Source organism: Serinus canaria, chromosome 3 (assembly GCF_022539315.1).
Source record: "Serinus canaria isolate serCan28SL12 chromosome 3, serCan2020, whole genome shotgun sequence".
Lineage (NCBI taxonomy): Eukaryota > Metazoa > Chordata > Aves > Passeriformes > Fringillidae > Serinus > Serinus canaria.
In genome coordinates this window covers 79,003,198-79,111,477 of record NC_066316.1, presented here as the reverse complement: position 1 = coordinate 79,111,477, position 108,280 = coordinate 79,003,198, and the positions used below count along the sequence as shown (strand labels likewise).

Sequence of the window (108,280 nt, the reverse complement as noted above, 5' to 3'; positions counted from 1 at the left end):
GTAAAGACAGGTATGTTAGTGAAAGCACAGTGTGGTATCACCTTTCTGCTCACTAAATCAGGAGTGGTGCCTGGCTCATTCCCAGTAAGGTGGAAGAAAGTTGCTAAACCAATTGACCAGCTCAGGATTGGGAGAAGGGGCTCATGTTTCCCTTTTGGTCTTGTTGATCTGTGCTTTGAACTGTGTCCCTCTTGATCAAATGAAGGTCAGTGCAGAGCACAAAGTAAAATGCTGAGCATCAGCTCTGTAGAAGATGAAGGGGAAACAAACCATTTTAGGGAAGAGTCATCTGCTTCAGTTAAAGTAAGGCCTTATGATGTATTTTATTCATATTAAAATAAATAAATCAGTTGTTTTAAATGTGAACCTATAAGGCTTTGGTTACCTTTTGAACTCATCTCCTAGATTCCTTATTTATATTTGAGACATAACCTCTCAAAAACTCCACTCAGGAGACCTTTGATCAGGCCTTTGCAATGGTGTTCTGCAGAGCCACAGATGGTCAGTGAACAAGGGCAAAGGAGGGAATTCTGTATTGATAATATACCTGATGTTTGGTGTATTATTTTTCACACTTCTTGTTTATACATCAGTTTGTCCAGTGACACTAATCTCTAGCTTAGCTTGCCTTATCAGTGCTGTTGTCTCAAAATGTCTCTCTACCCTTTTCCCTCCAACCTAAGGTCTCAAACCACCTCATATGCATGAACCTATATACCTTGTACACTCCACAGGACTCATGCCTGGTGTGTGTGTGTGTGTGTCTGTCCCTGTGCCTAGCACTGTGCTCACTTCTCCTCAGGAGCACTCTCTGCTCCATGCTGCTCTCTTTCCTTTCCCCTTACACTGAGAAACTGAGGAACAGAATCAAGTTAAGTTCAGATCAACTGTCTCAAATTTCAGCTGGAAATCTCTTCTTTCTGTTTCAGACACAAAGGTGGTTTGCCCTCCTGTTTTTTTCTTACTTCAGTTTGTCTAAGACAAGAAATAGCATCTCCCAGCAAAACACATCTTGTTAAGATTATAAAACCTTAACACAGACCTTTAGCATATGTTGAGGATGTATGAACATGGTGTCTTGCATATGTAAGGAAGACATTTGCCAATCTCTCTTGATAAGGCCTTGAGCTAAGGTATAACTTATCTTGGTTAGCATTTAATTCTCTGTAGCACTCCCTGACATGCTTTTAGAAAAATAAGTATAATTTAGTAGTAAAATATGCCAGTGTATCTATAACTACAAAAATAGCTTCTCCCAGCCCAGCACATAATTGCCTTGGCAAATAATTTCTAAAACATTCATAGCAAATACAGATCTGGCAACAAAACTTGCAAGTAAGTGTAGTCTCTTTCTGATTATTAGTATGACCACTTCAAAATGACTACAAAGAAAAATTGAGTGCAGCTCCTTTCCTTTTTCATCCTTTGCCAGAAGTCAAGAAAATGCATGAATTCTGTGCATAACTGCTTACTTTCTCCAACTAGGAATTATAATTTTGTGTATTCTTCAACATAGCAGAAAAAAATAATTAAATTTCTATACTGCAAGCTAAGGATGATTAAAAAGAACTGCTTGAAATACATTTTCATCAATTAACCTTTTATTGACTACCAGTAGTACAGACACTGGTTTAATCTCCCTCAGCCCATCAGTTGCCATTGAGAGAATTTACAGTGAGCTCTACTTTGATATCCCAATATGTTCTCCAGAAAAAATTGTGTGGCAGATTTAATGCTCCTTGTTTTGTCTGTAATGCATCATAGAGGTTGGTTTGGTACCTTTGAACCATGGTTGTTATACCAGAAGCCATAAACTGAGAGCAATTGTCAGCCTAGACTGTGGTAATAGTTTAATCTATTAAAAAGCCAAACAATGTCTTAGAGCAAGGCACTGAGGTGTCCTGATTGGACACTCAAGCTAAAAGCACTAAAACCTTTTTTCTTTCAGGTGCCTGGCTTTGAGTCTCTGTATAAGTTTCTCTAGTCCAACTCTGAAAACTATCCTATGCCATGAATGTGAAAAATGCATGTAACCTTGCCTCTCTGCATGTGGCTGAGATCCCTCTGACAGTGTGAAGTGTGGGCTTCTTGACAGTGGCAGGCATGTTTTTTTCTATTTGCAGATGTGGCTATAAAGAGGTTCAGTCATCAGTGAATATCCCTGCTCCCCAAAACATAAGTAGATATAGCAGAATAAGCAGGAGTTCCCTTGGATCTGAGGAATTGAGAAATAAAGACCTAAACTGATTTCCTACCCCAGTCCTGTAACAGCTGTATAGTTGCCATAGCAATGAAAATGTTGCTCAGCATAGGAGAGAAATTAGCTGGACTGATGGACCATGCCATGGGTGGTTTGGAACAGCACTTACTTCAGATTCCATTCACTGGGAATAATGCCAACAGAACAATGTCACATTTAATAAAACAGGAAAATACCAAGACCACAGTGTGTCTCAGGTGAATAAATTCTACAGAAAAAGACACAGGATACAATTTCTGTTTGTATTCCATGCACAGTTGTATTTATAATGGCATGCAGCAGTTTTGGCAGCCCTGACAGCTGCCTAAATGAAAGTGTGTTTGCTTTTATTTCCCCTTTCAAATAGACTGCTATCATGGCACTGTTTGCAAATAAATTTTATGTACTCAAGGGAGAATGAGTGTGAGGCAAATTCAGAATTTGTATCTTGTTAGGTTGTGTACAGTGAGACCCAAAGACAATGGAATTTTACTCAGTAAGTAATAATTATATGGGTTTTTTTTAAATAATAAATAATTATTATACACATATTTTAATGCAGTGGAATCTCCTCCTGGTAAAGCTCTTAATCAAATTCTAAGCCTGGCAGCAATGCTTGTGAATTGTGTATTGGGATGCTCACACAGCCTGAACACTTGAAAAAGGAGCTGACAGATCAAGGCCCCGAGAAGTGGGGTTATCTGGAGGTGTCTCAATGTGTGCTGCTTGACAGGAGAGCAGGATGAATCCGTCACTCAGGCACAGGGGTTACTTCTTTACTGTTAGACACTGGAGGTGACCCTGCAACTGCAGAAAGACCCTGTGTAGGCTGGGGCTCTGCACATTCAGCCTAATGCACATTGGGTCTAGGAAGCAGGGTTCTTATGGGGTTTTCTGACCTTGGTGGTCTTCTGTAAGAGCACAGCATCAGTGGGACATTCCTCTTTCATCCTCTGTCCTAACCTTCTGCTCTCATCTCAGATTTAAATCTAGGTTGAAAATTTGGTATAGTGAAGATGCTTCAGTCTTGGCATATTTCTCTCATCAAATTCGCTACTTGTTCCCACAAAATGGAAAACTGCTGGCCATCCCTTGCCCAGTAATGGCTGGGGAGCTTTGCCAGGAAGCCAGGAATGTAAGAGCATGCAGGGAATCACTGGTTTAGCCCACTTCTATGGCCCCTAGTCATGCAGGGTGGACCTGCATCCTGCCAGTGAAGTGGCACAAGCACCTTGGGAACCAAGTGCAAGTCAAAGGTTGAAGTAGAAAGAAGATGGGTGGTCTCTTGGGAAGAGCATCCTCAAAGGCAGCCCTCTTATAGAGAAGGCCTTTCTCTGGGGCCTGTAAAAGAGTGCTCCCATTAGCCCAAAGGAGACAGGCAGTGCTTAGCAAAGCTGCCTGTCCTATTTCTGCTGGAAACAAACATTTTTCAGTATTTTTGCAGAGCAGCTGTTACTCATTGCTCTGTATGGTGGAAGGTGGGTCCAGCCCACACTTCATTGGCACTGTTTTCAGCAAGAGATGGGCCTGGCCCATGGCTGCAATGCCAATGGCTGTGTGCCTCAGCAGATGCTTTGGTATCACACCCTTGGAAAAGCAAATTGAGGTACAATTGGCTAAGCCTACTTCTATGTCCACTACTCATTCATCCCTGTGGAACTTAAAGATGCTCCAGATCATAAGGATTAGTGAGTGAGCTCTTCTTTCCAGCCTAGGTTTGTGTGTTGCAAAGTGCTGAAAATAGTTTTAGCAGTAGTTTTGTCACCGGCAACAAGAGTGTGAACTCCTAGGCACTGACAAAAGCCCACTTCTGGCTGATCCTGTGATAGTGCCTATTTTAGTACACAATTGACTGTAGAGATGTCTGTGCTGGGACTGAATGTACTGCCTAGCCTGGGTGGTTGTTAAAACTGGAATGAAACAACAATGAGAACTGCAGCTCTTTATCTGAAGTTGACTTGGGCTCTTCAGTATCTGTCACTTACAAAAATGTCTACTTGAAAATAGTGCCTGCTGTCTTTTTATTAACTTGGGATGATGTCATGTGTTGGTGGAAGTGAAGGGCAGCAAACACTTTATTCCTTCTCTCTTCCTCACCTCAGCCCTTACTGAAGAGAAGAAATGGCAGCATAATAGAGAAACACAGGTGTTGAGGAGGACATGAACCTGACACAACCAGCAATTTCAAAGTGTCTCAGAGCATGCCTTGAAAAAATGCCAAGATAAAGAACCAGGGAAAACAGATGAGTTGAATGTAAATGTTTTGACCTGTGAGTGTTATTCTACTGTTCACAAGGGTGTTTAGAGATGGGAGTGTGATGGCTAAAGAAGTGTTTGAAAAAGAAAATGAAACCAGCATGAAGTTCTGTAATGCACCTGCAGAAATCCAGGGGTGATGCCAAGGTGCAAAGTGTTACCTTTTTTTCCCTTTGGTTTCAGTGAGCCCGGTGTCAAGCCCTGAATGCACATGCTCCTGCTGTCATCTGGGCTTGCATGGATGAACATTAGCAGTAAATGTCTTCTCCTTCTTCACTTCATATTGGGAAAAAATGTTTGGCACAGACAGAATTTATTCAAAGTGCTAATTTGTTTCAGGTCTCCGCTGCTTCTCCTGTAAACGTGGTCATTTTTTCAAGTCTACATTGCTGTTGAAAACAAATCCTGAAACTGTTTTTTAATAAAATCTATGTCATCTGTGAAAACAATCTGTTATGCATTGAAAGGTATAATTACCACAGTCGCTGTCAGAATTGCATAATTTAAATCCTTATCCCTTTCTTCTGTGAAAGAAAAGGAACTAGTTCTTGCAGGGATTCCCATTATTTAGGAAGAGCAAGATCCTTGGTGACAAGTGACTTGTCTCATCCCAATGAGCACTGCAAGCTTGTCTGTGTGACCCCCAGGGAGATGTGGGTGTGAGGCCTTTGTTTCAGCTTTTGTGTTAGCTACGTGCATGCATCTGAGTGTATATACTTAATTTGCAGAAAAAGTCTCTGTGCACATCATTTTCTAAAGCAGAGTCTCTGCTAGTACTCTGAGATGAGAGTAGACCGTGTCCTCCTGGATCATTGGCAGCCAGTGCTGCTGGTGATGCATGTTTAGGCTGACAGATGGAAGATTTATTTACAAAATATGTCCCATCTTCCCGTCAGACATATTCATGGGTATATTATTTTATTGCCATTGACAAGAAATTCTGATCTGTTCTAAGGACCTGGAAGTCTGTGGTGAGCATCTTATGTGTCCTGCCTGCCTGATCATTGGCCTCTTTGTCTCTGCAAGGATCTAAAGCATCTTTATTTTGCCTAACAACTAAATTTCCTGGCAAAAGATGTCTTATATTTATTCCAATTACTGTCTCTGTCTTCTCACTCTTGGTAAGGTGCTTTACATAACCCAGCAAATGTGTCAAGACTTGTTTACTCTGTCCTTTGCTTCTACAGATTACCATCAAAGAATTATCCTGGCACTATGGACCTATCCAGTCTGTGCAAGTCACTTTCTGAAATATCTGGTAAAACATATTATGGCTGGTATTGCCATTAGTTCTGTTAAAAAAAACCCACCAGCTAAATATTGTACTTGTTATTTTATCTGCTATGCAGCATGATTCCCTTTTAAACCATACTCTGGTAGATTGGCACTGAAGAATGGCATTGTCAAGAAGTTACCTTGTAGCTATCTTTTTCTGTCCTCTTTAAACATGAGATATTGTTTCCAAAGTGATCATTGTCCTGTGGTGTGGGGTACTTGAAGTGTCTTTATTGAGTCTTGCTGAGCTGGAGCTCACTGTTCTGTCAGTCTGGTCCTCAGCAAGCCTTCAGTGACAAGGTGAACCTTAGCTTGGGGTAGATCCTCAGCAGTCATGGTTTTCCCAGAACTTACTGCTAATTTACTTAAGTTTTCCCAGAACTTAGCACATCTGATTTCCGTGTTCCCTTCCCAGCTGTCATCTTAAACAATCTTCTCCAGAGTGAAAAAGGGTAAGGACAAAACTGACCAGTCTGGACAGGAGATGGGATGTGTGCAAGAAAAGGCTGAAGAACTGAAAATGTGCCAAGACACAGCTTTTTATCAGCTGGTTTTATACAGAATCATAGAATGGTTTGCATTGGAAGGAACCTTAAAGATCATCTAGTTCCACACCCCCATCAAGACTTTTCTTTTTTGTTGTGGGTTGTATCCTGTAGTTATTTCTGACACTTAAGAATCTGGCATTCCTCATGCGTTAGACAGTATCCAAACACTGTCCATTGTTGATAAATAATCAAATTCAGCAAGCAGACATGCACAAGTGCTGTTTGCTGTTAAATTGGATAGAAAAAATTTGTGTATTGTTCTAATAACTGAAAAGCCTGAGATTGGGATGGGAAAATTGTAAGCTGTACAACCTACTCTATCCCTTTTTTAAGTTCCAAAACAGCAGGGCTCATCTAGAACTAAACCTAGTGTTACTCTCCACTTTTGGGAGGGTAAGATTTGAACTTAAACACTTCTTCAGGAGTTGCATAGCAATGTAATTTGCTTGTTCTTACATGGTGTATGAGCCTAAGTTTTTCTTCAGCTTCTGATAATGAGCATCTCAAAACTGGGACAATCCTCATTAAGCCTGCTGTAGGAAATGGAATTTCTTCCACTCCAGGTGTTTGTTTTTCCAGTAACTGCCATTGTTGATCCACCTTCAAACAAAAGCATCAGTGAAGAGGAAAGTGTTCAACCTTTATATGTAGTGGGGGTGACAGAAAAGTGAGATGCATGATTCACTTTCCTTGACTACCCAGAAATGAAGCGTAGGATGTTCAGCTCACTCCTGCTTATAGTCAGGGGGAAAAGGACAGAAAAGGGCTCCTGCAGTGGATGTGTCAACTGCAGAGAGAGATGTTTCCACAAGGCAATGATTCCCCTCTTTCCCTCCACTTTCCCTCAGCTGATCCTGGCTGGAATGCTCTTTATTATCTTCATAGCAGCTCATATGGTGCTCAATATGGTGCTTGGGTTTGTGACCACAGAGTGGTGATAACACAGTGATGTTTTGGCTATAGATGAACAGTGTCTGCACAGCATCAAGGCCTTAGTTTCTCACTCTTCATGTCTCCCCCCCATCAGGGAATAGATTGAAGGTGGGGAGGGCACAACCAGATGTCCCAAAGCAAGCAAAAGGATATTCCATGCCATATAATGTCATGCTCAGCAACAAAATGGACAGAAGGGAATTTAAGATGAGCCATCTTTTTTTTTTTGCTCATGGCTGGCGTCATTCCACTCATGGGAGGTGGTAAGTGATTGCTTTGGTTTGGTTCAGTTTATATTCTTTCTTTCTTCTTTCACTTCTCATTTGCTTATTAAACAATTTTTGTCTTGCTTTTGCTCTTCCTTTCTTCTTCCCCTGCTCCACTGTGGGTTGGAGGGGGATGCAAGCAGGCTGTGTGGTGCTCAGTTGCCTCCTAGGTTAACCCACAACACAACATTTCTGCATTGAGAAGACAGCTCCACTTCCAGTCAAGCTGTGTGAGTTTCTGAAGCCTTGGTGGGAATAGTAATTGTTAGCACATTTATATATAGCAGGTCCTGGAAGCCACTAAAGCAAAGCAGCTCTTACAGGATGGATCTTAACAGTGAATGCAGTAACCAGCTCTCTGGTGAAAGTCAGAGAGCTCCTGAAGATACACAGGCAGGAGCATCTGGGAACACATGCAGGAGTCTGGGTCTTCTCCACAGTTGTAAAGAACCACTTGCAAAGCCCTACTTGTCCTCCAGTGCTGCTTGGGGATGACCAGTTTAGCCATGCCAATATGTTGGCCAGACCCATGCATGAGCAAGAAAGAATGGTCTTAAGTACCAGCAGCATCTGGCTCTTGGTTTTTCAAGTGTCATCTGGCTTTGGTTCCTGGCTTAGCCATGGGCTGCTTGGGTAAGACCTTTCAAATCTCTGCCATGCCTCCGCACAATCTGCTTCAGTACTGTGGCAGTGAGAGGGTGTTTCAGAAAAGCTTTTTATCAGGCTCAAATAGTGATACACACAAGTAGCTTTCTCCCATGTTTTGAAGCTGACTTGCCCAAATTGGATGATAGAAAATGAAGGATGATAGAGAGCTCTTTGTCTCTTTTCCCCTGTACAATGATAAATCTTCCTCCTATGGCTTCATTTTGAAATTAAAGCAATTTAAACCCATTGTGCTTTCTCTGCACCTTTATTTAATTTTCAGCCTCTTGGCATTTTCCTTTCATTCTTCCTCAAAATTTGTTATGATTTTTCCTGTCTGATTAAATTAATTTAGGGCTCTACTTGCCACTTGTTTATTGTCTAATTCCCTAGCTCCCTTCACTCTCCTGCTGTTTAATACTTAGTACACATTGTATTTCTCAGCTTTAGCAATCTTTTCTCCATCTCTCTTGGCTGTAGTCCAGTATTTTGCTTGTGCGTACTTTTCATGACATAAATTCTTCCCATTGTTATCCATCAGTGTTGGAAAGCTTCAAGTCAGCTTCTCAGCAAGGAAGCAGATTGTGCCACCAATCCTGCACGTTTCAGTACTAGCTAGTAGCCCTGTGAGTAGTTCAGGCACCACATTTGTTTCTTTTCTGATACCAATTGTAAGTTTTTGGTAATCTGAGAGAGGTGTTTTTAACCATGAGGTTGTGCTGGTATCTCCAGCCTAACGTTCTCCTGACATACCTTGCTTTTGTGCCCTTGTTGCTTCTGTGAAGATGGTAAGAAAATTGAGTTCAATTATATTTTATTCCTGTAACTGACTTGTTGGTTGATTTTTTCTCCTCCTGGAAAGTCATAGAAATATTTGAAACCTAGCAATGCAGCATAGTGGCAGGATACTCCATCAACAATTCACCAGAATATACTATCTCACTGCTCATGATGGAGGATTTAATCAAAGTGACAAAGATAAGAGTTGGGAACAATCTTTTTAGTGCATTTTTATATTTCCCCCTCAGGACTGATAGCTGGGGTGTCTTCCCTGGACACAAAGTGTGAATATATTTTTATGCTTTGTGTTTCTCCTTTTAGGCACCTTGCTCTAACATCCCCCCTGCTCCCATTTAACCTCTACCTGCTTCAGGACAGAGCTGCCCCATTATATGGACTTGTACTCTGCTTCCTACTATGAAATGTCAAGATCTGGAACTACTGCCGAGGGCTGAGTTAAAAAAAAATAAAATGAAGAACTGAAGTTCTTCAACTTCATTTGGAGCTCCTTAGCTCCCTTGTATGTCAGGGTTTTGTTCCTGGATGTTATAATCATAGAAACATAGAACAGTTTGGGTTGGAAATGACCTTTAAATGCCATCTAGTCCAACCCCTCTGCAGTGAGCAGGGACATCTTCAAGTTGCTCAGACCCCATCCAATCTGGCCTTAAAATTTTCCAGGGTTTTACCACCCCCATGATATAAAACTTCTAAATTAGATATAAGGACTGTTGTATCCTACAACCTCAGAGGACCTCTGTCACTTTTCATAATCATAATGGACTTATCAAATATATGCAAGAACTTGCTTACTAGGAGCTTAACTTACAAGAAAGATATATGGATAAGTTTCATTTTCATTCTCTCCCCTGTAATCCAAAAATTATTCTTGAAGACATGGAAAAGCAGCAAGAAGTTAATAATCAGCTCTTGCTGGAGAGAAGCACCGCAGCATTAATTGTGTCTCTCATGAGGAGGCTTCAGGCATATCACTTCCACTCACACTGATCATAAAACCAGCACTGTGAATTGTTTCACATTTATATCCATATCAAGCTAATGCAAATTTATGACTGTTACATTCTTTTAAATACTAAAATCTTATTTTGTTTTGATCTGTACAGATAAGGCCCGGTAGTTTCAATATGAGGTGTACAATATGATTCCAAAAACTGCCTATTATTTCTATTACTGAGCTGTTAGAACCTCAAGCATTCTCAAACACCACCCTAGCAAGAGGAGTAGCACATCCAGCCTATTGTCACTGAAGGGCTTCATCATATTTGATAGTTTAAACATGCCTGGTGTTCTCATTGTAGCTTAACTTTCTTAAACCATTTGCTTAACTACAGCATGTTCTTGTAGCAGCTTTTTTTTGCTCTTTCTGGGAATACTTGTGCCATGTGTTTGCCCAGACTACACAGAGGGCTGAATGCTGCTTGAAGCTGGTGGCACTCACCTCTGCCCTTTCTTCTGTCCCACTGAGTTTCATTTGAGAACAAGTTGTCAATGGGGATTTCAGGAACAGTGTGGACCTCAAAACACAGGTGTGGCTTGGGTTAGGCCTGGCAGAGTCATTAGACTGTTTTTGACCTAAGGGAGCTGAAAAGAGGTGGTTTTTCTCTGACTAAGAAAGAGTTTGTACAGATACTAAAAACCTTTTCTGAATACAGATTTATAAATTCCATACTCACACAGCCTCTCACCCAAGACTCTCACTGAAGAAAGGCTGCATGCTACCTATCAATGCTGTAGAGAAAAACTTTTCCATGCTATAAAATAATCTTTGAACTGTTGGAAGCTACAACTGCCAGACCCTCAGGGGAGGAAGACCTGCAGGTTAGCAAGTTCAGCCTTTTCAATTTAGCAGCAAGCCCTTTATGATGGGGCCAGCCTCATTTAAAGGTGAAGGAATGAATATAGCTCACCTAGTTGCTGGTGAAAAGTCCTGGCCTCCTGTCCTTGTGCTGGCCAGAAGGATTCCTGCATTAATCATCCCTTTTGTCCATGCTCTCCAGTCACAGAGATGATTTGGCCTCTGGAGCACTTTAAGTCTGATCGTGCAGAAGATAAAAGAGTCTGTAACCTTTTCTCTGACACAGGAGGCAGCTCAAACAACTCTGTGGAATTCAAGAGTCGGATTTGAAGCTGGCCTACAGTCTTGAGACCTCTAGATGAAAGGTATTTTGCTATACAAATAGCATGTACTTAAATATTAATAGCTATTTCCAGGCTATATCCTAGTCCAAGCAGAAAGATTATTTCTTTTAAGAAATATGACTTACAAAGATTAGATGCTAAAAAAACTGATTGTAGTGGAAGAATATCTTGCTTTATCAAGGGAAAATTTTCAAGCTGAAGATGGCTAAAAGCCAGTTACATGCAGACTTTAGGGGGCTGTGGTTTTACACAAACGGTGTGCAAAAATTTTTTTTAAAACAGCAAGCCCTTTAAAGAACTAAATTTTCACTGGAGGGTAAATGAGAGATGTTCTAAAGTGATTTTTACTATTTAAAGTGCCTAACAGAAATGGAAACTGTTAAAATTTTAGGAAACGGAAATGGAAATGGAAGATGTTGTTATAGAGCATGACACAGCGCAAAGCACCACGACTCCATCAGAAGGGTGTAAGAGAGATTTATTACAGAAACATGTTGCTTTTATACTTTTTCAAGATATTTACATTCACTCAACATACACATTCACTGCCCATTGGTTATAAGAGAGAAACAGAGTTCTCAGTAGGTGATCAGGGAGCCATGTCATTCTGTGAGCCAGCCAGAGTCTGTATCTCTTAGCTTTCTCTCCTTCATCACATCTCCATGGTGACAACCTTGGTGTCTTCCTCAGGAGAGATATGGGGCTTCCCTTCATCTTCAGGAGGCCTTTGCTAGCTCACAAGAACAGCACAGAATGTCTTTCCTACAGGAAGAAATGGAAACTGTTAAAATTCTGCTGACCACCTTGAAGAAAGAAGGCAATTCCTTCCCACCAAGAATCTTTTCTTTGTCTATAGATGCTGGGTCACTCTTGATTGTGAATTTCTTCCACACACTCACCAGTGCTGCTGCTATGTGACAACTGTGCATGTATTACAACCAGGGGGTGTTTCTATAACATAATAAGGTCTATTTAAAGGGCTCCCCAAACCCATGATGTTTTAAGAAGGAACATCCTTCTTAAATGAATGCTGTCATTACAATGACTGTTCAGTATCTAAGCTTTTTATGTTGGACTGTAGCTGTCTTTGTAGAAGTGGGTTTGTTGGTCTATGAATTTTGAAGAAACCAAACTGCTGCTGTTCCATAGCACAGAGCAAACACCTCCTCACCTCCTTTCACCTCTCTCATGGCCCTTAAAATGCTTAGCTTAACCAGAAGAGTCTGGCAAGCATCCTTCATAACTGTGCTGCATACTGAAAACCACAGACTGAACAAGGATGTTGGCTTCTGCCTACTTCCCATCCTTGATTTATCCTTTACAGATCTATTCTGTAAGGAGTAAACTACTTCTCTCTCCTTTTTTGGAGCTACCAACCTTAGAGCTCTATGTCTCTCTAATATTGACCTCTGCTTTACAGCTTCCAATCACATATTCTTTCAAACCAATTACAGATTAACATAAATCAGGTTAAAACTTCATTCAAATTGCACTTGGTTTTGAGGATGTAGCTTGTCCTTCAGACCAGAAAGACTGTGTGCATGTTAGTCGGCCTGTCTGATTATATTAGTTTCTCCTGGTTTATCTAACAAAATAAATTGGCTCCCAGCAAACAATGCCTCACAGAAGGCAGTGTAATAACTTTTTATGGTGAGTTGCCTGGTAGTTCAATGACATGGTTTCTGAAAAGGTGCAAACCTGGTTGATCAAGATCCTCTCTGCAGCAGAGAATACATGACTATAAATCTTCTGTGAGCAAGCACACTTCTGGCAGAAGGTGATCCCCACTGTCAGTATCCTCCTCTGCTATGGAGGAGACAGCAGGAAGGAAAATACTACAAATTCTAGGCTAGATTGGAGCTTCACAACCTGCCCCAAGGGTTCAGCATAAAATGACAGCCTTTGCAGAGGACCAGAGAATGAATATCTGAACGTCCTCTCTCTCCTATCTAAGGGAACGTGGAATTATATTCATGTCCTTCCTTCGCAGTCTCCGTCTGTCTGATCACATCCATTTATCCCTGCAGGGGAGAATGCCCCACTCACAGGCCCATCTGAGCTATGGCTTGAGCTACAAGAGGAGAACATGGACTGAGCAGGGCAGCATGTGCACTAAAGCCTATCACAACCTAAACATCTGAGTCAATACCTGCAAGGCACACCAACATTAATATGCTTGGCAGGTCATCCCTGCCTAGAGAAGGACATGAATCTGTGAAAATACAAGGGATGAGCTGCAGAGAGAGAGCTGACCTTGCTAGGAAGCCTGGGATACTTGAAAGACTTCCTTTCATCCAGTCTCAGATCAGCCAGTTCCTTACAGACAACTTCAGGACAATTGAATTTCAGTGCAAGGGTCTATGAGGACTTGTGATCCTGATGTCTGAAGAAAGAATGGAACTTAGGCTTCCTCCTTCCCTTCCAATAGTCCATGGAAAGACACAACTGCCTTGGCTTCCACTGCAGAAGCACTCTTCTGCACAGCACAGCAAAATCTGGGCAGTAAAATGAAATTAGGTTTACCTGTTTCTCAGACTCCAAAATAAAGCAAACATAACCTGGAGGAGCTTTGTGCAGTCAGGCACACTGGTGATTCCCAGCAGTTGACATGGCTTACCAATTTCAGTGGGTGAACATGGCTTTCTGGTAAGGCTCTGTGTGTTGTAGCTTATCAAATCTCAGTGACATGGAGCACATTTCTGTTTCATTACTTACTAATGCTGGGCTTGGCAGGCACTGCAGGTTATTTTGCTAAATTATGACAGAACTGTCATCTGCAGGATAAACTAGGATATAACGCCTGTGACTCATGAGTAGTTTTGTTGGAATAAGGCTGCTTCATATACAACCCAAGATTTAGAAAACAATACCTGGAATTTATCAGAATGAAATCTGCCTGTCCCTCTTCCCTTGCATGGCTCAAAAGATTGAACCAGAAACCTTTAAGGGTTTTTTTTTCCCCTCTACTCGTCACAGAAAGAGGAGCTGTTCCAGGAACAAGGCTCTTCATGAAATATGGTGTAATGTGATATCTCAAAAGAATTTATTCTGTGACCCAAACACCAAGGAAAAAGAATGCTGTGCTTAGGCATTACCAGAAGGACCAGATGAGAGGATCTGTCCAAGGACAGCCTAGATAGGTTGCCGAGTATGAAGTTTGGCACAGGATGAATCAAATAAAATTAAAGTGAAGACTGCAAGCACTGTGGGTGACTTATTCTTTCTTTTCAGGACCTAAACTTTTCTAGGAGGTAACTGCAAGTGTTGGGGAAGTTGGGACAATTATCCCAGAATCTGATTACTGGTATTTGCTGGCTGTCAGAGAAACTGTTTGTTTTAACCCTGAGAGCGGAGAGGTGAGCTTATTCAAATCCTAACTAGCACCTAGTACTTCTAAGAGAACTAGGGTATATCTAACAAGTATAAGTCAGTTTTTCAATTAGATTACAACTTCAGCTCATAAAAAGAAATGAAAGTTAAATGTAATATCTGCACCATGTTTGGATAACTCAGTTAAGTGCATTAAAATGCAAGTAAGAACATATCAGGTGTGGTGCTGATTCAGATTTTAAACAACTGTCAGTGGAAAGGTGGCATAGTAATGAACTGACCTGGCTTTTTTATTATATTGTTAAAAGGCATTTCAGAGCATGGAGTCTGGAGAGAAAGGAACACAGACTGTAGGTCACACACAAAGAAAAAAGGAACATGTGCTAGAAATTTATGATTCTGGAGAAGTTTCTAAGGACAAAACTAGCAGTTAAGGACTTAACTACTGTTATGAAGTGGTTATGTGGGTTCTACATCCTACTGAGAAGAGGAACAAGCAGGATCATTAGAGAGATGATATTCACCTCTTGTGTGGCTGGTGCTGGAATAACGTCCAGCTACTGATCTCTCTTCACTGAAAAACGAAAATGGATTACTAAGAGGAAAAAAGGGATGAAGGCTATGAATCTTATTCAAAGGATGCCAATTATGGTTACCCAGTCACCATTAGAATATACCAAGAAACAACTGACAGAAATGGTGCTAAGATCTTTAAATTCCAACAGGAAAGGAGACAGCATTTTCAGTAGATGAGCATAAGAGCAGTGGAAGATGCTTTGATGGAGGAAGGTGGATTCTCTTTGGCTACTGTGGGCAGGGAGGGTGCCTCAGAAGCTATTCCACTGACACAACATGCCATTGCCCTATAGCTTTTCTGCAGCCTCCACTTAATATTAATTCCACCTTAAAATTATCCCTTTTGAACGTGATATCACTACAATGATATGAACACAGTGTGTGAGTAATCCACTTTTAATTAAGTATTTATATCTGTAGATTTGCATCTAATGTGGAGGGGTGGCTTCTGTTAAAACTTCACTCTGCATTCATAAATGTTTTAGTCAGCTTCTAATTTAGTTTCATTTTGAAAGGTATATAAAACATATTTTCCACTGAAATATTATTTCTTTTAACACAGGACAAATAGAGGAATTCCACAGAGTTTGAAGGAAAATCAGAATCATCAAATCTATCAACAACACTGTTGAAAGTCAGCTGGGGCAGCTGGTTTGTAGATCTGCAACCTTGAGAAGTTTTTTTGCGAGTGTAGTACAGAAAAATGACAAAAATTCAGAAGCTTGTTTCTTTATATCATTTTTATTAACATGCAAATGCAACCATACAGCTTTATTCTTATAACATAGTCATAATTGTTGTAAGTGGGGAAGGAAAGCTCCTCTCTTTCTTTCTGTTTAAACCACCACAGAATCTGGAAGAAATTCAAATCTTTTAACTCTGTAGTAATGTTCCTTTCAGGACTGTTGTTCTGTTGTTGTTTTGTTGGTTTTTGTTTCTTTGTTGTCAGTTCTAAATCAGCTGCAGTGAGAAGTGTTGTTTACTTTCCTTTGCTTTCTAGGTGTCTGCTAAACCCCAGGCAGCTGCTAGCTACACACAAATCTAAAGATTTAGGAAGAGAGAAGGACTGGTAGAATAAATTTCTGCAGAATTTGTGCTCTAATTGTCAATGCAGTTTCTGGCTGTGTGTCACTAAACCCGGGGCTGATGCTGCAGCTGCTGAGCCATAAGAGGGCAGCTGCTGCAGATGAAGCTCCATCCTCACTCTGGTCAGCCGCAATATGAATTCCTGTGCTACCTCTCCTCTTCCCTCAGCTGAATTCCTTTGCATTTTAAAAATTCCCACTGCTGTCCCTACTAAGAGGAAGAGACAGTAATGATGAGCATAGAATCAGAAAAATAAGTGACAGGAGGAATGGGAAAAACATTGTGCAGTGCCCTTATCTACACTCGCAGTTGTGCACCTGCAGTTCCACATCTCATCAGGCAAGAATGCTGTGTTTCTTCTGCTGCAATCTCAGCTGCATTGCTATTACTGAACAGTCATTAATTCTGCATTTTCACTAATAAGAACTGTTAGAAACAAAATTTAGAATCTTTAGAAAAATGCTACAATTCTGGTTCATTAGTCTGTGGTTTGTTTTTGTTAGGCTTCTTTGCATTTGGTATAAAAGCTCTAAAATATTTTCTTACAGGATGTAGCAGAGATGTGTTGGAGGTGGAGTATTGGCTACCTGAGGCTTCTTTCTAGAGAGAATTTGAATGCTAATTATTTTTTAAGGCTCAGAAAAATGAGCAAAAGCCTGAGTCATTCTGTCTTTTCAACAGCAGTGCAAATAGCAGGAGATGGGAAGTTCCTGACTTGCCTTTGTGCCTATTCACATTTCTGATTACAATCATGAGCATGCAAAAGCATCAGTTCTGTATATTTGAGATGAAGATGACAATATTGGTAGCTTTTATGATCACTGCTGGAGAGGGACAGTACTGTCCAAGACCCAGGTCCTGCCTATAAAGGAACAGATGAAGAGAGTGCTAACAAGTTTCAGAGCACTGGCAAAGATCTACTGTAACATAAAAGGGTGGGTATTGCAGGGGGCTGTCTGCTTTGTTGGATTGGTGATGTTTCAGACTTGTTTATTAGCACTGGATTGAAAAATGAAGCCATGTGATTCCTTAAAACACTTGGTTGCCATGAAGGTGATTAAAAGCCATGAAGATGATGAAGAGCCTGGGTGTGTGATTGTTGACTAGGGGAATAGTGATCCCTTAGCTTAGAGAAGGCTCAGGGCACTCTTACTGATGTGGATGAAGACCTATGGTGGGAGCAAAGCAGCGGAGTGGGATTGTTCTCAGTGGTGTCCAGTGACAGGACAAGAAAAAACAGACATGAATTAGAATTATAGCCACTTCCATCAAACATGATTTTTTTTTTTTCTCCAGTGAGCGTGATAAGGGTTTCTCAGACACATTGTGGAGTCTCCATCTTTGGAGCTACTGAAGACCCAACTCATGTCCTGAGCAAAACACCCTAGATGACTTAGCAGGCCTAGACATTCTCCAGAAATCCTACCAACCACCAGCAAGTCTGTCAGAGCAAGCTACAGATTTTGTATTCCAAAAGGTCTCCAAGTTTGAAGAAGTAACAATTCATAGGTTTGGAAATTTAGATGATTGGTTTGCCTCATCAGTGTATATAAGCATCTAAAGGGGGATGCCAAGAGGATTCAGCCAGGCTCTTCAACAGGCAGAAACTGATGCACAGGAAGTTCCTCTTGAACATGAAGAACTTTACTGTGCTGTTCCACACCGTCGAACAGAATGCCCAGAGAAGTGGTGGAATCTCTCTCACTGGAGATACTCAAGAACCACCTGGATGCAATCCTGTGCAACCTGCTCTGGGATGACCCAGCTTTAACAGAGACTGGACCACGTGGTTCACTGCGGTCCTTTCCAACCCGATCCATCCTGCGGTATGGCTCGAGAGACCTGAACCAAATCCCTGAAGATTTAGGGCACTGCTCTCCACCCGTTGAGATAGCGCCTCTAACATCCTTCACTGCTCCCCACCAGCTCCCGCTCACACAGACTCCCCATGTGCAAGCCCCTCAGCCCCCAGGTGGGGACGGACCATCCCTCTGCCTCCAAAATCGATGTTTCCCCTTGGATGTGCGAGCTCCGGCCGGCCAGCGACACGCAGGTGTCGCTCCCAGCCGATGCTCCGCCCGGAGCTCGCCGCTCCCCGCCCCTCGACGGCCGCGGCCGCACCGGCTCCGCCGCCGGCCCCGCTCCCTGTCCGCACCTGCGGCCGCCCGGGAGCCGCTCCCTCCCTCCCGCGCGCGCTGCCCATTGGAGCGGGAGCGTCACGCGGCCGATCCATGCCGCCCGCGCGGGCCGGGGCAGCGCGCCCGCTGCTGATTCATTGGCTCTGAGGGGAGCGAGCCCGCCGTGGCATCCCGCCCGCTCCAGCCTGCCTGATCCATCCCGCCCGCTCCGTCCCGCCCGCTCCGTCCCGCCCGCTCCGTCCTGCCCGCTCCATCCCGCCCGCAGCGCTGGCTCGGCTCCGCTCGGCTCGGCTCGCCGGGGCCAGGGCGTTCCGGGAGGGCTGCGCCTTTCGGCCGGGACGAAGCGGCGCTCCGGGATCTGTCTGGGCGGACCTGCCCGGCGCGGTAAGCGCGGTGAGGGGCTGGCGCCGCGGGCGGGGGGTGAGCGAGGGGACCAGAGAAAGGCACGGCCCTGCCCTGCCCTGCCCTGCCCCGCCGTGTCCCTGGAAGTCCCTTCCCGGGGGTGGGTGCTCCCGGCTGGGCGGGCGGGAAGCCCCGAGCGCCTGGAGTCCAGCCTGCGGTTAACAGGTGACCGAGGAGGTTCCGAGCAGGGACCAGGCGGCTCCCGCAAGCCTTAAGGTCTGAAGCGCTCTGCCAATTTTTTCTTTCATTTTAAATAATAATAATAATAATAATAATAATAATAATAATAATAATAATAATAATAATATTCAGGAGATGGCGTTGTTCATTTGGGTGATGTGGGGAACGTCAGCTGTAGAAAAGCTTGTGTCTCCTTTCTGAATTTGTAACGGAGTGATCCCTTCTGTATTCAAAATCAGAACAGCTGAAAAGCACACTGACTGCATTTGAGTGAATTTAAGAATTGAACCGAAAACGTTTGAAAAAAAATGGTTGGGGGGAAAAAACCCCAAGACAAGTTTGTTGTGGGTTTTTTTGCCTTTTTTTTCCCCTTCCAGGTAACATCTCTCTTCCTTTGTGCTTTCAGACTGAAGGGATGAACATCTCCTCCATACAGCCTTAGATTACTACTGCTCTGTCTTGCCTTCTTCCCTTTCTCTGTGTGCTCTTCCCTAGTCTGTTGATTCTCATACTTTCCCCCTGTTCCCTACCTCCCTTCCTTTTCCCTTAACAGTATCTGTTTTTAGCAGTTGTCATCTCAGTGGTTTCTTCCTCTGGCCTCAGCCTCTGTTGACAGTGACTGGTGTTTAAGTTCAGGTCTCTCCCCTGACCTGTCTGCCATTGTTTCTTTGCTGGAAACAATCACCTCAGTGACAAGCTCGCAAAACTTCTCTCTGAGCAGTCCCTGTTCCCTGACATTTGCCTTTTCATCCTGTCATACAGCCTTGTTTGGCACATAAAGCTGGACAGTGACTGGAAGTGTAGACACACCACAAGTTTGGCACTTCTGTGACAGGCGTAGCTCGAAGAAAGACGGGACAGCAGCGGCAATGCTGCCTCCAACTGCCCCAGCAGGGCTGGTTGCACTCTTTTGGAGGGAGCACTGGGGCACTTCTATTTCCAGGTGTGTTTCCCAGCCCACTGCACTGTCTTGGAGTGTCTCCCTGTTTTGGTCTGTTCCTCTCATTTGAGCTTTTCCAGAGGCTGTGCACACAGGGGCTCAGATTTACGTAACCGCTGTGGAAACAACCAGATGTTTTGGTTTCTGCTTAGAGATAATCAGGTAATAGTCCCCAGTTCTGGTTGTTTTTCTTGTCCATTTGTGGCTTTCTATTCAGGTTCTTAATCAGAGAGTCAAGATAATTTTGACCACAGGAGTAAATGCCTGGAAAAATGCCGGGGCAATGGCAGGTCTCCATTGACTGAGGACAGCCTGGCTCTATTCTTGTCAAAAACAATGAGACAATCTGGGTGTCTCAATCACAACCAAATATATAGAAAATAAAGCTATTGCAAGAATTTTTTTTTTTAAGAAAAAACCTTCAGACTATTAATAGGTGGACAAAGTAATTTACTGCCTATTTTATCCCTGGTCTCCTATGTACTCTTTGTCATGGAAAAGGTCTTGAGTGAAACATAGATGATACTCTTGCAGCTTGTTCAAGAGTTTAAATCAAATTTAAAATCTTGGTACCTATAATATCAGCTCTTACTGGCAAAATTATACCACAAATCTTATTACAAAAAAATGTAGGCTTTATTCTGTGTACTCAGTGCAGTGGATTGTGGTGGTTCAGTGAGGTTTTCTTGGCATCTGGTTACTTATTTATAACACAGAGACATGGCAGGGATAAGAATGGGAAAATTCAGACATATGCCTGTGAGTTGGGTACTGCTGTCTGATTTACCTGAGGAGAAATTTGTATTTGAAGCACTACAATAAATTGTTTGTTTCTTCAGCAGTGCTGGAGGGAAGACTTAGATTTGAAGATGGGGGGAAAAAAAAATCCCCCAGTTCTTGTTTGAAACAATCCCGGACCTGTTTGACTTTGGATGAACAGCTCCATTTTAGTGAGTGCTTAAAATTGTCACTGAACCAGTTAAGACAATATTTCTGCATTATGTTGTAGGATAACTACAAAAGTTAAGAAAATATTTGTCATGTAGGTGTGGAAATTTTAAAGAAAATGTCTATAATTTTGTTTTATTACTTCTTGAGGAAATATAATATGTGATTCAAATTAAAAAGCTCATGTGTTATTTTGCATCTGAGAGATTATGTCTTCCAGACCCTGTGTGGATGAAAGAAAAGCTGAAGATTTTTCCACCATAGAAGTGTCAAACCCCAGCTGTGACATACCCAAGTGTGGGAGTAGCTCTGATAAATGGTCTCTCATACCTGTGTTGTTTGGGCTTTTTTCATCCCTGCCAGCTGGTTTATCTTGCTCTGGCTTCAGCAGAGTTTGGGAACAGAACTACTTCTGCAGGGAGCACACTGAGAAGTGAAGAGGTGCTATGGGAAGTGGATTGTGGCCTGTGCTTCAGAGCAGATGAGCGCTGTGTGAAGATTAGAGAATTATTTTGTAATGGGAGAGAGGAAACTGTCATTGGCTTCCACTCTGCTTGTCAGCCTCTGTGGTGACTTTGTCACTGATGCAAAGCTAAAACAGGGCTAGGAAATGAGGCCTGAGGACACTCATCCATTGTCTGGGCTGTGCAACCCTCCCAGCAGTTGCATTAAACCCAGAGCCTGGCACACTGCAGGTTGGCAGCAGCAGCCCTGGGGGGCACGGGGCATCCCCAGGCATCTCTGGGTCTCTGACACAAAGGGAGCCCAGGGCTTTAACAGTTTTAGCAGTTAATCAGTGCTGAGTTTCCCAGGAATCACACAAGGGTAGTTCCTTCCTTCAGTCTGCCCCTGTTACCAATGGTTGGTTTAGGTGGGTTATTTGAAGCACACCTGGGTGCCTCTGCTCTTGGGCTCGGCTGGGTTTTTTGGCTACACAGAACTTTGTGCTTCCAGTGTTTCTTCATGACTTGCAGACGAGGCAGTTTGAGTCAGTCTAGTTTGGTAACCCTCTGCATTGACATAATTTCTCAGTGAGTTTTTTTTTTTTTCCTTTCAAATTGAATACCATCTTTTAGTTATAAAAAATTAGCAGTGTTTGGTTTGTTCTGTCCCTTCTGTGGAGATTGTTTTTTGGGGTTTTTTTTAATAGGTTCTTACATGGTACCAGAAATAGGAGGTATTTTAAAAGCAGCTCTTACAGTTAGGGTCATATTCTGATGGAACCATCCCAATTGACCTGCAGTGTGCTGAGCAGTAAGAGCAGATGGGGGGAGCTTTCCTTTCTCTCTACTCAGAATAAGGCATTGGATTGACAGACTTCAGCCTAGAAAGGAATTCAGAACATCCCCATCTCAGCACAGAGCTTCCTGTGAGAATAAACTGTAAAGCAAGTTTTATTAAATGTTTATTTTTATTAGCTCTAATCTTACCTCATTAGTAGATATGCCAGGGCTCTTTCACTTCAGGGTTTTCTACAACAAATTAGCCTGAGAGGTTAAAAAATTGTACTGAGAAAGGTTAAAATTGGCAATATTATAAATTGCTAAGGGAAAGGCAGCCTTTCTTTTGGGGTGTTGAATATATGTATAGATACTATTGATGTCAGCATTTATAACATAGGACTGAAAAGTGTCTGTGCTTTAATGCTTACTGATAGGGCTTCTTCTGTCTGGTTGGTCTTGAGGCACCTTGGCTTTGAGGTTGTCATACCTGCACATCTAAGAGGAGGTTGGCTTTTAGTGGGGAGAGGAAAACAGGCCCAGTGCTTTTGGTGCAATCCTGCCCTAGATGCAGGAAATAAATGGAATTATGGCTAATCTTTACTACTTTTAGAAAATACTGTCTCTTAAGACTGGCTGCAATATCTAAAGCTTTTGGTACTGGAGGCTGAGCTTCAGTGTGTTTTGGGAACAAGTCCCAGCAGCTCCCTACTAACAATTCCATGTCTCTTTACTGTCAGTGCAGGCCTGAAGCTTTTTAAGAGAAAGAGGAATGCAGACATTCTGTGATACCATGTTAGCTGTGATTCATCTGCCTTCTCAAACAAGGCTAATGAGTATTTGCTTTATTCATTTTTAGAACCACACAGCTGTCAGTGAGCTCATAGTATGGTATCATTTCATATTAGTTCCTGCCTGAACTTCCAGGTGGCACCTACTGAGTTGGACTGCTAAGTGGACATTCTTATTTGCTTATATTGTAGTTTTCTGAAGGAAAATCGTTGGCAAATCTCTTTAGCCTTTATTAAATTTCACTTTAAAGTCATAATGTCATCACTTTTTAACTAGGTACAAACAGAGCTATACAGTTACCATGCAAATTGTATATAATGGTGTGGAGTTTGTGTGGGGTGCATAAGAGAAGTTTATTGTTGGAGTTCACATTACACAGTTATAGGATAATAAAATGCATGTTATATGATGTGTAATATGGTGGTATGAGGCAAAGATGTCTGTAACTAACCCTTCATCCTTAGTTCACAGCTTAAGCAGTGAATAAACCAGCTTTTTTCCTTTCCATTGTTATAAACTCCTTTTGTGATAAATCCAGCTTGCTACTTTAGTGCAACAGCTCAGACATTGTTGTTTGTGAGCATCAGTAACAAGCATAACCATGATTAACATTGTACTTTCTTTTTTCTCCAAGAAAAGACCTAGGTATCAGAGTTGGCATTCATGACTGATTTTTACCTGTAAAATCAGATAATTTTCAGATATCTTTCTTTCTTTTTTTTTTTTCCCTAAATTTAACTCATTTTTATTGCTTGCTTTCTTTTCTTTTATTGCAGGTGGAATTGGGTATTCCCCTGAAAAGATCACTAATTTGAACTCAAACCCTGCCCACCTAGGGTACTGAGAATTAGCAAGAAACAAGGACCCTTGGGTGAGTGTTTCCTGCAGACTTTCCTGTCTGTGCTTGGGAGCAGCACAGCTTGTTCAAAGCCACATGGTAGGGCTGTAGAAAATGGGGTCTGTGGTGCTTTTCAGCTGATGCAGTGCAGCAGTGTAAGTTTGTGCTTGTTTTTTTTCATTTTTTCTCTGACTTCACCTCCTAGTCTTTGGGATGGAGTAAAAAGGGATGTGGGGGTGGCTGGCTCCCCTTTCCCTCATGCACAATATTGGTGCTGGTATGAGAACACAGAAGGTATGGGGACAGCCTGAGCTGTTAACTTCTCATAGCCACCAACTTCTGGGCTAACTGTGCTGCCTAGCTGATGGAGCTGATGCTCCAGAGTGTAGTGCTAAGCTTTCTCAGGCTGGGATTCTCACAGTTGGAAATTTTCCTTCTTTTTTCCCCTGTCTGGGCCTTGGAATCTTTAGAGTTTGCAAGCTGGCAATGGTTTGTTCATTTGCTCTTTTGAAAACCACAGAGTGCTTAGATTCTGTGGCACTAAACAGAACAGAAGTATGTGGAAAATAGATGTAGTTTGTGACTGAAAATTCACCAAGCTCTGTGTGTTCACCATACTGGTAGTTTCTCTTGCTCCAGAAGCAAAGAGTACATGAACAATCCACATGGTTTTCTTTCTGTGCATGCAGGTCAGCTTTGGAGGGAGCTGCTGCTGGTGACAAGGACAGTTTCAGACACACACAAAACCAGAAATGCCTTTGTGGTCTCAGTGGTGGTGTAAGCCATGAAGTCGTGTTGCAGATGTGGTGTGTGTTCAGTTTTGCTTTCATTTTGAAAGGTAAGTGCCTGAAAGTGTCATGCAATGCATCAGGGATGCCCAGATTGGAGAAAACAGCCCAGCTGCACAGAGTTTGGTATCCTGCTGCTGCTGTTCAAGGACTTGGGTTTTATGCAAACACAAACAGCCAGACTAGCTTGCCCAGGTGCCCTTGGCAGCTGTCAGGCCAGCTGAGACCTTACAAACTTTCACACAGATTACAAACAAGTTCTCATGAAGGAATAATTCAACTCCATGAGTTGCAGTTGGTTCTCCATGGGGAACTTCTAGTTTCATTTATCTGCAGAGAGCAACACCCAGTGCTCCAGAAGAAAGCCCTGACCACTTGCCCTTTTTAGTTTCCAAGATGCAGACCTGCCTAAATTTCTGGTTGGCAGCACTGAACACAGTCCTGCTTTGGGGTTTCTCAAACAATCAAAGCAAAGATTTTTGTTCCTGACTTGCCCTGAAAGAAGAGAGCTGGAATGAGGAAAGCCTGTCTGCATCCATACCCATGAAAATCAATAGAGGGGCTTTCATGTTTGCCTCAAAAGACTCCTGTACCTTCCAGAAAAACCCTCAGCCAAGTCAATTAGAGGAGGTCCCTGTGGAGCTCCAGAGCTGTGGGATGAATCATGGCTCTCTGTGTCTGACTGAAAGAGTGTTTCAGAGCATCTCCTGGAGGAATTCCTTCTTAGAAGTGCCTACCTCTAACCTGAATCCCTGCATGACCTGCTGCAGCCAGGCAGATGCACCTGCTACTGTGCCAGCTCAGTCTGCCTTGCTCTTCCCCAGGAGATGCAAGGTCTAAATGGCCACTTCTTCCACTGTGCTGGTCCTTGTGCCACCATGCTAGACTGGCTTTTGAAGTAGAATAAAAGCTTTTCACATGTTTGAGGCCGAGTTTTTGGATGTATTCAGACAGACAAAGCTTCCAAGTGAGCTGAAAGCTGGTTTGGAGCAGTGCTTATGCTTAGCCCTGCTGGTTGATTTAGAAACATTTTTATATGTCCTTCAGAGCACAGATCAGCCAGAGAGCTGGTGACTCAGCTGTTTGTTAGCCCCTCTCCCTCTGATAGTGGCTTGTGTACAGTGAAGGCAAGTGGTGAAAGGCTGGAGCTTCCAATCCTTACCTAGTCTGTACTGGGACAGATTCTTTGTGTCCTGGGAGTGGCTATCCTCCCCATAAATTATAAATGGACACTAGTGACTAGAGTGGGAGAGAGCTTTGCATGTGGCCCAGTGAATCCCATCTGCTTTGAGCTGGGAAGAAACACTTAAAATGGAAGAAACAGCATTTTTCAGATTGGTCCCATACTCTATTCTGAAGTTTTCTACAAGTGGATTTCAGCTCTTTTTGCAATACTAAAAGGAGGGAGGAGACAATGGCCATTAGTGATGCCATGTGAGGAATATTGAAATGAAATGCTTCACTGGAAAGTTATAAAAAAGAAAAACAGCCTTTAAACAGGACTAATCAATATTGTCAAGGGACATGTCATCAACAAGACATTGAGGAGAAGGGGGAAAAAAGATGGTTGGAACTCTGTGTGGCTCCATGTTTTGTCACAAAACAAAGCACAGAATCTTGTAATAAACAACTGACAGAGCTGAGATGGGAGCAAACTAGGACAGGGATCCTAGGGTCTTCTCTGTGCCACTTCCTTCTCCCAGGGGCAGCAGTTGCTTTTCTTGATTAAAATAATAAAGCTTCTGTCTAAAGCTTAATCAGACATTCTCTCTTTAATGTGAAGAAATGGGAAAGCCAAGGAGGAACTTTGCTGCCAACAGAGGCACTTTTGGTTAGACTTACCTCTTTCTCTCTGTCCCTTCTGAAAGGGTTGGAAGTACAAGATGGGAAATGTCCTCAGCCATGAACTGTGTTGTCCACAATATCCATGTTTTTTTTCCTTCTCCTCTGTGGTTCAGGCTGTTTATTAATGCTGGAGGCTTTCTAAATGGCTAAGGAGAGGGTGAGGATAATGTGGTGAAGCTTCTTATCCAAGAATGGAGTTGATCACTTCTCTCCCCAGCCCACCCCTTCACCTTTCCTGCTGTCAGGTTGCTCATTCTGAAAACTAAATTGGTTTGTGTTGAAAAATAATCCATTTATTGTTTTAAAAGATTTATAATTTACCAGTCAAGTTTTCTGGCATGTGTTTAAAATTCTGAACATTGTATTTAAGTGTGAAATTTGCTTTTTCAGGCATGGTACTTATTTAAAATTGCCTTGAGGCATTACTGCCAGCATTTGGTCATGGTAAAATAGCTGCAGAAAGAACTATTTTGCAAATTTGAAATGCTGTTCATATTACCTGAGTGAAGTGTTTCGTATTTTGTACCTGATTTTTTGTTCTTTACAATGGCTCTCCTAGCACTTGAAGTGTTAGTCAATCCTGCTGGGTTTTAATTGAATCCAGAATTACCCAAAGCTCAGCTTGCTTTCACAAAAAGTATTTTGAAATATGTTTCAATTTGGATTTCCTGACTCCAGCTACTGCAGCACATGTTTTGTGCAGAGATGTGCTTTCTTTTGGTGGGCATAAAACTGCCTCATATTCTGAAAAAAATTACTCTGCAAAATGCAAGGCTCTAGTACAGAATGGTGGTAATGACAGAGAAATTATCAAGATAATTTCATGATGCTCAGTGTTGCTTTGCAGTTTTTGGTAATCTATGAGGGAAATCACTCCTGTTTTATTTTCCTTCTGTAGTGGCATATTGAGCCCATTTATCAGCATAGAGAAATTTGGGTTGGAAGGGACCCCTGGTGGTCATCTGGTCCAACCTCCTGCTCAAAGCATGTTCCACTAGATCAGGTAAACTTTTCCTTTTATCTAATATGGATTTCCCGTTGCCCAATTTGTGTCCATTGCTTCTTGTCCTCTTACTTTGCACCTCTGAGAAGAGCCTGGCAGCAGCATCTCTGCACCCTCCAAGACAGCACTGAGCTGTCCCTTCTCCAGGCTGAACAAACCCTTTGTGCTTCAGCTCCCTAAACACCTCAGTTGCCTTTCACTGGGCCCCAGAGTCTGTGTCTGTAATTAGGGGAAGGAATGGGAGGGGATGGGACAGCCTTGTCTGAAGAGGCAGTGGCTGCCCTTGGGAGCAGTGGTGAGGAAGTGATCCAAGGGACGAGCAAGAACAAAAACCCACAGGCCGTGCTAGATGCAGTCTCCACTAACACATTTCATGTCCGCAGGTCCGTATTTGCTGAGGTGCAAGATGTCTGCCCTGAGGCTGATCTCTAACAGAACCTCCCAGCAGGCCTTGTCTAACTCTGATTACACCTGGGACTACGAGTACTACGAGTATGGACCGGTGTCATTTGAAGGTCTGAAGGCTCACAAGTGTAAGTTCAGCAGAGACACACTGCATGCAGCTCAGCTTCCTGTCTGCGTGCTCCTCTTCTTCACTTGTGGCTGAATATTGTACAAAACCATTTCTCTCCTAATTCCCAGGATTCTCTGCAATTAGCAGTATCCCTCTCTTTATCAGATCCTCATTGTTTATTATTCTCTATCCTTTGTTTGACTTTTTCTTGTGCATGAGAGAGCCATGGATTTATTGGCTGTGGTAGGAGTTTGTCAATACTGAGGAATATCTGACTGTCAGGAAAAGTTAACAACAAATACAGATACACTGCTGCTTCTGGTGACTGTTCAGATCAGTGTTGCTTTGTTTTGGTTCTGTTTGTTTGTTTCTGTTAATGGTAAAAAGGCAGTGGTGGGGGGAGCCTTACCTGCATTACCTGTGTTTGGTTTTCCTGATAGAAAATAAATTTTCTGTTTTTAAAAGGTTGAAAATAAAAGAAGAATTTTCTCCTTATAAGCAAACATGCCATTGGTACTGTCTTTATAGGAGGAGTGTGCTAAATTCACTTTTCTCTTAATACTGGAGTTGTTTTACAGTAGAAGGAAAAATGGAGGATAGGTACCAGAAAGATGAAAAATGTGGATTGGAACTTGGAGAAGGTGTAACTAGGACAAGCCAGTACATCTGGACCAATATTTTTCTGAAAACTAGACAATGGATTTGTTGATCTTTCCTTTTAGAGGAGATGGTTGTAAGGGACAAACAATAGAGGGGGGAAAAAGTAACAGAAACAGACTCAATTGCCTGATGGCTCTTGCAGAAGAGAAAAAAACATCCTGTTTCTTTGTTTCTGAGGTAGATACGCTGTGAAAGGGTTTGATCCCCAGACTTTAAAGTCCTGGGGAAGGGTCCCTATCCAGTGCCGGAGCACTGGTCCAGGATGGGTTACATACTTTCTCTCATTTGTCCCATGAGCATTCAGATTGGGAAAAAGTAGTGCCTGCACTGGCAAACAGCAGCCCAGAAAGGATCATCTCTCTTGCCTCTACAGAGTCAGAAGGTTTTGGGGAGGCTCTGCAAGGGACAGAAGAAACTTGTTGAAATTACTAACTCTTCTAAAAAAACAATAGAGTCGAATTTACTTTTTATTTTTTCCCCTCAAAAAAGTCTGCTGATTGCTGTCTGTATTTTTACAAGTGATAGGTAATTGAAAAATGTGGACTAGCTTTCATCATGTTTTTAATTTATCTTCAATTCTTCCACTTAATCAGAGGTTAAACCTGATTGCAAAGATCAGCTGAAATGTTATGTACACATCTTCTTTTCAGCTCGGTATCTCAAACAGCATGATGGAACAAAAAGGTATAAATGACATCTGCCTCTGGATTGCAGAAGGCACAGCTGCAAGTCAGGTCTTGGATTGCCACCAACGTGATTGCCACGCTGAGCATGGCAGCTGAGCTTCCCTGTCTGCTGTTCATAGAGCAGAAGGTCCTGGACAGCTCTTAGAGAATGGAACAGAAGTAAAAACTGCTTTTCAGGTGGAGCTTGATGAAAGATGTCAGTAGTAGTACTTGAATCAGTGATCTAGGAAGTCCCTTCTAGTTAGGGTGGATTTTCTTTAGTTTTTGTTTGTTTCTTTGTTTGTTTTAACTGAGAGGTTGGAGTTGGCTCCGTTTCCTTCGCTGTTATTGCATGCAGTCCCCAGAGGGCAGAGATCAATCTGCTAAAGGAATAGTCTGTGTTGTGTATGATACTTCTTGACATGGTGTGTTCTTGTTCCAGCTATTGCCAGCTGAGCTGAGATTCTGAGATTGTTGTGAAATGTGGAGGCAGTGTGACCAGACATGAACTTCTCTGAAATCCTTAACTGGGGAGAAGGACAGGAGACTAAACAAGGGTTGTATGAGGAGGGAGACCTTGAATACTTACAAAGAAAAGGAGTCAGTGAGAGAGAACTCATGGAGAGCTCAACAGGGAATGGACTCCAGTTTAGGTGATTTGATTTAAATAGAAAGGAATTCAGAAGCCTGTTTTCAAGAGCAGAGAAAAATTTATTCAAAATGACCTGTGAGAAAAAGGATTGACAAGAAAAAAAAAAAGATGCCACAGTGATGTTTGAAATATATGACTGCAAAAGAAAAAAAAAAAAAGGCAAAAAGTATGTTCTGCTGTAAAAGAAGTGAAGGCAAGAACTAGAAATCAAAAAATTGGAAAAGTAGGGACCCCATATCTTGTACATTGAAGCTTTAGAAAGTAAATAGACAAAGATAGCCAGGAGATACTTGTGACTGGCAAAGATAAGAACAAAATCTCTTTTTGTGCCTTTGAAAATTAGGAAGCCTCAGTATGTTAGTTATGTTAGTGAGAGGAAAAATAGGTAGAAGTGATCAGAGAACTTGGAATTGCTGCCAGGATTTTATGAGTCTGTATTATGAAGAAAAGGAAGGCCAAAACTGCAGCATCATAATGTAAAATATCCTATGAATATCTATTTGTAACTTTGGGCAGTATAATGTCGTTCATACTTTATTTTCTGAACAAAAGTTGTGTTATGTACTGTTAATTTTGACTAAGTGTTTAGGATTTAGTAGGTTTGAATAATTTCCATTTAAGTGAGTAAAACCTAAATCAAATATTGAAGAGAACTCAGAATACCTGCTTGAATTTTAAACAGATTCAAACAATGTAATTTATACAGCAGAAGGTTGGAGGTGTGTCAGGAGGATCAATAGAGCAAGGAAGAAGTAGCATTAGGCTCAGTAAACTTAAGAATTCTCTTGGGAGCAGGGGCACCAAACCAACCCCAAAACAGGCTTGTTATTCAGCACACAATAGCAGGTGTGATTTTTGTAGGGAGCAGTAGTTTACTGGAGCCTTGATTTTCTTTTTTTTTTCTTTTTTCCCTTTTTCCTTTTAGTTAAGTTTTTCACCTTGATTGTTATAATCAATGTGCATATTTTTTAGTCACTTTGATTGCATTTTACATTCTGGTTGTTAATGCAGCTGCATACCATCCAAGCACATCTGACTAACTGGAAGGTACTAGTAGCTATAAATGCTTAAGTGGTAATTTTTTAAAAGGCAGTTCTTATTTTTAGATTAAATCTTCAGGTACTACAAAGTCCAGCAGGATGAGCTGTTTTGTATTAGGAAGGTAAGGTGTATCTTTAACCAGTGAATACAGGCTGTGCTTACAGAATGATTCTGAAAGGAATTTAGTGCACATAATATATGGAATTGCAGAACAAAAGCTCATGGCAGAATGCTTTAAGCAGAAAGGGGTATTAAAATCTCCTCCCCCTCCCTCACAGAGACCTATACTCAAACCACACTCCAGTTATTTTACACAAGGTATTGAGAGGGGAAGATATGGCACAGGAAAGATGGAACAAATATTGCAGTGGGAGACTTGAAACTTAACCTCCTTAGCTTACCTAAGAAAGGGATTAAGGAGAGACTTCACTGTGATAAAATATTTTCTCAGGGAGAAAATCTCAAGTTGCAGCAGGCATTTTGAATTTGCAGAAAAAAGAGAGAATGGTTTGAGTTGATTTCCAGTTTCCACATCTGCCTTTTAGCGTGGAAGATATTTCACAGTGGGAGCATGATTTACAGCTGGGGTCAAGCACCAGGTAGGATAGCTGATTCCTTGGTTTTCAGTGTCTTTAGTTAGTCCTGTAGGAAATTCAGCAATTCTGTGCTGTGCCTGCTGCACTGGGTCAGACACTACAGCCAGGGAGGATCTCTGAGGCTTGGTAGTGGCTGTGTAATGAGAGGTAAGGCTAGAAAGGATTCCTGACCAAGCCTTCCCTCCTGAATGTTTGCATGTTAATGTTTTTGAACTTCTACAGTGGAAGTTTTGAATATTTGTATAAGTAAAGAAAAACTAACTGAAATGACAGCTGAACAAATACCTGGGTGCTGATGAGTCCTGAGCCAGGCAATAAAGATGGTGCTCTGTAATTTTGGTTCATGGTAATCAGTTGAGTGTGTCTGGAAATATCTTTGTTCCACTTGAACCTCTCTAAATCAAGTTCCTGGAAACTCTGAACAGCTTTGAGCTACTGGATCCAGCTTGAAGTTGTAAGTGAACATAGATTTGTTTTTGGTAGTACTGGCAAATTGCCTGTGGTCCATTTGCTATAAATGAGAAGAGTAGATGGAGTTTAGGCCATGCTCTTCCCAATGGCTGCTATATTTGTCTATTGCACTGGTGTTTTCCTATTGATTAACTGCTGGGCTGACTTTTTTGTCTAACTCTGTTGTGCTCCTTTGACACTGTGTTCCAGTTTTCTGTACCGAAGTTGGAAACTCAAACTGAAAATGATTCAAAAGCATCTGGTATCTGTTGGTTATTGATATTTATTGAAGAAGCAAATAGATTTATCTGTGGTTCTGTTTCTTGCAGAACCCTCTGTCTTGCCACTGAAAGGTCTTCCTAAACATATTTTGTCAAAGAAATCCATTTAAATCCAGAAACTCAATGGTTTGGGGCAGAAATAACTTTAAATAGCAGGAGTTCAGTTCTACAGAGACAGAGGATTTTGAGGAAAATCAAATAATCCTCCCTTCCTAGTTTTAGCACTGAAGTTCCAAAGCAATGCCTGGAAATGGGCCTGGCATCACACAGGGAACTCCTCTTATTTTACTTACCAAGAGAATTGTTTTCCCTCTGTTATCTACTGTCTGGTTTGTCTAGATATCAGTAAAGTTTGGTCTCAAAATGAGATTTTCAATGGCAGCTTTCTGTTTAAAAATAGATAATGATAGCTTTGATTATCCCTTCTCTTTGTCACCCAGAAATAAGCTGCAAATTGTTTTGGTTTGTGCTCGTGCTGCCTGTAGAAGGCAACTTCTTGCAAGCAAAATATTGATCATCTTGTTTCCTTTTTTTTTTTTTCTTTCACCAGATTCCATTGTGATTGGATTTTGGGTTGGTCTTGCAGTTTTTGTCATCTTCATGTTTTTTGTCCTGACCCTGCTGACGAAGACAGGAGCACCACATCAAGAGTGAGTCTAAAAATGGGAATAACAAATCCAGCCTGCTAAGTGGCACCCCTGGGTTCTTGCAGCCCCCAAACAAGACAGTGACAAACACTGCAGTGACAGTGCTGACACTGTACCATCTTGTTATAGTCTGCTCTTATGAAACAGTGCAGCCTGTCTTCATTTCAAGAAATTTTAGCATTTTCCTTCTAAAAGGATGTTTAGGGTAGGCTGCTAAACACAGGTGCCTTTAGTGGGATGGTTCTAAGTAGGCTCAAGTTTTCCTGGAGTGTTACTGTGAATATCAACAGAGTAGATACAGATAAAATGCAGTGCAGATGTTGAATTAAGGAAGCCTGGCTGGTTTCCAAATGCTTTTTTGTTCAAGTCTAAAGATAGATTTGGGTAGTGTTTGCAAAATCTTCCCTTAACCCCTGAGACCTGAGTGTCTTCGTTTCTGCTGAGAAATTGCAACAGATGCTGAAGTAGAGACCAGCTCAACATTTCTTTATAGCCAGGATCCCTTGAAAGTCCTCAGGCTGATAAATACGTGCAGACCCTGCCTTGCCTCAGTGGTTTATCTGCATTTGCACAGGATGCAGGCTGTCAGTTTCCCTTCCTCTGAGAAAGTTTGAACCCACATTTCCTCTCAGGCTTGTGTGCCATAAAGTGGAAATAAAAAGCCTCTCTGGAGCGTGAGATTGCTTGCAGGCAGGTAGCAATGATGAGAAGCTGATTGTAAAAGGCAATTGCTGCTGCTTATCACTTCCTAAAGCAGCCTGTCCCTGCCTCCTGGAGCCCCTTTGCTATTTAATCACATGTAAACTGGCTCTGGAACTCTGTGTAATAGCTCATCTCCAGAGACAGGGACATGTTAGAGATGGCTGATGTACATCCTGAGCCTCTTCTGTACTCCTAAAGTTTTGCTCCTGTGTGAAGAAAATAGTCAGAAGAATCCAGCTTACCAGAACTGATGTGCTGGTATTTTTGCTTCCCCTACAGTTTCTTATGAAGTAGCCAGACATTGCTCCCAAACAGATTTAAAATCCCTGTAATTGTTGGTGTGCTGCCTCCTTTTCACAAAGATCTTATTTAGTAGCTGAGCATGAGTCTGGATCCCATGTGGACAATCTGAGAGGGGAAAAAGTGATGAAGTCAAAAATACAAACATAGAGAGAACTTAATATGGATATTAGTAAAAACTTTTTGCACTTGGAAAAATTTACTTTCAGGTAGCAGAGGCCTGCTTGATATCTCCCACTTTTTTCTGGTTTTTTTCATCCATTTTCTCAGAACAGTGTCCTTAGGTTTGTGAGATGTCCACCTTTGGTCATCTTCCACATCCAGATAATGTAATCAGAATTCAGACTTGCCTTTCTTGAGACTTCCAGAAGTCCCTTCTGTTCTACACCTTATTACAATTTTTCTTCAGTTGCTGGAGTGAGACCAATTATTCCTTTTTGTATTTGTTATAATGTCTTTGCAGCTTTGGGAGCTGTGTGCCTGAGTGCTTGCCCACTTGCAAGGCATGCTGAGTTGGCACCTTTACAAAATTGGAGCATTTTTTTAGACATTTGGTAATGAAATGCTCATGGTGCTGAACATGGATCCTCTGGGAATATGCTAAGGGCACTGGATACAGTTGGGCTCTCTTATTTTTGAGACATGTATATAAAAACTGGAGAACAGCTACCTGTAAAACCACTTGTTTTAGTTTGCCAGAAATCTTCTACTTCCATGCCTGACTGGATTCTTCATGGCTTGGCATTTCATTAGTGGGCTGCCTTGAGCCCTCCCTTAGAAATAGATGTGAACAGGACTCCCATGTCCTGGGAGAAAGTCAGCTTTATTGAGGGATGAAGTCTCTGACTTCAGGAAGGCTATTTGGCTGTTCTTCAAAGTACCATTAATGTGAGAGATTAAGTGTATCTGAGCTCAGATGGATGGATCCAAAGTAGAATAATCTGATTTTTTTTTTTTTTTCCTAATAGTATGCTTTTCTTGGCTCAATATAAAGGGCCATGATAGGATGTACTTTTCAAAATTACACAAGATGTTTAGAATTAGGTACGTTCTCAGACCTGAATGGACAGGGTATGGATGGGGACTGGCAGAAATTTAATGAGTTAGGAAATTGTTGCATTTCTCTTTTGTTCACTTGCATATATAAGTATTGGGGAACCTGAGCTTGTGCAACTGAAAAAGAAATTTTTGGCAATGTTTGGATTTCCAAAAACTGCTCTTAATCATCACTAGGAAAGGAAAGCATGCCATGTTTGTTTCTGCATTTGAAAACATCCTTAAGAGCATGTTCGTGCAACAAATGCAAGAGACCATGCAACCTATTTGTACAAAATATTGGCTGGTGTAATCTTAAAGCAGTAAATGTTAGATTTCTGGTTTTTTTTAAGAAATTAGTTGATCTTGGTGAAGTAAACCTGGGATTTTTGAGGCTGCTTTTCTTGAGTACACTGAAAATATACCTGCTGAGGAATTACTGCAGATTGTAATGAGCAAGACTATGTAAGTTTGTAGTCTAGTTTTAAAAAAATGTAATAAAATTCCACTCTGAAATTCAAAGATGGTGCTTGTGAATTCAAAGATGGTGCTTGTGATATCCAAAAATATCACTGTATATTACACCATGTGTTCCCTGCTCATGAACACAGGTTTATGCTTCATAATAGATCCTCAATATTCTGGGGCATTGTAAAATTTATTTGCATCTTCCATTAAGATTAGGTTGCCATTGCCAGTCTTGTGTGCCCCTCTGCATGGTCAGCCTTTGCTCCTTCATACTTCACTGGATTATGAAGCACTTTCCGCACTTAGGAAGTAATTCTACTTCTGTAGAGAATGCATTTTAAACTTTCTTCTGCAGTCACTTCTTCCTGGGCTTACAGTGCTTGTTCTTCTTTCTGTGTTTATTTGCCACTTCTACTGCCTGTGCCACAACACTACCTAGAAATTCTTGGGACAGATTTGCCAAATTATTTATGAAACTTAAACTCAGAGTGGTGCTTTTTACTGCATTATAAATACATAAATGTCAGTTGTCAGTTCAGAATTATTCCAGGCTGCTTGCCCCCTGCTGTGTATACAGTAGATTATTACTTGGTCAGTCTTACATCAATTTAACATTGTTCTTCTACCTGGTTCTCTTTGAAATGCAGAGTGAGCCAATACAGTTTTGACAAACTAAAGAACTGCTTTGATTTCTAGGCTAGTGGAAATGATTTTGTGAGGACAGAATTCCCTCATCATGTAATGGAAGTAAATTAGCTTTTGAGAAGCAGGGATCTTTAACTGTGCCTGAAAGACTAATGCTAGGTAACCTGGGAAAATTTTAGTGGGTGGATTTCTGAAGGTGTCATCTGAGGCACTTATCTCCCACTGCAGGCTTGAGGAAATGAGATTCCTCTAAAAAACTCTTCGGTGCTGGGTGGACCTTTAGGTGTCCAATTATCCGACTCCAGCATCATTTGCTACATCTCCAGATGTTAACAGTATGATTTATTAGTTCTTAACAAAATTCATATGCTGAGAACGTTTCATTGCTCATTCTCTGAATACCTCTACTGCCTTCCAAATGCAAATAACTTGCATTTTGTGATGATAGCATATAGCCTGACAAAGAAGGAATCTGTAGAACTGCTATCAAGCTTGAGCTCTTCTCACCCCCAGCTGCAAATGGCTCCCACACGAGTCTATGCAGATTGGTGCTGGTTTGAGAGAAGATTTATAAAGAAAACTGCCAAAAAACATTAAACTATCCTTCCTGGGCTGCTGGGATTGTTAAGACTGCCAGTGTTTAAAGCAGTCTTTAGTTCGAACTCTCCTAATTTGTAAATCTTAATGCCATTGACTGAAGTCAGCGGAAAAGATGGTCTGGTGTCTGGACAAGCAAGCACTCAATGCCCTTGGTGAGAGCAGAGCTGCCTGTGCCTCAGAAACATTTTGTCTATCAAGGACTTTTCTCAAACTGTTCTTATGAGCCATTTAGAACAATTGTTACTATTTGAAATCAAGAGTGTTTATAGACTCATTCAGTGAGGTGATTATTACAGTATATTGATTTCTAGAAGTGCCATTTAAGAGTGCTGGTATTAACTCATTCCCATGGAAAATTGTCACGACAAATGAAGACTTAAAATTACTTCAGCAGAAAATAAGAAATAGTGCTGGCTTTAAATGTCTGTGGTAGATTAAACTGTAGGGTTTCCTTTTGTCCTGATCACAATGGTTGCTGAAACCAAACTTGTTAATAAGAACACAAATAGTTCTACTTTTGTGTTTACTGCATTTTTCTTTTTCCTCCATAGCAATGCAGAACTTTCTGAAAAAAGATTTCACATGAACAGCTTTGTGGCAGATTTTGGAAGACCTTTGGAGTCTGAGAGGGTCTTTTCTCACCAAATGGCTGAAGAATCCCAGTCACTTTTCCATTTCTGCATTAATGAAGTGGACCATATGAACAAAGAAAAAGAGAGTCAGAAAGGTCCAAGTCTGGAGAGTAATACCCACTTCCAGGAGGTTCCCAAGAGCAGTGGAATGTTTGAGGAAGACCTACATTGTCTTACAAAATTTAACATTCCTAATTTTGTGAACACTGAACAGAACTCTTCATTAGGTGAGGATGATCTCCTCATCTCAGAGCCACCAATCATTTTATGAAGCAAACTGGTTATGCAATCTTAACATTGGATCCTTGATTGAAAATCCTTTACTTTAAGGTAAACATCCCCATTATTGTCCAGTTTGAAGCCTTTCTTGGCCTCCTGCTCTTTTGACAGAAAGTATTTCAGACCTGTGCTTTTTATTGGATGTGAGACTGGCTGTACTGATAGAACTCATTTTAGACAAGAAGACACTGAATGCTTTATTCTGATGCTTTCTGTGGTCCAAAACTTCTTCCCAGTGTTATTTCTCCTTTTTGATTTTTTTTTGTTTTGTTTTGTTTCTTGTATTGTTCCTCATTTTTAAATGACTACTTATGACCAGCTTCTGAAGGATAATAATTTACAAGGACTGTGAAGGCTGGAGCCTGGCATTGGGAAGTCTGTGAAAATTAATTGGCCAAGAAAAGTAAATCTCAAAGAAGACTGAAGAAAGGAATAAACAGCCCCTGGGGATGTTTTGCAGTTTCTCCTGCTCCCAATAAGGATGCCTGAAGCTGAGCACCACAATAAATACCTGCCTGGGACTAACTTCAATTTCTGATCCCTAACTGCTTTTTGGTGCAGGTTAAACCCACTTGACAAAGCTTCCAGAGGGAATACCTTGCAATTGAAATTGTTTGGTTACAGTGTTTACAAAATGCTATCACCACCTGCTGCTGAGTGAAAACAAATTGGTGCCTGTAATTATACTTCAGGATGACACCTCAGCAGCTGCCTGTGATGCCATGGAATGAGTATTCTACACACAAACACAAACTGTGATTTGGCTCTTTCTTTTCTTTTCTTTTTTTTCTGCTAATTGCTGATGTGAACTTCCAGTTCAGTAATTACAGGATTCAGTAGCTAAATCACAGGAAATAAGAAAAAACCTATTTTTCTTCTGCCAATAAAGTTACTACATGCAAATGGTAGTGGTATGTTAAGCTGGTGTCACGTGTTGCTAACAGGCTGAACCTTCCTATGCTTTTTGCCTTTATAAAAGGTAATTTCTTTACTCACTGGCCAGTGAAATGCTAGCAGGCTTTGAGCTGAGAGGACCAACTCCAAAAGTATAGCTAAGCTGTGCTTGCTCCATCTTTTTTTGTACTCAATTGGGATAGTGTTCCAACCCCATGTATTCTCCAGTAAAAAATTTGGTAAGGATTGGAATAGGTATAGTTTCAATCTTTATTTTTTAGAGATGGAATTAAGTTCTGAACCTTTGAGAGTACTTAATATTGAATTTCAGCTTTCTTCATAACTAATGACTGCATGGTTTTAGAGCAAGCATATAAGATGCAGGGGTACTAGGTTCAAACCCTCTGCTTGATTTCAAGTATGCTCTGTAGGAAGTTCTTAATTGATATGAAAAGAGTGGATACCAGACATGCCTAACTGCATTTTCTTGAAATTAACATGCTTTGTATCCAACATATCTGTGTTCCAGATTAGAGACCTGCTGATACATTCTTCAGCCACTAAAATGCTGATTAATTCACCCTTTCTTCACCTTACAAATAGGAAAAAGAGTGAATGGGTTGAGTATTTAAAGAATACAAATTGAGTAGGAAGAGTGCAAGGAAACATCTTTTGTTTTTATGTCCTGTGCCCTTATTACATGCCACTTACAGCTCAATTTCCTGTTTTCAAATGTGATTTTTGCAGGACTTGCTAGTGTTTAAAGCAACAGGATTACATTTAAAACAAAGCAGAGACTCTTTAAAACTAGCAGGTTATTGCTGAAAATAGTCCCCAAAGACTGAAATGAACCCTGTTCTGAATGAGCACAGCTCCAGTGAAATGTTTCCAGTGCAGGAAAGGCCTTATTTCACAGGAAGTACAAAACTACAACTATGGAGGCTGTAGGTGTGGACTTTCCTTTTCCTAAATTTGGGAAATTCTCTCTGAATATGGCATCTACTTCCTGCTGAGGCACCTCAGTAACAGTTATCCGATGGTTAAACTTTGAAGCTCAATATCATTCTTGCTAACACACTGTGGGACTTGTACTAAATGGGGCTTTTACAGCTGATTTCTGGATGAGTGAGCTGCCTTCAGTAATGTTTGAGCTATTTTTTTTATTTTGGTTTTTCCTTTGCTGCGCTTGAAAACAGCAATGCTGCTTGAAGGAAGGGCAGATCTATGTCCTTTGCAATGGAGAATCTATCTCCTTTGCAATGGAGAAATGAAGGGTGTTTTTAAGCCATTTAAAACTACATTTCATACATCATTTAGGTTGGGAAAAGACCTCTAAGATCATAAAGTCCAACCATTAACTCTGTACTGGGAAGTCCCCATCTAAATCATCTCATACTGTGCCACATGGCTTTTTCAAATCTCTAGGGAAGTGACTCCACTGCTTCCCTGAGCAGTCTGTTCCACTGCTCCACAACCCCTTGGGGGAAAAAAATTTTCAAAATTTTCAGAAGTTTCAAAATAATGCAGATGGGGTTTTGAAAAAAGACTCTGCTATTTCCTATAGGCTAGCCTATGCTTTTCTTCTGCTACCTTAAATCTCAGTGGCTTTTCTTTGGGTACATAACTCTTACTTTGGAGAGAAAAAGGAAGCATTTTGTGTATGGATATTGGCAATAATGCCTAGATGAAAGGTACTTAATGAAATGACCCAAAGACAATGCCAACTTAACTTAAAACACACTTGAATTGCATAGTTAATATCCTTCTGAAGCATGTATTAATCCTTTAAAGCTATTTAAGTGTTTGGTTCCTGCTTCTGTTCTTTCCTGATGACAGATCTACTTTTTTCATCTATCTCCCTTCTATATTTAAAGTCTTTCATGCTGCTTTTCTCAGAAAAATAACCTGCCAGTCCCCACTGTAGAGCTCTCACACCACTCCAGACACTGTGGCAGCAATAGTCAGATTCAGATTTTTGCTCTGCCTCAAAGCAGAGGCAAAGGCAAACACAAAAATGTTCTGCAGTCTTCAAAAGCAGCTATTTTAAGACTGTCCTTCCTTTTTTTCCCTTGTAAATAATAACAGACATATGTTGCCTCAGGGGAAAGGGCAATATATAACCTGTTAAAAAAAATTTCATCTTTTCTCAGAAAATCTACTCATTGATGCACTAGAAACAGAATAGAAAGTGTTCCAATCAGAGTAATCTTCAAAATGAGTACTTGGAATTAATGGTGCTTGAAAATGGAATTCTTGTGAGTTTTCTTAGTGCTTGGCCTCAAGCCTCTTCTCAAAACTCACTATAAATGCATCACCTGCAGCAGATTTAACTGCAGAGGGACATAGCTCCTCTAAGCCAGCCATATATTTGTTTGCCTAAACATGTCCTGTATTCTGGAAGAACTTACTAGGTCAAGTTACTTATCTGTTTTCAAAGGTAAATACTTGCAAAATGCTCTTCTATATAAACAAATTCTGCTCATAGAGAAGAGAAAGAGAATGGTAAAACTGTGATTGTCTCTACTACAATGCAGAGCCATACAGTCTCTGAGACTGCCAGGTAAAGTATAAACAGGGTATATTTATAATGAAATTAAGTATTTGTGCCCTCAGCCTTGAATACTGTAACACTGACATATTTGACCAGTTTTTAGCCTTGGATATTGACAGGTAGCAAGGACAGCAGAGAAGAACCTTCTACCACACATTCTCCAATGAGAGCAAGAGAGGCCTTTGCTTTCTTATTTTTGGATGAGAGATAGGTAGTTAGCTATATGAAAGGCTACTTTCAATTCAGAGATATCACTGGATTTCTGTTCAAGAGTCAGGGCAGTACTTGATACATGACCCCCTCACTCCCTGCAGAAGTGGATTTGGCACAGCTAGTGCTGGTATATTTGTCCTTTTTCCTTGTACTTTCCAGAACAGGTTAAGTATGGGATAAAGGGGCAGACTTCAAAATGTATTATGTGCTATCAAATAAAGTCTTCATTCACAAGAACCTATTTAATCTGTTACATCAACAATTTTGACATGTATTTCATAGAACTTGAAATGGAACACACTGCTGCTGTCTCTGCCCCAAGTGCCGTGATGAAATCTGATCCTTTTCTGCACATCATGTTTTCCTCTTTTGAAGCAATCTAGGTCACTGAGTCACCTAGCCAGCTGTTCACATGATTTCTTAAAAGCTTCAAACACAATTCAAATTATTATACTCCAGCTGCTTTGCTGTAAACAGATGAAGTCCAGCTATGCATAAGGCAATGTTTTAAAGATACAACATTCAATTCTTTTAATCCATCCATGATGCCTCCTGGAAATGCATGATGAAGCAGGACAGCACAAGAAGAGGAAAAATGTAACTGAGGAGTACATAATTATGTAACTTCTTGAAAGAGCACACTGAAATCCTCAGAAAGTCACTAACAACTTTAGAAGAGAACTTAAAACTTGCACCTTAGTTCTCTAAAAGGACACCCTAACAGCAGCCACTGAAACCCAGAGAGAGTCTGTTACTGTGCAGAGGGACCCCTTCATGGTAAATGCCTAAAAACTGAAGACCATGCTTCAGTGAGTGTACAACTGCATAAATACTTGTAAGAAAATGGTATAAACCATCTGACAGCTTACAGAATGGTAAATAACACTGCCCCTGCTCAGTAAAACACCCTCAGAGAGAGAATTTAATTCCAGCTATGTAAGATACCAGCAATTGCTGAGAACTGATTGTAAGAATTGTAAAACGTGTTTGAATGAACTGCATGAACACTAGGATAACCCTCTCTTGCTGACTTAAGCACCATCCACATGAGAGAGTTTCCAGTAACTAGAAATGCTTCCTCTAGGATTTCTGTCCCAGGACCTGGCCTCTCTGGGGACACAAGGCTTGCAGTAGTTGAAAAAACATCTCTCACTTCAGGTCACACACTTTAATAGAGTGTTACACATACAGCAAATTATACAGGAAATAAATTAGTTGAAATGATTCAATTTTTATCCTTTTCAGTTGCAAAACAGACCCAAATCAAGAAAATGCATTATATTTACACATAGATGATATTTTATATACAAACCATTTTTATATTTACACATTTTATGAATGTAGACTAATACTTTGTTAGATGGGGACAAAATAAAAATACTGAAAATATCTGAACATGAAACAATCAAGATTACCATATTAACTGGCAACTGATCATCCTTTTAAAATATCTATATATATATATATGTGTATACAGGCTCATTTCATGTTTGTGTATGGGCCAGAAAGAAAAAACCTTGTACTTAAGCACTGTCTATGTCTATAATTTGTTATACTCTTGTTTTTTATGCATGCTATGCCACACGCTTATATGAGAGAAAATGCAGGTTTACTGCTGGTCCCTGAAGAACACAATACATAAACAGAGAAGCACAGACCTGAACTATTTCACATCTGACTTAAATGCTAGGTTCATCCAATACTGCAGGTCCTTAGGGAGTACAGTCTAGCTTTCATCTTCTCTTTGCTCTAAATAAGCAGAGTTGATTGAGATACAACCTCAATATATGTGCTTAGGAATTCTTAAGGACATGCAGCCACTGAAACTTCAAACTAATAATGTACTGATTTATTGGGAAAGCATGCCTTCCAACCACCACATAGCTATCATCATCTATTTTAAATTACCTTTATTTTTAATTGCTGCTTCTTGCTTTTAGCAGCAGGTTTTTCATATACGTAAAGCCATGCTCATCATCCCCCCTCCCAAGGCTCCTCTCTGGAGCAGTGCAGTTCCTATGGCTTCAGAGGTTCCTAGGGCTGCATTTCCTGGAGTGATGACTCTTCCTTCCCTCCACTGAGTCCATCTCTTTCTTGAAAGAAGAGACCAAAAGCATAGCACCCTAAGGCACACATTTGTGTTGCAGCAGGAATTGCCCCTTGGTACCAGCTCTACAGCACAGGTGTGTAACTGGCAGGGCCTGAGGAGAAAACAACAGCCTCCAACATTCAGGGTGTTACCTGCCATGATGCCTGTCAGTTCAGCAGAAAGTTACCTCCACCTTTGGTATTTTGGTTTGGTTTTCAGTTGTTTTTTGATTTTTCATTCCCCCAGTCTCTTTCCTAACTTGCTCAATATTTTAACTCTAAATTTTCCCACCTACACATCCCTGAAGTTTGAACTTTAGCACACTGTCTTCACATCTGACTGATCTCTTAGCCTGTCAAGATCCCCTACAGAGGTACTTACTATGTCAGATCCTGAGCAGCCCACTGTAAAAACCTTCCTTTTTAAAAGGGACACCATAACTACACTCACACTGTATTTTATAGGTTTCTTCTGTCTCTGCCCTGTAAAATTCAGCCAGACCCACTCTGCCATCAGTCTTACTAGCACAGTTGGAATAATCTCAAAGAAAAACTTGAATGTGAGCACCACCAGGAATGCCTGCTCTGTTCCAGCCCTCCAATCATTCACTGAAGTGGAAAGAAGTCTTAAGGGAAGGAATATTATAGGATTGGAGGGAGAGAAGAAAATGTTGGAAAAAGATGCTTTTCCTGCCCTATGGAATGAAATACATCAATGCCATACACTAAACATACAAACCAAACAGTTTGCTTCTCAAATTTTTCACAAAGGAATCACTATAAGACAAGTTAGAAATCAAACTTAAAAATATTCAGGCATGTTCTACAGTCTGTGAAAAAGGAAACTTTTCAATGGCAGCTGATTTACGGAATAACCTCAAGATTCCTATTATTAAAAAAAATATGTAAATTTATTACTAATAAAATAGGAGACATACAGTATGACTAGAGTACTGCTCAATGCAAATCTGCCTCTGGACACGAGAGATTAAAGGAAGATCAAAATGCAATGCAATTTATACATGTCACAATAATGATTTTCAAAACCATTTCTATACATAACTCTGAATATTAAAATTCTGCTGCTCTATTTAACCACTACCTAATCCTGTCTTCTAACAGCTGTCTGTCACTCTGAATGCACTGGAATCAGGTGCAGGAATAACAACCCCTTGTTTCTGCAGCTCACGTAAAACATCGAGTATGGAATCCAGCTCCATTCGGAATTTCTCCAGTTCCTGATTCTTCTGCTGTGCCAGCCTTCGCCACTTCTCAGCCTCCTGGGTTTGCCTTATTTCAGAAATGTGCTGCCTTAGTTGGGTTGCCTGCAAATTAGAAGGAAGCACTGTGATTTCCTATGCCAATACTCAGCCAGTGCTGCCACTTTGCAAAAAGCTGCCACATCATTTTTTCTGATGCTCAGTCTCAAAGCTGAATGCTCACATCAAGCGGAAGCAATTTGTTCTGAATATTACAAAAATCATTCTGATAGCAACGAATTCCTTTAAATATTTGCATTAATGACAGAAGGGTAGAATTTATTATTGACTAATGAGCCGCAGGAGAATTTAATTTATTCTCTCCAAAGCAGCAATTAGATTTGAATATTTAAGGCAAAGCTGAGCATATAACACAAAACCTTCTATAAATTAAAATTAACTTTTTAAATTTCCACTTAAATGTGGTAATTAAAATAATGCTCTGCAAAACAAACTAAATCTGAATGACATGTTGTAGCCTACTATTCTACTTTTAAAAACCACAAGTTCTATGAATTATCAGAAAATGTCCTGTAGTCACAAAGATCTGATGCTGCTGCAGATAAAGGTCTGAATAACTTTAACATGAATCCCTGACATAATCATATTAAGTTACACTTCGTAAGAAGTGTCACAAGATATCAAAAGTTCCACAGCACAATTAATTGTAACAGATCCTTTAAAGAGAGCCTATCACTTAAAGGCCATAATTATCATATTTGCAGTTTGATACTAAGGATAATCTGTTAGCTGCCTGCTCAGCAGTTTCCTTTTCAACACCATTCATTTTGATATAATTCATTTGGGCAGCTGTTCAATGCCCCACTGCTGATGGTTAAAGGAGAAAAAACAAGAGAAAACAAAACCCAAAGCTCAATACATAACAAGGGCGGGAGGCCACAAAAAGATGAAATCATTTAGTACTAATTATGCATACTATTATTTCTTAAAAAAAAGCCCAAAAATTACAAAACATCTTAGTAAATACTATTGGTATTTACTATTTACTTATTGGTATTCAGTGGAGCTAGATCACAGAACAGGCAACAGCAAACACTTCACAAAAATGGTAAAGACATCCTCACATTATATAAAAGCAAATTAATAGCAAAAAATGAACTGTATTACAGTCACCTTCAGCAGGACAGAATGTGAACAAAAATAACAAAACAGTGGCAAGAGGATTTATTTTTAATCCAATGACTTGTTTTATGCAGCAGTCTTTTTTGAAAGAAAAGAAGTATCTGATATGGAAATGTACAAGAAGAAATCCTTCTAAACAACAAAAAAAATCTGTATATTAAAAACATATTTCTTGAGATCTGGTTTTAAAACAAAATAAGATATTACTATACTTTTAATGTAGCTTTTGTGAATAGGGCTGCAAGGACTAGATAATTACAGTTCCATTGAGGAATATATCATAGGTTAGACTCTGCACTCCAAACTCCTGCCAGTTTTCAGTAGCTCTCTTTCATTGTGAAACTGAAGTATGAAATAATGATACTGACCCCAGAGGTCTGTCTGGAGTCCAACCTTCTGGGACACCAAGGCCTTCTTAGACCAGGTCAGCACCTACGCTCACTTGCATTAGCAGGCAAAGACAAAACCATGGCTGCATAAAAACTACTTTCCTCCTGAGGTGCCAGCTAAATAAGCCTGAATAAATACCATAAAATTATAGTTAAGCCAATAAATTGCCCCTGAGAAGTAAATGCATCTATGCACTGGTGCACCTTTTGAATTTCATGCTCTCTTTCTGCATGTCTGCTCTCTATATGCTTGATTTTCTTTTCCAGGCACAAGAAATGCTTCATTTCAGGACTCTGGCTCTCCCTAGCCTCTCTCAGCTCTTCCAACAATTTTGTCACCTGCAGTCAAAGAGAATTGATGAAAATTGTTAAAATTGTGTTAGGCAGTGTATAAACCAGATTCCTTTAAAAAGTATTTGCATTGTTTAATTGTTACATTCAAAAACTGTAGAAAGGAAGACATAAAAGAGAAATCTCCTTTGTTCAAAAGCTTTAACAGGGACTCAGGGACTTATGTTAGTGTTTTTCATTTCTAAGAAGTAGCTTGAGGACATGAAAGTCTAGCTGTCTTTGATAAATCCAGTCCTGTTAATAATGTTATGAAGGGATTGCGTTCTGTCACATTTTATACTTCGTACAACAAAAGTTAACAGAGAATATTATGATTAGATGTTCTTACACTTTCCTTTCTCACACCCAAGATAAAGACCAAATATAAAAGGTACCAACGTATTTCTAAGGACTAAATTAATTAAAGACATGCTGCTAAGAGAGATGATTACAAGCCTGCATGTAAGTTTAATAATAACCAGGTAAAATAACTTGACAATGATTTAAAACTGATTTCCTAATCCTCCAGAAATTCAGGGAAGTTTTCTTATAAAGCCCTACTGGTTTATTCTCTTTTTTTTGCCTTCAAAGTAACTTCCTTCATCCAAAGTATTTTTTGGTCACTCTTAATGGGTATAAGTAAACTAAAGTGACAACTTTGACATCTTTATCCTTTATGACAGTCCTTAGCTTCCCTTAGCCAATATATTTGAGAGCTGCTACTCCTCTTCATGCACTCAATAGGCATCCTTGCCTCTCTGCTGTTAATTCAGGTAGCTGGAAGCTTTGTGTCTCCATAAGATGCTATCACTCTTACTGAGAAGTGACTCTGAGGCAGCTTACTATTATTTCCACATTTCAAGGTGGCTTTCTAAAATGACAAGGCCTATGTCAGTATGTTTTTGCCTGTCCATTACTCCAGCAGTTTTGAACCTGTTCAGCCACGTTTTTCAGATGAGCAGAAGTCTTAGTTTCAAAAGGTCTGTGCAAATGAGTGTCTGCTGCTTGGCTGCTAAGCTGTCCCACTGAAGGGAAGGGCTGATGTATGGTCTCAAGTATATAATTAAATACAATTAAAAAATCATAGTGGAAAGATCTCATGAGGGGGAAAAGCCCTAGGAGAAAATAGGCTCTGTGTATTTTGCCAGGGACAGAATCACATCAAATACAATGCAGTGCTATGTGCAAGCTGCACGTAGGGAAAGGAAGCACTCAGTAAATGGAAAACATCCATGAACAGCATTTCTGAGATTAGTATTCAAATAACAATCTTCCAAGAAGCCTCAGGAAAAACTCTGCCTTTTTGGATGTACCACCATTTTTGACACAGGACTCAATTCTATTCCCAGTGGTGCTTTCCCCTATCACTGCTATTTCCATTTGCAGGTTTGGTTGTCTTCTTTTCTCAACAAAACTTATTGAATCATTTAATGCTAAAGATGTATTTTAAAAGGTATAGATATTTGTCTCTGTACAGTCTTGCAATGATTTCTATAACAAAGACACTCCTTACATTTTCTTAAATACCAGCACCTTGAAGTTGGTCTCTAGCATGTGGGTCACATTGGATGGTCTCTTAAACCATCACTGTCAATAACCTGTAAAGCAGTCGTAGAGGAAACAATAACATTTGTCTCATTGTACTCATGCTCTGTTTTTCCAGGAAGAAGAATGACATATACTGACACCGCTGGAATGAAACAACCTTTATAAGGAAAACCAACATCTACATGAACCCAAAGTATCAGCCTCTATTCTGCAAACACAGAGCTTGTTTATTAGGACATCTTTTTTCTCACCCTACAAACTCACAGTTTTATAGAAATACTTCACAACAGAGGTAGAATTTTTCATGTGTAAGATAAATATCCAGATAAATAGGAGTTTAGTAAGATTAAGATTAATCACTTTTAATAACCCTTGCAAGTTAGACTATTATCAAAGTTAAGTTAAAATTAGTGATCCTCATACATCAAGTAGATGGTGAATGAAGCACAGGCACAATGCTGAGAGAGGCTACATCCTCCTCCTGAACAGGAAATGGCAACAAAGACTGGCAGAACTTCAAAAACAACAAATGCATAGCCAATGAGTCTAAAAGCTTGAGCTAAAAGGTTGACAGCAATTTGATCCAACATTAACCCAAATGCAAAGATAAGAAAAAGTGTAAATTTTAGATTATTTGCTATTGATTGAAGTAGAAGATTAGAAAAAAAAAACAACCTATATATTTCTCTCAAAATCCATCGAATTTCATAACTTTTATGGCTAACTCTCCCTTCTTAAGACACATTAAGTTTGAGAGACAGCAAAGGAGAAAGCCAAGAATATAACTGCCTAAGTCAGTTTTATGGCAATGGAGGATGAAAAAAGAAAAGTTTTTGAAAACAGTAATAAAAAATCCTCCTAATTAACAGGAATAAAGAAAAAGTCCTGTGGTCTACTTACCACTACCCACCATAACTCTCAAAGGATATGAAAACCTGGATTAATCTACTGATCAAACTTCATACAGATGTCAGACATTTCAAACAAAATAATAATAAAAATATTAACATCAAAATAGGTCAAAATTCTGCATTCTGTTACATGTTGTTCTCCTAGTCAAACTAGAAAAACCTTGCATTCTCAGGGATAATTCATGTAGAAGCAACTGACAAAGATTTTGTTTCTAAGACTTATTTTACTACATATTATTTCAGGCTTGACATGAATTAGGATGAAAACTCTTACTAGACTAAGGTACTCCCACTGAAATTTAAATATACCTCTTTTTGTAGAAGTTGCTCTCTTATCTGCGAAACTAAAAGAACTTCTTGACGTCTCTCTTGTTCACCAAGTTGTTCTTGAAGATGTTTTATTAATATCTAAAAAAGGTTTAAAAATATTTTGTCATTAGCATACACACCCATGACAACATGTGAAAACCAATGCAGTAGAAGTACAGAAAAAAATAAGTAGAACTGAGAAAGTTGGGGCTGTTCAGCCTGGAGAAGAGAAGGTTGTGTGGAAACCTCATAGCAACCTTTCAGTATCTGAAGAGGCCTACAGGGTATCCAGAGAGATTCATCATCAGGAACTGCAGTGATAGCACAAGGAGTAATGGGTACACATTGAAAGGGAGGAAGCTTAGGTTAAATATTAGGAAGAAAGTCTTTACTGTGAGGGTAATGAGACACTGGAACAGGCTGCCCAGGAAGGCTGTGGATGCTACAAACCTGGCACTGTTCAAAGCCAGGCTGAGTAAGGCCTTGAGCAACCTGTTCTAGTAGGAGGTGTCCCTGTCCATGGCAAAAGGGCATGATCACAAGTATGATCAATGATCTTTGAGGTCCATTCCAACCCCTAACATTCTAAGTTTCTGTGATTGTAGTACTGCAGGTGTAAGTGCTGTGTGCATGAACAACACTGCCTCCAACACGTGTGTGTGCATGGGCTATTAAAATAGCACACAGGTACATATGTAGTATATGAAAACAAGTCTCAATCTTCAAGTTACTTTCCTCATTTTAAAATGTTCTTAAATAATCTGAATGAAACAGCTCTTTCTACCCTTTATACCATGTGTAAAATAGCCTAGAGAAGTGGTGGAATTGCCCTCCTTAGAGATACTCAAAAGCCACCTGGACATGGTCCTGGATGACCTTCCTGAGCAGAGCAGTTGGACAAGATGACCTTCAGAGGTCCCTTCCAACCTCAGCCATTTTGGGATTCTGTGAATACTGTGGCACAGGATGATCTTTAAAATCATTGGTCCTACTTCAAATAAAGTAAGTTTATAGTAATACAGAAAGAAATAACTTTAAGACATATCTATATGTAAGTAATGTATCTACTGTATCTTACCTCCTGTGCTGAAATTCTGTTCTTCAGTTCAGCTACTTTAGAAGTAGAATGCTCCTTTGCATGCTGGCAAACAATCTTCTCGACTTCCCTCTGGTGGGAAGCTTTCAGAGATGCAATGTATTCTGCTGTGTCTTCCTGAATCCTGAACAGAGCAAGAGAAAAGTGAGATGCAGTAAAGCAGCTACAGACTTCTCACTTGAACACACAAAATAGTGGAAATGTTAAAGGCAGCATATCTTATATATTTCATAACAAAACCTTGCAAGACAGGATCACCATTACTTCTATTGCTCTGAAGGGAGAAAAGGGTGGGAAACTTACAATGGTGGATATGTGTATCATCTAACTGGAGGCAGTTGGGATATGAAAAATTCAGTCAATTGTCTTTGCTGGCTCCTCTTATTAAAACAGTGGCAAGAGAACAGATGCTTTTTAATCATAATGCAGCTATCTTCTTTTAGTTATCTATTTTAGAAAAGAATGTGTTGCAATCTAAATTGCATGTCCATTTCTTCTACTTTGATTGAGAAGGGATGTAAGGGAGACCAGGTGAAGTAAAAGGTTTCTACAGCCAGCCAAGTAAATTCCACTGAAAGCACACTCCGGGTTTGAAGGAAAGAACATGGACAAGTATTAATGCCATACAACACAAAGCATTTAAGATATGATGATTTACACAGAGATATTTTACTTAAAAGCACAAGAAAATATAGTATTAATAAAAGCATTAACACAAGTTTGCCTGTAGAAAGAACTGTGACAGTGCACTGCTTTAAAAAAACCCCCAAAGTAACAAAAGAGCCCCCAAAACTCCTCCCAAAGCCAGAAACAGCACAAATGAAGGTATAAGCAGCCTTCACACATGGCTGACATGTTAAAGTGCCACTTCAATCCTGTGTTTGCCAACACTTTAAAAAGGTTTTTAAAGGAATATGATGAGCATTTACCTTCGCATGTTGCTTTCAGAATAAGCCAGAGCTGCCTGAGACTTGACCCGCTGCTGGCTCATTTCCAGGGACAGCTTCTCCAGCTCCTCTTTCAGATGGACATTTTCTTGCAAAACTTCTGAGAGATGAGAATCAGAAAAGGTACGTGGTTGGTGTGTCTTGTCATCATTGAAAATGCTTAGACAGGATCCAGTGTTGTTGGAATTCCTTCTATCTGTTGCTGAGGTATTCTTTTTCAAGACCTCTGTAGAGTTCCCATTAGTATTTGTTTTATTTCTTAAATTATTATCAGACAACATCACCATCCTTTCTTTTTGAAGTTTCTCTACAGTTTTTGTGAGGTCTTGTATTTCTCTATTTTTGGTGACCAGTTCTTCATTTAGTTTTAACAACCTGTCTTTTGTGCTACCTTGTTTCATCTTAGAGTCCATGGACTCTAAATCTTTATTATCATTTTTACTTCTGAGTTTCAATTGGGAATTTTGACTTTTAAGATTTTCAATTTCTGTTTGAAGGTTTTCAACAGTGATCTGATGGGTCTTCTTTAGATTCTGAAGCTCCTGCTCAAGTTGTGCAGAATTGGCTTTATCACCATTCAGTTTCGGTGTTTCGTTCATGAACTCATAGGCAAGTAGTTGCTCAAGCTCTGCAAGTCTTTGTTCATACTGTATCTAGGAGGGGAGTAGAAAGTAGTGACAAAAAAGCACAAAAAAGTGTACTGTTATTATTAGCTCTTCCTATTATTCTTTAAAGTTACTGCCCTTCTGAAGAAAGATTTCATAAGACGCAATACAAATCAGGATTACTAACAAACTACTCAATCAGTTCAGAAATTAGTGAGTGAAATAATCAAGTCTGCTGTAAAACAGAATTACTTGAAAAATTTACTACAAAAAATCTAATGACAATGGATGCAGTAATTATGGGATAGACAATTATACTGACAAGAAAATATTTCATTTTTATGTAATTGAGTTCTCTTCAGATGCTACCGATGTTAATTTTGTCGTTATGAACTTGTTATATGTCACATGTTCAAAGTTGTATTTCACGTTTTTCAAAACATCCTGATTTTTACCAGAACAGACCTTTCTTTTTATGTATTTCTATGTATGAAGAAAGAAGTATGAATTCAGAGAGACCCAATCTTTCCTCCTCATGAGCTGAAGAACACTTAACCTTCTTAATAGCTTGGATGACCTTTGAGGAAATTATGATGAGTGACTTGTGGAGAAAAGGTGGAACAACTGCCCAATGCTTTCTTTTCCTGCCCATTAAGCACCTGTGCAGTTCACCTTTTCCTTTAAGTAAAATGCCAGACTTCCATGCTTCCTAACCCGAGTCTTTAGGCTCACTATCATGTAATTTTTGGACAGTATGTTTAGTGGTTCCCAATGCTCCCTGCAGAAATGCTCAGTCAGCAGACCTTTGAAATCACAGCCTTTGGTACACCAAGGAATTAGAGAAGCAGCTACTCTAACCCACAGGGTGAAAACTACTTACCTTAATTGTAAGAATTAAATGATTATGCTTTAATTTATTATGCCTATTACCTAATAATTATTATTAATTTATTATTATATAACAGAACATGTCCTCTTCATTTCATTACTACCATAGCAATTTCAATTTTTTTTCTTAGGTGCTGAAGGTACTGAAATTATGGTTCTAAATTCTTTGAGTATTTTTTTACCCTTGAATGTGGTCTTTGCCTTCATTTTTAAGCACTGCCCTGTGTTGGACCCCAGTTGCCTAGTGACTGTTACTTGCAAAGTGGAGTACTCAACTTTTACCTTTATTTTTTGAAACTGTTGTTCCATGGCACGAAGGCTTTTCTTAGCTTCATCATCTTTACCTTCAAGTTCTGTTTCTAATTTCTTTATTCTTCTCTCCAAAAATTCAACTGTGTTTGTTTTAGCTGAACTATCATTTGTTTTCTCAGCAGCAGCAGCAGCAAAAATCAAAGCAGGCAAAGAATTTGGATACCTTCTTTTTAGAATTCCTTCCATTTCTCTGATCTATTGATGAGAAAATTAAGTCAAAGGTTAAAAGTAATAAAGTTCTAATGAAAATGGGAACAGAAGTAAGTCAGCAAATTTCATTCCCTTAAGGTGGAAGAATGAAAACTATAGATGCATATATTGAGAATTATTTTATATTCCTCACATTTATGGTTTTGTTTACAGAAAAGCAAGACTCATTGTCTCTTACTGACTAATTTACACATGATCTTAAACAAAATATTGCTCTGGTCTTCAGATTACCTTATGTCAATAGTCTAAAGAAAGTAAAAAAAAAAGAGGGATTTGAGAATGGCTCTTAATGCTGTGAATATGCTTTTTTTCTGGATTTGCATTCACATTCTACTTTTTCAACTGTTAAGGATATGTCATAGTGATATTTATTATTCTCCCATAACAGATTATATGCCTTTTATTCTGTAGTATGCAATAACAAGTCTCTCTCTTATCTATAGGGAAGATATTCATATCAGAATTCTGCAAAGGCTCTTGCCCATGAGTCCCACATCCCTAACCAATGCAAATACTCCCTCCTAAAATTCAGGAAGGCTCACTTCCACTTGATGTTTTTTTAAGTAGAAACATGGATTTTAAGGTCTCCACTCCCCCAGTTTTCATGAATCTTGTAGGAATCCAATGGAATTTAAACCCCTACTCTTGAATCAACTTGGCTGAAATTCATCATACTGTTAAGGAATTACTGAACGTGGACAGGAGTCTTAGCAAGCTTTGGCTTTTGCCCTCTTGCCCTTTTTAAAGAAACTGTAAACAATTATTTTAAAAGATTTTAAAAGGGATCCCAGCTTGTTCAATATAATAGCAATAAGATTTAGTTATTCTAAGTAAATAATTGCAGCTCTTGTGTTTATGAGTGTCCAATAACACAAGCTACTTTATGACAGAACTTCACGCTTTCACTATCCTTATGAAAGCACTGGGGTTTGAAAAGATCTTATCTGAAACAAAGTTTAAATGCAAGACAGTTCTTTGATTGCATACTTGTCGCTCAAGATCCTGAATTCTTTTAGCATCTGCTGCTCTCTCTCGCAAACGTTTCTTCTGTTGCACACACTCATCTCCTGCTTCAGCTCTGAGCTTCTCAACCTGTCCAGTTATGAGGACACAAATTGAAATATGTATTCAGAAACATTGTCCTGTAGTACAAAAGCATTTCAAACACACATAGTACAATGGAAGTATTCTGCCACTTAAAAACTCATAATGGTAATTTCTGTACTGATTCTTCAGACTCTAAACCCACATGACAGCTTCCTTCTCCAAAGAAACTGAAACTAGATATGGAAATCTGAAAGAGAATTTCAGCTCTGGCACACTCCTGTCTTTATACCATTAAAACTGGTTCTTTCTTTCATACTGCCAGTATACAGGCTTGATTACTAAGCTGTCATATAAAGTGCTACAGAGCATTTCATGATTTCAGGATGAGTTTAGGAAATGGTTTGTGATTTGCAATGCTACACTATGTGATGAGATACAGAAACAGCAAAGGCAATGTTATGTTGTGCCTAAATAAAAGCTGAATCCCAGAATCAGGGGAAGGACCTGGATAACTCATGTTCCTGCACTCCTGTGATGCCTGGTCATGAGCACTCAAAGTTATAATCTAAAACTGAATTTCCTACCTTTATTAGCCACTATGATCTCTGTACAGGGATATTATATCCTGAATATTTAAAAATATTCCTATCTTGAACACTCTCCTGGATTGGTAATATTACCAAGTCATGCTAAGTCATGCTTTTATGCCAGCATTTTATAGTTTGACTGATTTGATTATTTCTATGAAGTCACAGCTCTAGGTACTATAATTTTTAGACATTAGTCCAGCCCAGAGAAAATACCAATAAAAATATTTTCTTTCACAGGAATGGCATATTGATCAAATTTTGATATGGTGGTGTCTGTCCCTGGCTGCTCCTTCAGAAGCAGCTCCTTTCATCTGTGATCTCTCTAATAAAAGACCATAAAAGATTCCAAGATCAGTTATATTTTAGCACTGGTAAATTTTCTTTTTTGTGAATCTTAAGTCTAATGTACTGACAAGGAGACAATGCAAATCTCACCAGTATTCAAGATTCATGTATTAGTTTTGTTTTAGATTTCAAGTGTGTTGGGTTTTTCCTCCCTACTACAGTAACCAGGGAGTTTTTCCTAAGAAAGTATTTAGAACTGGTACTTAAGAGAAAAAAAAAGTGTTGCTTAAGTTACTATGGAGCAAAAAGGAGGAAGAGAGAATGAGAAGAAGGGTGTTCCTGGTTGTTAACATAACAATATACTTCTTTCCCTTAGGTCAAGAAATCTGAAGGTTTTAGGGAAGCATGTTACTTTTGTTCCCAGAAGCATCAGCAAGATGCCCAATAGAACCAATCTAATATACCAAAAAAAGGAATTATTATGAAGGAAATAATTGCATTTCACTCATCACTGGAAAAGAAACAATTTTCAGTTCCAACTTCTTAGATAAAGCTAGATATTATCACCTCTAGTCTTAGTTTCTCAATTTCTTCTCTTGCATCTTTAAGACGGGCTGCATCTTTATCCAGAATATCTTGATTTTCTGCATACCACTGAAGTCTTTTCTTTAAATGAGTAATTTCCTGTTTGTATGATTCTTCCATAACTCTAAATTCATAAGACTTCTCACCTATAAGAATAAAACATTTTTAGAATTGATTTATTAGTAATTATGTATTGAAGGAGTAATTAGTCAACACTCTCTTCCTCAGCATATTTCACACATTTACCATTTTGACAACACTGTTACTGCAGTAGTTTTAAAACCAGATCCTAATTGGGATTTTAAAAGCAACAGTATTTGTAAAAAGCCCTTTATTTTTCTCATACACAGCAGTACTCAATGGCTTACAGTTCACTACATAAAGTATTTAAGACAATTTCAGGAAGATCTGTTCCTGATCATGCTCTAATAAACAGACTTTCAGCTTTAAGATAAATGGCAACATGGAATATATGCTTTGATGTTTATTGATCATAATCCTCCCATTTAGGCATCAAGCATTTTCAGAAGAGACACATAGGTCAGTATTAAGGCACTTAGCATTTGTGATGCCTGACACTGGAAATGAGAGTCCAATTTTGAGCCCTCTGTCATTAATTCAAAGTGGAAAAAGCTCTGATAAGAATGCTGAAAAAAGTCCCACGGTGTAAGTTATAGGTAAAAAAAGGGCAAGAACTAAATAGCAGACTAAGACGTAACATAGTAGATCTTTTCTTATAAACAGAGGTGTCACATAATTGAAATAATTTTTTTTTCCACATCCAATAAAAGATTGGCAAGAAATCAAAGTTAACAGGTCACAACAAAGAGTTTGGCTGGATACAGGAAGATACTTTCTAACAGAGTACCAAAAGTACTGCAGCATGTCCTTCACTGTATGCTTTGGTTAGAAGTTTAGACAATATTTGTAAATGATCTAGATATATTTCCCTAAGTAATACTTTAATAAGAAACAAGTTTTTGTTACATATTTATTTACTGAAATGCAAAGTAAGCAAAATTATTCAACAAAATGAAGGTGCTTTACTTGATGCAGATGCAATCTGGACTTTGGCTAAATCTCTCTCTTTCTTGGCTTGTACCAAGTCTACCTCAAGAGCTTGCTTATCTTGTTTTAGACGTCTTATCTCTTCTTGTAATTTAGCTTCTTCTTTCTAGGTTTTAGAGAAACAGTAAAACATGAAAAACTGATCACATAATATCACACAAAACCCTTGAGCATGCATTTTCATCACACAAAGATTAAATTACAACAGTTACATCTGACCACAGCAACAATAAGGTATTTTAATTTTGGTATTATTGTCAGGCCCTGCATGGGAAGAGCATGGGAAAACATAAGCTAAACATTTAAAAAACCCCAAACTCCAGATTTTTTAAGCCCTACTTAACTGTCATAGAAGTAGAAAACCTCTGCCTTTTGAAAGGGTCAGTAAAGAAAACAGCTTGACTTCCTTCTGAGACTAAAGACTAGGATAACTGGACAATGTATTGTCCAACAGTTCACCCACATTTTCTGCAGGCAGTCTCTCTTTTTGCTACACATGAACACTAGCAAACTTCAAGACCAAGTAAGACAAAAGGTCTTGGTGCCAGAGCCACCTCTAGAGATGGAGCCCCTTGGCTGCACAGGTACAGCAAAAATCAGCTGGGGGGGCTGAGATTTTGGGAGCAGCCAGTAAACAGACCAAGTGTCGAGGCATGTACTGTAGGTATCTTACTGCTAGTGAGCTCCTATCCTGAACTGCTGAGCAGGCCACACCAGAGCTGTGTGCATCAGCCCACAAGTGCCCCTCATGTTCCCAGTGGTATTTGTATTTCTGTGCTACATGCAAAGGCACTGCTCTGTTATCTTACAGGCTTGGTATACACCTACCTGTGCTACTCGAAGCTCTGAAATCAATTCTGTGAAGCTCTGATTTCTGGCTGGTTCAGAATCCTGCATGGCTCGTGACTGGTTGTTAATCTTCTCTATCTTTTCTCTAAACAACAACAGAAAAGCAGTTATGCAATGTGGTGACTCAGCATACTACCAGTGGAGACTTAAAAACAAACACAGCCCCCTGCCCCCCCAAGCTGTACCACAAATTCAATCTGTGCAGGTTCAAAACAAAAAGAGAAGCAAATATGCACAACATTTAGACACAAACAAAATTCACTGTATGGTGAAGTCTTCTCACCTCACATGAACTAGTTTATTTGGACTACACAAGGGAAGGAAATAAAAATCTACCCTGCATCAGTGGAACTCATTTACAGGCCTCTCCAAAGCACAGATCTGTAGATCAGGAGTACACAGAATTTCTAGGTTGTTTTGCCTCATTACTAGCACAGGATGTAAATCTCACAGGACCTACAATGCAGTGAATAGAATTGTTTCTCCACTAGCAGAACCTCTTGTGCCCCCTGATCTACTGTGTGTCTTACAACAGCATCAAAACATCTTAACAACAGCAGAGCCAAAATACCAGAACAAGTGCAGAGTAATGTATTATGCATTCTGATATGAATAAGAACATTGAAATATTTCCCAAGTGGAAGTCTCTAGTCTTCCCACAGGTTTGCAACATGATCAAGAAAACAAAGAATTAAGTGCCCATAATCAACACAAATCAATTCTCAAAAGAAGAAACAAGACCACAAACCTGAGAAACACTAGAAAACATGCACCTGAAAGACTCTGCAATGGTTCTTCATAAAAAAAAAAAAGGGCAGAAAATTCTAGAGATTTCAGAATATGCAAATGAGCCTACCTTAACTGTATTAATTCAGTCTTTAAACACTGATTCTCCTTAAACATTCGTTCCTCATTTTTTTTGTTTTGGATTTGTAGCTCTTTCATTTGTTTGTATAACCTCTCATTTTCCTAAGTTGAGACAGACAAAGTTAAAGAATGTTCACAGATTATATTTTCTTCAGTTATAAAACAATTTTCTATGAATCACATAGAAACAGCCTGCTGAAACAGTGGAAGAAAACACTAAATATTTAATTACTGAGCTTCTAAAATGGATATCTACTTTCATTATCTACAATCTCATCCACATGTCTGTTTACAGGAAGGAGCTAAGATAGATCCTCTGCAAACTATCCCAACTATATTCTAAAAATGTGTTCAGGGGTGAGTGCTGACAGATCAGAGCTCAGCCTGCCCATGCTTCAGTCCTGGGGACACAAACCATCATTGTCTGGGATGCTCACAGCCATATTGGAAAGACATTGTGTTTATATCAAGGAATTATGCTGAGCATCATCTGGAAGCTGGCTGAGCTACCCACTGGATTTTACAGCTGCAAGTATTCAAAAGGATTAATAAGCCTGAACTATCTATTTCCCCACTTGACTAAGTAATACAAATCAGGCATGCTAATAAAGTTACCTTGAAATCTGCTGCTCAGATCTTGAGAAAAACATTTTAAAAACCAAATCTTTTCATATTTCAAATGCTGCTTAAATGTACTAATTTTCAGCTACATTTGGACAAAAAGTTTGTGGTTCTTCATTGACCACAGAGTAGTTCCCCAGTTCTCAACTGAAAAGTTACTGATTTTTACAATTTAGAACATTTACATGGATCTGTGGAAAAACTTAATGCAAACTAGACGTGTGAAAGACTTTTTAAACCTGCAATATGTTTGCCCTTCACATCCAAATCCCACCCATTTTTTAGAAAACAAGATACCTGTTTTCAACAGAAAAGTAGTAATCATTAAACAATTTTGCTTCTGAAACTGGACAGGAACACAGTTCAACATGATGTGTGGTGTTACCTGTTGATAACCTTGAATAATGACCTCTTGATCCTCAATCTCTTTTTGTATTTGGGCCAGTTTTTCCTCAGTTATAGGAATTGTTGCTGCATGGGTCCACCTCTTTTCTTGGGTAATCTCCTCCATACTTCTTAGCTTTGAGAAAAAGGCACACAATTAGGAAGTTTTGTTAGCAACATGGACTTTTCTACAAGACTGTGGACTCTTCATTATGGTACGAGAGCAGATCAACGAGTGCCTCTTACTGGAGTTTTACAGAAGCATTATGGAAGAGAGAAAAGGTATAAAATGTTTGGGAGAAGTTGGAAGTTTCTGTTCTTATGCCTCTAGAGAGGAGGGTCTGTTATGATGCAGGGAATTATCCTCAACAAGGGTACAGTGGAATAACTCTGGGAATATTTCATACAGACAAAACACAACATTGAAAAATGCATGAAGAACTATAAACAATATCTCAGCATATAGTACTTATCTATAACAAGTGGTATCTGTGGGAATGAATTAAATCTTTGCAAAAACTCTCAAAATATCAAAGTAAGGGAACTCAGGATAACATGGTTTATCTCGAGGGAAAAAACCTCACGTCTTACAGGCAATAAACCTAACAGCAGTTAGGCATTTATAAAATTGCAGTGTCTGTGTAAATTTGGATTTTCTGCTCATCAACACCTCATCTAAAGTAACACTGATTCAATTTTCAGAAGCAATGTTTCTTCTGTTCTATAGGCACAGGATACAAGATGATAAAGTACCTTACTCTGAAGAACATAGTTTTCCTGACCCAGATGGGAAAGCTCCTTTTCATGCTGTGTTTTCAGTTCCACTACCTTGGCCTCCATCTCCTTCTCTTTTTGTGAGAGCTTGCTGGCCAGCTGCTGAATCAAATCCCGAGCTCTGTTCAGGTCCTCCTCTGCTGCTTGTACTCGTTTTAACAAATACAGCTCTCTATCACAGCTTTGGAGAGGGGAAAATGATAAGTCCTAGGGTAGACAATCCAGGGAAACATTACACTGAGTTGATTGTTTACCAGAACTCTGCTCATCAGTTTTATTTAACTGGTTTGTCTAGCTGTCAGAAACAACACAAGGCACTTGAAAAAATAACCCAAAATACAACCCCCCCAACACTTGAATAGCAAAACATCCTATATTCATTTTAATGAGTGACCTTCTCACTTGCAAAATATTTATGAGGAAAATAAGACAGAAAATCCAAAAAGAAACAAATACATTTCATACGACAGCCACTATATTGCTTTAATTATTATATTGCATAATTATTATATTATGCATCTTATTTTTAGAAAAGCAGCAATGCTTTAGGTATTCAATGAATAGGTTTTTTATGCAGTTGATAAGGGAGAAGAAAAAACCACTATGGTACTGTAAATTCAGTCATCCTAGAGAAGTCAGAAGGTACTATTAAATATTTAATGCAATGCAAATAGGAAAAAATCCCTGAACAGTAGTACTGTTTAAACATTCACAGCAGAGTATTATAAGTAGAAGTTATATTTAACCCTTCTTTAAAAATGAAATAGTAATTTTTAGAATTTAATAAGTGACTTTAATTATATAGAACCACCAAAGCAACAGCACTATCCAAGCAACTGAAAAGCAGTATAATTTTGCATATTTTCAAAATTTGCATATTTTGAAAGCAAAAAGTAGTATTTGACCAAAGGGAAGTCTTCATTCACTACTTCAGTATTTGCCAACCTTGTGATAATTGTTAAAAGCTTTGAAAAAACAGGCTTGCAAACCAAGTTGTACATGCTATAATTAGAAGCATCACTGGTTATTACTCACATGATGATATTGCCTGCTATAATCCACAGCCTGGTGTCCAAGATTATTAACAACTGATTGGCCAGACAAAACTCTGTTAATACTTCCCTCCAAAGTTGGTTCACTTGCTGCTGATCTTATAATCCTAGTAGCAAATAAGGCTTCTTCATTTAGGCAGAAAATAAAATAGAACAAATTAAATCCAGAATTTTATGTCCTTTATGAAAAATATGTATTCATGTGATCCAGCCTGTAGGTATATAAAGTACTCTACAACCTGTATTTTGAATCAAATATAGAAACTTGAGAACAATGATATACTATGGAAAAACTGGAAGGGTTTGGGGTTTTTTTTCCAGTAAGGAACTGCTGACAAGATAAAACAAAACCCAAGAGAACAACTGAAACAAGCAGCATAAATCCTTCATGAAACAAGGTTAACCTCACTCCTCCACTCCAGAAGCGGCCAGTTATCTAAGTATACATAAACACAAAATATTTCAAGCTATGGAGAAGATAAGACACAGCAATTTTTAAAATAGACTGGAGTGGAGACAGTATAGAAAGAAACAACATTTATTTGTTGCATCAAATAACAACTTGACTGGAGTAAGAAATCAGAAAAGATCCCTCTAGAGTCACTAACATACATGGAACTGTTCACATCTCAGCCTTCTGATAGTAACTACAACTGCCATTTCAACTGCTCCTGCTAAGGAATGTTACATCTGAAAAAAAATCCCACCAGACAATGATTCTTTTCCAAATTTCATGCCTTCTTAGTCTCACACACGCCTCAGAAAGGTGCCCCCTTAGCACAGATGACTTGGCAATTGCTTGATTGATTCAATGCTTTTCTCCTCCTAGCTATAGAAGAGGCCCCTGCAGAATGCAGCCAGGTGAGACTAATTTCTGAAATCACACAAAATTGCTATCATGAACAGTTATAGCTAGAGAGGGAAGAGCAAGTTTGAATGAAGCCTGTATTCTTATTTTCTTGGTACTGGTCAATCACTTTACCATCTTCACCAGGCTGTAAAACCTCTTCCTCAGGGAGAGACATCAATGTACTGAGGAACTGAGGTCCTTCAGTTCAACAGCTGCCACTGAAGCACCTCCCTAAAACTGCTTTTCCTGACACTACCTGCAGAGTTTTTAAAAGCACTGCATGCTGGAAGTGCACAAAAGTCTGGATAGCTGTAGAGTTACTTGCTCATGCCTCAGGGATGGCAAACATTGTCTGAATTAAGCTGAATAAGCTTAAGATGAATTATCTCATGAAACTCTTCAGGCTTCACCCCAAAATAAAAAGGTTCAGTCCTTTACTTGCAACCCAGCTTTCACAGGATTACACTGGTATTCTCCTTTACATAGTGTTTCCAAGAGACATGAACAGAAAATAGGACTTCTTTTTAGTACTTCTTTTGTACTCTAGGAAAGCAAAGATCAAAAGAAGCAGCTGAGAACAGGAATTCAGCCTCAAACATACAAGTTAGTGAGGCAGCAAATCTTTGCATTTACTGTAGTGAAAAATGTCAACTTGTAGATATTAATTTTTGAACACCAGCTTTTTGTACTCTTTCGGTCCTACTGGTGAACAATAGGTGAAGTCTCAAACATAGCGGTGGTAAATGTGAGTGGAAATAAAGCAAGACTAAAAAGATTCATACAAAAGTCTCTCTCACAGCCATTTCATGCTAATACAGAAAAAAAAAATCAGTGCTTAACTGCATTTGAGTTGAGATTTTTCTATGACATTTGGGTTTTTTTTAATGTGAAGAACAACAAGCAAACCTCTCTGGCTCTTAAACTCAGAATTAAAACTCTCAAAACTTAGAATTACCTTTAGATTTTGTTCTATCTGCAGGACTTTTGGCTTTCATACAGGTCTTTTTGAAAGTTTCTTTTGGTGTTTTCTTTTCACTGACTGGAAAAGACTGCTTTGAAAGTAAACTGGGCTTCCCATAGCCAGAACTTCTAACCAGTCCATGAGGACTGTGTGAAGGTTTCTTTTTATGTACAGGTGCTGGACTTCTAATATTCTTATATAACTTTGGTTTGGTTGACATTGATTCTGATCTTTCATTCTTCAAGGAACAAGACCGAAGAGCCTGTGACAGAACACATTGGTTTAAAACAAGGTTTAGGCTCTGCTGTAAGCTGAGGGTAGCATTCACCAGTGGCAAACATAGAACCAGTTACCAAAATTACACAACAATAAGACTCAGGGTGATGGCAAGCACTGTTTTTAAGCAAATTAGTAGTAAGTAATTTTGCAGAATTGTACTACCTCAGAACTACAGAGGGTGAGTACTTGTACTGACTCTATTTAATTGATCTGGGAAATTGTATTTTTATTTTAATGGTACTGTACATTGCAGGGTCTTCTGCTTACCAAAGAAGGTAGGTCATGACTAAAGGCTAATAAACACAGTGAATACAGAAACCCAGCCATGAATAAAGGAACAGTGGCAGGCAGAGAAACTCTGCTAAACTTGATCATCAAAAACAAAGCACACAACTGCCAAGACCAACAAAGGAAAAAGTTTAGCCTGTTTGCCCTGATGGGCAATCCACCAGGATAAATCAGCCAAACCTCTGTCCCTGCAATGCCTTGCACACACAAAAGGTGATTGCCTAAAGGAATGTGAAACTAATTTACAGGATGCAAGGAGAAAATAATTTGGGGATGCAGGGAGAAGATCTGGGATTACATAAATCTTGTTCTGGGATGTCTGAGATGATTGTAAGAATGTGAAAAATTTACAGGATCTCTAGGGAAAGAACAAAATATAGGTAAAGAAACAAGTCTGGGAAATAGAGGAAAAAAAACAGATTAAAAAAGCTGGTGACATGACCAGGTTGCTGGCCAGCACACTTGTCTGACTCAGCTGGACACTGACCATTGCAGCCCCTCCTATATTCTCACTGAACTGCATTTCTAACTGCTCTCTCTGTACAAATGTTCCCTGTTCTGAGCTTGTTGTTCATTTACACATGTCCCTCCAATGCTCACATGCTCAGAGACATCACTGTCTTGAGCTGGAGACATGGCATTGCAGCAACCTTCCACATGTTGGGCTGGGACAAATAGAATCCCCCTGGTCCCAATGCAGACTGGATTTGGTGACCTCTAACGGCAGCAATGGCAACATGAGAATTTCAAGAAAAAAAACAACAGTCTCTCAATTTCTTAGCATCAAAACATAATCAAGTGCAGGCAGTCTGAAAATACATACCTTTAAAAATTACTTCCATATAACAAAAATCTGGTTGGTAATACTTACTCTTTTAGTTTTGCTTTCTTGTGAAAGCAGAGAGTCTTGTCCTATGTTTTCTCTTAGTAGATCAGGCTGTACTTCACTGGTTGGAATTTCTTTCTCAGTCATCCTCTGAAAGTTACCGTCATTCACGCTTGTCTGTAGAAAGATGCTTTCTTCTCTGTTAAACTTTTCAACTAAGTTTTTCTCCCAAGATGTATTATTCTGGGGGTCTTCAAAGGGTGAATGGCTAATGAGGTCATTGTCTGTGCTGCCTACCAGTTTCACAGGACTACAAGAAAAAAGAAGTCATATATAATGAGACTTTTGCCCTTGGCTTTTCTATCACTCTGTAAAAAGTGGGGCGCTTTTCCCTTATGTATCAGCTGTAAAAACTGCCTGAATTTCAAAGAGCTACTAAGCCTCTTTTAAGACCCATCTTGCAGATTTAGTCATACAGATTTGTTCCCACACTGTGTAAAAAGAGAAGCTTCCCAGCAGCAACTGTTTTTGTGGAGGTAGCATAATTGGCTGCAAGATAAACACCTGTAAGCCTGCAATTAACACTAATTAAAAAATGAGCAGTATTTCTGCTGAGTGCAGCTACTATGATAAACTCCCTGAAGTTATCTGCTAAGCATAAGCTGTATTTCTGACAGTTGCACGGCCTATGCTGTCTGCTCTAGACAGAACAGTTGTGGCAAATAAGGGGGAAGTATGGAGCATAGGTTAGTAAGCATCACAACAGTGGGGTTTGATCTTAAGAGGATTTGAATTTAAGATTATGGAGTTTGGAGAACTAGGATAGGATGTGGGCTGAAATCCTTGTAAGGGGAAGGGGAAAGAGCACAAGACTGGGAAGACAGAGATCCCAGCTGTGAGAGTGATGAACGCTCTTCTAAATGATGTGACAAACATTACTTCTTATTACCTGAAGTAAGTATGGGAATCCCTGGTCTAAACCCATTAACACTGTATAATTCATTTAACAGTTCTCTGCAAATGCCCTAATGCCAGTGCAGGATGTAACAAAACTTCAGTATTTAATTAAAGAAAAGAGACAGATAATTTATTTAGTAAGCTATTTTTTAGAAATCATTAGCAGCTTTAGATTACTACAATTCTTAAAATGCATCTTGAAATAAATACCATTCAGAGTCCACATCAAAATTTCTGGTATTATACATATGTCCTGTAATTGTTTTCATCAATTCTTCCACAGTAGGTAAATCTAAATAATGAGAAATAAATATAAAATAAATTAAAAACAACCTAGGAAAAATATTTGTTACAAGGACAACATTTAAAAATTTTCATAAATGGAGTGTTATATATATTACTAGTTCACTCATTTTACAAGCTTGTACAATACATGCATTCCTTTGAGCTATTTACCTGAATCAACAGTTGACATGTTTTTTGCATAGATGTCCTTATTTTGTGAAGTGCTCTGCCCCAAGCTTTCTGAGACTGCCACTGCAGAATTGTGCAGTTCCTGCTCGCCAGTGTCCCCCAAAGACTGATCAATGTGATGATATGCCTGGTATAGCGCTTCCATGTCATTGGTGGTTTGTCCATAGGAAGCACCTGAGGAAAAAGCAGGCTTGTAACAGACACTACTGGATTTTCTGCTTTGGGACACATCCCACTGGAGTCTCTGTTTCAGTTACTAGCTTGGTCTATTATGTGAGAAAAACAGTGATATCACTTACATTAAAAAAATAATTTAAAATCTCATTCTTCCTATAAAAAGAAAAGTTGCCAAGTTAATTAGTACCTACTAAACAATCTCATCTACAGTTTGCATTCCTCTCTCCCATTCTCTCCCATCTCAATATTTTAACAGCACCAAAATTAACAGCTTATGTTAAATGACTATTTGAACAGGTGCCATCACAGCCATAATCTGAATAAAGTGGCCTGTACTGTTGTGTGAAGTTTGGTAAGAGAATGTATTTAATAATTCAGCTCAATGCTGATATACCATCCCCTCTGGTTATGTCTTAGATATAAGACATAACCAGAGGGGATGGTATTTAAACATAAAATTGCAGCATCAAAAACTACTCTGCAATAACCAAGTGTTTGGCAGAAACATCACTATTTCCTGAAGTATTTCCTCCTGCTTTCAAAATTTCTTGGCAAAAGCCAAGGGCCTCATGTTCCCCCGTAATCTAAGAAGTGAAGACACTGGAGTTACCCATTTTAACAAAAGAAGATTTTAGGGTTTCAGTTTTGTTGTGTGGTGGGGTTTTCCTTGTTTTTTTTTTTTTTTCTTTTTCTAAAGCACCCCTTACCTGCTTCATTCATTTCAACTGCACTGACTTCTTCAGGCTGATCATGTTCACCTGGAGCTACAGCTGATATTTCAATGGCCTTCTGAAGCTCTACAGCAGAATCTTGTGAATCAAGCAATACAACTAAGAAGAGAAATGTTAAAGAAAACACAAATTCTCTTATTTATACTTCATTACACTTGAATTAGAAGTATACCAGAGCTTGATGTCTTTAGTATACAAAAAATACTATGTAGATTATTTTATTGCCATTAGTGGAAAACCAATGAACTCTGATTACAAGTCTGAGTTCTGAATAGGTGTAATAAATATAAAAATACATTGATGATCACCTTGAAGTGTTAACATGTAGACTATTTTTAACTATTTAAATTCAACATTTCCAGTAGAACACAATAGAATAAGGTGAAAAATATCAAAATAGTAAAAATCAAGTAAGCAAGTTTCAAAAAGTTCCATTTAATCTTCCACTGAACAAAGTTTATATTTTACCATTAGCCAGCATGCCAGTGTTTGCTTCTTCCTAACAAAAAAACCAAAAAACACACAATTACTTTTTGACTATCAGGGAAAAAAAAATTGGACAAACTTTACAAGTTGCTCCAATACCTAAACCAGTTTTTAGAAATTAGAGCTAAGCAGTTATCCATTCTCCAAGAATATGCACCTCTCTCAAAAATCCTCCTTAGGATGCCATAAAGTTCTCAACATCCTGTACTCTATAAATCTTTTCACAAGTGAATAGAAATTAAAAGCTCCTCTGCATAGAGGAGCATTTTTGCACCTTCCTGGTTCTCTTTTATTGTAACTTGAGAAACAAAACTTAAGTAGCAGTAAGGACAGTATTTACAGCTCCATTTTAACTTTTCAAACATTTATTAGAAATACCAGTCTAATAAATTTACTTAAAAAGAACAAAAAAACCAAATAAGTTTACCTAGTGAAAATGAATATAGGATGTTCTATAGACTTCTTTTGAAAAAAAGCCCAAATCTGAATGTGTGCTCCAGGGATGCAGCCATGTGCTCCAACATGTGCTACACATCAGAACACCTGACCAAGCCAATGGACAGCAGTGCCCTCACAGCTCATAGAGGTAAGCCTTTTGGGTCCTCTGGCCAAAAGCTTCTCTGTACAGAATTAATTCCAGTGGTCTGTGTCACTTGCAGCTCAAAAGCTCTGAGAGATTAATCACTACCCATCCTGAGGCTGAGTGTCCACCTGAGCTCATCATTTGTGCACTTCCACCCTCGTTTCTTAACTCAAAGGAGGAGTAAGCAGGAAACCCTGTGAAGAACTTAACCTGAGAAAAAAGGTCTATGATCTAGCACAGGGAAGTGCATATCCTTAATAGAAAGATACAGTCTGAGAGCCACTATATTCTTTCAGACAGTATGCATCGCATATTTAGTTACATATTGAAGAACTTTTAAAATTCCTGCAAGTAACAGAAACATTTAGCAAGCTATACCTGTTCTTGAGGACTTATATCAACTTCTGACACGATGTTTTGATTCACCTGATCTCCCTCACTTTTAAGGGCAGGAGTAGTATCTGTTTCTTCTTCAAAATCTTCACTGTAGTTACCTAAAAGAGTAAAAATAAATGTCAGATAGAATGAATACTGAAGGAAGATAAAGCACTAAGAGACAGCTATTTCCTTTTCCCCAATGCCTCGTCTAAGAACAGCTACTGCTAATGTTACTCCTTTTACAAAGGCAACAGAAAGTTTCCAAAACTGAGTGTGGTACTAAAACTGTAGTGAAAGTCACACATAATATCTCTAAATTCAAAGGAAGCTTGCCTGGTGATCAGATATGCTTTGTCTCCTCAAGGTGTACTGGAACTGACCCCTTTTATTCAATTACTCTCTCTCACTTAGGGGTTAAATGATGCAATTCCAACCCTGTAGATAAAGTACTCTGTACACTCACTTTGACAACTCCAGCAGTTTTGAGGCTCAGAATCTGTAATTTGCCTTCTTATGACCTGCTTTGGTGGGCCAAAAGCCACTCTCAAGAGTAAGCACTATTTAAACCCAAGTGTGTCAGAGAATGAACTTCACAAGCCAGCCAAAGGCCTTTCCTTCAGTTACCTAGATCTTTCACAAGTTTTAGCTCTCTTTTGCTGTATCTCTCCCACTCAGCTCCTGTGGTTAACAGGCTCCAGTATCTGCATTATCTGTAACACTTAAACCTAGAACCCTTGCAAAACACTGGATCATAATGTGTTCTTTATGTGTTTATGGTTTTCAAATACATCCTCCTTATGCTTGAGAAATTCAATCCTGACAACAGGACCTCTCAAAAGTTCAGCTGAATATATAAATTTGAAAATACAATCCATTAAATTACATGAATAGACACTATCATATGACAGCAATGAAGCATAAAATAAAGAGATGTGACAAGTGAAAGACAAATAAGCAAGAAATGGAGCATGAAAATTTTGTGGGGAAATCAAATAAGAATAATACTGCAGATTAGAGAGATTAAACTCAGGTATGAGAAGATGGCACAAAAATACAGATGACAGTTAAAACACTGGAGTAAATAAAATTTGAACATCAGAGGTTTTTTTTTCATTAATGAATGGTGCAGGCTTTTTACTACCTTTTTTTCCCTTTTTTTTTTGTCTTTTGGTTTACAATAGATTAAAAATCCACTTAAGAAAAGAAAAAGCACAGAAGCAAAAGTAAACACCTTAACCCCTCTGTATGACTAACAGCTGCACAGACATAATGCAACAACAGCCTAAAAGGCTGATGTAAGAACTACAGGTGAAATAAAAGATTGTATTACCAGATTTCTCTTCATGTGCAGGTTCTTCTTCTTTTTCAGCATTTTCATTTCTGAGAAATAAAATGAAAATTCTACTCTCTTTTTGGACAGCAAATAAATATACTTTTTTCTTGGAACTCTGCACTCTGATACTTCTTACAATTAATAATAAAAGAAAAAATTGTAATTTGGCCAACAAATCAAATCAAAGGTAAGAAAAATTGTAAAAGTGTCAGCAATTATTAAAGTAAAGTATTTCCCAGCTAAAATTCTCAATCTAACTCTTAAAACCACTCCCTTTCTGCATTCTCTTCAACATTTACATTAACTTCCCAAAAAATTTATCATCGAGGTTTGCCTCCTGTTCTGACCCTGTCATTCTGGATTAACACAACCATTTTTAAAACTGCCCACCTCTCCTTTCTTTCCCCTTTTCCCATAAAACAGAAGTTTTGTCCTTATCTAAAGCTCTCCAGAATTCTACTCCTCCAACTGTTTTCACGTCAGAATTTGCCTCTGAACTCAGCATTTTCAGCAACAGCAGCCTGAACTTCCACTTCATCCATTTCTCTCACAGATGTTTGATTTTCATGTAACTGCTTATAAATGGGTTGCCCTAGTCTATGAACATTAAGTATCTTTCCTCTAGATTCATTTGTAATATCACATCTAAAGTGACACAGAATGTTTACTGATCTATTTCCTTGTTATTATCAGTTGTTACCTCTTTGTTTAGTTACTCCTTACAATTATGAATGTTGAGTTGTTACTACTGAGTTATGCACGAAACTGAAGAGCTACACCCACTCATCACTAATTCATGCTCTCACTTTTATTTATTAAGCTCACTTCTTTCCTTGTCTTGAAGAAAACAAAGCCAAACCACAATAAACAAACAAAAAACTGACTGAAATTATATACAGAATATCATCCAACAGGATCTCAGTGGCCATACCCAATCTACATGTGCCCACTAATACAGTCCACAACTCTTCTTCCCTTTAAATTACCGTACAAATGGTGCCAGTATGACAGAATCATTAGAATCCAGCTCTTTATTTAATCTTGAATAATCAATAGTAGAGGAAGCTTCTCGCTCAAGCTTGGCAAAGAAGATCTCTTTTTCTTCTTGTTCTTCCAAGGTATCCAATCCAACTCCTACAATACTTTGATTAGGCCCAGAAGCTAAAACTGAATCTAAATTTCAAAACAGAAAATAAACTGTGTCTGTGCTGCATGTCCACACAGAACAGCCATAATAGTTAACAACAACTACAGACAGACTTATAAGTATTAATGGTATCAAATCATCACAAACTAGTACTAGGAGACTTCATGACACAGCTGACAGAAGTGAAGAATCCCATCTTGAAATGAATTAAGGTAAACTGCTTTTAATAGTAACTTATTTAGATCTAGTTAACTTGACGAAATGGTTGGGCTCTCAGTTCTCACCATTTGTTTCCAGGCTGTCTCTACTCAGAGAGGCAGCACCTCCGTTACTTTTCTCAAGCTCCATCTTTTTCACATCCATGTTTTCATGACTTTCTCCCACAGGCTGTGAAGTGTTCTGCATCTTGACAAAGTTTCCATTGGCTTCAAGCATTCCTGGGAAAAAAGTTGCAATATTCTTGACTACTACCATCTAAAAGCTGCTTGTATGACACATCAGTCTTCAAGTCTCCCTCCAGAACCACCAGTTTTAATCTCGCATTGCAACTGCAAAGATATGCGGTCTCACGAGTCGTGTTCATTTAATTTCCACTGATTCTATATGTAAATTTTGTTTAATTAATTAAGCTATTATAAACACTATCTTCCTATCCTTCATATTTGCACACATGCCTGAAGTCCAGCACGAGTCAAATGCAACTGAGTTACTGTCACATTACTCATGAAAGACAATCTTACACATAGACCCTATACAGAAACTGACATTTCTCTCTTAAAACCCACTCCATTTTATTTGATTTACTACCTCAGATCACCACAGATTTTTTAAACTTGCTAAGCCATTGGCTTGGCAGCTACATTTCATTTGTTGCTTAAAGGCTATAAGGAAAAAAATAGTAATCAAAGTCTCTTAAAAGTCCCTGATGACCACCAGTTATGCCATTCTACACATTTATGCAACTACAACTTGTAGCTGCTCTCTCTCCTAATTGCAATTTCACTGTTGTGAGGGCTCAACATCACCTTAACAACCTTTTGCTGGCTCTCAGACAGAACACTGCCATATCTACTTCCTTATGGAAGACTAAAAGCCAGATTTTGCAGGACACTCCTAGTTAAAAATCTCCCTTTTCCCTGCCTGCAAAACACACACGTTTATACTTGGAATCTGAATAAGTTCTCGTTGGAGAAGGGATAGGAGAAAAACTACTTATGCATTTTATCAAAGGACACATGAAATTATTTAACAGTTCTCACAGAAGGGAACAGAAACTAAGTCTGTTTTTTCCAACATGAATTGCCAGTTGGTAACACTCAGAATTTTTCATCCTGCCTGGCCACATGATGTTGAGATGTAACTGTGTCCTTGTACTGAGCACACCAGAAGGGGTGAAGACACTGGCACCAGCTCATTTCCTGCTGCAGGAGCCTGGAGGAGATCCATCCATCAATAACACTACATCAGTCTTCCATGTGCTGACCAAGTGCTTCAGCTCTGGGATCTTCCTCTGCTCTCTACACAAGCCCATACGTCCCATTTAAATATGCCATACTTGCCCATATCATGACAATGGAGACTCCTTTCCCTTTGGTACTGAAAATGTACTTAGAGTGAGGGAAGGCAGGAAAGTAGGAGCCTCAACACCTTTTCCCTCCCTACTCAGCAGCCCTCAGCATGTTCCTTCTGATTGCAAGAGCCTCTTTTTTAAAAAAACAGAATAGGTTTATTTTCTGGATTTTAATGACAAAGTCCCCTTGCACATCTCTTTGGGAGGCTAAGTGCAGAAGATTCCACACCTTGGAAATCCACATCCCTGTATCTAACCTCAGCTCTGTCCTCAATATAGAGCTCTGACTGACTTGCCCTGCATGCAACAAATAAATGTCAGAGACATTGTCTAAAGGTCAAGCTCCACATGTGCAGAAAGTTAATGCCTAAATAAATACATATTGCTACATTGAAAAGCAGAAAATGGAAAGCTCAAAGTGCTGAACAGAAGTAAAAAAACTATCAATAGCCCATTTCTCAGGTGGTCAAATGCAGTAATTTAAAGTAATTTACTCAGATAGCACTCTATTCTAGTTATCAAGACAGCAAATAGGAGTCTGTTTGCAGCTGGGTCACAAGTTTTTTGCAGAGCTTTAGATTAGCCATACCCTCACCAGACCTCCAACACCCTATTTTTGAATGAGAATACATTACCAGAATCAAGTGCTAACTGCAACTGACTTCCTATGTAGAGATTTGCAAGAAAGGAGAAGGGATTATACAACAGTAAAAAAACCCAATTAGAATGTTTAATAGAACAAAAGTTTAAAGAAAACATTTTCCTGTGTTTTTTTAATTTAAATCATCACATAGGGAGTGAAATTTCTTAGCAGATGTACATTGACCTTGAAGGCTTCAGAAGGTTTATGTAAGCTATCTAATAATTTTTAAATATTTTGCTAGGCAGGGTTTGAGTCAAATCATAGGTTTTTTTAAAAAGCACCTTCCTTAATAATTTGAAAATCAAATACTGTCTCTGCAGCCATTAAACTTTGCAACTGAGCCACTCTCAACACCCACACACACCCCTTACTGCTAGTGGAGGCAACAGTATTTGTTTTCTCTCACCCTACACAACCTGAACTCTGAGAAACTTATCAAACTTGGAAAAAATATCAACTCATATGGATTTAACAGTCTCTTCATTGTGTTTTTGGCTGTTTGAACAGTCCCATGGATTTCAGTGAGGCTAGCAAGAGCCATTTGTTTTTGTGGGGTGGGTATTTGTTACTTCTCTTAAAAGCTTCTTAAGTAGTTATACTACATGCCAAATATTTTGCTACCTGTATGTTTCTAATCACCATTTTGGAAGGCTAATGATATATGGTATTCTTTTTTAAAGTACAGACTCTTGAAATTAATTAAAATAAGAATCTGAGTTTCACTTTGAAGAATATTTCTTACTACCACACTTGCAAAGAAACATTTGAAAACATAAATACAAAGGACTCAAACTGATAATGACAAACATCTGCTTCAATGAGTAGCTTATTTTTTTCCTAATCTGACCAAGACTGTCAGAACTGAGTCATTTTACCTTTTTAATATCATACAAAATACAGTAAATTTTTTACCCTCAGAATTGTCTGGACTGTCAGAAGCGAGGGCTCCTTCTTCTTTGTTCAAGTACGAATATTTCTTGTCCTTATGAAATTTTTCCAACATTTTGGATTTAGACAAAGCCTTGCTGCGAGATGCACTGGAAGATTTAGAGGGAACTACTTCTAAGTGTACATAAACATTACACATTTTAATGCATAGTGGACAGGGAATAAAGAGAAGAATGAGATGTGAGACTTCAAAGTGACACTTCTGAAAAAGTAATACAGTTCAGTTTCTTGTACACTAAATTACTTCTAATTTTCTACTTGTAAGTAAAAACTAAAGTTAATACTTATAACCTCTGGAACTAGAACTACTCTTCTCCATAGTTTTTTTCTTATTTTTAAAAAGATTCTTGATCCAGGTATACTTTGTATTCAATTACACTGTTCTAGGAGCTCAATAAATGACCTGAAAACAAAGAAAACTAGTAAAACTACTTCAACAGTAAAAGGTTTTTACTACGAGGTTTGAAAGGAAGCATGTAGACTGGTACAAAGAAAAGTGGGAAAACATAGGTACAGAAGTATAAATTACTATTGTCTTTATCACTGTCAGATATAAGAACTGCATTTGTTTGCTCAAACCCTTGTGGGGACTTGCTCAGCAGCAAAGCAAATTCCATTCACGTTAGCAAAATTCAGTTTTATTAAGTTTTACCTATGCTGAAGACTGCTCCCATGATCAAAGAATCAAGAATGGTTTGGGTTGGAAAGGACCTTAAAGGACCATCCAGTTCCAATGCCCCTGCCATGGGCAGAGACACATTTCACTAGACCAGACTGCTAAAAGACCCATCCAATCTGGCCTTGAACACTTCCAGGGATGGAACATCCACAACCTCTCTGAGCAGCCCATTCAGTGCCTCATCACCCTCACAGCAAAGAACTTCCTCCTAATTCCTAATCTAAAGCTACTCACTTTTAGTGTGATACCATTCCCCCTTGTTCTGTCACTACATGCTCTTGTCAATAGTCTCTCTCTATCTTTCTTGCATGTTCCCTTCACCTACTGCAAGGGCACAGTTAGATCACCCTGAAGTCTTCTCTTTCCTGGGCTTAACAAAGCCAATTCTCTCAGCCTATCCTCATAGAAGAGGTCCTCCACCCCCCTAACCACCTTAGTGGCCTCCTCTGGACTCTTACATGACAGCTACACTGCAGCCTTCGTATACCTTAGGCTAGCCAGATGGTCTGTCTTGGATTTTGCCATGGTGTAATTGTCATGGTGGAAGAGGCTTCAAAATTGAGTAATTTTGATAAAACTCTTAGTTATGGGTCTTTTGAGTTCACTTTGACACAAGACAGAGTAGTCTAGGACATCAAGCCAAACACTTCTGCTATTTAGAACAGGAGTAGAGGGATAAGTGACCAGAACTTAATATGGCTCAAACATCCAAGATACCTAAAGCAAGCTGGTACAGCAAGGAGAGAAATGGTATGAAATCCATTCTGATACAATGCATAGGTCCTTTATCCCCTCAACTGATGTGTAAATTCACCAGCAAGGCACTGCTTCTCTAATCTATATTCTCCCACACTTACTGGCAAACTAGAAGTGTTTTCAGCATACCATCTATTGTAAATAATGCAAACACCTGATACCTTTTCAAACAGTAATTTGAAATTTGTACAGAAGTTCTCCTATCACTCATAATTCAAATATTAATCCTAATTTGAGAAATAAATTTATTTTTAGCATTTATCTCCCAGACTGAGATGCTTTTCTATGCCATTTGATGCAAATGAGACTTATGAAAACATATATATACATTTTTCTAGACTGCACAAACACTCTAGAAAACTAATACAGGGAGATGTTCTATAGGCTACAAACTAGATCACCAACATGATCCAAAGACCAAGTGCCAAATATTTGATGGTCATGGCTCTCCAAAACACTACTGATCTGCTTGAATTTAACACTAATGACATGCTTAAATCAGGACAAGTTAATTGCTATTGTCTTTTATACAGAAGTATTTAATGGATCAACGCTTATTATTCCTACTTATTTGCTGGAGTTTCTTTTCAGTTAACAAAATGACTCACATAAAACGCTGAATCTAAAGTTACACTGGCTAAAATAATCCTGCAGATTAAACAATTTAAGTTTTTCATTTATACCAACCGCTGTTTCCATTCCAGGGGCAGCATGCACAAAGCAGCACAGTCGTCAGAAAAAAGAAAAGAACCACATCAACAGAAAATAAGTAAAATGCTTATGTGACTGCTGTCTTTGAAATTAAACAAGTAGAACAATGAATATTAATATTTCTCGAGTATGAAATGCAGGAAATGTCACAGACTTTCCATTTACTAAAGATGTGCTTAGTACATTTTGTTCAGATTTTTGAAGTTACTTCCCCCTTTCCCCAGGCTGACATGAAATACTGTCAGTCCTACTACATCACTAGATGTAGTATGCAGTGATATATGATTCTACAACAACTGAGCAAAAATTCACACAATTATTAATTTCTTTTGAAAATGATAAAAGAAGTATTTGGCAGCTTGGTCAAATGGACAATTTGCTAAGGATTTTCTACAGGAAACACACTAATAATACAAGGTTGATACTGAATAAATATATCAAAACATATTTAATCAAATACCAGACTGGGAATCTGAATGGGGACTCTTTTGTTCAGTATTTTCCACTACTTCAGCATGGCTTTCTGTCAGTTTCTTCTCTTTTCTCACTTTAACAAATTTTATTTGAAAATCTTGAAAAGACAAACAGCAGGAACAGACATGCAAGTAAGACAGGACAGGAATTTTTAGTATCCAATTTCTTTTTATCATTTAAATGACAAAAGCAAGTAGAAAGGACATCACCTAGGTCTCCAACCTGTCCAATATGGAAGACAGTGTCTTGAATCGTAATTTGCACATTTCAGTTCAAAGCTGAAGAACAAACAGTTTAAACGTGCCTAGAATAACTCGTGGAGTTATTTTAAAATGCACTTTATATTTCTCAGTGAAACAGGCTATTAGTTTAACTCTCTACCTATTCCCTGGCACTTCTGCAACAAGATGTCTTGGGGAAAAAAAAAGAACAGACATCAAGTAAGTGTAGAGCACATATTTAATCTTCTTCTCTTTGTCTTTCAAGAAAGCATGCTATAGCTAATGAAGTAACTCAAAATCAAAACCTCAAACTGCAAGCAACATATCAGCTTGGTGTATTACACAAACATTATCTTTAAACAGTCACACCCAAAGATATCAACTTATACGCTCATATGAAGCATGCATTTGTAATGAATGCAGTGCCACACTGTGGGTGAAAGTTAAGATTTAAGCATTTATACAAGTTTGATTCATGATGATAAAACAGCTTTAAAAACACTAATTCTATTAGCTGATCATCTATTGACTATGTCCTCTCTGCAACCAATATGACGGTTCAAGCCTAGAAGGACACACAAGGGTCTCCAAAAAATGTGAAGCATGCTGACATTACACTTTCCTGAAATTAAATTCAGCTTATTTTCATGTTTGTTAGCATCACAGCAGTGTTATTATTTTCTCCCATAAGAAATTATTTTGCTATTTAGGAGATGTTTACATGCAAGCTTACAAAGAACTACAAGTCTAAATCATCATCTTCTCAGTCATCCAGTGCAGTAATGTTGCTGCAGCATCATCCACTTTTAATAATAGGTCTGAGCAACACACCACACAACATACACACACTGAGAATATTAGACATGGCAAAATGGTATTTGACAAAGTACTTGGAAGCACACAAGTAAAACAGAGAGATACACAGAGGAAAACATGAGCAGTTCTGGAAGCTTGTCCACACTGAATTCCTTACACTCACCTGATCTGTCATTTTAAATCACCACAAATACATCTACATGAAGTAAAATTATAGCCACATAAAACTGCAGAGGAAAACTCAATTTATCCCAAAGGTGGCCAAGGTGGTCTCTGCAAATGGCTCTCTTTTGACTCTAGGTTAATTGCCCTATAACTAGACCCTACCTTGCAGAAAGGCACTCAGCACAGCACATTTCGCAGCTGCTACCATTTCCAAGTGTCCAGTGTGACAAATATATCCCTTTCCTCAAGGGATGCCACAACCAAGAGATCCACTTCATGCCATGGAGTTACCACGTTCTTGCTAAGACAGAAAGAGGAAGGCCCTCTAGCAGGAATTAAAAGCCCCTCTGCTTGGCAATATCCAAGTAGTAGGTGGGATATGGCATATTGCATATGCTCCATGAGGGTGCTATTGTATGCAGAGTGGTGACAGAGCAGTAAATGAAATAAAACTAATAATCTGCCAGGCAAAAATGTTGCTCAGGGAAGAATTCTGTGCATGGATCTGGCACACTTGGTGTTCACTCCTATATTCTCAGCTTTGTTATGTCCAACTGCCAAGATGTTGGATCATGGAGTCAAACTGCATTACACACAGGTTACTTTCAACTCCCTCCAAAAAAAACCCAAAAACCAGCCCCTTATCAACAGTATGAATATGAACAGGCTAGCTTCTTTTGTATGTAAATTGATTCCATACTAGCAAAACTGGGTAGGCTCACCTTCGGAATGTTTTTCTAACATTCCGAAGGTGAGCCTAAATGAGAAGCTGAATGAGAAGAAGAGCTAAATGAGAAGCTTTTCTTAAGAGAGACCTTGAAAAGTTTACCAGATATTTCACACATCAGTAAATTGTAGATCAAGTTTGTTCCAGTTCCAAAAGCTTTACCTCTAGCTAACCTGCACAACTGATAAGATATTCTTAATTTTAAAAACCATAGCGGTAGAAATTGTTTGGATAGAACATCTCAATATAATCACATTGTTTCTTGTGACTCTGTTTTTAATTTTACTTAATCCACACAAGCACTGTTCTCTAAAACTTGTAATCACACTGTCCTTTATGAATCTATTTCAGTGTGTTTTCTAAGAAGTATCAAAGTTGGGCTGCCTCAAGCATCTCAGAAAAACCATGGAAACATGCTGAGCTTCTAAAGTCATCAGAATTTTCTTTGACTGTATGTAGAAAGTTGAGGTCATGGTAACCTCTTAATTCTCACACTGCCCAACAAGAACACTCCATCCTTACATTATTTGAAAAGCTGTAAGGAAATCATCATATCTCATAACCACCTGATAAGAACTTTCTCATATCCATCTGAGTTTTACATAAACATCTTAAAAGACCAAGAAAGATAAGAAGTACAGGTACCACCTATTAGGATTAAGCCTAAATGGCACAACTGCTGACTAGGATTTGACTCCTCACTAAGATGACACTGACACCTAGTCTTAAAATCTGAGACTACCAGCAGTATTTTAACTCTGTCAGATAAAAAAAGCTGATTTTTGTAACTTTCTGTTAGGGTCCACTTGTAATTAATACGAATCATGAGAATTAAGAAACCACCAATTATTACAAGAAGAAGAGGCAAACATCCTGTGTAAACTCACTACTATAGGTTTTACTACCCAAGAAGAAGACAATGTAGAAATTGAAAAAAAATAGAGGTGGAAAGCTTGCAAACAATTATATATTTTTTTTCCAGAACTATGTGACCATGTCAATACTGAACCAGCAATCATGTCACCACAGCCCATTTTGCCTTGAGCCACAGCTCTTGGCAAGGGAAATGTTGAGAATACTAAAGACATACATCTTGGATTCAGCTGGTGTTGAAAAGTTTTTCTTTCTTTGTGCTTTTCCAACCTACTACAAATGTTGCAGTTAGCATATGTTTATACAAACTGGTCTTTTTCCACTACAGTTTTGAAAACATAAATCTATAAAAAGTCAGTATAAAGAACAGGTTGGCTACAAAACACATACACCAATATTTCTGTGAGTTTGTAAGTTATATTTTCTAACTATTTTACTATTTATAATGTGCTTATTTTTTACAAGTTTTATTAATTCAAAAGCCACAGAAAAAAACCCCCATCAGACAGCTAGCATATGAATCATTAAAAAAATACAATTCTATTTGACTTTTATGCTTTAAAAACTTGCACTGTAACATTCTAAAACACTTGAGTGGCATCAGCTTAACCTCAAACCAGCCCTAACGTGCCCTATGAGAAAGAACTAGTCTGACCCCCTGTGGCCAAAATATTGCAAAACTTTAAATTTACCACCATCATCCGAGTCTTCCTCAGATAACCACCAGGGCACTGAATCCTTTTTCTTCTTTTCTTTTTTCCTGGGCTGTCCCAATTTCTCAAGAATACTGGACTTTTTCTTTGAATTTCCAAGTGAATCATCTGAAAGAGACTGAATAAATTGCATACAATATTAAAGTGAGCTTTTATATTTTTACATGGTTTCAACCACTCGGTTCTGGACTTCTGAGGCCAGATGCCTCTCATTACTCCCCACTGTTTGCCTTTTTTGTACATGCATGACAAAACTGATTAGGAAACAATAACAATATTCATATGGCATAATACTGTATATTTTAATAATCCTGCTGCCAGAATTTGGATATACTAAAAGTTGACTGCTTCAGAGAATGTATGTTCAAATGAACAGCATCATCAGCTCTTTTTCAATTAGCTAAGACGCGTAAGAACCAAAACTCTGACTATATCCCTGAAGATAATGAAGTAGAGCAGAACCAATTTTACATTGTCCTTGCTTTGTACATGAACATTAGTATTAATATTCTAAAAATAAATATGTACTAGCAACATTCTGGCTGCTGGCAAATCAGATTTTAGAAATTAATTTTATACTTTGTATTCATGGAATATAATAAAAATGCCAGAGCCATTCCTACCCAACTGTGTATTAAACTTTCATATGTGTTAGTCATCCATGCTGATTTTGACTGATGGCTTAAATCAATGGAAAAAAAAATCTGAGTATGGACACCATATGAATTTAAGTTACTGATAAGTAACGGGAAGGAAAAGACAACTAACCTCTGCTCCTTTCCTTTAATAAAGCTCTTTATGACCTACAGCAGGCTCAGAGTCACAATTAGCTATCCACACACTGAACAAGGAAATATACATTAAACTACTGCACTGCAACCTTATGTTCTACATATTCTTTATGCAGCAAACTGGGGTTAAGGGGAATGGAATACTTTTAATCTAAATATTTAACTATAACTGTTAAAACCAATTGTCCCAGAGTGTCTTAAGAGAACGTGGTGCACAGATTTAGTAAAAGCCATAAAAGGTAAGAAACAAAGAATTCATGTATGAAATGCATCACGTAGGAAAATTTCAAAAGCTTTGCTTTTGTAATAGTCACAAATAAGAAAATCTGATAGTATAAACCCAATATTAGAGGCAACAGGATTGTGGATGCTTAGCATGTAAAACACAAGGGTATGTTTTATTAAAACAAGCCTCTGCAATCCACTGCCTCCTATTACATTAAAAACACTGCCATAAAAGCCTACTTTTACTATTTGACTAAAATATCAACTTCTCTGGGCTTAACTAGAACATTCAAAAATCAAATGCCAATTATATAAAACTATAATTTAAGAAAAAATAATTGTAATAAAATATTCTTATTAGTATCTCTGATCAAGAACATCTTTAGAGCTTTTCACTAGAGAAAACTAAATGCCTGTCATACATCTCAGAAAGAAAGAAGTGCTCTGAGCCTTGTACTTCAAAATAACCACAATTTTAATAAATTACAAAACTGCTAGACAACAGGATGTATTGCAATTTCTCCAAGTTGGCTCTGTAACATAGAACAAAACAGCTTTATATTTCTAATAAATATCCCACTAATAACAATTTCCTGACACTAGTCACAACACAAGTACTAGTGCCAGTGTCCCCAAAGGTCAGACTACCTCCTGCTAGCTGGAAGCAGGGACAGGTGCTTGATGCAAGCAAGCTCAGTTATCACTTGCTGTTTCTTTTACAATTAACAGTATCCTCTGCTCTGCAAGCAGAACTTCAGTGAATGCTCCCACTCCTTAGTGGATTGTAACCAAAGAACCTGCAACTCCCACAGGCTGCGCTCAATTTCTGGAAACTTTCCATGTCCAGCCATCTTGTCAACTGCAGTCAGTAAAGGTGCAGCTGGGAGAGAAATGCTGACACAAAAATACTGCTGCATTTTTCCCAATATATCAGTAGTCTCAACAGCAAAACTTCCAGATTTTTTTTCCTTTGAAAAAAAGGTAAATCCATCAATCATCAATCAACTTTTTGGACTCGTAATGACTTCTCAGCACCAGTAAGTGGCACCAATTTGTTCCTTCCCCTCCTCCATAAGACAGCCTCTCAGCTTTTCAGGAACGCAGACAAACAAAAAGTGTCAGTTGTTTAATCTCAACATTAATAAAAGACTAAAGAGGCAGTTTTAAGAACTGGAACAACTACATGGCACATCATCAGCTTACCACCTCCTTTGCATGTGAAGGAACTTAAAAAAAAGATAGGTAATACAGAATTTCATCTAAACCAATCAGAATTTCATGACCAGTTGTCCTAATTAATTAATGAAACCAGTATTTTTCAATTAAATAAGTCTACTTTAAAATATGCTTTTATTACACAATAATATATTAATTTAATCTTTTAATAAAAACTTAAAATGTTTCTCTAACATGGCCTAATGTGCAGTGTTCCTCTTCCAGATACCATTCTACAGATATTCTAATAAGGATGGTATAGTCTTTCCTTTTGAAAGTCTTCCTTCTCCAGTATCCATGAATATCAAGTACAAGAAAGGTCAACTGAAAATACTAGAAGCAGACAATAGCTTTTTCACAACATTGCTTTGAGTCATCAAAAAAGGGAAATTAATTCAATTAATTGAAGCACTGTGCATTAGAAAGACTTCCTCACATTGCAGATCCCAAGAAAACATCACAGCCAACACAGCAAACACTGAAAACCTGGAGCTAAACCAGTATGACAGATGATGCTTAAGGGAAATCCAATTGACAATAGGAGGAAGCATACCAAAACAAGATACTGATGGTGAGGAGTGGATGGACGACAGGAACACAGACAGTGGAGGAAGAAGTATTATGGGAAGAATTATGGATGACAACAGGCTGTCTTGGCAAGGGGCTGGGAATAAGCATGACCAGGCAGAGGGAATAATTAAAGGATTTATCCTACATGCAGTCATTGTTATTACACATTTGTGCTTCCTTCTGTATAATAACAGTCTAGAAAATCCACCGATAGCTTTTAAAGTTCAGCTTTTGTATATGCCAAAAGACTAAGTTTAATCCTCATATTAGACCTGCATCATCCAGCTGTATATACAGTCTTTCTTTTAACTTCACATGTTTTAATCACAAACACCCATACACAGCCTCACCCCAATAGCAGATTCATTAAGAGTTATTTAAAAGGGAAAAATCCTGCTCCATTTCCTCTTTGAAAGATTTGCTTAAACAATATTAAGTCTGCCCCAAACTATTGAGAAACAGATTTTACTGTTCCCCACCTGCTGCGACACTCTCAACACAAACACCACCTACAAAGAGATTTCAAGAAATGGAGCACATCAGTTTCTCATCTTTCTAATATTAAAAGGCCAAACACTTTTTATAAAAAACAAAAGCAAGGAGAAGGACATAGCAGAAGATGTCTGTGTAAAAATAACAGAGAGTAGATAACGCCATTGTTATCTAGATCTGCATCTAGCTGGCAAAAAACACAATGCATATTTTTAATAACTGGGTTAGCAGTTTGAAAACAGTTTTGGATTGAAATTATAAAAAAAATTAAGACATGAATAGTTAAAGTTACATTCTCTGGGACATTGCAAATGCCACTTAAAATAATTCAACAGTTATTTGAATTTTATTTTTTTATGAGCATCCTCAATGTGGGCAATAGCTGAGATGGAAGAAGAGCATGTCAAATGAAGAATGAAATACTAGAAGCAATCACATGCAGAGTTTTGACAGATGTGCATAACAAATAAAAGAATAAAACTCCTTTCTCATCCTCAGAACAACTCCCTCTGTAACAACAGTAAGTAAAGAATTTTGAAGGAAACACAAAGACTAGTTTTCTAATTTTACTGACATTAATAATTTCAGTGAGTTCAGGAGTGCTAACTTAGTTACATCATTAAATTAAATTACTTTTCATAAGTCATTAAATTGTAACACAACCTCTACTTTAAAAAAATTTCAAGCATACATTACATATAACAGAGACCCCAGAAATATTCTCTGCCATCGCTAGTTATGCTTATATACAGAATTAAGATCTAGTAAAGGCCTTATGTAGCAGTATTTATGTTTTAGGGTTACCACACCATGTTCTGACAGACCAGAGGGCAAGTTCTGAAATTACAGGTCTATTTGCATTGAAAAAACCATACCTAGTCAGGGCATTTAGATCATCTCTGATTATTCTCAGCTTTAGTCACAACCCACAGACTTGCATGATTTTGCCAGTACTCAAAACCATGAAGCACCATGAGGAATTAAAGGAATCTAATTCAAGTTTTCCAATCACTACAACATGCTTCATATCATACAAGAATTTTAAAATATAATTCAGTGAGAGTAAGTACTACACAGAAAAATACAGAAATTTTTAAAACATAGCTTGTGCTTATATACAGACAGATTTTTTTTTTTTACCTCATTTTCAATTATAGATCAATTTGAAGCTTCTGGTATTAAGTAGCACCAACAATAAAACTGAAACAAAAATCAAGAACCAAGGGCTCTTTCTGAAGATACAACCAGGCAATGACAAAATATTTATTTAATTACAAAACTCTTCTCTTGATTTCAGTACAGCAAAATAGTATGAATTTAGCTTAGCAATTAAGACCCATTTATAAGACAGCTACATTAATCATGTGATAAAAGGAGAGCTGAATCTTACATTTCATATTCTTCCATACTCAATTTTCCCCATTTTTAATAGAGAACAGGCATGTGACCTTGCTCTCAAACATACCTCTTTCAGAAACTCTTCAAACTGCTCATCTAATTCTTCCTTTGAAAATCGATGAGCCATAATTTGCAGCTGGATTTTACCTTCCAAACAACCGAGTCTAAAACCAAAAATTTAAACTGAAGTTAATTAAATGCATTCTGAAATTGATGCAACCTAATGATTTGCTTGAATGGAGCTATAAGCAAAAAAAAACCTAATCCAAAATTTGAGAGATGACAAACACCATTCTCCCATCCCTTATGAAACTATTTACTGAATGAGACAATCAGTGCAAATGTACCTAGATCTCCCAAACTCCTTACAAGCAAAATACTCATCTCCAAAACACCAGCTTCAGCATTTAAACTTTGAGGGATAAATAAAATATGATTCACTTCAGCATCTTTACATTTTTCTTCAAAAAACAGCTCTCTTAGCAACCCAAGCATTTTGTTAATAATCAAAAGAGAATCTACCGCAGTAATATTTTCATTTTAAGGGTTTTTAATTCCTTTCTATGTTTCTTCTCCAACACTGGGGACATCTGGTACTGTTAGTTTTGCTTCATCATCTCTGCTGTGCTTTGGATTTAGTAAACAATAAATACATGTAAATCTTTTTATGGTTAGGGAATGGCATTTGGTTTGATCTACCCTGACAATGCCAATGGCACTTGCCCCCCTCTCCTTCCCCTAAGTCTTCATCAACTTCTCAGGTATAAAATATACCCAACAACCAAAAGTTTGCAAAGTTTTTGTGTATCACACTGCTCAACACATATGGCTGCCTTCAAAACGACATATGTATGGCAGCATTAAACTGCACTAGCATCTTCCAGCCTGAGAAGTGTGATGTAAACATAAAAGGGCTAAACATTTGCAAAAGTGCTTTTACCATTAAATAAAACTTCTCCCAGTATGGAGCCCACTCAGTACACAGGACTGTTACCTACCTAGTAAATTGATTTTGACAGGCGAGTTGTGACAACTGTTTCCTGCTTTCACTCCTTATCCATCCATAGACCACCCGACACTTTGGCTTTGGCAGTTAAAAAAAAGAAGTTTTATAGCAGGCTGGCCAGGCGTTGAATTCAGCACGATATCCTTATGTAAGCATTTGGACAATATCTCTGAAAACATGGTAAGGAGATTAAGAACGTTACCTCTCAGGGCACACATAATCCAGCATCCTTTTATACTTTCACATCAAAGAACACTTGATGTTAAACACAGGATGCTTTAACAGCTTACTAACTGCGCCAGCTACTTTAGCAAGTGGGGAATATTTAATTCTAGCCTTGCCAAGAAAACAAAGTGATTCTCCTGACGTTATCTTTACTTCTTCCTACATTAGAATGACGGCTTTTTTCTGCCTGCCCTCTAATTATATCTTTAATAAAAACTAACAATGTGTAACTTAAAGGACAACAAACATGTTTACAATTTCGGTAACAGAAGATCACAGGCAAACATTAACCTTAGCAAATATACTTTTCAGCCATATCTTCAGACCTGGCGGCTCACAAATGACTTCGCGCACCAAACAAAGGCGGCACTTGCTGGGATATTTGCTACAACACAGCGCAAAAAGCGGAAGTTTTGAGGAGGTATGACTAAACCACAGGGATGGAGGAAAGCTTAAATAGCCTAACACATTTCACGTAACCTTTTAATCATCCCAGCCGTGAGCTGATCGTCTTCCTCCTCCTCCGGCTATCCCTGGAGCACACGCGCGGCTGGCGCACGGCAGCGCGGGGGCTCAGGGACGGGCGGGCAGGGCTCGGCTTCTGCGGACGGGCGCCCCGGGGAGCAGCGGGAGAGGGAACTGGCCGCGGCTCGGAGCCCAGCGCTGCCCGAGCGCGGGTCGCGTACCTGCACCGCGCCGGGCCCCGCTCAGCCACGGCCGCCCCCGCTCGCCAGCGGCGCGGTTGCCCGGGAAACCCTCCCGGCCACCGTCCCGCCCGCCAGCAGGGACCGCGCCACGTGATTCCGCCAAATCCACCAGCTTCCCTCTGCTCCGCCCGCCCCGCCGCGGCACACACGGCACCGCGGCGAGCACGCGGGACGGGAGGGGACGGGCCGGGGTGCGATGGCCGCCGCAGGACACGCGAGAGGACGGGGACGGGAACGAGTGGGGACGAGCCCGGGCGCCATTGACGGGCGGCACTGGCGGAAGGGGCCGGCGTGGGGAACGGCGCCCCCTGGCGGGAGGGGGTGGTCCCTGAGCGGTCAGCGCGGACGGGGTAGCGAGCGCTCAGGAGCCAGCCTGGGCTTGCGGCATTTCCGTGTCCGAGCGCTCAGAAACCAGCCTGGGATTGGGGCATTTCCATGTCCGAGCGCTCAGGAACCAGCCTGGCATTGGGGCATTTCCATGTCCGAGCGCTCAGGAACCAGCCTGGGGTTGGGGCGTTTCCACGTCCCAGCGCTCAGGAACCAGCCTGGCCTCACACTCGCAGCCCCCGAACGGGCAGCGAAGGCCCCGAGCAGCTCCACGACCCCGCAGTCGCACGGTCGGAGCAGGTTTCCTTCCGCCTCCCCCCCAAGAGTTTCCAGAAGTCGTGCTACTTATCTTCAGGAAAAGCAACAAGGAAAGGGTTAAAAGTGTGTTTAATTCCCTAATGCAAGGGTCAAACTCAAAGCATCCCTTCTCGCTTTTTCGCAGAAATCCCTCTCCAAAGTTTTCCTAATGTTCCAGCCTTAGATGTCGGCCGTTGTGCTTTTAATGCATTTTAGCACATCTCTGGAAATGTTTAAAACACGCAGGGAAATTAATGACCCCTGTTTCCCTGACCACTGCCTCTCAAATAACCACAGAACAATTGCAGTCTGTGCTTGCATGTGCTCTCCAGCGAGGGTCTGTCAGTTGTGTTTGTTGTGAGAGTCACGTTGCTTCAGGAATTTTTATGCCAGCATTTAGTAAATGGCAAAATAAAACAAGTTCACTTAAGAATACAAATGGACATTGTTCACACACGCACACACACATACACGTTTTGATTCTCTGTTCAGCAGACTTGGAACGAAAAGATTTTGAAAGGAAGTTTTCTTCAACTAGTGTTTGGATACTCATTGCAAGTGAGAAACCAGTTACTATTACTGCCTCTCATTTCCTGTTAGCTTGAGAGATAAAGACAGCGCTTCCAATATGGCCTTTATGTATCCCAGATTTTTTAATGCTAGTATAAATTATAGTTTGAATTCAAAGAAGCAAAGAAATATGGGCTCTGATTTTTCCACACATAAGTCTATAGGAATTACTTTGCTAAAGGTGCTGCAGCATTTTCAATCAGGCCTATTGTCTGCAGATGGAGTATTATGTTTCCATTTGCAAAGTATTTTTTTCATCTTTATGTGCAACTTCTGCTGCTGTCTGTGGGAAATGTGGGAGCTGATCAAGGACAGAATGCCCACATAAACTAATATACTAGAACTATTTGTTACACACGACAGCCCACTGATGGTGAAAACATCAATTTCCAACATTTATTCTTTTCTCTTGTTGCTTGAAAAAGCATAGAGTGAGGCATGAGAATTTAAAAAGAAATATGGAAATTAATTAAAAGAACGTCAGTCATGCTTCATGCCTTGATCCTGCTCAGATTTAAGCCAATGCAAATTTTACTATTAACTTCAAAGTGATAGCTGTGACATCATTCATTGATCATGAGAGTTACTTCATATATGATCAAATAATCACATCAAGGGCTCAGTCCTTCAAGCTGCTAAAAACTGTTGCACATTGAAGCTTTTCTGTTTGCCGAAATATGTTCAAAGAGCCTTGTACAAAGTATAGAAAAATGTGCAGAGGGATCAATGATGTTGGAAACCTCAGTGCCCATATGGGAAAGAAAAAAACCTAAACCACTCTTGATGACTGTGGTGGAGAGGAGGCATTGCCTGGTGTTGAAATGTCATCCAGTGCATTCAAATAACATGTACAATAGCCACTTAAAAGATTCTCATTTCCTTCTAATGCCAACCAGTTGGAGCAATTTTCTCAAGAGCTCTTAACAGCAGAACTTAAAAAATGGGAGAGTGGGGCTAGCCATGAATTTCAGCCAGGAACACAGCAATTTGGGCAACAGTGCTAATAAAGCAGAAGAATGGATGCAAATGCTAAAATAGATCCTGCTGGACAGAGCCCCAAATTATAAGGTGAATTTCAGGCTCTGCTGACATGGGTGGGAAGCCTTTGTTGGCTCCTATGAAACCAGATTTTCCTGCTGTAATCATTGGCTTCTCATTTAAATATGTGGCATGTGCACACATAGTGCGCATGTTTTTCTTGCTAAACAGCAAAAATATGAGGCTTCATGGTTTATTATAGTAATTTCTGAAGATTAATGGCAAAATTAAAAGGAATAAAATATCCTTACTTTTATTCTAATTTCAATTTTGTATCGTCCATAAAAGTCAATGGGAAAAAAGATACCAAATAAAAACCAAAAACCTCTGCCACATTCACTTTGGCTACAGCATTGCATCAACTAGTATTTCAACTCCGAGCCTGCAAGTATGTGAAATACGAGATTATGATAAATATTTCACCATATTCTTGGTTATGTTTTTTTAAGGGTTAACAGTTTCCTACTGAATCAAAAGGAAATAAACAGTGGTGGACTAAGAAGTTAAAGTTGCGTTCTCTGTGTATGCTCACCGTGATGAGACTTCCTTATGTGACGATGCAATAAAGGCCCTTTCCAGTATGCACATCTGAAAAAAGGAAAGCCTTCCACAACTAGAAATTGCACAGAAAACATAAAGAATTGTGTGGAACCATACAATGTGAGAGAAAATTGTAGTCAAAGTAGGATTAGTGATAAAATAGTTCACATAACTAGAATTGTAGTTATTTTTAATACTTTCATTTTTAATGCTTTCACTTTTGGTTCACTGCAGGTCTCATTTTGTTCCGTCACTGATAGCAAATCCTAAGATCCCAAGGGTTGGATTTTTGGTTGATTCAGTTACAGTAGCTTGAACTCAGCATCTCACTGTATGGTTTTTTCCATCATGAATTTTCTCTGCGGGCTGAGGACTAAATTCTGTGTCATGTTTCAGATTATTCCAGACTGACTCAGACTGGTCACAAATCTCATTTCTTCTTGCATCCTTTGAAGGGAGCCGCAAAGTTTGAAGTTTGGAAGCTGGGCTGTTGCTGGCCATTTCCCGTTTTCTGGAAGTTAGCAGACACGCACTGTTTCTCATGCTTTTTGAAAATGGATCCTCTCTCTGGCTTATTTGTGTAAATATTTAATTGCCTTAATGTTGTGCCCTGTACTGCCAAGTTTTCAGTTTCTGTGGAAGAGTGCTGTAATTACTGGCTGCAGGAATAAATCCTTCACCATCATAGAGGAAACTCTCCTCTTGCCAGCAACTGTAAGCAATGAAGAATTCTTTCAAGAGAGTGATTGTTTGCAGTCAGTAATTAAAGGTGCTTATCACTATCTCAGATTAAAGTGCATTTTCCAACATTTAACGCTGCTTTTTCTTTCTTTTCCTGATTCTCTATAAGCGCATTGGAAAACATTGCTCCACTGTGTAATCCATCTAGTGGAGCAAGATCCCTTCTGTTGCTTTTGAGAAATCCTGGGAAAATTATTATGCAAAGATAGATACAAACATGGCTGGTTTGACTAACTGCAGCACTTTTGATTTACTCTAATGATGCTGCCCTGTGCCTCCTGTAGGTCCCTTTTTTGCCAGTGAAAATTCTCACTTGGCATCAGGCATCATGTTTACAATTCCTACTTTGTGGGACTGGAGAAACAACTTGGGTCACTTCCACCTGAGATCATTTGAAGTGTAGACCCTCATCTGCCTTGAATATTCTCCTTTGCATATAGAAAGTTTTGTCGTAAGTTGTTCTCTTTGTGTGAAAACACACTGCATGTGTTCTGTTCAGAAAAAGTTAAGGTAAATATTTTAATAAAAATTTCTTGGTGGCTTAGGAAAGATCAAACTCAGAAAATTCTGCAGAGAAAAATCAAGCATTCTGATTTATTAAATTTTTTCAGATCTGTAACTTCTTTCGTTAATCCTGACAACATATCTGCTTAGCACTGGCGGGAATGTTAGCTTTGCATTTCAGATTTTCACTTGGTTATTTTTAGTTCTTCTGAAGCCTGGGAAATAAGAAATATAACCGCTTTGAACAGTCTGAAAGAGCCAACTCTAGCAGGGCCTCTGAATCTGATTAGATAAAACAACAAAGAGGTTCTGTTAGGGCAGAGGCAGGAAGAACTAAGGTGGGTGGCAATATCTGTCATAACTCAGGGGAAATGTAGCCTCAAAGCACTCAAAAGTGGGTGAAAAAATAACATAAGCAGTAGACAACTTTCCCACATCTTAGGTCACTCTCCAAATGCAGTTTGAGGAACTTTCTCTGCGTTCCACTTTTGGGTTTTTTTTGTATTTTTTAAGTACAATAAACAGCACATGCATGTGTGTTTATATTAAAAAGCTGATTTAGGGGAACATCGTTTCTCTTCAGATAAGTATCTAAAGAAGTACAGTGTGGCAAGTGCAATTAGATTTGTTGGTATAGAAACTCTGTAAGATCTTAAGGGACAGATTTGCAATTTTCAGTGTTTTCTTCAAAAAGTTAGCTTAGGGATGGACACAGGAGATTTTTCCACTAAAATACAGCTAGTCACAACACCACATTTTATCATATTGTGTAGAAAAAGAATCAAACTGTTGTGTTTAGTGCAAATGGGAGGTGTGCAGTTTTTTGGGGGGCTTGATTTATAAATGATCTGTTAATAGAGGGGTGGAAACCTGAAACACCCATTCAGCCAAGGATTGTGCTTCCCTTCATTCAATGTAGGATGCTTATTTTGTGTTGGAAGGGATCAAAAGAGAGATTTGTGCACTTCCTCAGGAAAATCAGTCAAAATGTTTTTGAAGTTTCTGTACATCCATGATGTTGAGCTTTATCTATGTCAAAGGCTGGGAGTGTTACCTTTTTGAAGCCCACTGCTAGGTGTGCCCCAAACTAGTCCTGCAGCTGAGGAATGTTGTGCTTTTTCCTCCTATTGGAGGCATATGAGAAAAGTCCCTCCAAACTGCTCTTTCCCTGTGTGTAACAGTGGCATTCGTGCGGTAGCTGCAGGTCTCTCTCCCATGGGACAGGCGTGGTGTGGAACAGGAGATGCCTACAGGAGATGCATCCAGGTGTAATAGCCACTGCTAATCCAATACCACTTTGCACTGTTCCAGGGGCTCAGCCCCCCGTGCCAGACTGAGGGTGTTCATTATGAACTAAGGGGCTTCTAAGTGGTATTTTTCATCAGGCTAAAGGTAGTTACAGTGTACATTTGGGCAAGAGAGCTGGAGTCTGAAATTTATCCCTCTTACCTTTCTCCTCAAGTTTTTTTTCATTGTAATTTCATCAGAAAGTAATCTGCTCCACAGTTTTTAATTTTCTTTGACATCTCTCTGTGAGGTTCAGTCTTACATTCCTGCACAGGGAATTGAGCATCACATCTTAAAAGCTTGAGGGGGAAAAATCAGGTTCTTGCCAGGAATTGTTGGCTATACAAGTTATGCTCCACAAGCTGATCTGTAGACTGTCCAGGTGAATGTATAGGAAGACTTTTTTCCATGATGAATGGAAAAAAGAGAGATAAGTGGACATGGATAGCCCTTTTTATCTTTGGCCAGTGAAGGAATAACCCTTTCACAACAAGGTTCACATGTAATAAAAAAGTCCCTGGGATGTGTTAACCAGTATTGATGGGGAGGACAGGGTGACTTTTACAAGTCTGTTCTCTGTGAGAAGCAAGTTTGCATGTTTTGTCAACTTAATGTAGCTGTCTCACTCGTCATCTTCTCACTTGTGGAGACAGAGGGCCCAGTCCCATGCTGTTTGTACAGATGCTGTTGGTACAGAGATGGCGGAGAAGGAAGTCAGGGAAATCTGAGATCTCCTTGTCTGCAGCCACATCCCCAGCTCTGCTCAGGGACATTTCAGATAGGTGCAGGTCCCTCACCTTGAGCACATTACTAGCATAACACCTTTGTTGCCTTGTGCTGGTATAAGGAGGTTTCATTCTGCACCAGGTAAAGCAACTTTTCTGGAGTCAGCCTGTGTCTCCTGCTTTTTGGTTTAGTTTTTCTTTACTTGGGGAAAAAGATACTCTAAACTGATGTTCTGTGTACGTGAAACAAGAGCCAGCCAGATAGGGACTATGGAATAGAAAACCTCACTACTCTGGAATTCAAATCTGGACAGACAGATTTTTTTTTTTCTTTCTATAAACAGTGCTTTAGGGATATGACCTGTCATTACTTAGAGATTTCCAGCAGTGGAACCTTTGGTGTCTGTCTACCACCCACCTAGTACCAAAAATGCCAAGAGATCAGCTTGTCATGGGACTAAAATAGTCCTTAACGCTTAGCCTCAGAGGACCATGACACCTGTTCTCCTGTGTCTTCTCTTTCTCTCCATATCTACCCCACTAATCACCTATTAGCTCCTAAGGTGCCAGAAATAAACACCATCAGTCCCTAGGTTCAGACAGCGTATATTAAGGCCTGTGAAAACAGCCTTTTGCAATCATTTGTCTGGAAAATAATACCTAGCTTAAGGATTTAAAACCTGCTGAGGTTTCTTTGTTATTTCAGGCTTCTGGGAATGGTCATTTTCTTAATGTGATAAGAAACTAGGAAATGTTTTCAAAGCAAAGACACTTACATGTGTGGCCTGCCTGGATTAGTAAGGCTGGAAGCTGCTTTTCCATGAATCCCTTAATTTGACAAACCTTCCCTGGCAAGCTGCTATATTTACTTAATTGAATATTAGGCTATGATTTTACATGTATACTAAAGGTATTTAGGTGTCATAATTGTCTCCTAGTGTAATAATATTTGAAGTGATTTAATTTAAATTTGGATAAGCTTGGACTTTTTGTTCATTTCCTCTACTCAGAGGGATAAAATAGCATGGTGTGAAAGCCTTTTAAGATTCAACAATATTGTTCAAGCATAGCATCTGCAACTAATAACTATGTAACTTGGAATGAAAAAAAAAAGTCTAATTATCATGGAAAAGAGAAGATGGTTGACTCATCTTCTGCAGTTTGGATTACATGTGTGGGATTGTGTTTTGGATGGAGCACTCCAGAATAGCAACACTCCATCAAAAACACAGTCATGCACCTGTACTCCAAATGGCTGAATAAGGCAAAACACATGTCATCTGAACACTGTGAATCAAATTAAAAAAAAAAAAAAAAGAAAAAAAAAAGAAAAAGAAAAGAAAAGAAAGGAAAGGAGAGCTGGAAGAGAAATAAAGACAAGTACCATAACATTGGTGTGTCTGAAGAGTTGTTTCTTTAAAGCTCCCTGAGTGATTTATTTATCACTAAACCTCTGTTCGCAAGCCATGTTTGATTTTGCTCGATGCTATATAGACACTGAAACTGGATATTATAGAAAGGGCTGCCAGCAACTGTTTGATCCTGATAAATTACAATAACAGGCACAATTTACAATGAGAAGCTATTGCTGCTTCTGGCTCTAATGTGTGATGAGGTTTAAAACGTGGTGGGCCAAAATTCCCTTACCTGGTGGCCCTCTCAGACCATTTACAGAAGAGCATTTAAGAGAGCCACTGAGCAGAAGAAAATTGCATTCACAGCAAGGGCCAGGTCCAGTTTTATATCAAAGGTGAGCATGTGTGTGTATGTGTATCTGCCGGCATTTGGAGTGAAAGACGTGGGGAAAAGAAGTAGAAGAAGTGTGTATAATCCACATTTGGAAACTTGTGTGTTAACTGAGCAGCCCATTCCTTGGATCCTTCTACATGTGCACACACCCCCCAACAGCCCCCACACCACCAGCCCTCACCACCCCCCTTTATGCCTGCAATGCATATGTGTTGGGAATATTGAAGTATATGCTCTGGGAAGTTAATTGATGACTGGCTGCTTATTTGATCTTCACAGTGTCAAGTTCAAAACGTAATGAACGATAAAACCCACCCAATAGCTGGGTTTGGAAAGAGGTGCAAATTCAGAAAAGTGATATGAATTAGAATCCCCTGCATATTTTCTTTGCAGTAGCATTCCCAGACACCTGTCCCTCATTTTAGAAACTTATACAAGCCACAGTCTAGACCCAGGAGAGAAAAGAAAGATTTCTTGATATATTTCATTGCCTAGAAACTTTTGATAATCTCATCAGGTGCTGTTTTTCCTCTTTTGGAGCCTTTGAATCTAATCTGATTAACATACACATTCTTACTGATGTGCCAGAAGTTAATTGTCATGGGGGCTAATGAACAATGGAGTGAAAGAGATGCTGCAGGAAAATGAGGAGCAAGAAAAAGATATTGACTACATGTACATGACACTATTTAATATCTGATCAGCTCACATTGATGATGCCTCCTGTAGTGAAGTACAAGGGTAGAAGAGACAATTTCATACACTTTTGTTAGTGAAATGTTGAACAAGGCTTCAGAAAGTCTCTAGGAGCAGTGGTGATGTTCAGTGTCTCTGACGGATTGTTTACCTGACTTCTGAAGGACTGTAAAGCACCTCACCTAACACTGGATTCCTGTCTCTGGGAAGTGTTCACTTAACCAAGACTGTATCATATCTCTTGCCTGACCTCCTCTTCTGTTAGTTGCCTCATCCAGCTGCTGTTAGATTCACATGGGATGTGTCCAGAGATGATCAGGAGAGATTTTTCTGTATTTGCAGCATGCTTCTCCCTTACTCCAACGTATATAAACACTTGCATGAGAACAGCAGAAGCTCTCCCCAGTTCCATATTCACAAACCTACTTTGTCTGTGTCCTCTACCTTTGACAAGTAAACTTTCCCATTGCTTTATTTTTCCTCTCTGGTTTTCCATTTTAAAACCCTGTATATATTCCACCAACCATTCCTCTTTTCCTTTGAAGAAACGTATGTATACACATGCCTACCACCCCTTCTCCCTGCCGCTACTTCCCCAGCCTTTATATAGGATCAGTATTTCCAGTGTCATCTGTGGGAGAGAGGCAGGCAGAGTTGCTGCATGTCTTTAAAGAGTGAGCGTGTGTCCATGAACACACACACATGCACACACATGCTCTCATCTGTAGGGCATTTCATCCCCTTCTCGAGGAGTGGGGGGATCCCTGGATTACAGAGAATGAAGCAGAGGAGGTGAACATGGGCTTGTGTCTCTATAACGTGGACAGTTTAGCAAAGACATAGTATGAAATATAGATCTGGAATGCAAGGGGGACAGGCATTGAGGAGAAAAGGCACACACGTTCCCCTGATTCTAAATATAGAATGTTTAATGTCAGTATCTACAGACTCTGTGTGAAGGTGCAAACTACTTAAGAATAAGAAGCTAAGAATCATTTCTAAAGAGGTGCCCATTTCCATGCTGCTGGAAATTTTCTGCCAAAAATTAGGTTGGATAATTCCAGGCTGGGTTCCAAGATTACATGCCTACCAGGGGGCAATACATTAGAAACTGAAATTAGATATGACAGGCTGATCACAGGAGAAAAAAAATGCTTAAGTCAAAATATTTTGTAAGAGATCAGCCTGAAATTAGATTAATGGTTGCAAAAAGTGGCCTGAATATTCAAAATGAAGGCAGTCTATGGGAAATGCCTTAAATAACTATTTTCTTTTCTGAGCAGGCTGTTCAAATTGCCAAAAATGAACAGAATTTAAGGGATTTGTTTTCTCCATTGATCCCGCAGTGAAAGAAGAAGCATGACTGTCATTTCCCTACACTTCTGGACAGTATGAGTTGTGAATCTACAGCTTGGTGGGTTCCCAGCATAGATAGGTCTGACCTTATGTCCATTGGAAGTACTGTGGTACTGGGACAGGTAACTTGTGTGACCATCACTTGCCCCCTAGGAGGGCAGCCATAAAGACGTTGCTTTCCCTAGTAACTGGTTCTGGTCAATAATAATGATTATTTCTTTTGATAAAAACCCATCAAATTCAGCACGTAAATGTGTTTGACTCGAGCCTTCCAACTTGTGAGACACCCTCTGTTAGACTAAAGAGCTCAGAAGTGCAGTCTATTTCTTTTCTGTGCCAGTACTAATATATTGAAGCCAAACCACTTCTTCTTGAGCAGCTGTGCCTTAAAGTCAGCAAACTTGCTGTGGGGAGCTTCTGCTTTCATTCTAAACCGGCTTATATGATAACAGGATGTGCAAGTCACTGGAGTTTACCTTCCCACCTGCTTGTGCGGGCTCCGAGCGGCGAATGCGAGCGATGAGAAAGTTAACGACCAGCGACAACGGAGCCGCCCACCCGTGGTCCCCACGTCTGGCAGCTCGGCCTCAGCTGAGCCTGCCTTGCTGCAGGGGGTGTCCTAGGTTTCAAGAGAGAGATTTCCATGTGTCCCTCCTGCCTTCTGTAGGCAGCAAACTACCTTGCATCGTTCAGATTTCATCGTGAGCCGTGTTTACTGAGTTGTCAGAGATAGGCCTGACTCTAGAGGCAAACGTTAGGACTGGGAACAGAAATGCCAGCAGTGAGCACATATGGCAATGTTTGTGCTCTTAAGTTCGAAAGAACTAGACGAGTTAACAAATACAGATGTTTAAAATCAGTAAGAGTGTTTAATGAAAACAAACAAAATACTGTAGTCTATAAAGCTAAACCTGTTTTTCTTTGGCTCTTTTTGACAAGCTGGGATTAGTGTTTGTCTGAACCTATACCCTCCTTGACACATGGGACGTTTTTGCGGGACATTAGTCCCAGTAGATGCTGGGTGGCACTTGGGTAGATGCCTCTGATTTTTAGTTAGTTAATAAATCAGCTTTTACAACCATGTGTATCCTATGATTTAACACATGCGTAACAATAATACTGGATTAGGAAGAACAAACTGTTTCTGCAAAGGATATTTTATTTCTGAGTAATATAGCATACAATAAGAGCTTTTCTGTAACATAAACAAAGGATTCATGCTATTTTTTCATTTAGCCAGTGCCCTTTATCCCCATGGGTCAAATTGTGCTCGGAATTGCATTAGTACAAATGCAGAGTACCTCCACTGAGCTCAGTAAAACTCATTCCATTCACTTCAAGGGATGCTGCATCAATCCTCATGCAGCCTGCTTTCCACAGGCATCAGCGGCTGCTTCCTGCCTAGTAAAATGCTTAAGTGATGTTCCCTCAATTAAAACACTCATGTAATGCTTTGCATAATCAGAAGGTTAAATAGCGTCACGTTGCTTTCCTACAAAAATCTTTTTCCTGCTCTTGTTTTTGGAAGGAAAATTTTCTTTTTAATCTTTAAGCTCCCACTGCAGATATGTGCTAAGCTACGAGCACACATGACATCATCCTTGGCTTCAGCCTTTGAAAGCGAAATGCTATTTAAAAATATGAAATTCTGGTAGCAATGTCAGACCCAAAGTTGAAGTTTAAAACAAAACTGACAACAAAATCAACTGCCAGGAAACAGACTATTTGTTAAATTAGACATCTATCATGTCAACTTTGAGTTAATCTCTGGAGCCAGCTCAAGAATGGATGAGGTAATATTTGCACATGTTGTGGATAAGATAGAATGAAAATGGATTTTGTCTCTCTCTCTCTTTTTTTTTTTTTTTTTCTTTTTTGGCAAATGTGCTACAAAGGTTATGAAGCCTGATGGTTGGAATCACGAGCTGTGATTGAGGGGTTATGTGTGAAGCAGCAGATTAGAATGGCTTTAATATGTTACATGATGATCTCTGAAAGATTCCAGGCTGTATACAAAGTGTGCTGAATAGGGGCACTTGCAGGAGGTAGGAAGATAGGTGATAAGTGGAGGGTTGACATAGTTCTGGAGAAAGCTCTCAAAGCCAACACATTTAGTGGATAAGTTTAAGGACTTGGTCTCACTGCTTTAGTTCTGAGTGCCAGGGGTTGAGGCTTAAAAAGGGAGTCAGGACTTGCTGACAGAGCCAGCTAAAGATGGCTGGATGTAAGTTATAGTGCAAGAAAGAAAATGAAACATTGACTCATAACCTGTTACAAGAGCAACCTCTTTTGCTGTTACAGAAACTATCTGAAAATTTGTTTTTGTCTGTGTTAATAGTGCTTAAAACACATACGAATTACAGCTGGGAAAGGAATTTCACTAATTCCTGTTTTCTGTGCTGTTTGTGAAAGCTTTTCTTAGCCTTTGTCCATGCTGTTCTCTAAAGCATATTCCTGGCAAAAGCCTACATTCCTCGCTCAGCGTTTGTACCCAACTGCCTGTGAAAGGTTGACATGTGCAGAAACTCTCAGAGGCCTGGCATTGGAAGTGTGGGGCTCAGGTGGCTTGTTCTATCTTGTTCTTTTTTAGTGGTCTCAGTGGTCTTTTCTATAATCTTGGCAGTTCTGGAGACCTGTTAAGTTAAATCAGTTCTTTCCAAGACCCTGCCCAGAGGTCTGTGCTGTAGCCTAGTCCATAATGAACAGCTATAAATTGCTAGTCCTTTGATCTGTTTCTCCACACCACTGGAGTAGCTTTGCACCTCCTAGAAGTGTTCAGGAGCAGAGGCAGGAGAGTTCTACAGCATAGGACCCCACCCTCCACAGGCAGACATTTGAGGTTTTTTGGACCTTTTATGCCAATTTCCCTTGGGGTTGTCAATGGAAGAGGACTGAAGGACATACAGTAAGCAGGAAGAAAAAGATGTGTTCCTATGGGAATGTGAAGGCCAGGAAAATAATTGAGATGTTGAATCAGAGCAGGAAAGGTCGATTCCACAGCCATCTTTGTCCCCTTTGAGAGATTTGTAGATAAGAGATTGATTTCAACCGCTAATATCAGGTTTACAAGTATAAGAGCTGAATTTTCTCTCAGGCATTTTTGCTGTAGGCAACTGTGAGTTTGTTACCATCTTCTGGAAACCCCACAGTCAGAGGTGCTGCAGACTTTATTCACAAGTGACCATTACATAATCAGCTCCATTCATATCTGCTCTCCAGCTGAACAATAGGCCTGAAAATCGATTAGCTGTTTTTAGGGCAAGAAAACTGCTCTGCCTAAAAATGCCAGGGGATGTTCAGGTGAGAACCAGCAAAGTGTGAAAGAACTTAGACATGACTCAACCAAGGAGCTCATCTTCCTCCAAATAAGAGCACCTAACTTTCTGTAGGATCACTCAGACCAGGGCACAGCACAGAGTATTTTCACAGCCAGCTGCTATTCTGCAAATGGATAAAGAAGTAAAATCACTAATTTAAAAAATTTAGATAAAATACCCTGGTGTTTTTGAAAGTTTATGTTTTTTCAATGGAATACAAAACGAGTACACAATATTCACTGCTTTCAAAAGAGAGTCAGTGGAGAAAATCTGAAGTGACTAGGATTGGGAAGGAATAGAAGTGAAAAGTTTGGAAAAACTTACAGTTCTGTGTTTTTTATTTCCCTAAGAGTCTTGGGGTTTTTTCTGCGTTCATTTTGATTTGTGGAAAGCTGTTTACATGACATTTATGCTGTATACCTCTCTGTGAAGAAAGTTATACAACATATGTGTTAGTCTGTGCAGGTGTTTATAACTGTAAATGTTACTTTTGTAGTTTGCCAAATGGAAAATGCACCCAACGGCATCCTCTTGAACCTGTAAATAAACTGTTTTCCAGAGCAGCCATCAAGCACATCATGAAAGGAAATGGCAGAGCAATTCCACTGACAATAGCATGAGAATTATTATGAACCAGATGTGAAACAATACAAATATTAGTGAAAAGAATAGTTTCTGTCTACCCGAGCATGACAAAGCTTCAGGAAACACAGGGATACGGATTGGATGTGCAATGAAAATAAGTGTGTGATTCTCTGACTGGAACTGCAGGCTGAAATTCTTCTGGACAAGCTCACGAATGATGTCTTGTTGGTATGAATGCTAACCAAAAGCCACTCATCCCTTTGACTAAGGGGGCCAAACTTTTCTAGCCCCATGAGTGAGGAGCCGTGGCATTCCACCTGGGCATCAAATCCACAACTCCCTTCTGCTCTGCAGCCACAGTTCTGTTATGGGTCCCTGTAATGCCTGATTCCAAAGGGACTTTAGCAGGTTTACACCACAGATGTAGAGGATTTGATTCAGTGCTTCAGCCTTTGGTGTCTGGCTCTGCTTGTGATGCTCCTCTGTTTGTGTGTGCCTCCCTGAGGCACTGCTCTGGAAGGGGAAGCAGGGACTTGAAGAGCAGTGGGTTGGGCACCCTGTCTGCCAGCCCACTGCGGGTGTCGCAGACACACCAGGGCATTTGAAGGGCAATGAAGCCTATTTTTGGGCAGCTGAATCATGCCCTAGGTGTTTCACACAGCAGTAAGCTCCAGCAAGCTGGGATGTGGATATGAATAGCAATGCTGCACTGAGGGCTGTGGCTGAAGGTAGAATATACAGCAACACTGGCATTTCAGAAACAGAAGATAAGGTTTCACTCTGGAATTTACCAGGGTAGTGGTGCTAACATGTAAATTAGGTGGAATAATCACCTTTTGTCTTTTTAACTAAGGTTAGAGCTCTTCCTTATCAGCAAATGAAGTGTTTACCAACTGACCAGGTTTCTGTTGAGACTGGGCAAGAGCAAACTGATGTGATTAAAATCTCACACTTTTTTTTTTCTCTGCCAGTGTTTCATGTGAAAACTTCAGTGGCCCATCTGGCCTCAGTTGGTGGTTTTCTAAGTTGCCAGCTTTACTTCAGCATATTGAGATAATATTATTTCAATAGCCACATCATCAAGTATCTTTCAAGATGTGAAATATTTATAAAAATATATATTCCTGTTTCAGTTTATACAATCCCTGCCATCCTTTACCTACCAAACTTGTGTCATGTGAGCTTTTATTCCATTATTAAAAGGGAGATGTGAAGTCATGTGGCCGTCCTATCACAAGCTTTTGCCAGCTGTAAACCTCATCACAGATCCTGTAAAGTACATTTCCACAGATCAAGTTACTGCCAGGGAAGACTTTAACAATCTTCTACCCTACTTTCAACCCTCAACAATTAGTATTAGCAAATGGTCCAGGCCACTGCCTGAATCACATATGATTTCTATTCAAGGAAGACAAAGTTTTATTCAAACCAGACCCATAAGCTAAACACATGAGTTTCTCTGCTTAAAATAATGAATCTGAAGTAGTTTCTATCATTCATTTTAAAAATCACTCTCACATTTGAAATCAAGTTGGCTGTTTTCCCTTGTCTGTATTAGCCATCTGGTAAGGGTGACTTTTCTAACACTGGTGTCTAGAGCTAGGATTCATTCTTTAAAAAAAAAAAAAAAACCAAAAACCAAACCAACCATCTTGCCCTATCCACTTTAATTTTTTTCATTTTTGGAGCTTGTCCTTGTAATATGGACAAAACTCATGCTGTCTTTGAAAAGAGAAAAAAGCCCCTCCACACATGGCATAACTTCCTCTATAAGATTCTTAATACATTTTATAGTCAAAATGTAGTTTTGTATGTGATGATTTAAGAAGGCACACACATGCTTTCAGGTCATTAAAGTGCATTGTAAAAATAATAGAGACACAAAGGGCTTATTCTCAAGAAACGATGCACACCCTCTTCTCCATGGAATATTGAAGATCTGTTTCATTTTTCAGTATAAGGCAAGTTCAAGATGCTATTTCCTTACCACATACCTCAGTGGTGCATGACCCCTGAAATAAAAAAAGTGGGGGGATTTATATGCAAAAGAAAAATCTTGGCACTTCCTAACATTTTGCTGCTCTTCCTAAATAAAAGACCTTCAGAACAAATCCTCTTACTGCTGTTGCAAGAGAGTTGTTCTGTCAGAGAGCCTCATTTTCTGTGGGTGCTCCCTGAGTGAGTCAGGGTTTGTTAGAGGCTGCTTTGTAACAAGGTCTAGTGAAACAATGTGTGTTTAAAACTGCCCTTTGTCCCTTTCTGATGATTGGCTGTTCACAATAGATGTGGATGAGGGATGGTTTGTGTGGTTCCGATGCCCTGACTAACAGAATTGTAATTAAAAGCTGAAAGCCAGACTAACCAGAATATTTGTCCAATTAATATATCTCAAGGTCTCTTAACAGGTACTTTTTGGTAGAAGTAAGCTGTCTGTATGCTTTCCACCTCCTTTAAAAATATAAAATATCTTGGTACACTGAAGCAGGGATCAATAAATTGCCTCTCCATGCAGTGCAACATGCACAGTATTTCTTATAGTGGTTGGTTTTGGCTTACTGGCTGTCCTTGCAGTGGTTCAAGTCTCTCCTCTGTGAAGGTATTGGCTCTCCCTGGATGAGTGAGTGGGAAAGAATCCAGCATTTGCCACAAATCTTACTGTATCACCCTGTTAACAACAAACTGCCTAGACAAATTCTACCATACAATCATAGAATGCTGGGGTTGGAGGGGACCCTAAGGTTTATCTGGTTCCACCCCACCTACCTTGGGCAGGACACCTTCTACTAGACCAGGTTATTCAAAGCTCCTCTGAGTGTGGCCTCTAACACTTCCAGGGTTGGGGCATCCACAGCTTTTCCAAGCAACCTGTCCTAGTGCCTCACCATCCTCACTGTAAGGAATTTCCTCCAAATACCTAATCTAAATCTATTCCCTTTCACTTTGAAGCCATTCCCCCGTCATATGATAATCTGAGAAAGCCAAGTGCAATGAAATTTGGTAACAGCAGTTCCTGCAGGTATTCCTGGCTGGGCAGCAGCCCTTAGCTCAGGTGCTGTGCATGTGAAGGAGTCTGTAAGAGTGTGGGAGCATCAGCACAGCAGCTTTCATGTGTCACCAGCCACTTGCTGAGGCTGCCCAGCGACACCTCCCACTCTGCATCAACCAGCTGCATCCCCAGCCTAGGGACAGCAGGAAGGGGCAGTCTGGGGCTCACAAGCAGCAGTGTGGAGGGAGGGAGGGACAGCCTAGCCGGGGTTCTGAAGCCTGACAGTCCCTCCATCCTGAAGCCTTGGCCTCCATCCTGCTGTGAAGGGTATCCAGCGATACCATCCAGTTCATGGTTTCTGCTGGTGCAAAAAGGGGCTCCAGCAGCACAGCCTTGAGATAAGTAGCCAAAGGTTTCAGGCAGGAGGAGGTCAGTTTGGTTTCTAACTAAATGAGAACATGCCTCTGCCCTTCTAATCTGAATACCAAGGGATTGCTCTTAATAATATTTTCAACATTGTGATCAAGGTTTGTAAGGCACTAGTCTGAAAAAGCAGGCAAGATTTCAACAGACAAACTCTTTCTCAGGTCAGTAAGAGTATGCCTAGAGAACCATTAATGTTTTGTTTTTTTAATTACTTTTGTGTTAAAAAAATGTCCTAGGATGTAAGCAAAATTGAAAGAAAACTGAAATTGCACGGAGAAAGCTTTTCTGTAATATTTCTACCACCTAAATGCATTTTGGGAATCTGAAATTAATAATCAGTTTTAAATCTTGTAAGGATTCCTGGTGAGGCATATTGCCATTAGCTCTCCAATTAGCAAGCACTTAGGAAGGTGTTTAGAATATTTAAAAATATTTTAAAAAGTGAAATAGTAAATAGACTTACTGTTCACAGAGATGGATGTGGCAAGAACAGGAAGGACAAGCATTTGCCACCAGCTCTCTTGAGCTACACAATGGTTCTTTATTGAGCAGCCATTGCTGCCCCACGTTGTTTATTTAGGAGGACCTGGTCCACACATCCCTGCAGGAAGATGCTGTTTGATTGTTCTCACCATCATTGCTGCCATTTGCAGCTCCAGAGCTGTCACAGTTGTGAAGGGCTTGGAAGACCCACGCAGTGCATACTCCTGGGGAGACTCTTCTCAGTCTGTGACTGCTGGCCCAGAGCATCAGTCCCACCTACAGGGAGTTATCTGACATGGCCCACATCCTCTCCTGTGCTCCCCTCACACCTGGGCTGAACGGGGAGTACAGTATCCCACACAATGGCCTATTTTAGGTTGTGTCTGTCTAGACCATTTCCTTGTGCCTTTGGCTCAAGGGGAGCCCTTTCAGTGTGATTGCTGGAGCGTGCACACAGAAAATGTGCTGGGCTGTCTGCGGGTGATGCTCATGAGTTGGAGTTGCACTGCATGGCGTTTCTGTGGGTGACACATCAGTGTACTCCCACTTGAGTCCTTTTCATTTGATCTTTGCTGGGACATTAAGCTTTGCTATTTGCTGCAAGGATTTTGACAGTCTCTGTGAGCCTGGAGAAGCTGGGATGCAGTGTCCCTGCAGCAGGGGGCTGTCCCCCAGCACCCCAGGTGCCCAAGGTGGCCACCAGTGGCCTCAGGGCTGCGGCCCCTCCTGGGAGTCAGCAGAGGGTGCTCCTGCAGCGAGGTAGTGCTGCCCTGCAGCCCTGCCTTCAACAACGTGCCCGATAGGAAGTATTGGTTTGAAAGTTATTAACCACAGCCCTCCGACACACCAGCAGACTCACATCTGTGGACGTTTTATGTAAAAGACAAGTAATGGGAGAAGGTGAGATCTTCAAAGTGTCTTGTAACCCAAGAAGGTCTGTACTGTATAAGCACAGGAGGCAGCAAGAGATTACAATGAGTTGTGTTTGTTTGGGCTGCAGGGAGAGCCCCTGCTCTTTGGCCACTGTTTGATTCCTGGGGCCAGCATGGAGCCTTTGTCAGCACCAAGTTTCCTGATGGTGATGCTGAAGGGAAGCCCTGGAGGGAATATTTTGGCTGCTCCCTTTTGGGTAGGCAGACCATGGCCATGGCCAGCTGCTGAGTATTTGCTGGCTGCCACAGGATGTGTGGGAATGTACAGGGATGTATGGGGAAGAGCAGGGATGTTTGGGGGTGGGAGGAGAGGTAGCAGAGCTAAGGGTCCAGAGCAGGAAAGGGCTGCTGCCAGGAGGAGGATAAAAGTAGGGGGAAAAAGCAAAAAAATAAAGGGAGGAACTACTCCAGTGGCCCCAAATACCCGTGGACTTTGTGGTATTTTTTGTTTCACACTGTGGTTACTTTTCTGTGCCTCTTAAAAGCGATGTGTGTTCCTTGTGTGTATGTGAAAAGAGGAGGCTGTAGGGATGCTTTGAAATGGGTTTCTCAGGGCCTGCTGTATGGAGGCTCAGTCAGTTTTATAACTTGGAGGTACCCTCAGCTTGATGATCTGGAAGATTTGCTGTAGACAGCTGGATTCTGGGTACTTTGTCATCTCATTAAAGCCAGTTAATGCACTGTCGAGGTCACAAATGCTTCTTTCTGGCTGATGTTTTTCTACTCAGTTATTTGCTGGTGTCCAAGAAGTTGGGAGTTGGGGAAAAGAAGATTTTTTTGTTTCTTAAATAATTTTTGCTGTTAAAATTCTCACTCAGCATGTTCCTCTTGTCATGTTGAAAAAACCTAGTACAATTAGCAAGCACTTGGGTGTAGGCAATAATACAAAATAAATAAAAGCTTTTTTGTACTATCTCACACTGTTAGCTCCTGAGGGAAACTCTCATAACAATGAGAATGGAAACGGACATAAATTAGGCTGTAACTACAGCTGACTAAATAATAGCTGGGTTTTTTTGTCAAGTAAGTTGTTCAATTAATATTATTGTGGTCTTCAGTGGGGAGAAATTACTTGACCAATATTGCATTGTTTTTTTCTGCAAATAAAGCAACACTGATAAATATGTGCTCTTTTGCCTGGAGTCACTGTCTGACTTTGCCTTTATATTCTTTTCTTTTAATCACTTCCTTAAAATGGACTTTTCCTAAATGGCTTATATGTGTTCATTTTGAATAGGCATTTTTGAACCAGAGGAAAAAATCACCCAAACTGGCTTCCAGACCTTTGTAATGAGCATGACTTCTCCCAATCCATTTTCATTTCCCCTTCTCTTGACCCATCTCTTCTATCTATAGGGGTGTATCTGCACTTTTTTTCTGTTTCTACATATGGGTAGACCCTGCTGGTCTTCCTGGAGCCCCCTGATCACAGAGGGATGCAGAGTGTGTGTGATGAGATGCATCTGCCCCTGCAGACAGGGCCCATAGTTGGAAAGCTGTTTCAGTAGTGACCTTTTCTTTTGCTCCACAGTAAAGCCACTGGCTGGCTCTCAGTGCTCACAGAACAGCAGCCTCGACATGCTCTGAAATTGAGGTAAGTCAGTGTGCAGCAGCAGACATTGGAAAGTAGCTGCAAGTCAAGGAAAATGTGATAGCTGGGAATGAGCAGGACTGTCTGGTGGATATGAGGAAGCTCAAGTCTGCTGTATCCATTCTTGTTGACAGCAAGTGCAGACTTAGAAAAAAAACCAAGGTGTAATATCAGCTATCCCTTAAACCAGAGACATTCATCTCCTGTTTATCTCAAATTCCTTGGATTATCTTCACCAGTGGCACTATTAACTTGCCCTGCCATCAAAATCTCCAAATCAAAGCATTTGTCCAAACTAATTCCTCTGGATATTTCATTGTACAGTTGAAGCAGACTGTGTGAAGTGGCTTTTTGTTCCCTGGATTCACAGGATTAGCCAGGAGTGTGTATTTTGTGAGGAGTTAGGAGAAAAAGGCATTTTAAACCAATGCAAACATGGAACACCTTTAATTCAACTAGTTTCAGTTTTACCTCACTTTCGTTGTGGATCCAAGCAGACACTTGCAAGGACTGTAACTGCAACATTACAAAGTGAAAATGCAGATTTTGCATGCAGAAAGTTTTCTGCAGGAGAATATCAGTGCTGGGTTAAACCACAGATTATGTGGTTCAAAGCATGTTTTCCTCAATGTTACAGAGCTGACCTGACCCTGGAGCACGCCCCCAACACCAGTGGAATTCCCATGTACTTGGGAAATGGGAAATGGCAAAATTCCCATGTACTGAGAATGGACCAGTACTGGAAAGGATGGGATCCTTGAAACCAAAATCTCTCAATCCCTGCAGCATTCCCATTGAATTAGAGGACTTCACATACATCAGGGTTTATTTAATGGACTGCTGTAAGTGCTCAACAAATTGTAGGATCGACCTGCCTGCCAAATGAGTAATGTAGGATTACAGCTGCTTGACTTGGCCAGATTCAGAGCAAGGCTGGTGTGAAGTGGCAATTCTGCCCCAGGGAGTCTTCAGGCTCTGACTCACCTGTGGCAACAGAGTAATACTGAGTGTCTGAAGGGGGTCCTGCCCAGGCCATGTGTGGAGGGGGCTGCATTCTAATGGGAAGGTGTCACCACCATCCCATGGGCATCACCTACCCTGCTAGTGGCATTGAGGTGGGCTGAAATTCCTGCTAATTTCAGGCTGAAGGTTGTGACTATCTTGTGTTTCAGTTGAGCTCCTCCAGAACGGATAATTTGTTTGGACTTTAGTGACAGGGATGGAGTGACAGGGTGGGGATGAAGTTACTCCAAACTGAAACCATTCAGATAGTTTTGTGGATAGCACAGTTAAAATCCTAAAACACTAGAAATGCCTATTGATCTGTGGACTTCTTAACGTTTTTTAATGAAAAACCAAATAGAAGGATGTTTTGAAATGAAACATCCTATTTTAATTAGGAAGCATGAAAATATTTTTATACAATATCACTGTGAACGATTGGCATTTTTAAAGATTTCCTAATATATAAGTGATTTGTTTAAAGCAAAATGTTTTCATAAACTGTGTTTTCATAAACCTCATGTCTTTATAAACCTTATGCTGTCAAGTCTGTATTTATTAAA

At 39.6% G+C, this 108,280-nt stretch overlaps 2 protein-coding genes across 4 annotated transcripts; one reads left to right on the top strand and one right to left on the bottom strand.

Moving 5' to 3' along the window:
* The first annotated feature begins 18,497 nt into the window (after positions 1-18,497).
* Positions 18,498-41,312, top strand: MRAP2 (melanocortin 2 receptor accessory protein 2). The gene is made up of 6 exons (XM_050972328.1): positions 18,498-18,616; positions 23,491-23,585; positions 24,242-24,390; positions 27,572-27,721; positions 32,598-32,697; positions 36,996-41,312. The coding sequence occupies exons 3-6, from the start codon at positions 24,354-24,356 to the stop codon at positions 37,345-37,347; spliced, it is 639 nt and encodes a 212-aa protein (XP_050828285.1). The 5' UTR covers positions 18,498-18,616; positions 23,491-23,585; positions 24,242-24,353; the 3' UTR covers positions 37,348-41,312.
* Positions 41,313-42,276: 964 nt separating this feature from the next.
* On the bottom strand, positions 42,277-86,617 carry CEP162 (centrosomal protein 162). 3 transcript variants are annotated; one of them, XM_050972632.1, is made up of 28 exons: positions 86,339-86,617; positions 85,626-85,802; positions 84,695-84,791; positions 79,919-80,054; positions 70,925-71,077; positions 70,480-70,666; positions 69,491-69,540; positions 68,161-68,276; positions 67,182-67,212; positions 66,690-66,812; positions 65,788-65,979; positions 65,542-65,623; positions 64,420-64,684; positions 62,976-63,243; positions 61,154-61,296; positions 60,098-60,325; positions 59,346-59,480; positions 58,329-58,441; positions 57,452-57,557; positions 56,603-56,729; positions 55,538-55,701; positions 54,036-54,140; positions 52,809-53,033; positions 51,016-51,686; positions 50,069-50,210; positions 48,991-49,089; positions 46,097-46,231; positions 42,277-44,426 (listed from the first exon to the last, which is right to left on the bottom strand). In XM_050972632.1, the coding sequence occupies exons 3-28, from the start codon at positions 84,752-84,754 to the stop codon at positions 44,217-44,219; spliced, it is 4,266 nt and encodes a 1,421-aa protein (XP_050828589.1). In that variant the 5' UTR covers positions 84,755-84,791; positions 85,626-85,802; positions 86,339-86,617; the 3' UTR covers positions 42,277-44,216. The 3 variants fall into 3 exon arrangements, with proteins under 3 accessions (XP_050828589.1, XP_018774293.3, XP_050828590.1); XM_018918748.3 differs by having other exon boundaries at positions 79,916-80,054; positions 86,339-86,615; XM_050972633.1 differs by lacking the exons at positions 79,919-80,054; positions 84,695-84,791; positions 85,626-85,802; positions 86,339-86,617 and adding an exon at positions 73,766-73,909.
* Between the last annotated feature and the right edge of the window lie 21,663 nt (positions 86,618-108,280).

Bases quoted from the DNA above. Each gene is read 5' to 3' on its own strand.
- CEP162 (XM_018918748.3), bottom strand. From the start codon at position 84,754: ATGGCTCATCGATTTTCAAAGGAAGAATTAGATGAGCAGTTTGAAGAG. The intron at 59,481-60,097 runs GTACTTTATCAT...TTTTTCTCAAAG, and splicing joins ACTATGTTCTTCAGAGTAAG to CTAAGAAGTATGGAGGAGAT. The intron at 58,442-59,345 runs GTAACACCACAC...GTCTCAACTTAG, and splicing joins TTATTCAAGGTTATCAACAG to GAAAATGAGAGGTTATACAA.
- MRAP2 (XM_050972328.1), top strand. From the start codon at position 24,354: ATGTGGTGTGTGTTCAGTTTTGCTTTCATTTTGAAAG. The intron at 27,722-32,597 runs GTAAGTTCAGCA...TTCTTTCACCAG, and splicing joins AGGTCTGAAGGCTCACAAGT to ATTCCATTGTGATTGGATTT. The intron at 32,698-36,995 runs GTGAGTCTAAAA...TTTCCTCCATAG, and splicing joins ACAGGAGCACCACATCAAGA to CAATGCAGAACTTTCTGAAA.